The following is a 144,179-nucleotide window of genomic DNA, read 5'->3' on the forward strand; positions in this document are numbered from 1 at the left end:
AGTACCCACTGTCCACCCCTCAGAAAGGTTTTGGAAGTAGATCGAAGGATCATTATGATACTTTATAAGGTTTGTTATATTTTATTTACTTTGTCGCACAGGTACTTGGGGTACGGACGGTTTCCATCACTGGTCCCTCTTTTCCTCGACAACCACTACGTCTGTCCGTTTCGATAATCCGATTTAAAAAATCATATTCAGCAAATTTCTTAGTCCATTTATTATTTATCTCAAAGACGCAATATAAAATGCATTATATACCGAATTATTGGTTATCGAGAAAAAGGGTGGTGGTGGTCAGGACTATCCATGCCCCAGATGTTTACAGTGGCAGATCCAGAAATTTTACAACGGGAAAATGTCTGATCATCAATTTTATTAAAGGAGGGGTTTGTTCATTCTCGCCATATTCCCCCCCCCCACTTTTCAATCTAAAAAATTAAAAGTTCATTGTGTAACCTTCCCCCGGATCCTCCACTGACTTTAATATTGATGTAAACAATATGGTAGTAGGAGCTCTAAGACTTGCAGTCGAACTGGACATTAATAGAAAACCGCATATATTCGATATTATGTTTTATTGGTACATACATGATGCAACTAAACGATAAATAGTAAAAATTGAAAAAAAATATATATATTAATGAGAGGTAGGGGCTATGGGGTGCCATACAGGGTCCTGTCCTTACGTACTTGTGGGTAGAGCCCTATTTTAAACGAAATAATGATGATTAGGGACAGGTAGCGTCAAGAAATCTAGAAAAAGCGACAAGAAGTTTAATCCGAATAATCCAGTCGTTATATTAAGTTCCCTACGATCACTCCTCGAGAGTGAAGTGAAACGGATACGGAGAAAATGTATTTTTCTTTTATTCAGCCAATTTTAGAACATGGTGATATTATTTCGGACAATTCGACAATGTCCTTTGTTAACAAGCTAGAAAATGTTCAGATAGAAGCTATGCGAATTGTGACGGGAGGGACCAAATTAACATCTATCAATAAACTTTGTGAGGAAACGGGATGGGAAAAACTTTCGGGCAGAAGGGAAAAACATAGACTCATATTATTATATAAGATTATCAACAAGGAAACTCCAGAGTATTTGCAATCGTTAATTCCGAACTCGGTTGATTCCTTGCATGGACATTATACTAGACAATCACAAAATATTTTAGAAATTCGCACGAGAACTAACTTCTACTCTGAATACTTTCTGCCAGCAACAGTTAAACTATGGAACAAACTTCCTGAGAATACCATGAGTTCTAGCTCCACTAACATTTCTAGAATTAAGATTCAGTAACATTTGATAAAATGCCCGTATCTTTACTATATTGGTACACGACTAGGGCAAATATTACTTGCCAGACTGCGAATGAACAGTGCTTCACTCAACGAACATCTGTTCAGTCGTAACCTTGTTAATTCCCCTAATTGCACTTGTGGTCATGTCGAATCAACTTCCCATTTTTTTGCTATTTTGTCCCAAATATACTTTATTACTAAATAAAATCATATTTTCTATGACACTTGATGTACCTATTACTGTAAATGTATTATATGGCTCAAATATTCTAAATGCTGAACAAAATGTAGAAGTTTTTCTTTAAGTTCAGAAGTTTATTATCAAAAGTAAAAGGTTTATAAATGCTTGACTTCCATGTACTACATCTCTTCACTAGTTTTGTAATTCCATCTTTGTTTTTTTTCTATTCGTTTGTCTTATTTACTAGTAGGTGAAGAAAATCATTCCACATGCATCTTATTTATAAGAATATTCTTGCAAGTTTACTCTTAAGGACACGAAACTTTGTATAAGCTCTCTAGCTTCTTTCCGAATCCTACCATGAGTTCGTATGTAAATGTGTATACTGTATTTGCTTGTGCTTATATACTTGAATAAATATGTCTAAACTAAACGGATACGGAGAGGGACTGCATAATTCGAGTTACAAGAAGTTTTTTGTTATTTATAGTGAAATAAAAATGAATGCTGTATAAAGCAAGAGGCTCCGAAGAGCCTGAATCGCCCACCTGGTTGAATGTTGCCTTTCAAAGGCAATAAATTTAACAAGTTGTCCAACAATTTTGAACCAAAAAATCTTTGGTATGGCTTATCATAAGGATCATTTCAACAATTGAAAGTTTCTTTTAATCTATCATAGTTTTCAAGATATTGACTGAAAACTATTTAAAAAAGTCATTTTTCCTCTTTCAAGGGCAATAACTCTTACAAGGAGTCATCTGGCAACTTTATCTCTGAAGACTTTTGTAGTCCTAATAATAAGGATAATTTCAGCTATTGAAAGAATTTGGCTAAACCTAACGGTTTTGGAGATATATGCAAAAAACTACTGTTTGACAGTATGTTCTATTTTTAGAAACGGCTGCCATGTTTTTTGACGGATCAAAAATCCCTACATCAGTTCTATGCAGGATATATACCCCAACATTCATACCAAGTTTTGTTTCCATTGGTTATGTAGTATCAGAGTAGAAGAGTTTTGAAAGAAATAACATTAAAAATAGCAAAAATCGTTGAAAAAGGGCAATAACTCCAACATGGCTTAACGGATTGAAACCAAAACATTTATACCAAGTTTGGTTCTAATCAGTCAAGTAGTTTCACAGAAGAGTTTTGTATAATTGTTAACGACGACGACGGACGACGACGACGGACGCCAAGTGATGGCAATAGCTCACTTGGCCTATGGCCAGGTGAGCTAAAAAAAAAGCTAGCAAAAAAGGAATCGTTTAAACGAGATTTTTTTTGCATCCTGTTATTGATTTCTTTCCTTTTTTCACTTGATGCTATATCTCTTTTTTCTTATAAAACTTTCAATTCATAAAATAACATTCATATAAAATAAAACTCTAATTTTACAATCTTTTCCGTTAAATTTATTTGTCCTCAATTCTTCCTTCCATATTTCTTTTATTTTTATTTTCATTTACTTTTAATTCTTTCGTTCAAAGTTGTATTTTCAAAATCTTTTTTCCTGATACTTTATTGGAATATCTTTACATTTATTTTTAATTCACCTTAAATTTAAAAAAAAAAAAAAAATTTTTGACGTTATCTAACTGCATCTCGTTACCAATTTTCCTTGTCGCTTTTTTTTTCTATATTTCTTTATGCTTCTTGCCGCTAATTAGTAAGACGGAATTATTTATGTTAATTTCCCATGAATTGGTCATCAGTCTACAATTTTTCTGAATTACAACTATATCATCGTATTGAAAAACCAAAATTTTACTCATCAGAAGAAATTCACAATCTTCATCAAAATATATTTATTTGTAACTTGCATGTGGGCACTTACATTTAATCCGAAGTGTGAATGAGAAATAGCAATTTTAAGATTTTTTCCACGGTCAGCATCCCTATGGGAACATATTCTGCTCCTATGCTTGCTCACCTATTCCTACACTTTTATGAGGCTGACTTTATAGCTGATCTGATCCGAAAGAAAGAACATCATTTAGCTATATCCTTAAATCTCAGTTTCCGCTATATAGGTGACGTACTATCGTTAAACAATCCTAGATTTGGGGACTTGATACATAGCATCTACCCGAAGAATTTGGGATAAAGGATACTAAAGACACTGAAGTCAGCCTCATATCTTGACCTAAACTTAGAGATCTATGGTAAATGAAAGCTACTGACCAAACTTTACGACAAATGTGGTGACTTTTCATTCAGAATTTCCTTTCATCTGTGGCAACATCCCTTCAGCACCTGCATATGGAGTTTTCATATCACAACTCAAACGTTATGCCAGAGCTTGCCGTAACTATGCATACTTTTTGTATCGCACTAGACTTCTTACAGTTAGGCTTCTGGAACAGGGCTATGTTGCTACAAGATTGAAATCATCACTACAGAAGTTTTATGGTCGCCATCATGAACTCGTGGATCGTTACGATGTATCCATCTGCACCATGAAAACTGATTTGTTCATCGTGTCATAGTTTTCCTTTCATCCTTTGTCTACCCCGGACTTGACTTTTTATGAGCAACTCGGCGGGTGTTTCTAGAAAAGCAGAGGACGCTTACCCTACCGGTGCACCTGGTCCATGCTCCCAGTTTTTAGTGGAGTCCGAGTTGCTCATTTGCTTTTGTTACTTTGTATGTATTATTTTAGTTATTCAATGTTCTTTTGTTCTTTGTATGTCTGTTTTCCATGTTTGGTCTTGTCCCTGGATTGCTTTCTTTTGATTTTCGCTAGGACTTGGTTCCCTTGATTACTCTTCCAGGAACTTCACATGTAATGATAGTTTACAGACACAGATCAAAAGATCATACACAATACTGGTAAAAATGGTTAAGATTTTGACCAGAATGAAATGACAAGTAACGAACGGTATCCAATAAGATAAAATATTACATTGACAGACTAACAGACGGGTGGACAATTTGACAAAATGCATATATAGTGACAGATTAACGAAATGCTCGCAATAAGATAAACGAATACATTGGCAGACAAATAGACGAACGGACAATGTGATTTCTTTAGCCCGAAAATTTGCTTCTGGAGGGTGTGTTAAATAAAAATAGAAAAAAAAAGCTTAAATCAATGCAAAATCGACAATTCACTAAACTGTTATAATAACTTTTGGATTGAAGGAAACAGAAAGGCACCCCATCCAAGTATGAATAAAGTCCTATTACTCAAAATCATATATAACCAAAAATGAAAATTAAAATAAAGCTTACACCGAAAGAAATAGGCGGCATATATCATGGCATATCGGTGTTTGTCCTTCGCTCATGAATCGGATCATTTTTTTTTCGATGCAGTCAATTTTTACCACTACTTTTTTTCCTAGCTCCTCGCTTTGCGCCAAAATTCTTGACAGAGTTATTGTTCTTTATTTCTAGTGATATCTAACCAATTTATTTGGCGCCACCTGGCGAATAGAACTACTTTGAGTCGCGGATGACAATTCCGGCAATTTTTTCAAGAAGAAATTCTCCTCTATACATCCGAGTCGATATATCAAACAATGTATATGAAATAAACATTAGCTCTGTAGTGCTTTTAAAATCGACATAAATAAAACACAAGACATACACATTAACTTAAAGCAACATGACATACATTATAAATAACATGCAAGTAATCAAGCACACAAAAAAGCACTATAATAAAAACAATGCAGACTAAATTTAAAAGCAGATGTTACTAAGCAGCTAAAAGCATTAAAATTAACATGCCAGCAAGATTAAAATAATAAATTGAAAGATTTTAGGGGGATGATGTTGCACCTGTCAGTTGGGTAAGCCAAACTATTGTCAAAAGGAACAAGAACATCCCTTCCCCTCCCACTTATTTATCAAACTTTAAAATTGATCAAGGCCCATGTCCTCTCTTAATTCATTTGGAAGTTGGTTCCACAGTTTAGCTGTTCCATAGCTGACAGAGTGCAGGCCATACCTGGTTGTGTTTACTCTTGGTATGTTCACCAAGTTTGCATACCTAACAGAGTAAGAATTTAATTTCTTTAACAGTTATCATATCATGTAAGTATACAGGAGTAAGTTTGTTTATTATTTTATATACATGTATAGCTAAAAATCTCAATTGTCTAACTCTTAAGGATGGCATCTAAGACTTTATTAACAACTCTTCGTGTGTACTTTTATCATCATTATAAATAAAGCATAAAGCTCTTTTTTAGATCTTTTCTAACGTTTTTTTTTGTACAGCTTTCATTAAAAAAAATGCCAAACTTATGGACAATAGTTGAAATTTGCCAGGATAAAAGAATAATATATTGTAAGTTTACCAAATTTACTTAGATGATTTCCAATTCTTTTTAATACATTTAATTGTTGTGATGCCTTTTTACATATATTAGAGATGTGGCTATTAAAGTTAAATTTAAAATCAAATGTTATACCAAGTAGATTTACCTCATCCTCTCAGAGGATATCATTACCATCTAAATTAAAAATAATGTTCTCTTTTTGAGTCTTACTGCCAATCGTAATAGCCTGAAACTTGTATGTGATTATCTGAGAACCATTTGATTAAAATACTACTCTCCTGTTCCAGAGTATTTACAATATCTTGTAGATCATTGCTGCTATATGATAAAGTATTGTCATCAGCATAGTTATATAAGTCACTTTTCGAAATGAAGTGAAGGAGTAATCAAGGTAACCAAGGTTGTAGCGGTAATCAAAAGAGTGTAATCCAGGGACAAAGACCAGACATGGAAAACCGACATACACAACGTAACTAAAATCATACATACAAAGTAACAAAAGCAAATGAGCAACTCGGACTCCACTAAAAACTGGGAGCATGGACCAGGTGCACCAGTAGGGTAAGCGCAGAGTTGCTCATAAAAAGTCAAGTCCGGGGTAGACAAACGAGGAAAGGAAAACTATGACACATTGAACAAATCAGTTTTCATGGCGCAGATGGATACACCGTAACGATCCACGAGTTCATGATGACGACAATAGAACTTTTGTAGTGATGACTTCAATCTTGTAGCAACATAACCCTGCTCCAGAAGCCTATTTGTTAGAATTCTAGCGCAATACAAAAAGTCTGCGTAGTCTCGGCAAGCTCTGTCATAACGTATGAGTTGTGATATGAACACTCCATACGCAGGTGCTGAAGGGATGTTGCCACAAATGAAAGGAAAGTTGACAATTTTGAATGAAAAGTCATCACGTTTGTCGTAAAGTGAGGTCGGTAGTTTTCCTTTACCATCGATTTCTAAGTGTAGGTCAAGATATGAGGCTGACCTCACAGTGTCTATAGTATCCTTTATCTCAAGTTCTTTGTGGTATATGCGATGTATCAAATCCCCAAAACTAGGATTGTATAAAGATAATACGTCATCTATAAAACGGAAACTGAGATGAAAGGATCTAGCTAAACGATATTCTTTCTTTCGGATCAGATCAGCTATAAAGTCAGCCTCATAAGAGTGAAGGAATAGGTCAGCAAGTAGAGGAGCACAATTTCTTCCCATTGGAATGCCGACCGTTTGTTGAAAAACGCGTTCACCACACTGGACAAATATGTTGTCGATTAAACATTCCAGCATTTTGTAAACATCTTCCTCTGTATATTCGGAAGATTATTTGGAATTATTTCTTACAAAGTATGAGGAATCTCTACCAAGAACTATATATTTGTATCTAGGTGTACCATCTTTTATGGAAAAACAACGATGTATAATGTTTTTAAGTCAGGGTTTTAATTGAGTATGTGGAATAGAAGTATACAGTGTTGAAAAATCATATGTTTTAATGCTATTATATTCTGATAATAGTCTTGAACTGATTGTCTCCAAAAGATCTTTCGAATTTTTCAGGATCCACATTGAATTAATACCACTACGGGAGTAACAAGTGTTGTGTTAGGACTGCAAACCCTCTTTAACAGCTGTGAATATAGAAGTTAAACGTTGAAAGAGGTTTGGTGGTACATTTCGCAGATCCAGCTATGTAACGTTGTTTGTGTGGATTCTTGTGGAGTTTAGGAACCCAGTACATAGACGGTAAATTACAGCCATCGTCCTTGGTAGAGAGACCAAAAGAGGATAGCACAGATTTATGGTTTTCCACAATTTTTTCTTTGGAGAATGTGGTAGCAGTATAGGTTTTATCACTGCTATTATTTTCTACGTCTACCTCTAATAATAAACATTGGATGTAAAACGTCTTGCAGACAAAAACAATGTTGTTTTGGGCTTTGACTGAAATATATCGATAATAAAGATATTAAAAAGGACAGGTCCCAATATTGACCCCTGTGGAACCCCTTTATAGATGTCCAAAAAAAAGGACTGCGTATGGAACCAATTTTAACACACTGCTTCCTGTTTTAAGATAGCTATTTAATAAAGATAGGGCATTTTCAGACAAACTATAACTTTTCAATTTCAGCAGAAGAGATCATGTGGTAGATAATCAAACGCTTTTGACAGATCCATCAATACAGCAGCAGTGAACTTATTCTTATCCAAAGATTTACGCCAGTCTTCAATAATTTTGATCAAAATATCTTGACAACTACAGCCAGGTCTAAAAGCAGACAAGAAAATGTTAAATCTGGTTTAAAAAAAATCACATATCTGAGATTCAATAGCTCTCTCATAAAGTTTTGAGATGGTTTGTAGTACACTGACTGGTCTGTAGTTTCCCTTTTCGAGTGTGTTATTTTTCTTGTGAAACCAGTAGCTTTTTTACATTTATTTTGTTAAACTGTTTTTTTAAGTGTAGTTCATTTGCATTTTCTTTGATGTTTCTCTGTTTTAGTAATGCTGGGGTGGTTGTTATCTATTTTAGTAATGCTGGGGTAGTTGTTGTCTATTTTAGTAATGCTGGGGTGGTTGTTATCTATTTTAGTAATGCTGGGGGTGATTGTTAATGCTTTTTTATTTACGGAATTACATTTGAAAGATTACGCAGAAACCGAATTTTTTTATAGACAAATTACTTTCAATTATTATGTATGCCAGAAACGGCGATCGAGGGACAACAGTACTTTCCGGAACTAATGACATTTCCAGTTTTGCATCCAAATCTACACTTTTCCCGCCACTTTTTGACGTCGGTTTATACTTCGAGTGTTGTATGTTAAATATGAAATGAGCCATAAACATACAGGTTCATGAACTGATGACAGTCCACTGGCTACAAACTTCAGAATAGCATTACAAAAATATTCTGTTCTGATTATGCCTAATATACCAGTTTCAAAACGGAAGTCAGTTTTAATTTTTGGAAAAGGTAGAAAAAAAATTCCTGGAGGAAATGCGTTATTAATAGGATTAGGAAGGTTCAACATGAATAAACTTCATCAAAAGATAATATTTATGTACATATATATTTCCTATCATGAATTATTTTCCTCAGTGGCTTGTTGACGTTGGTATCACAGCATAAGCCATAACTTGTTTAATTAAATTGTAGTTAACACTCAGAAATATCTGGAGGGAAGAAAACTTTTATAAGCACAATACACACAGCTAATAGTCAGTACTTTGCTGTCCAGGTCTTGTCTTATTATTGAGATGCATATTTCTTTAATTTTGTCCAAATGTTTTACCCCATGTACATGTTAAACAGAGTACATAGAAGAAGAGTTATCTCCCATGTTGCAATATGTAATACATTTTTAATTGGTAAAGGGCCTGATGTAGTATGAACCATCAGTGCAAGATTCTTAAAAGTAGTGAAGAATATTAAATTCTCTCTTTCTATTAAAGAAAATTGGGAGACGCATAAAAAATTAATGTCCAAAATATTATACAGGGTCAAGGCAAGGTCAGATTCTACATGCAAGGCTTCTCTTGAACAGCAGCTTCCTTAAGAAGCATCTGTTCCTGCAAAGTATTGTAGACTCTCCAAACTGTTCATGTGGTCATGTCGAATCAACCTATCATTTTTTTTTTCAGTGTCATCAGTATGACCAGCTTTGTACTTTAACTTTAAATACACTTAATTATCCTATCGATATAAATTTGCTATTGTATGGGTCTGATATTTGATAAAAATATTTCTGTATTTGAAAAGAGTTAGAAATAGTAGCCTGCCTGTCAGCCCAAGACTGGCTATTTTTGGCAAGGCTGGCTAATTTTAGCAAAAATTTATGTAGCCATATAGTAAATATATTAAAAAATTGTATTCAGGACCGGCTAGAATTTGATGGAGCTTCCTACCCTGATTTAAACTTGTTAAAAGATGCATTGTTCAGAGCAAATGCTTCTGTTTTCAATACTACTTTCATTCTTGTTTACACAAATTGTATGCAGTTACATAGAAACTCATAGGTCTGGTGTTTCAGACAGTAGTCCTTAGGTCAGATGAAACTTTCAGATACTTTGACCAGTTAAATTTTTAAAAAAACCATGTTAACCCGTGCAGGTCCGGGTGTCAAAAGAATAGGCCTGCAACAGCACTAAGCTTGTCGTAAAAGGCAACTAAAAGGTGCTCAGAACCCTAGCCGAGGGCTAGGGTGCTCTGCCCACAGAGCAACTGGGTTGTGTGCCCCAGGTGGTGGAATGGGGTACCACTGGTGTGTTACATGCTGGGGTTGTCAGGCTGTAATACAGAAAACCTGACCACAAACCATAGTGGTGTGCACCATGTTGGGAAAGATGCCACGTTTCTCGCACATTAAAAAACCCTACTATGGTATTCTCCCGGAGTAGGATCCATAGGGCTCTGCCACAGGAGGCTAAATTGCCTGACCCTACCCACCTCTCCCTACCTGTGGCAATCAAAATTTCTCGACCCCACTGTCCTTGTGTCCCGTTCCATATTTCATATCATCATCATTTCATGTTCATTTTATCATCCACTTCATGTTCATCGCCTGAATATAGCTGAAATATTGCTGCTCGGGCATTAAACCCCAACAAACAAACAAACAAACAAACAAACAAAAACCATGTTTGTTATTTACCTTCACAATAAGAAGCTTTTGATTATATTAATTATCCATAATGTTATTGTGATTATTTCCAATAATAAATTATAAAATATTTTTAATTTCCCAATGCTAGTTTTGAATTCAAATCAGAGCTGTATTGGATCAGATTTTATTTATCATATTTATCAAAATTTATAAATTTCAAAATACCTAAAACACTGGTGCTTCATTCCCTTTACTGCATTTGGTAGAACCTCTTAGCAATGCATTTGGCTTCCTATTTTGATTGTTTCCCTTTATTACACATGGTAGAATCTCTTAGCAATGGATTTGGCTTCCTATTTTGATTGTTTCCCTTTATTGCACACGGTAGAACCTCTTAGCAATGGATTTGGCTTCCTATTTTGATTGTTTCCCTTTATTGCACACGGTAGAACCTCTTAGCAATGGATTTGGCTTCCTATTTGGATTGTTTTGTTTTTGAGTACTTCTTGTATACAATTTATTTTTAAGTCAAAATGTTCAATATCTTTCTATATATTTGATTGTAATGCTCTTGATGAGAGGTTATTCCTTGAAACCTGTCTGCAGCATTTCAAAATTTACAATATACATGTATATGCTTGGTATTTTTGTATTCAAAGCTTGATAACCTAAATAAAATACTATTACAAAATGTATTTAAACCATATTAATTACATGTATATATAAAAAATATATGATAGTTTTGTATAAGGAAGGCAGTCATAATTTGTTCACGTTACTGTAATCACTACGCAAAAATTAAATCATAATTTACTGTACTCAAATATTTAAATGTATATTAAGCGTACATATTCAAAGTTTTTTTTAAACAGCCCTTTTCTTACAGATGTTATAGATGTGCCTGAAAATGAGCTACACTGGAGAAAAAGTAACCATGCAGCCATTTTGTCTACCTTACCAAGTCACCAAAGAATTTCACCTGCCTCAAATCTTGCAGCTAATCTTGGCAAGTCAGTTCAAGACAGGCGAGTAAGTTTACACCAGTTGTGTAGTGCTACAACATTCTACAGTGGGTTACTGATTGATGATGAGGAGGAGATCGATACAGTCAGACGTATTTCCAGAATGTCTGTCAAGGAGCAGGACTATAAAACTGAGATTGAAGACAGAAAGGAAAGTATTAAATGCCTCACAGCACCTTTACATGTCAAAAGAAAGTTTAGGTAAGTTTGCATGATACACATCTTTTTTATTGATTGGGTATATTTTTTTTTTAAATTCCCTTTAAAACACACTTCTAAAAATAGCTTTAAAATTATTTTGTATCCCCCCCTCTAATATTGTTTGTCCTTTCATCCATTACAGTTCTCTGTAACAGATTTCTCAGCTACAATTTAAGGGTGGTAAATGACTTTTGCATAATAATATGTACTAAGTTGCCTCCTCTTTCCAGACTTGTACTTTGTCTCCTCCTTCCATACATGTGCTTTGTCTCCTCTTTCCAGAAATGTGCTTAGTCTTCTCTTTCCAGACATGTACTTTGTTTCCTCATTCCAGACATGTGTTTACTCTGACTTTTTCAGATGTGCTTAGTCTCCCTTTTTCAAACATGTGCTGTATCTATCCTTTTCCAGACATTTGCTTAGTCTCCTTTTTTCAGACATGTGCTTAGCCTCTCCTTTTTCAGATATGTACTGTATCTATCCTTTCCCAGACATGTGCTTAGTCTCCCTTTTTCTGACATGTGCTGAGCCTCCCTTTTACAGGCATGTACTCTATCTTTTTCGAGGTATGAACTGTGTCTCCCCTTTCCAGGTTCCTCACCCATCTTTATGGTTGAGTGGGGCTTATACTTAGCACAACATAGTGTGCAACATCATGTTAATGATGAATTATGACTCACAGTAAATGCAGGAGTCCAAATTTACTTTCAAGAGTGGAAGGTCCTGGCCTTTACAAATTTAGAATTAATGGTCAACTTTAATGAACTTAAAACCCCTCAATAAAGTGTCAGTGAATAAAGTTGGTCCTGGATCTGGGGAAATAAAGTTTCAAAGGTCCTTGGTCATAAATTGTGCAATTTAAACCCGTCTTGATAAAAAAAACTTTTAATTTTCATGGTAAAAGTATTTATCTACTTCTAAGGGGGCATGACAATTGCAATAGAACACAACAAGTGATGTAAAAAATTGCATGCATAGCATAGGTAATTATGTAGCATTGTCTAATTGGTTGAAAGCAATGTTCTCCCATAACAACTACTGACATCATATACGAAAAATCATTGAAATTTCTACCATGGTGGATACCAAATGTTAAATTATTCCAAAGAAATCATAGTGAGAAAGGTTTTATAACTCATGAAATTAGATTATTACAATTAGTTAAAACCAACATCATGACAATATCACAGAGGTGACATGATGTTGAAATTAAACCATTTGATATTTTGCAGTACTCAACTTTCACTCATCCTGAGTACATATGTGTAAATATACAGAAATATCTCCCATATTAAAGTTTAAGATAACTTATGTTGTATTGATAAACTATTATTGATATTGGAGTGATCTATCTATTTTACACTTGTTAAACTTTATAATTGTTGACTTTAAACTAGGAAGTACTGATAAAACTGGATTTAAGTATAATTTATTACTGTTAACATGTCTTTATTGGTAGATTGGCCAATGTATGCCTCAATGTCATTGCAATATACTGTCAAATATATGCCATAGCCAATTTAGTGTAAATGTGTTAGTGCAAATAAATATTGTCTTGTCTAATATACATACTGGTTTATAAGTTGAAAGCATTTTTATTTGCCTTTGTTTTTTATTTATATCACTGAAAGCAATCAGTTAAAGAAATGGTTGATGGTTATTTCTAAGAGTAAATTTTTGTTTTGTTTCTTAATTTGATTCCCTGTTGATTTTTATGAAAAACTTCTTAGTGGTCACAAATTATAATTAATGGCTGATTAACAAATTATACTCCGAAGCTGTAATTATCCCAAAATCTGTTCCGCTGTGGTACATTAAAAACATGTACTAGAATTACTTAAGGTAGGAGGTGGGGCCTCATCAAAATAGTTTAACCCTGCCTTTGTCAGCCTCCTTTGATTTTGGTTTTATATATGTTAAGTGTATTGTGGTGTCTGTTTTACTGAATTAATATAATTACAGGGCCATTGGAAGCCAGACTTAAGGTATGGGAAATAATATCTCACTGTTCATTGAAGGCACATAGAATGCCTTTTGCTTTTTTTTGTTTCAATTTAGTAGAAATAACTGTTGTTGTCACAATCCCACTTTTTTATTTATGTACAAAATGTAGTAATATAAAAATAGGAGATGTGGTATGATTGTCAATGAGACAGTTATGCACCAAATGCTAGGCAACTATCAATTAAACTTCTGCCGCTCACCACACGGTCTTAAATGATGAACAAAACCAATACCATAAAGCAAGCTGTAAAACACCCCACAATAATTGACACTATTCATAAAAGATAAAAATCAACCGAATTTATAGAAGAAAAACGTTAAACCACTAACAATGAACATAAAAAAAAAACAACCACTGGACTACAGGTTCCTGGCTTGGGACAGGCGCTTAAAGAATGTGATAAGTAGACATTTTATGCAGGTTTTTATTCTTTACTTGTGGAAGGTTTTCCTAAATGGAAGTTACTACTAAAATGAACTAAGTAACACATGATTGATAAGTTTCATTTTCTCTCATTACAATCTTTCCTTCTCGGTATAAATTTTTTTATCAGTTGTGCATTGTCATAAATTTTTTTTCAAGGGCTATGCAGAACTGCCAACACATTCCAGAGGTGGTTGGCAGTACAATCTTATACAATAGGTTCAATCGATCAGTTGTGATTATTTCTTAGTTTGAAATTTTATCTAAATGGGTAGACAAATGTCTTTGCAGAGTCCAGAGGATTAAATTGCAGATAAAACTTTGTTGGTAATGTCTAAAAACTTGGAGTAAAGTGTTGGAATTTTAATTTATTAATGAATATGCCTGTGAATAAATCAAATCGTTAATTGAACAGTTAGCATAGGATATAAAAATACAATGTCAATAAATTTTTTGATAAGGCATTTTTAGCTGATAAGCAATCTTCTGATAACAAAATGGACCACAGACATAACTATTACTCAAGTTATGGAGGATATGACAATGGTCAGCTTAGTGATGAATTCGTACAGAGAGACCCCTTAAGGAATCTTCATGTTCAAGGTCATTATGACACAAGAAATAGGGACTTCCATATTGACAGTCACAGTCAGTCTCCAAGAGGATATGAGAGTACTCATCCTGGTTATAATGTAAATAACAGTTGGAAAGCTGATTATAATCCAAGAGATAATGAGAGGGGACAGAATCTTTTCATTGATGAGGATTTCAAGATATTTGAAAATCATAAGGATAGGTCTGACTATTATTCCGGACCAGATACACGATCTCCAACTGGACATGATCCGAGGAGTGATTATCAACACCAAGATATGAATGGCACCAGCAGATACCAACCTCAACAGGGAAAATATGAATCTTACAGAGGTCAATACCAACAACATGACAGTAATGGGCAAAGACATTGTGACGGTGATCCCTCCTATGGTAATAATTATGATGGAAGAAATAGTCACTATATGAGAACTGATAAAAGAGACTTACATGAGGACTTTCATAGGTCTAGAGGTCAGGAAGATTATGACTATAGAAGAGATCATTCTTTTCAGGAAAGAAGCAAAATTCAGAATCATTTGGAGAGAGATAGAAAATTAGATAAACATTCAAATAATGTTAGTGATAGTAGAAATGATTCTCATGACGGGGATGATTCTAATGAGCCTTATAAAAATGGATACAATAACGAAAGTGATATAAGGGCTACTAACAGGAGAAATTACTCAGATGAATTCAATTCAAAGAATGACTTTCATAGAAGTCAAGAACTTCTTAGTGACAGACTAGATGTCACTGTAAAAAGGTCAAGCTACAAAAAACGGGAATCTCAAAATGGATTCAGGGATTCTGGGTTGTATGAAAATCCAGATACAGCATTTTCTCCTTATCCTGAAGACAATGATAGGAGTACTAGTGGTAGAGATCTGTATCACAACTATGACTATGATGAAGATAATGATAGGGACTTATTAATGCCGAATAAACATCAGTTTTCATCAAAAGACAATAGAAGGTCAGAAGTTTATGACAATATTGGTTTTGAGGATGAAGGAGAAAGACCGTCATATCCAAGTCATGTAGATAACATCTTAAGGAGGAAATCTAGAAAGTCCAAAGTAGTTATAGAGGATGGTTCTTTTACTGTTGCATTCAGGAAAAGGAGAAATTCAGGAGACAATAGAAAATCTGCCAGGAGGTCCACACTCATCAGGAAATCTCTCATTCAAGAAGGCTATTTACCTAAACATAGTACTAAAACAATGACATTAAAGGATCGAATGAGAGCGTTGAAAGAACAAAAATCAGTGGAAGGAGTTTCTAAAATTTATAGGTTTGTATCTTTGGTATTTTCTGCTTAGAATGAGTAATCAAGGGAACCAAGATTCCAGTAGATATCAAAAGAATGTTATCCAGGGACAAAGATCAAACAGGGAAAACAGACAACAAAAAAAACATAAAATAACCCAAATAATACATACGAGCGAAAAAAACAAATGAGCAACTCTGACTCCACCAAAAACCAGAAACATGGACCATACCCAACAGGGTAAACATCCTCCACTTCTCTAGAAACACCTGCCAAGTTGCTGATAAAAGGTCAAGTCCATGGTATACAAGTCCACAGTATACAAGTCCATGGTATATAAGTCCATGGTATACAGGTCTATGGTATACAAGTCCATGGTATACAGGTCTATGGTATACCGGTCTATGGTATACAAGTCTATGGTATACAAGTCCATGGTATTCAGATCTATGGTATACAAGTCCGTGGTATACAACTCCATGGTATACAGGTCTGGTATACAAGTCTGTGGTATACAGATCTATGGTATACAGGTCTATGGTATACAGGTCTATGGTATACAAGTCTATGGTATACAGGTCTATGGTATACAAGTCCATGGTATACAAGTCCACAGTATACAAGTCTGTGGTATACAAGTCCATGATATACAAGTCTATACAAGTCCACGGTATACAAGTCCATGGTATACAAGTCTATAGTATACAAGTCTATGGTATACAGGTCTATGGTATACAAGTCAGCAGTATACAAGTCCACAGTATACAAGTCTGTGGTATACAAGTCCATGGTATACAGGTCCATGGTATACAAGTCTATGGTATACAAGTCTATGGTATACAAGTCCATGGTATACAAGTCCATAGTATACAAGTCTATGGTATACAAGTCCATGGTATACAAGTCCATAGTATACAAGTCTATGGTATACAAGTCCATGGTATACAGGTCCATGGTATACAAGTCTATGGTATACAAGTCAGTGGTATACAGGTCCATGGTATACAAGTCTATGGTATACAAGTCTATGGTATACAAGTCCATGGTATACAAGTCCATAGTATACAAGTCTATGGTATACAAGTCTATGGTATACAAGTCCATGGTATACAAGTCCATGGTATACAAGTCAGTGGTATACAGGTCCATGGTATACAAGTCTATGGTATACAGGTCCGTGGTATACAAGTCCATGGTATACAAGAGGAAAACAATGACATGTTGAACAAATTGGTTCTCACGTTGGACACACTTCAACAATCCACAAGCCATTGATGACGACCATAAAACTTACGTAGTGATGAATTTGATCTTGTAGCAACACAACCCTGCTCCAGAAGCACAATTATAAAAAGTCTAGCATGGTACCAAAGTCTTGGCAGTCACAGCAAGCCCTGGGACAAGTCACGAGTTGTGATATAAAAACTCCACATGCAAGCACCGAAGGGATGCCGCCACAGACGAAAAAAAAGTTGACAGGACAGAATGAAAAGTCCTTACAATTGTTGTATAGTTTGTTTAATAGTTTTCTTTAACCATCAATCTCTAAGTAAAGGTCAAGGTAAGAGGCTGACAGTATTTGACATGAATCATGCTACATGGTATATAATATTGTTATGTTTTGTTTTCATACATTGCCTTTCTTTCCCTAGAGACAAAATTCTTCAAGAACCAGAAGTTCAATTGAAGGGATTTGCTGGTTGGCATCACAGGCAATCCAAGGTATGTACATAAGTACATGTGCAACATAAGGTTTAACAACTGTAAATTCAGAAACTTTTTGTGCATTGTATGCCATTGAAGGGCCATGTGAATTATTGCCATCATTTGTCATCCATCGTTGCTAACTATTTTTCAAAACTCTTATCCTCTGACACTACCAGACCAATTAGAACCAATCTTAGTATGAATGTTCCTTAGGGTATTTTGCATAGAACAGATGTGGGGATTTTTGATCTGCTGAAAAATATGTCCATAATTACTAAAAAAAAAAAGAACATAGGGGTCAGACAGAATTCTGACTGGGTAAAAGTGTTCAGCATAAGATCCATCAATGGTCAAATTTTCATGTTAATATGATAACCTAATTTTGAAGTTATTGCTCTTTTTTGACATTATTTCACTATTTTTAATGTTATTTCTTTTAAATAATCTTCTCATCTGACACTACCAGACTAATCAGAATCAATTTTAATATTCTTGGGGTATTCTGCATAGAACTGATATGGGGATTTTTACTCCATAAAAAAAAAGGCTGCACTTTATAAAAAAAAAAACATAGGGACCAGACAGAAGTGTTTTACATATATTACCGAAAATTGTAAGGTTTAGTCAAAGTCTGAAATGTTCAGCATGATTAGATCTATATGAGGTCAAATTTTTATGTAAATCTGTTAAGCCGTGCTGGAGTTATTGCCCTTTTTCAATTTTTTTTTTTCAGTTTTTTAATGTTAATACTTTTTAAAAAAATTCTCCTCAGAAACTACTGGACAGAATTTAATGAAAAATGATATGATTGTTCCTTAAGTATGAGTGTAATGAATTTTTATCCAAGAAAAACATGGAGGCTTTTACAAAAATAGAATGTTGCTTATCGAGCCAGGTGAGAAATTCAAGCTGAGCCTTTAGTTCTAACCCTTCATCCAACCCATTTACAATTTAGAATGCAGCTTCAGCTGGATAGGTTTTTCAGTGTTTAAGTTTTTCAGTATGATCAGGATTCATATACTTGATTGCTGCTAATTTTTTTTTAACCTTTGCAACCTCTTATGGTAATAATTTGAAAAAATTCATATCAACCTTCGAATTTATCCTGAACACGAATTATATTGTGCATGAGCTAAGTGGAACATCTTGCTAATATTCCTCCAATTTTAATGCATAGTGGGGGGATCATGAGCTAAGTGGAACATCTTGCTAATGTTCCTCCAAGTTTAATGCATAGTGGGGGGGATTTTTTGTACGGACACATTTCTTCTAGTTATATTTTCATTTTTCAAAGAACTGGACTGAATTCAAGCAGGCTGCTGGAAATGTGTATAAAGCTTTAGAGTTATGGTCTGGTTCATTCAGAACTATTGAAGGTAAGTTTTGTTTGAATATACTATGTATAAAAAGGCTCTCACTAATGATATCTAGGAAAAATGGAAAGGAAAAGAATGTGTAAATTAGCCAAATAGATGTGTCTACAGTATAGGTTTTTTAACTTCTGTCGGTAGAATTAGGACAGCTATCATAAACTTTTATAGTAGGTAGATTTGGGACAGCTATCATGAACTACTTATGGTTTATATTTCAGGAAGATTTGGGACAGCTATCATGAACTACTTTTGGTTTATGTTTTGGTAGATTTGGGACAGCTATTGTGAACTATTTTTGGTTTATATTTTAGGTAGATTTGGGACAGCTATCATGATTAATTATGGTTTATATTTTAGATAGATTTGGGACAGCTATCATGAACTACTTTTGGTTTATGTTTCAGGTAGATTTGGGACAGCTATCATGAACTACTTTTGGTTTATGTTTTGGTAGATTTGGGACAGCTATCGTGAACTATTTTTGGTTTATATTTTAGGTAGATTTGGGACAGCTATCATGATTAATTATGGTTTATATTTTAGGTAGATTTGGGACAGCTATCATGAACTACTTTTGGTTTATGTTTCAGGTAGATTTGGGACAGCTATCATGAACTACTTTTGGTTTATGTTTTGGTAGATTTGGGACAGCTATCGTGAACTATTTTTGGTTTATTTTTTAGGTAGATTTGGGACAGCTATCATGATTAATTATGGTTTATATTTTAGGTAGATTTGGGACAGCTATCATGAACTACTTTTGGTTTATGTTTCAGGTAGATTTGGGACAGCTATCATGAACTACTTCCGTTTTATTCGATGGTTGATGTTTATGAATCTTTACATGGCTATGATTACAATTGGTGTGACACTGATTCCTCAAGTCTTGTTATCTAATGCTCAGTATAATGAGACTGTATACGATGAAACCCAGTACTGTGCAGAAGAGTATAATTACTTTATAGCTAATAAAACAGACTCAGAGGATGTACCAAACCAAATCTTAGATGTTCTACAGGGAACGGTATGTATAACCAAACCAAATCTCAGATGTTCTACAGGGAACGGTATGTACCAAACCAAATCTTAGATGTTCTACAGGGAACGGTATGTATAACCAAACCAAATCTTAGATGTTCTACAGGGAACGGTATGTATAACCAAGCCAAATCTTAGATGTTCTACAGGGAACGGTATGTACCAAACCAAATCTTAGATGTTCTACAGGGAACGGTATGTATAACCAAACCAAATCTTAGATGTTCTACAGGGAATGGTATGCACCAAACCAAATCTTAGATGTTCTACAGGGAACGGTATGTATAACCAAGCCAAATCTTAGATGTTCTACAGGGAACGGTATGCACCGAACTAAATCTTAGATGTTCTACACGGAATGGTATATATAACCAAGCCAAATCTTAGATGTTCTGCAGGGAACGGTATGCACCGAACTAAATCTTAGATGTTCTACAGGGAACGGTATGTATAACCAAACCAAATCTTAGATGTTCTGCAGGGAACATTATGTACCAAGCCAAATCTTAGATGTTCTACAGGGAACGGTATGCACCGAACCAAATCTTAGATGTTCTGAAGGGAACAGTATGTATAATCAAACCAAATCTTAGATGTTCTACAGGGAACTGTATGCACCGAACCAAATCTTAGATGTTCTGAAGGGAACGGTATGTATAACCAAACCAAATCTTAGATGTTCTGCGGGGAACGGTATGCACCGAACCAAATCTTAGATGTTCTGAAGGGAACGGTATGTATAACCAAACCAAATCTTAGATGTTCTGCAGGGAACGGTATGTACCAAGCCAAATCTTAGATGTTCTACAGGGAACGGTATGTATAACCAAACCAAATCTTAGATGTTCTGCAGGGAACATTATGTACCAAGCCAAATCTTAGATGTTCTACAGGGAACGGTATGCACCGAACCAAATCTTAGATGTTCTGAAGGGAACGGTATGTACCAAACCAAATCTGGTAAGTTTTACAGGGAATGGTATGTGTTGTTATGTATAAGGCAAAACATGAACTGTCATTAAGATTAAGGATGTAATGATTTCTTATATGTTCAAGGGTTGACAAGGAGATGAAACAAATATCAAATTCAAGAGACAAAATTAGTCTTATTATTCATTTGGTACATACATGTATAGACATCTTTAATTTTTTTAAGTAGAAGATACTATGAAGATAATACTACTAATTTATACAAACCATAAAATTTACATTCAAAACAGATTGTCTCAGTGCAGTCTACTAATACTAAACTCCAAGGACGAATGGAAATTTGACTAAAAATTAAAATAGATAATGTTTTAAACTTAAGTTTTTTTATCACTCCACAGGGTTGGATGGAACAGACTGTGCTGTTTTATGGAGCCTATAATAACAGAACAATGTTAGACAATACAACACAATACAACATGAGTTTAGGATACATTCTGGCTGTTGGTGGAGCTTTCCTTGTCAGCTTCTTTCTCATTGTTAGAAAGTATGTGTTGGTCTAAGTGAAGAGAAGTTTAATCTGAAAAGAGTACTTTTTAAAAAGTTTTTAAAAAGGTTATAATTTGATCAATTCTGTGCTGATTCCATCATTTTTGTAATATGATCCTTGTCTCTTCTGTCATAGATATATTACAGGCTAGTAGTACTAAGGGAGATAACTCTGATTTTTCTCTCCCCCAGTACTGGTAAAGGTATGAAGCAGGGTGTTATGAACAGAGATAGTACTGTAAACCAGTACACTAATAAAGTTCTATGTGGAGGCTGGGATTTCTGTATCAATGAAACAAAGGCTGCTAAAAGGAGACATCAAAACATCTTACAGGAACTACAGGTTATTTCTTAGTTACATTCAAGTGATTAAATTTATTGAAAAATTACAACCATTCTAATACTGTGATATGAGTTGATGCTTTTACAATTTGTTTGATGTGGTAAACTTATTTATTTGCTGACATACTTGTTTTTCTTCTGCAATTAGATGATTATAAACATCCAGCCATCTTTGATATCAAACAAGAAGATATTTGGAATGAGAACATTTCTTTAATGTATGGTTACCAGTAATTGTCTCACCATACCTTGTCTAAGAAATACATTGAATCAAGCCATGGAATAATTGTAAAGCTTTTTTTCCCCTTTTCTATATTACAGGGTGATTTGGAGACCCAGAGGATTTTTTGGAAGAAACAGAATCGTGAACTTAAGGAAAAGTTTATTCTATACTCCATTAGAATAGCTGTTAATGTATTGGTTGTGGCTATACTGGGTGCTTCTTTATATCTGATATTCTTCACTAATGATAAAATGTTGGAGGTTAGTAAGTTGGTTGATGTGACTAAAAGATTGGTATCAAAGCATATAGAGCTGTTGCTATGGTGTGAAATGATATTAGGATAATAGTGTGTGATGGACACAATAATTTCTTTTTTTTCTAATTTTGTGACTTGTATTTGGTCACAAACAGTAATGTATCACAATAACAATTTGAGAAAGATTTGATAAGGATATAAAAATCACAGTCTTTAGATGGCATCTTTCTTATATTTTATTTTTTGCTACATGAAGTGAATAAGAAAAATGATGAAGTCTGACACACTTTATTTTTGTGTTCTTTAAGTTACAACAAGAGGATAGTATCCATGGCAACATCAATGCTGTAGTTAAGGCCTTGATAGAATACTTGCCTTCCATCACAATAACACTGTTAAATGTTATAGTTCCTGTTATTTTTGTAAAACTTGTCACTTTTGAGGACTACATGCCTGCTTATGGAATAAGACTCACTTTACTCAGGTAAAACTAATGAATTTGGTGTTTCAGAAATACAATAATTTTATGTTGGTTCTTCAAATGGAAGCCTAAAGCAGCAGTAATTTTAGAGCTGACAATATTATACTTATTTCTAACCTCAAGGTTTACATGTGTTTATATAGACCAATGTATATTTGTTCTATGAATTTTTATAAGCTGAAACTTGTAGGACCCTTTTGCCAATGTTTTGTTTGCATATTGGATATAATTTTCAATGTGTATGACTTTCTGTGAGTTTTAGTAAAATTTGGTCAAGAATTTGGATTTCAAATGTATACTGTAGCTTCAGCATTTTGAATTGCATTGTGAGTGTGCCTTTATGTCAACAACTGGCTGTTTTAGAAGTGGCATATGGACATGTCTTTTATATCCCCACTTGAAAAGCTGGTATGTCTTGATCATGCTATCCATTCATTTCTTTGTTGTCCTCAGTTTTTATCTGCAACTTCTCTGAAACTGCCAAATAGAATTAATTGAAACTTTCACATTCTTTCTCACATGATGCCATTGCACACTCTTATTTTGGGATTTCTTGATTCAAAACAAAAGGTCATATTGTCAACAAAAGAGGAAGCTTCGTCTAATCTATAACTCAATCAAAACATTTGAATGGATTTTGATGAAATTTTCACATATTCTTTATCAAATTACACCACTTAACACCTTTAATATTGCTTATCCATTGGAATGACTTTGGGGGGGGGGGTTTCCTTTATGGTTTCTAGAGACAGGGGGGGTTCCTTTATGGTTTCTAGAGACAGGGGGGTTTCCTTCACGGTTTCTAGAGACAGGGGGGTTTCCTTCATGGTTTCTAGAGACAGGGGGGTTTCCTTTATGGTTTCTAGAGACGGGGGGGGGGGGTTTCCTTTATGGTTTCTAGAGACAGGGTGATTTCCTTTATGGTTTCTAGAGACAGGGGGGGTTCCTTTATGGTTTCTAGAGACAGAGGGGAGGTGGTTCCACTAAGTGAGCTTTGCTCACACTTTTTCTAGTTTATCTTTTCACAGGGAAATATTTTCTGATGATTTTCAAAATTTCACATGCATATCAAACTTTTTCATCTTAATTGGTCACAGAAATATTTGCAGTAGAGTTCTTGTGAAACTAAGGTGAACCTTCGCATTAATTTCACTTAAAGTTTTCACATAAAATCATCTGAAGTGAGTCTTACATGAACAGAACATGATTGTCATGTTAGATTCTTGTCAGTTTTATGTGAAACTCAACTCACATCATTAATTTCAATAGAAAAATTATGATTTTGTGAATGCATGTATTTTTGCCATTGTAATTTGTAATATCATATAGGATTATTCTGCTACGTCTTGCTTCACTGGGTGTTTTGATTGGGTCATTGTACAGAATAATAACATCAGAGGATAACACCACACAACGCTGTGGCAATAGTAGATGGGAAACCTCATCATCACATAACAGTTCTGATCAAACCATTATTAAGGTAGGAGACTGTTATATTAAGTTTTGGTCATGACAGTGAACACATATGAAGTCTTATATTCCCTGATACTAATTATTACAATACAACAAACTATTGAGAGGACAACACTGATGTTATCTACTGTAAACCAGGAGTTTTCATGTTTCCTTTTTTTTTTTTTTTTGCTATCAATAAATTTTTCAAGTATTCCCATATGTTTGTTTTTGTTTCAGAATTCTTTTGGATAAAATTATTCAAAACAGTTCCAATTTTGCATATTAGGTCTTACCTAAAAATAATTGCATCTGTAAAACAGGTGTAAACATGTTTTTTATGGGGAGTATGCAGCACATTTAATTTCTGTAGAAGTACTTATGTATCGGATTGAGCTATAAGTGTTTTGTCAAATGTTATTAGTTCTTGGAATTTTAACTTAAAGGAATTTTTCATTAGATTATTTAATCAAAAAATGGGAATTTACAATAATGTTGTGTTTTGACCTGACAGAATACCAAATACCAAAAATATGGTGTATTGAACAAATCGTAATACCAAAAAATCCAAATCAAAGGCCATTCTTTGAAAAAATTTGTTGATTTGCCTTTTTTTATCTTTCTAATTAAATGTGTCATTTTACATTGTGTTTGATATGACTAATTCCATTACAGTGCTGGGAGACATATGTAGGACAACAGTTCTACAAACTAATTGTAATGGACTTCTTAGTGGTTATCATCTCTACTGTTGTTGGAGAATTTCCTAGGAGGTAACAAAGTTAATCAAGTTTACTTTTAGTTATTCATTTTCTAAAGAATATACAGATTGGTTGATGTGTAATTCTTTGAAACTTCTTAAATAAGTAGATTCATATGAAATACTTCAAAACAAGAGTTTCAGTAACCAGCTTGAAGAACAAAAGTCTCCAGATTAACGGTATCTACAAAAGTCTCCAGATTACCGGTATTCTTCTTATGAGTTATTGCCTTTGATAAACTTTTTATGGTGCTGTTTGCTGTTTTAGGGGTTTTAACTTAAAATCTATAATTAAGTAAACTTCCAAATGATAATAAAATCCTTATTTCAATAGACGATAGTCACCAAAAGGAGTTGTATTATAATACCTTATAGGCATCATCGTCCTTAGAAGCCTAAAATTATTTAGTTTTGCATTTAAGATTTTATTTTTAAAATCAAATTAAAGATGAGAATATAAATATTAGGACAACAAGCTCCTTACTGTTCTGAGTTTGGTGAAGGACCACTTGGTGGTTGTGATGCTTTACATTAATCAATAATGACCAGTGGGCTATAAGGGACTAATGTTGATTGGCAAAGTTAGATCATTATTTTTCCAGTGTTTCTTGTAGGTTTGATAAGTGCTGGCAGATATCTGTAATTCAATACTTTGCTCAATTTAAGGGCAAGCTTTTCTGACATACTTTATTGTATGTGTAAGTAGTATAGCACCTTCTTTCAAATGAATAGTTATAAAAGAATATATTTTGTTATTCTCCCAAAATGCAGAATCTAAGTTAAGGTGTTTATTAACAACTAAACATACATACATGTACTCTGTTTTCTTTGGAAAACTTTACTTTCTTGTTATTTGTTTTTATCTTATTTATTTTTAATTAAATAGAATTATCTACAATAAGTTCCATGAGAGAAACAAACTTGTAAATTTGGTTGGACTACAGGAGTTTAATCTTCCAAAAGTGGTCTTAGACATTGTTTATTCACAGACTTTATGTTGGTAAGTCTAAGTATAACATTTGTATACTTTTTATGACTCTTGGTAACTGTTTTTTTTGTTGTTGTTGCTAAGTTGCATGTTTGTCTTTTTTTTGGGGGGTGGGGGGAGGGGGTGAAACTTTTAAAAAATTAAATGAGTTATACAGTCTTCTTTTTTGGTACATTTTTATATCTTTGTTGTGTATTTTAATTTTTTAAGGAAAAGTCAGTTAGAATACAATATATGAATTTTGATTATTGATGATGGTTAAAAGCATTGTGTATCATAAATTGTGGGAGTAAAATTTGACAACATAGGTAAACAGCATGATGAGGATGGTATAATATTCTTTAAATCATATATGAAATTCAACATATGGACGCTATGCTGATTCAGCCAATAAAACAAGGAGAAAAAAGCCTATTTTTTTACAATACTGTCAGGTGACTGAAATGTATTACTGATTTGAAATAACAAAATGGACAATTTTACTCATCATAGATAACAGAATATTGGTGAAGAGTCTCAATTATCGCAACTGTCTGATTTGGAAGGTCAGTTCAACCAGAAACTGTATTTGATCCTTTAAATTCTGTTTGATTGGGTTCTCTTCCCTCTATTTAAGTATCAGCAAATCTGTCAACACTAATTTTAAGTATTCTTAGAGTTGCTGACTACAAGGGACCTTTTATTCCATAATATTTTACCAATATTGTATTTTTTAGGATAGGACTTTTTTTCTGTCCACTGACACCAGTCATCACATTCCTGAAATGCTTTATCTTTTTCTATATTAGAAAGGTAAGGAAGGAATCATTTGAGTACTGAAATGTTTCATATAATTCTGTCAGAAATCTGGTTATATTTGTATTTCCATGATGCTAGAGAAACACAAATTGAATTAATCCCTTACATGAAGTGAGACAGTTAAGTCATCAGAAAAATAATTATTTTGATGCATGCAATTCTTTCTAATAATATTAATCTTGATATTTTGTAGCCCAAATATAAAAGTTGTGCAGTATTGACATAAATATTAAACTGTCCATCTGTCTGTCCTACCTTCTATCTGTTCACATTATGTAACAGATTAATCACCTCCTGCTGGACAGCATTGTTTATGGGTCTTGCATAATGATTTTTACTGTGTTAACCCTTTTTGTAGACAGTTTTTATAGAAGACAATAGAGGACTAACCTCATTATTTCCTATGTTGCAGGCATCTTTACTGAGAAACTGTATACAGCCAGTCAGACCTTACAGAACTTCCAGATCAAACTCTCTGTTTGCTGCTGTACTATTTCTTTCTTTTTTACTTTCAAGTATACCATTAGCTGTACTTATAGCTAGGTAAGTACATGATATTTTCATCATTGTTTCCTTAATGTCTTTGACAGATATATTATGGTATATCTCTTCATACATTATACTATAACTCACTGCCCTTTGAGAAATTTGAAAAAAAATGTTGTAGTGAGTGGAATTTGATATCTACTTGTAGTTTATATCATATCACAAAAGTTTTCTGCATATGACTTAATGCCATTATAAAAAAAAAAAATCTTAGAATCTCATCCAGGTATTCTGAAAAATTAGGGTGGTGCAAACAATTTTTGTATTCATTTTTCCTACAGTAAAATGTCATTCATGACAAAAAAACAAGGGTTGTTGTTATCATTATCTATGTGTGTGTGTTGTTCAATTTTATATGTGTCTCTAGTACTATTTTCATCAATTTGGAACCATTTCAAACAGAAATAGCAGCGTAAAATGATGATTTACAAACCAGAAGTAATAAATAACAATAATTATAAATCACATTTTGAAGGTGGAAAAAATTAGGTTAGGAGGGGATGAGAATCTAGGAATTTTTTTTATTATAGCCTTATGGGGATATCATCAACAGTGTCATTGTTGTTGTCATTTGTAGAGTTTTAGTTACCGACAATAACTTAAAATAAAGTGTATGGATATCTATGAATTTCATACCAAAAAAGGAAAGTTTGGACTTTAGGGGTTATGGGTTTAATGGTTTTAGAAATACAAGGATTTTCTTCAGTTCTTAATATTGCTGTGCATAAAATGGATTTTGATAATCCACAAAACAAAATTAGTGGGATTATTAGTCTGTTTGTCCATTGATCATTTCCTCCTAGGCTGCTTAATGAATTTTGATGAAATTTAATGGGAAGGTTTTGCTTCAAATGTGGATATATCTATTGTTGGAGGACTCCATAGGAAGGTTATCCAACTTAAACATTATACATGTTAAATATTTGTAGGCACAGCTTAACTCCCTGAATGAAGGTGTCTATTTAAATGACCACGTAGTTTAAGCTCCATTTTTATTAATTCTATTGATGAATTCATGTAGAAAAATTGGTATTTACTTTGGGCTAATTTAGTTAAAAAAGGTTTGAGGTCACAGTAAACTCACTGTAATTTGGAATGTTCAATAGTAGGGCCCATAATAAACAAATAATGTGAGCAAGCTCACAAAGAGAAAACTCTTTGTTAATATGGAGATATCAAAATTTTAATTCCTTAAATAGGATTGTTTCCCCTTAAGAGGCCTCCAAAAATAATTGCATTCCTTATTGCACATCCTTATATGCTACGCTACCAAACCTTCATATGACATTTCATCAAAATCACTTGAGCAGTTTTGGAGGTGTCATAAGAGAACTTTTCCTTCACATGAAAAAAATTACCTGTTATGAGCTTCAGTAGGTGACCACTGGTGATTGATTAATTGTTGGTGTTCAACATCCAAGCAACAATATTTCAGCTATATGCAGGTGATGAACATGAAATGGATGATAAAATGATCTTGAAATGATGATGAAATGAAAAATGGGATGGGATACAAGGATAATAGGGTCGACAAATTTTGATTGCCACTGGAAATAGGGATAGATGGGTAGGGTTGGGCAATTTAGCCTCCTGCGGCATAGCACAAAGGTTCCTACTCACATTTAATACCACAGCTGGGTTATTTATCATGTGAGGAATATGGCATCTTTCCCAACATGGTGCACGTCTATGGTTTGCGGTCAGGTTTTCCATATTATGGCTGACGACCTCAGCATGTAACATGCAATGGTTACCCCATTCTACCACCTGGGGCACACATCCCAGTTGCTCTGTGGCCTGGGTTCTGAGTACTATTAAGTCACCTTTTACGACAAGTTTAGTGCTACTATGGGCCTATTCTTTTGACACCTGAACCTGCACAGTGAACACTGGAGTGTGATAGAATAAAAAAAAAATATAACTCAATGTTCAAATAACAATATTCTGTTTTCTCAAAAGTTAAGTTTTCTAGAAGTTTATGATAAATGTAATCATAATTTTAGAGGAAAATAAGTCATAACACACTTGATAATGTGACCACCCTGTTGCAAATTTTGTAATTTTTATTTTCATGTAATAAAAGAAGTGCTTATTGTTTATATTTCACATTAGCTAAATGCACATTTCCAAAATGTTTTGTGTATTTCAGTAAATTTAGTCCAATTCTTTCTATAATTTGAGTATGAACATGTCTACCAGTAATAACAATTATACAAGAATGAATGAATCATTCATTATAAAACAATGTTGTTCCCCTATATCCCAAAGTTATCAGGATCTTAAGCTTTTTCACCTGAATTTGACAACCACCTTGTCTCTTTCAGGTAGGTAAAAATTATCTTCCTTGCATGAAAAAAATCCCCTACTTCTAGCTGTGTAACTGCTTGAATAAAGGTGTAAGGTGTCTATTTAAATGACCAAAGAAATTAAGCTCCATTGTTACCAATTCAAAGGAGGAGTTTTCTTAGCAAATCTGGTATTTACCTTGGCCTATTCCAGATCAACAAGGACAGAAGTCACAGTCAGTTGGCTGTAACATGTTAAATATTAAAGTGTCTGATACCAGTGAAAATGAGTTTTAGAGGTTCTTTGATATGTTGAATCTAACATGTATTCAGATTTTTTTTATATTGGACTACATGTATATAAGTCAAATGGCAATTTTGAATTTTTTTAAGTTTGTATACCACTTTCAGTCTACCCTATGTCTAAAACTTATAATTTGTTGAACATTGAATCAGAAGCTTGGTATAGCACTGAATTAAGTCTCCATAATTTCTCCATTTGTTTATTGGTTCTCTGTTGTATCAAGTTGTGCTCAACATGTTATTTTTTATGTGTTTGTTATTTTCCACTTCAAGTGGGGTGGGTGGTAATTGTGATTTAGTACAGCTTTACATAAAGGTTTGGACACTTAAAATTGGTCCACATTACATCCATTGTAAAGCAATAAAGATGTATGAGTAATTTGGTTGATGAGTATGGATGGATTAAATTGCAATTAGCAGCTAGTTCTTTAAGATTAAAGATTTTTAATCCAATATATTTTATTTTCTGTTCATCAACTTCACAAATATAATTATTGTGTGTCTGTTTCAGCTTCTCCCCATCCCAGAGTTGTGGGCCTTTTAGATTGTATAATGGTGAAGTAACGTTTTTTGATACCATACCACACATAATACAAACATGGCCATCCACTGCAGTGAATATCTTTCATTTCATTGGATCCATGGCGTTTATGGTTCCAGCTATTATTGTTTTATGGTAAGATATATGATATGGTTCATTGGATCCATGGTGTTTATGGTTCCAGCTGTTATTGTTCTATGGTAAGATATATGATATGGTTCATTGGATCCATGGCGTTTATGGTTCCAGCTATTATTGTTTTATGGTAAGATATATGATATGGTTCATTGGATCCATGGCGTTTATGGTTCCAGCTATTATTGTTTTATGGTAAGATATATGATATGGTTCATTGGATCCATGGCGTTTATGGTTCCAGCTATTATTGTTTTATGGTAAGATATATGATATGGTTCATTGGATCCATGACGTTTATGGTTCCAGCTATTATTGTTCAATGGTAAGATATATGATATGGTTCATTGGATCCATGGCGTTTATGGTTCCAGCTATTATTTTTTTATGGTAAGATATATGATATGGTTCATTGGATCCATGGCGTTTATGGTTCCAGCTATTATTTTTTTATGGTAAGATATATGATATGGTTCATTGGATCCATGGCGTTTATGGTTCCAGCTATTATTGTTCTATGGTAAGATATAATTCTGACTTGATGTTATTTATCAGAAATCATGTTGTAGAGTTATTTGATGATTTGTGGGTTATCAAGGAAATGATTAAATCAAATAGTAGAAATTAAGAGACAACAGTTCCTATGAAATGGTTGTCACATGGTAAATTTTATCCCGTGAATTTTTTTGTTCCAATGTAATGTTTATATCATTTATCCAATAGTACAAAGATTTTTTAAGTCAACAATTGATGGCTCAGAAAATCATTTTGTTCCAAAACTTTGCACAAAATGAAAGATTTATGTCCCTTTTTCAATGAATTTCAATGTTTTGTATACAATTTATTTCTCTTTAAACAAACTGTCAACTTTGAAATAGGACGCATTTGCGATAAGATATACATGTAGATAAGAAAATTGAAAACAAAATTAACCATGTGCCATCCACTGCCTGGTATTTATCATGTGCCATCCACCACCTAGCATTTATCGTGTGCCATCCACTACCCAGTATTTATCATGTGCCATCCGCTGCCTGATATTATCATGTGCCATTCACTGCCTGGCATTTATCATGTACCATCCACTGCCCAGTATTTATCATGTGCCATCCAGTGCCTGATATGTATCATGTGCCATCCACCACCTGGCATTTATCATGTGCTATCCACTGCATGGTATTTATCATGTGCCATCCACCACCTGGCATTTATCATGTGCCATCCACCACCTGGTTTTTACAGGGTAGGAAACTCTAGCCAGTTCTGAATACAATTTTTCAATATATTTACTTTATGGCTATATAGATTTATGCTAAAATTAGCCAGCCCTGCCATAAAATAGCCAGTCTAGGGCTGGCGGGCAGGCTACTATTTCTAACTCAGGTATTTATCATATGCCATCCACTGCCTTGTATTTATCATGTGCCATCTGCTGCCTGGTATTTATCATGTGCCATCTACTGCCTGGTATTTTGCATGGACACCCTCTTAATATTGTATCAACTTTCCAAAAATGTTTGTATATAAGTAACAATGCTAGTGTTTTTATCCACAAGGTAACAATGCTACCCCATTAGTAGTGATTTAAACAATGCTAACCCATTACTAGTGTTTCTTTCCCAGAAGTAACAATGCTACCCTATTACTAGTGTTTTTATCCCCCAGCGCAATGTGTTATAAGAGCATGGTAATAAAAGTTGTCTGTCTGTTGTCATAAGGTCTTGTGAACAAAACTCTTATTTAACCTCTTGTCAGATTTCTTCAATATTAGATTTGTTGTTTCCAAGTTATATCATAATATTGATTCTACAACTTACTACTTTCAACATTTCTAAATCATAGAAGACCTTGTGAATGCAATTTCTGTAATTCTTCCTCCATATGGTTTTGTGTAATAATTTGACATCCTACCTCATGATGAATAGTACCATTTGAATGTGGTTCGATATACGTCACAACAATGCACAACAAAGGTGAACTGAAGAACCAAATCAGACGTAGGCTAAGAGGTTTGTGCTAAGTCAGACTGGTCACTGGCTAACATCCAATCAGATTACTCAGTTTAAACACACCATCAGTGAGTCAGTGAGCTAGTTATAATCTACACATAACTGTAAACAAATGACACAATGTATTTTTGGGTAGGGGGAGTTGACTTTTGTGTATTTACACAATGGCTGACCATATACATTCTGTTTAAAAAAAATCAACAGCTAACAGGTTGACAAACAATTATAAAGAAAGTTGAGTACAAAGCAGCAATGATAGTAATAATAGCCTTTATTTAGACACCATACCTATTCTTGTAATATACATCATATATTAGTACTAGTTCACATGGTGGTCCTGTATTATATATACACCATACCTATTCTCGTAGTATACATCATATAAATACAATAAAAACAATGATTTATTGATTTTCAAATAAACATATAAAACTGACCTCAATAACTTTATGGATAAAAATACTCTTCTAAATAAGGTTTTTTTTCAAAGACGCGAAGGTATTACAATTTTTGACATTTGAGGTGAATTTTTCCATTGACTGATACCAGACACTGCTATTGAGCAGTACGAGATCTGGGAGTAAATAACACATCATTAACACTCTGTCTAGTTCTTCTACAGTTAATTTCATCTACATATTTAAATATATCCTTTTATTTAGGTGTCATTGTAAAGATTAAATTTCAATAGATTGTTTTCTGCCATGTTTAGTTCAGGGCTGAAGCAAGGATGAAAAATGTAGTTTATACCTATCTGAATCAAACAATTACTGACACAAGCCACGAATGGGACAGTTCTCTTCAATAACAAGATCCCCTTGATCCAGAGCTGAAAACCCATTTTCATATACAGTTTGTGGCCTCATACATATAAATGAAGTGAACAAATGTGTCCTTGTCTGAAGCACCATCTACAAAGTTGGAGTGATATTATTGTATGGTTTTTCAATCAATCTTCCTACTGTGTCTGTAGTTTTTGTGTGCAATTGTAAGTTTGAAGCCACTTTCATCTTGGAACCCCCTTTTTTGTGGAACCCCTTCTCAAAATCTTTGGATCTGCCACTGCATTTAGTTGGATACAGAGATTTTATAACATAGTTAATCTACAAATAAATTAATTTTAAATTTTTTTTCATAAAATATTTGAGTTCACTGTCACCCAACCGTCCCAATTTTTGGAGCATACCTTAACATTTTAGCTATTTTCATTAAATACTGTAAAAGAAATGTCTCACCTGTAGGCTCGATGTAAAAATGAAATTGCACCTTAAACCTGATGTGGGTGTTTTTTTTTTTTTTTTTTTATTTGCTGATGTGAAAATGTACTATAGATAATTGACTTTAGCTCAATATTTTATATTGTTAGTCAAACTTTGTTCGTTGAAAGTTTTGAACAGGATGTATATGGGTCAGCCATTGTGTAATTTTACACCATAGTTAATTTCCCTTTTCCCTTTTTCATTTGTTTACATGCCATTATTGGAATGGGTTTTATGATTGATCTTAGTTGCCCATTGTTTGACATATATCTAATCATCATTGGATGATTCCACACGTCTGGTCTGCACAGCTCGCTTCAGGCAATGTTTTGCAACGGTCACACTGAGTTTTTACAAGTTGTATATCAGTTTTCAAGAAAATCACATACCATTTTCTTAGATATGTGCCAAGAACATTTTGTTCTGATGGGAAAGTTCATTAAGTGATACTTACAAAGTTTTATTATCTTGATGGCTAACCATTGTTTGTATTATCTGAATATAATAGCATTAAAACCTATGATTTTTCAACACTGTATACTTCTATTCCCCATACTCAGTTAAAATCCAGACTTAAAAACATTATACATCTTTGTTTTTCCAAAAAAGATGGTACACTTAGATACAGATATATAGTTCTTGGTAGAGATTCATCATACTTTGTAAGAAATAATTCCAAATCATCTTCCAAATATACAGAGGAACATGTTTACAAAATGCTGGAATTTTTAATTGACAGCATATTTATCCAGTGTGGTGGACATGTTTTTCAACAAACTGTCAGCATTCCAATGGGAACAAATTGTGCTCCTCTACTTGCTGACCTATTCCTTCACTCTTATGAGGCTGACTTTATAGCTGATCTGATCCGAAAGAAAGAATATCGTTTGGCTGGAACTTTTAATGTCAGTTTCCGCTATATAGATGACGTATTATCTTTAAACAAACCTAATTTCGGGTATTTGATACATCACATCTACTCCAAAAAACTTGAGATAAAGGATACTACAGACACTGTGAAGTCAGCCTCATATCCTGACCTACACTTAGAAATTGATGGTAAAGGAAAACTATTGACCAAACTTTACGACAAACGTGATGACTTTTAATTCAGAATTGTGAACTTTCCTTTCATCTGTGGCAACATCCCTCCAGCACCTGCATATGGAGTGTTCATATCACAATTCATACATTATGCCAGAGCTTGCCGGAACTACGCAGATTTTTTGTATCGCGCTAGAGCTCTAACAAATGGGCTTCTGGAACAGGGTTATGTTGCTACAAGATTGAAGTAATTACTAAAAAAGTTTTATGGTCATCATGAACTTGTGGATCGTTACGGTGTATCCATCTGCCCCATTAAAACTGATATATTCAACGGGTCATAGTTTTCCTTTCCTCTTTTGTCTACCCTGGACGACTTTTTATGAGCAACTCGGCGGGTGTTTCTAGAAAAGCAGAGGATGCTTACCCTACCGATGCACCTGGTCTATGCTCTGTGTTTTTAGTGGAGTCAAAGTTGCTCATTTGCTTTTGTTACTTTGTATGTATGATTTTAGTTACTTTATGTTCTTTGTTGTATATGTCTGTTTTCCATGTCTGATCTTTGTCCCTGGATTACATTCTTTTGATTACCGCTATAACCTTGGTTCCCGTGATTACTCTTTGTTAACCCCCTAAAAACAAAATATATATAGGTTTATAGAAATCTCCCTGTCTGTCCATCTGTGCACATTTCTTGTAAGCACAACTCATCCTAATCATTCTATAGATTTTGATGAGACCTAATAGGAAGTCTATATATAGATATGCAAGATGGAAGAATAGTCGTGTTGGATGCCTGCAAAAGGGAGATTGTTTTTAAATATGTATACTTTTTACCTGTAAGGGCAAATCATCTTATTAAAACTGCTCAATGAATTTTGAAGAAATTGTATAGGATATGTAAATTTAGACATGGGCTACATTTTTGAAATGACTAATTTTTTTTTTCAGTCTATGAAAATATAACCTCAGTTGCGTGATGCACACTAAATAACTAATAGAGATAATATAAGAGTCATTTCTTAAAATTTACTTTGAGTATCAAAAGTTAAATAAATCATTGAAAAATGTTGATGATGTCATAGTCATATTACTTAATTTGGTCTATGAGATGATGGACACAATTTTTTTTTATCCAATCAGAAAGCATGTTACTTCTAAAATTAAATTATATGTAGATATGCACACAAAAATGTAATTATTGTTGGATACCCTGCAAGGGGAGATAATCCAACAAAAGGGTTTTATTTGTTTATTTGCATCTTAAAGCACATCCTCTGTCAATGGATTTTGATGATGCTATGAAAATTGTTTGGAAGATGTAGATATATGTGTGCACGGATATTACATTAAAAAACTTGGATGGGGAAAATAATCCAACTTAAGATGTTTACATACTTAAGCTCAAGGAAAGTGGAAAGATGTTATCTTTTTGTGAGCTGACTTTTAGTATGTCCAATTTGAATTAAAAATATTGATTTTTATTTTATTTTACAGTTCAGTGATATATATCTACTGGCTAGCCAAGGAGGGCAATAAAAGAGAGGCAGAACTTTTACAAGAGGATTTAACACAGGCAAGTGTTTATTTCCTGTATCATTTCAAATTATTATTCAGACTACTTTGTTTTGTTTAAATGCACTTCTAATTAAGATAGAGGTACTTTTGTTCAGGTTGTTGTCATCCCTCTACTTCTTGTTCCCTGCTGTACACATTGGGTCCATCCTTGCATGCACCTTTGCATCACACTGCTGTACACAGGGACTTATAAAAGCAGGGTGTCCATCCATGTATGCATTAGTCTGTGCATCACAATGCCATACACAGGGACTTGCATGTATTACTATGTCAGTCGCACCTTGTGTAAGCACTTCGCCTATTCTCTACAGATTTTGATCAGATATGTACTGAAAGTTGCTGTCATGAATTTATAAGACAAGTTTAAATATCAAACATGACCAGCTAATATTGTGAGAGGTATCTCTCTCAAAATTTGAAATACATGTATCTATCTGGGATATGGTTCACTGTTCTTCTAGTGAAATGGGGTATACACAAGTATATTATAATTTTTAAATTAGAAATTTGTTTTTTTATCTAATGTGAGAGCAGAATCAGTATCTTGTAGGCACAAAATCTCAATAAGTTTTTATTTTCTTTTAGTTTTTATATGACTGCAAAATTTTCCTGTTGTATAATGGTATCATGCTGTTGTTGTCCTTGTCATTGGTGTATGTTAACTTATGTTAATTGACCTGATTAAAACTTTTTGTCCCCCGCAACGTGTTGGGAGGGGACATGGAAATGCCTGGTATCCGCCTGTCTGCATTTTCCACACTTTTTTTATGCTTTTACCAAATAAGTTTTTTTTTGGTATATGGCCTTATTATGAAGAGTTACAGATCAGATTTGACTTTGGTTACAGTTGGATGATTTTTACAGCAGTTATGGCCTTGGACTTAGAAAATTTCAGTGAATTTACAGCTTTCCACACTTTTTTTTGTAATTTTTTTACCAATTGATTTTATATTTTGTATATAGTCTTACTATGATAAGTCACAGATTAAGATTGACTTTGGTTACTGTTGGATGATTTCTATGGAAGTTATGGCCCTTGTACTTAGAAAATTTCAGTGAATTTACAGTTATCCATACTTTTTTGTTATGCTTTTACCAACTGATTTTATATTTTGTATGTAGTCTTACTATGAGAAGTTACAAATTAAGTTTGACTTTGGTAACAGTCTCACTAACCACTTCCAGGTCAAATGGCCACCCCACCCCACCCCACCCCACCCCAATGTAGTACGAAAAACACACATTGTAAATGCATTATTTGTGTGTATTCTGATTAAAAGTAGTCAAAATAAAGCTGAGAATGTGTACTTTAAAATTATTTATGTAATTTACTACAAAATTGTACGAATATTGTTTACATGTGCGAGTAATTTGCCTCCATGCTGTCAGTTAGCAGAAAAGGTAAACATGTTGATTTTCAGTATTATTTATTCAAGTAAATTTTGTGAAGAATTTTTACAATCATCGTATCATTAGCATAATGATTTTGAAAGCCTTATTTTCCAAGCGTCGCAACGGTATGCAGCTTTAAGATGTCATTTGTCCTGGGAATTCACAGTGAAACTTTGAAAATTACTTTTTTAACATGTAAAGTAATGGAAATGTTAGAAGTGGTTAGTGAGACCTACATTGGATTGATTTTTATGGAAGTTATGGCTCTTGGACTTAGAAAAGTTTTCTGCACTTTTTTTTTCATGGGGGACATTGGAACACTGTTCTTTTATCAGATCTTTTTGTAATTTCAATACATTGTTCCTATTAACTTGGTTTAGGGCTCTATAGTTTTTGGAGATTCTTCCCCAAACCCTTTAAAAATAAGGGGCTAAAAGGGGAAAAATAAGTGTTTGATTTCAAGTGATAGAAATAGTTAATTCTTAATTTGATTTTGATGATTCTGTTGTAAATGTTTTTCCTTAGAAATTTGGCCGGGTTGCCTATTTTTGTTTTTGTTTTTGTTTTTTTTTTATTGGAATCCTCATGAAAATCCCTGCCTGTATTTTTCTATCAGATTTCAGATTTCTCCTATGGTTTTTGAGTTATAAGGGTCCAAGTGTCCAACACCCCCCCAAAAAAACCCAACTTTTTAGCCTGCTTGCTCCAAAGAGCACTATCACTTGGTGGCAGTGTTAAAATCATTGCCTTTGTCTATAAACTTTTTTTCACACATATCTTGAAAACTGTGAATGGTAGAGAAAAATAAAAATGATGTTTTTGTTAATTTCCTGGAAACTATAATCTGTAGATGAAACTTTCAATTAATGAAATTATCCTTTTGATAAGGCTTACTTTGGGTTGAATTTGTACAACAACTACTTGTTAGAATTATTGCCCTTGAAAGGCAAAAAATGAACCTGAGAAGTGATTCAGGCTCCTTGTAGCGTATATTTTATTTTTGGTTCAAATTTGAAAAAAAAATGGTATTGGATTCCTCATGAAAACCTCAGCCTATGTTTCTCAATCAGTTTTCAGATAACTTATACAGTTTTTGAGCTATAATGGGCTCAGGTAGGCTGTGTCCCAAAAACATGGCCACACAAAGTGGAGAAGTATTTTGTGATACCCTCTGAAAAGTTGCATGTCTGTCCATCTGTCCATCCTTTGATGTTTTCCAGTTTATAACTTCAAATTTTGAACATTGTATAGTTATTATACAATACAGATCAAGTTCAAATTTCAGTTTAATCAGATCGCCTGAATATAGCTGAAATATTGCTAAACCCCAACAATCAGTCATGTACAAAAAGTTATAGCTATTACAGGATGTTAATCATCCCCAATTTTTGGGATGAATTGGAGTTGTCTCTTTTTAAATATTAAAGACTTTTTAAATTAGTTCTTTTCTGGTATTATGAAGTCAGGATGAAGTTTAAATTTCATTTTTCAGTTCTGTTTTCCCTGCAAATATGTGTTCTTAAATGAATTACAGTAGAGTTATCTTTCTTGGAATATGAAAAGGTGAAACGATTTTTATTTTATTTTTTTATTCATTGCAGAATGCCGAAAAATAGTGAAAGTCAGTTCTTCAGAGATCATAAATTGGGATTAACATTTGAATTTGAGTTTGAGTTTGAACAGTTATTCTTATGCGATGATTTGTAATTTAGCATGTGTCCATAGAAATTAAATACAACACAACAACAGCAGGATATCATTTAATATCCATTGGATACACTGTTTTTTTTTTATTTTTGGTCTGATTTTGAAATTTCCTTATGAAAATGCCTGAGTTTTTCAGTCAGATTTCAGGTATCTCTTGCAGTTTTCAAGTTATAGGAACATTTATTGAATTTCAAGTTTTGTGCAATATTCTATCCAAACTAATTGTTGTGTATAAATTATAAATCCTGTTAAGTGTTTCAAAAAGTAATATTGTGTCCACACTTGCCCGAAGTAAACAGTTCAACATGCTACATTCATATCGTGCTTTCCTCATTGAAGCTCTTTATTGATAAATCACAATGTATGTACCAGTAATAAATAATATTACATGCACTGTATGTCAGGGGAAGGCTGAACACAAAATATAAGTTCATTTAGTAAATATCTTGTTCTATTTAATGAAGTACATTTCACTTGATGTTACAGGAAGGAAGAGATAAACAGTTTCTAGTGGCTCAAGTCAACGAGATTCTTCAACACTTAGAAGCTACAAGTTCCTGACAGTATAATGTGTTTCTTAAATATTTAAAAACTTAAAAGACAAATTAGACTGTAGCACTCTTAAATGTTACATTTCGATATATTATAGTAGTATGGCTGAACTATTTTTCCATCACTTGATGTGTAATGTTTTCAACATTGTTCATTCAAAGCATTTTTTGGTTCTCAATTTCTTAAATGACTAGGTTTTTTTTTTTTTAGAAATTCAGAGAAAGTGTAAATATATTTCTTGGTAGTTTAAGTGTAAATATATGTCTTGGTAGTTTAAGTGTAAATATATTTCTTGGTAGTTTAAGTGTGAACATATGTCTTGGTAGTTTAAGTGTAAATATATGTCTTGGTAGCTTAAGGATTTTTCAGTTTTGTTAAAGGACTTTTGGAACATAGAAACAAACAAGTGGGGATGGATGTATCATAAGCTTTAGTGTTTATTATCTATTTTATTCAGTTAATGGAAGATGTCTGTTGCATTTTTGTTGATCATGTTATTTATTTTAATAATGTTTTTATATATTTATGACACGTTTTGTATTATGGAGTTATTGGACTCCCCCACTCCTTATATTTGCAAAAGCGTAGAACAAATGAGAATTTACAGATATCTTGGTAATGAATGATTTTATTATGTTAGTACTTCTTCCTAATTTAAATAACTCTGAAATTTATAGGTGTGCAAAATAAAACTTAATTCATTCCCTTAATAATTAGTAAATCGTGCTCTGTTACTTCTGTTACTTTGTATGTATTATTTTAGTTACTTCATGTTCTTTGTTGTGTTTGTCTGTTTTCCATGTTTGGTCTTGGTCCCTGGATTACATTCTTATGATTTCCACTAGAATCTTGGTTCCCTTGATAACTCTTTCCCAACACATAAGATACTGTATTTTTTTATATTGAAATTAAATTGTGATATGGGTAGAGCTAGAGGTTAAAATTTGGGTGGGTATGCAGGTAGAATTGATAATGTATATGGTTAGGGGCAAAAGTTCGAATGGGGAATGTTTTATGCATGTCAGCTTATCCTATCTACTGGTAATGAAGGAGTTCCTTCTTCTTTATGTACACTTAAATCAGTGGTTGTCATACTTGGAACAATAGTTTGTATCCTGGTATGTGTGGAATGTCAGTTATAGTTTATTTGTTTATCTTATTCAAGTTGTTCACTTAATCTTCAGTAAATAATCAGTATTTGACAATCAAAGTTAATGTTGATTACATATGTTATTATAAAATTCTTGTTAATGGTAAAATACAATGTTAAAAATATTTGTTTGATGTTAAAATTAAAATGTTAATTCAGTTTTGTTTTATTTGTTATTGTTTTGATGAGTTTGGTGGCTTAGATGTTTTATTTGTTATTGTTTTGATGAGTGGGTTTGGTGGCTTAGATGCTTTATCACATACAGAAAAGCTTTTTACGAGTGACAGATGGTGGAGAAATATTTTTGTACCTTTCCTATGTATTTACAAATCCTGACTGTTGCTGTAAGATTTTAAATCTGTGTCATTGTATTAGGATACAATATCTTGATAATAGACTTGATCGTATTTCTCATTTTATGAAAAGAAATAAGCTACACCCATTTTACCTTTAGAAAAGTTATTTGATGTTAAATATAAGGACAAGGATTTTTTTAGCTAGTATTGATTTATTTATATTAAATAATTCAGTTGTAGCTTGTGTCCAGCTTTAAAACAAAAGATCTCTTCTTTATTGTGATGATGGCCACAGTATAATTTGTGTTCAAAGATTTTTTTGTAGATAGATATGTATGGTTTTGTGACATTGTAGTAGATTTTAATCCTTTTATTGACCTGATTAGGAATCACAAAGGTAAATAGATCTTATTAATCAATACCATTATAAACAAATGATGATATTTTTATTTTCCACCTTTAGGAGTGTTTCATTTCAGGAAGTAAAATTTAAAAGCTCTAACTGACCGATGTACCCTTATTTCAGTTATGCATTGATACTGAGCTGATAATTCCGGAAATAGAGAGGTAAAATTTGTTATATTGAGGGGAGTAAAGTAAGTTTTATTTAGAAGTTTTATGTCACGTTAAACAGTAAACAATGATTTGAACATTTTAAATTTAAAAGGAATGTAATACTAGTGTTACTGGTTTAGGATCTGTTTCAGGAAGACATTTACAGGTAAGGCGGCAGTGTTTTATCTAACTTTTCAGCTTTAAATTGTATATATTGATGAATACAAGCTTCAGTTTGGATGACCATGGTTATTTCTAGCCAAAGAAAATCTATAGTATTAGGTTACATAGAACAGATGTTACTCTGAACATGAAAATATTATTCCCTATAATAATTTCCTTGTATCTGACCATCATGCCAGGTAAAAAGTGAGGACAATTTTGCCAGTATATTCTATAATATTCCTAATAATGGGATAATAGCAGTTATAGATCTAGAAATTCCAAAGGCGGAGTGGGGGCTACTCCAGTGATTTTGAGTTTTCTATATAATCAACTTAACTTTTGGAGCATGAAGTTGGATCTTGGATCTGCCTATGGATAATAGTTTAACTGCTTTATTTGTAAGTTACTGTGAGGAGGATAATGGACTTGACCAGGTAGAATGTTATATCCAGGTTAAGTCAGTTATACATATCTGTTCTTTGATCTTGATTGTTTGAATATTTAATGGTGAAGGAGAATGTACCACATATTAACCTTCAGTACTCAGTCATTTTATTTTTAGATATTATCGGTATTAAATAATACTACAAAGGGTCATTTTTTTTAAAGTTCCAATCATTCTGGTTATTATATAAATAATTTAAATAGTCACTAATTATCAAAACTTTTGAACCATTTTATACCAAATACAGCTTGTCTGGGTACCTTTTATATTAAAATGAAGCGGTCTAATGGCCCTCTATGGTTCATAAAACACAATGATAATGTAAATTAATCTATTTAAAAAAATACTTGTTTAGGAATTTCTGATTAGATTTCCATTTACTTTACATCCCTATTCTGTTTTGTTACTCTAGATGCATTAGAATATAAGAGATTTTCATTATTTGTCTACATAAAAACTTCTACATAACAGAGTTATATATAACTTTTCACAATAACTCAAAAACACTTTCACCAATTGTAAAAAAAAATATGAAAACTATTCATCCCTTGTGGGAAGCTCCCTTTGATTTTTATTTTTTTATTTATTTTTTTTTTTAATTTCAAGTTATAGTAAATTTATTTGTAAAAAGGGTTTTTTTCCAGTTTTGACACAATAACTCAAAAACAATTCCACCAAGTAAAATGAAACTATTAAAAAGTGTACATATCAATAGTTGTATGCTTCCTTTAATAGAAAGTGTACATATCAATAGTTGTAAGCTCCCTTTAATCATTTGAAAACTTCCAGTTTTTCCTTTGAAAACACATGTACTTTGTGTGTGATATGTCAGAATTTTTTTGATGATATTTCCAAATCAGCATGATGAAACTAATTCTACTTTTTAAATATAAGACTTGAATATATTTTAATCTGTATGTTTATGATGGATTGATGGAACTTAAGAGCTCTGTGAAAAGTTTTTTTTTTTTATTGTGTTACCTAAATGTCAGTAGATAATTTTTTCATGTGCAGGAGCATCATATGTGTCTCCCACACACAAAGTTGTTTCTAGGGTAGTTCTATTTTGAATGTTTTGGCTATACAATTGTGTCTTGTAGAGAGCAGGAGTATCGCTTTGTCTAGTTATTGTTTGGATTTTTGATTCTGATGGCATAGATTTAATGCACAAAAATTAACATGTGGGATATTCTTTTTAATATCTATTAGTTGCCCTTTTGTAATTTTTTGTTTTGGTTTTGTATAACCTACATCCTATTGGCAGGAAACAATTGGCTTGTCACTTTTGATCCTATCTGATAGTGTATATTGTCTGTAGGAGGAAATTGATAGGATAATGCTTAGTTGTGTCACAGTATCACTTGTACCAATACATGTACTAAGAATATGATGTACATATATTTACATATGTATATGATTTTAAAGAAAAATAGGGGATTTGAATGAAGGAAAATCTTACAAAATACCACTGTTTAGACTGCAGAGAAGAACCCACAACAGCAAATCATTATCAATTACACATACTTAATGTCACTGTTTTGACTTCATGGAGAAAAACCCACATTAACTGTTAAGACTAAGTTACAAAGAAGGACCCACAGTACCAAGTTCTATACATCATAGGCAAATGAATGTACTAAACCTCAGGACCAGCTAAAAAGATGAGTTATGAATAACTTATTTTATGTACATTATAATACATAGTGCAGTGCAACATGATGGCAAGCTGACAGATTGGTTTTTGATAACATCAAGAGTAAGACGGGGATGTATTTTGTCACCTTTATTCTTTCTCCTTGCAATTGACTGGATAATGAGAAGAGTAACAAATGAACCTAGAGACATTCAGTGAGGACTAACATGCAGTGGGAGATATGGATTTTACTAATGACACAAGTTTATTTTCCCATACTTTCCAACACATCCAATCAAAATTGAATGACATCAGCGAAGAGGCAAGGAAAATTGGGTTGAAGATAAATGATAAAAAGAGCAAGATCATGAAAACAAATTGTCAACATGCTGGTAGTCTAACATAATGATGAATGGCCAGTCAATCGATGAAGTGTCAGACTTTACTGTCTTGGCAGTAACTTAAGTACAGATGTAGAAGTACTGAAAGAAATTAATATTAGAGCTGGCAAAACAACATCAGCCTTTGACAAACTTGGAAATGTCTGGAAAGCAGGAGAAATATCGAACAAAACAAAAATAAATATATAAAAGTAATGTAAGGGCAGTATTACTATATGGAACAGAAACATGGAGAACCAACAAGGAAATAGAGAAATAACTATGTGGAGTTAGAAGAGAATTAAATGGATGGGCAGAGTATCTAACATTGAACTCACAGAATGAACTGTAATAAGTAACAGCAACATGGAAATATACAGAGCATGTGCTAGAATGGATAACATCAGGCATGTAAGGAAAGCCCTATGGATCCAGGTGGATGCCTCCTGTGTTGCATAGCACTAAGAGGATATGGTGATGATAATACATTATTTTTAGATATTGTTGGCAATTGGAATTACATTGAAGTCAATTTTTTACCTCCATAAAAAACAGTCAGGGGCATATTAAATTACCCCTGTCTGTCCGGATTACACATGATCATGACTTGTCCGGCTATCTCCCCATACTGTTTTTGAACTACATCTAAAATATTTTACAGGATATTTCTACACATGATGAAGGTGTGCAGGGCCAAAGGATTTTGATTTTCATGAAATATTACTGAAATTGGTGATAGTTACACTTAGTCATTTTCATCAGAAATAGGGCTATGTGGTTTGTCCGGCTATCTCCTCCTGTAGTTTTTGAACTACATCTAAAATATTTTTTTCAGGATGTTTCTACAAACAGTGATGGTGTGGAAGGTCATAGGATCTTTATTTTTGTGGAATATTATGGAACTTGGTGATAGTTGGACTTTGTAATTTTTGTCAGAAATATACCCCAAGCAGCTAAGATAGGGATTTGTTATTGAGGTATTAACATTTTTTATATGTCCGTCAGTGTCCATTAGTCCTCTTTTTCTCATCACAAGTATTTTTGCAGTGCTTAGCCTAACATACCAAATATTTACTGCACCAACAAACATTAGATCTGCAAACCATGCCTTCATACAAAAATAAACCTGTTCTTTATTACAGACACATTTGATTTACTAAAAAAAAAATCACCTCTAACAAATGACGCAGTACTGCAAAGTACTGCAACTATATTATAAGATGAAGTTGTAAGAGATATGTATGTCCCTGCGTTTGTCAGTGAGATGTAAGTGTTTACCTTTAAGATTCTTATTACAGGATGCTTGGGTGGTTTGGATTTTTTACTTTTTGATGGATGTTTTTCCTACGGTATACCTTTATATGATATGACTAAATTTGATATAAGATTTACCTAAATGTATCCAAAGTTTATTGGTTACTGCTTTTATTTGATTTCCTAGATAAAGTTTTGTTTGGTAATAATACATGTATATTGTTTGGTAATATATCATTTGGTAAGAATACATGTATATCGTTTGGTAATAATACATGTATATCGTTTGGTAAGAATACATGTATATCGTTTGGTAAGAATACAGGTATATCGTTTGGTAAGAATACATGTATATCATTTGGTAATAATACATGTATATTGTTTACATGAAATGTGAAAAAGGGCTCCATCCATTCAGTAAATTTGGGGAAACATCCCAGAACTCCATATCAAAAAACTTTTTCACTTAATTGAAATAAGGTGAAACAAATCAAGTTAAAATATTACATGTTACAACTATACTTGCATATGCAATGCCTTTTTCATATTTTTTTACAATGATTGAGTCTGATAACATGTCTTTATTTGTAATGGTGAAGTCTGATAGCAATGTTTATCAATACCAGTATGATATTATTAGAAGAAAATTATAATTATTATGCTCTTTTATCTTTAACTGATTAATTCATTTTTAAATAATGTAATTATTCTTAATTTGCAAGGATCTTTCCGTCAAATTCAATATATCTCCATAAGCTCTTAATGTAGACACCGACAACTACTTACTTCAGAATAATTTTGCTCTTGCAGAAACTGATTCTTTGTTTATAATATTTGGATTAATTTTGCTATTAAATATGAATTATGTCTCCCCCCCCCCACTGTGGTGGGGAGACATTGTTTTTGGCTTGTCCATGTGTCCATATGTCCATGTGTCCATCACAAAGTTTGTCAGTGCAACTCCTCTCAAACTATTGAACTGAATTCTACGAAACTTGGTATGTAGCAAGAACATCATATGTTTTTTCAGACAAAAACTAACTTTAATTGGTTATTAATTTGGTACATGAAGCTTAGTGAATGTAACATTTTGTTAACGTTTGGATTTTTAGCACACATAAAAAATTTCTAAAACACTTAAGTGGCACAAGTATGTTTCTTTCCCACTTACTGATTTTTATTTCAGTAATTTTTATCAGAAATTGAATAATTTTGATTTAAAAGTGATTAAACTGCAATTAAAATTGAAGCAGGAAATATTGACATTAAAAGAGGATTAAAGGGGGATAACAAAAAGAATTATGACAATGCTTGATCCTTATCTCCCTCGATTCAAAATGAACTCAACTAAATAGCCTTAGTGGATTATTCCATGAAAATATTATAGGGAAGTGTTTTCCTTACAAATGTAAACATGGCTAGTAATAAGTGTTTAGATGAGATTGGAGAAATTGATGTTAACTCACCTTTAATTGACACATCTTCAGGTATAGAAAGTTTGGATCACTTTAATCACACCTTTATACATTGTTTGGTTTAAATATGGCTTTTTGTCCACTTACAGCTGAGGGCTACATGTAAACTTTTGGAAGTTTTTTAAGTACTATATCAGCTATGATTGAAATAAGTTATTGATGTGTATCTAAATGTAATCCTGTTGTACATAAATGTGAATTTATTTACTTTCTAACTTGACAACTGATTACTGTTTTGTTCATGACTGGAATATTATTATGGACTGACATTTGAATGAATATACATATAATACTTGTACCTGTATATAGGAATGTATTATGATTGATTAGGCCTTATTTACCTTTATAGTATTTGAAAGTATAACAGAATAAAAGTTGATAAAGAAGCTGACAAGTGGTTTGGATCACAGGAACTTTGTCCTTTTATTTGGACAGTTGTCACATTAGTTCTCCTACATGTAACCATTCATAAGTGTGTTGGATATTTTCTTTAATATTTGTGTGTTAAATTTATCACCCACCTACATGTACATGATTGGTCCATTTGTTGATTGAACTCAGTAAGTTTTGTACTTGAACAAATATTCATTTTTGAATTTTCTTCATTTTTGACTAAGTAGATGAAAATGTGTTATTTTAGATATGTTTAACAAATATAAGTTAACAAAAAAAAAGTTTGTTTAAGATATGCAGGCAAAACTTTGTAATTGAAAACTTTTATATTTCATTTTTATTGCAGATCATGTTCATTTTGAGTATCCAGAGATAGAAAAGCCACCAGACATTATGGATCCAACTATTCCTCCATCGGATTACCCACATTATAATGACAGTCAAGTTAATGGGCATTATAAAGGTGGCAGCCAGGTATATCCGGCTGCAGATTATAGGTAAGTCTATATAGGCAACATCCCTGCTTCTTGCCCATCATATTACATTGATTACAATGATCACATTGATGGCCAATACCGGTATATAGGTGCCCTGAGCAATTTAAAGTCAATAAGCCATCTTTCTGCATCTTTTTATATGTGTTCCAAAAATTTTGGCCAGATTAAACTGGGAATTCTTCAATTGAATGACTGCAGATTAATCTTGATCATTGGTCATAATGTGTGTATATTTTGTGCATAATGCATTAACTTTTTATGTATCAAAAATCTCCCTTCATTTTTTATGGGTGATTCAATTACCTAAGACACAACTTTTTAATTTTATTTTAGTTAAATTTTATGAAATTTCATATGAAAGTGGTGCTTTAAGTAGAGGTTTTAAAGAAAATAATGAGTAGCTTCTATATCATGCCTAAAGCTGACAATCAAACTTTATTTCTGTACAGTCCATGATTAATACTAGATAATCAATTTCAGCCTTTAATCCATGCTTTGTTTCTCATTTGGCCAATTACCATAATTTCATTTCCTCTTTAGGGAATGTCAGTTGTTGTCTGTTTCTGGATCCTTTAGAGACATAATAGCTCAATAATATTCATACAATAAGGCATGGTTACATTATATTTTAATTATTCCTATGATAGTGTCTGCTAATTGCTTTTGAACCCAACGGAAATGTTTACTATTGACAGCATGGAGATGGGATACAACCATATTCCTAATGTTCCCAGTTCTAGCCAACCAAATACACTTGTAGTCCGAAATAGGAAAAAGTCCTTGAAGATTGAGGATATCTTTGATCAGTTGGATGATTTAGATGGTGAGGATGAGTTTTATCTCCAAAGAGCTAAGACAAAGAAAAGAGATAGGTCAATCAAAACACTCAGGGAGAGGAAAATGGAGCAAGATGCATCACAGAAAGATTCTTCAGTTAGAAACCACAAAAGTTTGGGAGAGAGATATGCTGAAATGAAAGACAGTGATGGTGTGACTGTTAGAAACTTAGCTTCTTTAATGAGGTAATTATAATGTGATGTTATAAACTGAATTGCATGAGTAAAAATGATGCTATACCAGTTGCTTATTGCACGTAGATAAAGAATTTCAAACGGGTCAGGGACAGTCCCTCAAATCCTATTGAAAATACCTAAAGAAATGGGAAAAAAAATGTTTTGAAATGGCATTAATATAAACTCAGCTTATTTTGTAGAGGAGGATCACTGTTAACTTCGCCATGCCTGCTGTATATAAAATTTTCACCCACCTTATTTTAATTTTTAGATAAAGGTATACTAGTTAACACAATAAGATTAATGATACCAGAGAAAACTGAAAACGGCCCAAATGAGAAAATGTTCCCGACCTGTTGAATTTAGATGCTGTGAAGAATGTTAAATTGATTTAGAGTTTTTTTTTGTTGTTGGTGTGTAATATTTCTTTATCTATACTTATAAATTATTTTTATCCAATGCTAAATTTTGTGCACATTTACATCTCTAGAGTATATATGGCCCATCTACATTCAAAATCCCTGGGCATCATTCTTACTGTATACACGCAATCTTTCAATATAATTACTTGGCTTGTCTTTTTAGTGTACACACCCCCATTATATATGATTACCTACCTAGTGAAACAAGTTTTTATGTAGTGCACATGCTCCCAAAATAACACTATCTAACTAGTGTAACAGGTGTTTTTAGCACACACAATCTTCTAGTGTTACATATGGGTTTTGTAATGTCCACAATCCCCCAATAACATTACCTATTAGTGTAACAGTTGTTTTAACTGCACAATCCCCCAATAACATTACCTAGCAAGTGTAACTGGTGTATTTTTAGTGTACACAATCCCCCAATAACATTACCTGTTATTGTAACAGGTGTTTTAACTGCACACAATCCCCCAATAACATTACCTGTTAGTGTAACAGGTGTTTTAACTGCACACCATCCCCCAATAACATTACCTGTTAGTGTAACAGGTGTTTTAACTGCACACAATCCCCCAATAACTTGCCTGTTAGTGTAACAGGTGTTTTAACTGCAACAATCCCCCGTAACATTACCTGGCTAGTGTAACAGGTGTTTGTTTCAATGCATACTCATTGAAAATACTGACAAAACATCACAGAAATTGACTTTGGTCCTACCATAACCATAACCAGTGTCATGTTAGAGGAGTATTTGCCTTTAAGACAAAATTGTAATGACTGAGAAGAATAAAGCAAACAAAAATTGCATACATATAAATTACAGGTTTTAATAAAATATGAGACTGACAAAAGGGTTTGCAATAATGTGTTGGTTGTTGGGAATGGAATTGTTTGACAAGTTGCCATAACCCTGCATGCTCTTAAAAACATGGACAGTTGTTTAATTGGCATGCTGTTGACAGTCAATTGTTGTGAACTTTTTCCTTGTTCTACTATGATATCATTACGGAATGCACTTAGCATGATTTACTTCTATCATACAAACATATTTCAGTTTTCATTTACATCACAGCATGTTATATTGATACCATAGATAAAGAAAATTATATATGGACTGAAGCTGAGGTTGATTTTTTGGGGATGACCAACTGGTCCACATATTGCAGTTTGACTTGAAGTAACTCAAACTATTTCCTATATTATACTTTTCATATGTATAAAGTTTACTCAGGATCATTGTAGTGAAAAAAATAAGAAAACCTACACAACTTCTTACATTGTGACGTCACATCCTTAATTTGAAAAGGAGGCGATCCATTTAATTTCCTACCATATGACATTATATGGACTGGCAGCTATATCAAATAAAGTAAACAAATAAGTCTTAAAAGTATAATATTGACACTAACTACAGGGCTGTAGAAATTCTCTGTCATTTGTGGCAAATGAAACTTAGTCCAATGAAAGTTACATTTGTAAGTTTGCATGTTGACTTCGTGTGTGATCAATTTTATTTTCATATCAAATTTTTTCAGAAAATTTCTTAAATTTTAGAGCACTGTAGACTTTTTCCAGAATTCTTGATTGTTAATACATGTATTCCATCCATGCATTTTAAATGGTATTTTCTCCTTGCTAATTGTATGTGGTTTGTATCATTGCATGTAGTCATATAGTATAAACCAACTTTATTAACAGGCGGGATCGCATGGGGTGAGTATCTAAGCACTATAATTTGTATATACAATTCTGAATTTTCTTCAAATCTATTTTTTACACCACTGCACAAAAATTGCAGTAGTTTAATGTTATGGCAATGTCATTATAGGTGTTCTTGTTGTCAGGGTCAGTAGACATTTGGTTTCCAGACAGTAACTTTATTTTGTGATCTTGATGTCATTGTACCACAAGGTTACATACCACAAAAGGAAGGCTGTGATTGATTTCAGGGTTATGACCAAAAACATTCATGAATTAACAGCCAAAAAGTGTGAGAATACAAATATTTTTTTCTGATTTCCACATAATAACTTGAGTACAAGTGTATGGATCCCTTGATATTGTGTCTCAAAGTTTAAGACGGCTTGATTTTGGGGCTCTTACCTGACCTGTTAAGGTATAAAGGTATACTTGTTTTATATGTAGCTTGTAAATGCAACTCCTTCTAAACCATTCAACAGATTTTGATGAAACCTCATAGAAATTTTAGGTATCAAATTAATATTTGCATGAAGAAAGATAATGTTGCTGGATTCTTGTAAAGGAAGACTACTAATTTCTTTGTAAGAGGCTCCAGTAATAATTGGTAATTTTGCTATCAGAGTGATACATGCAATCAATAAAATTTTTCATATATTCTTTATTATAAAAAGAGGGACTTGTAGCAAGTCTAACTTAGTTTCTACAGTATTGATTTCGTGAAGTTCTGTGAAATTCTGAATCATAAACAGTTTAGATTTGTTTTATGCTTTCTTGTTGGTCATAAGTGTCTAAAATGAAACTTTGCTTGATTTTGACACAAGCTGAAATGTATGGGTTCCTTGTTTAATCCACCCTTCTATTCAAGTTTGGGATTTTAAGTTATATAAAGTAAATGTCTAATTTCATATTTTTTAATTTCTTAGACCACTGTCATTCTGTGACTTACTTATGCTGTGCAAAACATTTAATCACAGTCGAAATTCAGAGTTGTTCAAGCATAAATGTCATGTGCAGTTTATCAAGCTGTACCCTGTGTTTATTAATTGTTGTTTTGTCCCAAACTCTCCTTCCTCTCTCTCCATCCTCTCTCTCCCTCCTCTCTCTCTTCCTAGGCTTATGTATTCAGAGCTTGATATTAACCATTACATTGGAAACCATTTTCTGGGTTATATATCTGTGATTTTTATAGAATTACTCTTATTAGCAATCATATAAAACTGCAAATAAGTTTGGCAGTGTATTATAAATGTTGTAGTTAAAATTAACCAATCTATTACCAAAGCAGTTTATTAACTTGACGTTAGAGCTAGAATTTAAATATTCCTTTTTACATGTAGAAAGTTTTCAATTTGCTTTTAATGGATGTTCTACACAGTATTTACTTTTTTGTTTATCATAATTTATATTTTTCTAACAGTATTTTAATTTGAACTGATTTATTACACCAGAACACAATTTCTGTGAACCAAAATACTTCTGAATTGTATTTTTCATCATATTGTAAAAACATACATGTATGTATGATGGTTTAGGTTGATCCATTGTATATTTCCCCAGAAAACTACAATGATTTTAATTAAGAGTCTACAAGCTAGTTATTCACATTCTTTGCAATTATTGCCTATTTTTAAGCAGAATGTTTTGCACATATAAAAAATTTTCCTTTTTTTTATACAGGGAAGGATTTTTTTTATTGTATAGAGTTAGTAAAAAATAAACTTCCTGCTACTTAAAACTTGTTTCACATTACTTAAAACATGTACTCACCAGCCCAGTAGTCATTCTGTTGGATTTAAAACAATTGTTTATCATATTTTGCAGTATCATTAAATAAAAAAAAACCTTTAAAACACTGAGCCATGTATTATGGTGGATGGTGGAACTTTTTATTTTCGTTTGTTTGGTTATAAGTATTTCTTGTAGACTGGATCTGTATATAGTTCTCATGCTGCTAAAGGGAAGTAACTCTCACAGCATACCATATCTTACATTGTTCATATAAGATTGATATATTTGTATTTTATCATTAAAAAAGCTTTTGTTGAAATACTTTTCAGGGATTCTACTCTGAGGCGAATGAACAAACTAAGACATGCAAAATCATCTCAGGTAATTTCTAGATCAACTCAAATACATCTGGGGTAATTACTAGATCAAATCAAAAACATTTCAGGTAATTTCTAGTTCACTCAAATTTATCACAGGTAAATACTGTTTAAGTGTAATTACAACATTCTTTCCATTTCATTCCATTTCAATCGAAGTCACACAAAACTAAAAATAAGGATTTTCAAAATCCTAATGGAAATTAACATTGATAAAGGGAGATAACTATAAAAAAATTGTCAATTTTTAGTTTTCAGCAAATTCCATAATGTAGTTTTTGAGTTATGCCAATTTAAACATTTTGCCCCTTTTTTTCACCATTATGTAGCTGGGTATCACTTTATATTCTATTTTTGTGCTACTTTTTGTTCTGTTTTTGTCAATTGCATGTATTGAATGGTACTTTGATGTAGCTGTATATTACTTATTGACTTTCTCACATATGCTGCCCATGATATGTTACACATTTGAAGTATATAGTTGGTATACTGTGAAAGTACTGTTGTTTGTGGAGTACCAATTTTGTGGTTTTCATGGGTAGGCTAGGACACAAAATTTGGTTCCCAACAAACAGGAAATTTCTATTAATGTGTCTACTTAAAACCTTAAAACCACAAATTCAAGAACTTGTGTTTCTTACCTTATCCATGGAAATTGGTATTCTTGAATGCAGTACTTAAATCTTGGGATGATTTAAATTGCAGAAAATGCTTAATTTTCTAGCACTTCAATCATTTAGAAATTTAATATAAAAAGATATTGTATTGTTAATATCTGCAAACTCTTTATTAATAATTTTTACTTGGTTAAAATAATCTTATAACCACAAAAAGTAGAATATTTACTTCATCATTTGCATCAAAAATTTAAATCTTGAACTTTATTATCTTGACAAAAGGACGCATGGTTTACTATTTGCATTCTATGTGAAACTTGTTTTTAGTTGTAGATGATCTTCTAGTCAATGCTCAAATTTCTACATTTCATTTATCAGATAAGGCATGATTATGATTTTTTATCACATTTTATTGTTATTTCAGCCATTTGTACTGAGTTATCTCCCCTTTCCAATATTAATTTTCATGTGAAAATGCTTTTTTTAGGTTTCTGCATGCAGACTTTTTCTGTGTTTATTTTGGTTTTAATGGTATAGAATAACTTTAAAATCTTTTTTAATAAGAATAAAATTCTGCTAGATTGGACTATATGTTTTTTTATTATTTGGGTTTAACACCCGAGCAACAATATTTCAGCTATATTCAAGCGAGTTTGCAATTTGTAGTACTCAAATAATTTTCAGTGGGCAAAAAATAACATAACTCCAAACAAAGGATTATTTATTTGCAGACCTGATACTAAGCATGATATATATTAGTAGAGTTTGCAATTTGTATCAGGTCTACAATGTAGGTCTGCATAAGCAAATAATTAATCCTCTGTTTGGAGTTATGTTATTTTTTTACTCTTTGAAAGAATTCATAGTTATAAATTTCAACATTGCAACATTTTATTGTAGACCTGGAAATCCATAAAGAGATCATACAATGACTTTGCTGTCAGTTTATCTCTCTGGTACAGTACCTTTAAGAAAATAGAAGGTAAAACATAACAACAGAGGACCTTTAGTTTAATGATTTATTTTTTAGTGAGTTTGATGGACTAATCATTTGAACACTAATTCCATAAACTATGCATGTCATATAAGATTCATTCTAAGTAAATGGTAAATTCCTTTAAATTTGATGATATTGTAGTTGTAGTTTCCTATCATTTCTTATTTTTGTCAGTCATTAAGATAATGTATTGTGTTTGTTATAAAATGTATATCTGACGAGCTCACCATTTACATCTTTGAAAAAATATTTTCTTACCTAAAGGTTGTATACATTTCAGGTGAATATGGTACAGCTATAATGACATACTTTAAGTTTCTCAAATGGCTGTTAAAGTTAAACTTCTACACAATGATAATAACGTTCTGTGTGATAACTATCCCATACCTAGCCCTTGGACCATCGACTTATACAGATACTGTCCAACACCTTAATGATAGTGCAACCTCTATAAGCTGTACGGAGGAGTATATAGAGTATATGAACAATTTTACTTCTAAGGAAAGCATTGATGAAAAAGTGATAGATTTCCTCCAAGGAACTGTAAGTAACTGTATAGTTTCTCTTTATATTACTTCCAAGGAAAGTCTTGATGATAGATTTCCTCCAAAGAACACAAAGATGATTTGTACAAAATACACATAACTAAAAAAATACAAGTCACAAAAATTTGTAACAAGGAGTACATCCTGGTAATGACTTGAACATCATGCGAATTATTTGATGTTTACAGGGTTGGATGGAAAGGACAGTATTATTCTATGGTGTTTACTATAACAAGACATACTACAATGTTATAGAGAAACAAGAAACGACCTATAATATGGCTTTGGCCTATCTACTGGCTGTAGGATCCAGCTTCTTCGTATGTTGTGTATTACTTGTTAAAAAGTAGGTACTAGGTAATCAATTTGTTAATTCAATATTATCCTTGTTCCATTTTTACATCTTCCTGATGAGAGACAGGTCATATATCTTTGTACCTTAATCAAAAGATTATAAGAGGTTTGGTTTTGGTATGCTATTGTACTGATACTTGAACATTTTTTTAAATCAGCATTCAAAATATAACCAACAGTCTTCAGTATGAAATCTACATTTAAAATATACCCAACAATTCTTCAGTATGAAATCTACATTTATTTAACTAGTATACCAACCATCCAATGTACTATGCATTTGATATTTTAAACAATTTGACAACAAGCAGAAATCTCTTTCCAAAGTAGAAATAACATCCGAAATTGAATTTCATACACTCTCAAGGCTATGGCATACAAAAATGGTATACAGCTTACATCACACGTTTTATAGCCTTTAATGCCAGTTCTAAATCTAACAATGATCATTCCTTCTTTCCAGTTCAGCAAAAAGTGCTAAAGTCAGCTTAGGTTTAGAGTCTTCTGTAGCCAGTTACTCTAATAAAGTGTTTGCAGGCTGGGATTTCTGTATCAAAAATCAAAAAGCAGCTAAAGTTAAATATGCTGGTATCAAGTTTGAAATTACAGTAAGTTGGATAAAAATATTGTTTTAAGGAGAAAAGGTCAAATGTTAGTGATAGTACTTTGACCTGTCTTAGTCTAAGGCTAAAGAAAATCATATAAATAGAAATGCATTTTCGTTATCATTATACCCCCATAAACAAAATGTTGGGATAAATAGAATTCACCCTGTCTGTCTGTCTGTCTGTCTGACCTCCTGGATTTCGATGAGATTTAACAGGTAAGTTAGGCATCATATGTAGATGTGCAATAAAAGGAAATAAGTTAATGTTATTACACGATCTCATTTTCTGAAACAACTCAGTGGATTTAATGAATATGGAAACATGTATGAACAAAGCTACGGAGATAATCCAACTTAAGGTTTTTACATGATTCAAGTCAACTCACAGATGAAGTATTCTCTTAATGAGCTTACAGTAATTTCAGTGAAATGTATTATTACACTTTTTAGAATATCCAACAGTAATAATAAATGAATTACTGTTTCCTTCATAAGTTTTGTCTTTGTTCGCTCACTTGGACTCAATGTTATTGCCTTCAGTTTGGGTTTGTCTTTTGTTATCTGTCATCATGAACTTTTTTCTAAATTTTCTTCTTCATAACTTCTGATTAGATTGTTACCAAAATCTAAACTACTTTTAGATCTTTTTCACAAAATGCTTAACTTGACTTTTTCCCATTTTACTGTATTTGTTTTTTGTTTTTTTCTAAAATCTGTAAAGTCATGTCTTTGCTTTGTATTTGAATTAAAAGTTATTTTCCTGCAGCCAAATGTTTATAGGGTTTGTAGGTGAATTAATAAGGCTCTCTTTGTGTATTTGTTAACTTCTTGTTCCAGGCAGATTTAAGAGAAGAAAAGCGGCAGCTAGCCTGGGAAAATAAGGATTTCTCAGACAAATGTAAAGTTTATTTTATCCGTGTTATAATTAACATTTTGGTGATAATATTACTTGGAGGATCTTTGGCATTAATAGCTTATACAGCTCAAACCATGATAGAGGTAAGTTACCTTCATTTGAGTTATAAAAGTGGTAAATTTGAGAGAAAATAAAATAAATAGTCATGTGATCATTTTGTATTAAGGCTTACTGCTAAAGTACTTTAATTCGTGGATACCAATTTTCGGAGATCAGGGAAAAAAGTTGGTGGATTCTTGAATTCATGGTTTTCATTAAACACATCAATGAAATACTCCATTTCTTATGGTACCAAATTTTGTGATTTGACCTACTCACAAAAACCACAAAAAAATGGTATCCCATAAACAACAGTACTTTCACATTATATGCCCATTTGATGAAAAACTGAAATGTTTTCCTATTATTCTTCAAGGAAATATCCAATTGTTGAATTATTTCTAATAAAGCTTAGTATAATCTTTATATGTCTATATATTTGTTTTTCTATCTGCTCAGATATATTTATAGTGCCTTTAAACTGTTCAGGAGTTATAGCCCCTGTTACTTTAAACTGTTCAGGATTTATAGCCCATGTCACTTTAAACTGTTTGGGAGATATAGCCCCTGTTACTTTAAACTGTTCAGGAGTTATAGCCCCTGTTACTTTAAACTGTTCAGGAGTTATAGCCCCTTTTACTTTAAACTGTTCAGGAGTTATAGCCCATGTCACTTTAAACTGGGAGATATAGCCTCTGTTACTTTAAACTGTTCAGGAGTTATAGCCCCTGTTACTTTAAACTGTTTAGGAGTTATAGCTCTTGTCACTTTAAGAATAAGAATCAACTTTCTTTGCTTTTGTATTACAGTTACAGAAGAATGATTATGAAGAGATACTGATCTTGATAATTCAGTATGTGCCATACCTTACAATAACTATACTCAATCTCTTCATGCCTATCTTTTTCCAAAAACTGGTCCAGTTTGAGATGTATAAGTATGAAACAGAACTTAAACTGACACTTGCTAGGTAAGTTTATATCTGTCTAATATCATTCAAGTACAGATGATCTTCCTATTTCTTGCATAGTCAAGGACTATGCAAGAAAATGGATAAAACGAGAACAAGAAGACATTGATTCTCTGTCAGAGTGGTTAAAGGCCGTAAGGTCTTTAATTTTGAAACGAATGAAAGTTTTAAGTAGGTCAATGAGTGCCAAGGCTACATCAGTTTTCAAAAACCCAGATGTAGCAAAAACATTGTCTACTATACATGACAAATATGTTGTCGTACCAGCAGACAAAGCCTAAAACATCATTGTTTTTGTCTGCAAAACGTTTTACATCCAATGTTTATTATCAGAGGTAGACGTAGAAAATAATAGCAGTGATAAGACCTATACTGCTACCACTCTCTCCAAAGAAGAGATTGTGGAAAACCATAAATCTGTGTTATCCTTTTTTGGTCTTTTTGTGATTTACTGTCTATGTACTGGATTCCTAAACTCCACAAGAATCCATACAAACAACGTTTCATAGCTTGATCTGCAAAATGTACCACCAAACGTCTTTCAAAACCTTTAACTTCTATACTCACAACTGTCAAAGAGGGTCTACAGTCCTACCACAACACTTGTTACTCCCGTAGTGGTATTAATTCAATGTGGATCCTGAAAAATTCGAAAGATCTTTTGGAGACAATCAGTTCAAGACTATTATCTGAATATAAAAGCATTAAAACCTATGATTTTTCAACACTGTATACTTCTATTCCCCATACTCACTTAAAATCCCGACTTAGAAACATTATACATCTTTGTTTTTCCAAAAACGATGGTACACCTAGATACAAATATATAGTTCTTGGTAGAGATTCCTCATACTTTGTAAGAAATAATTCCAAATCATCTTCCAAATATACAGGGGAAGATGTTTTCCAAATGCTGGAATTTTTAATCGACTACATATTTGTCCAGTGTGGTGGAAGTGTTTTTCAACAAATGGTCGGCATTCCAATGGGAACAAACTGTGCTCCTCTACTTGCTGACCTATTCCTTCACTCTTATGAGGCTGACTTTATAGCTGATCTGATCAGAAAGAAAGAATATCGCTTGGCTAGATCCTTCAATCTCAGTTTCCACTATTTAGATGACATATTATCTTTAAACAATCCTAATTTCGGGGATTTGATACATCGCATCTACCCAAAAGAACTTGAGATAAAGGATACTACAGACACTGTGAAGTCAGCCTCATATTTTGACCTACACTTAGAAATCGATGGTAAAGGAAAACTATTGACCAAACTTTACGACAAACGTGATGACTTTTCATTCAGAATTGTCAACTTTCCTTTAATCTGTGGCTACATCCCTCCGGCACCTGCGTATGAAGTGTTCATATCACAACTCATACGTTATGCCAGAGCTTGCCGAAACTACACAGATTTTTTGTATCGCGCTAGAACTCTAACAAATAGGCTTCTGGAACAGGGTTATGTTGCTACAAGATTGAAGTCATCACTACAGAAGTTTTATGGTCGTCATCATGAACTCTTGGATCGTTATGGTGTATCCATCTGCACCATGAAAACTGATTTATTCAACAGGTCATAGTTTTCCTTTCCTCGTTTGTCTACCCCGGACTTGACTTTTTATGAGCAACTCGGCGGGTGTTTCTAGAAAAGCAGAGGACGCTTACCCTACCGGTGCACCTGGTCCATGCTCCCAGTTTTTAGTGGAGTCTGAGTTGCTCATTTGCTTTTGTTACTTTGTATGTATGATTTTAGTTACTTTATGTTCTTTGTTGTGTATGTCTGTTTTCCATGTCTGGTCTTTGTCCCTGAATTACATTCTTTTGATTACCACTATAACCTTGGTTCCCTTGATTACTCTTTCAATTATGTCAGGAAATTTTCTCCACAGGTCAAAATTTTAAGAAAAATATTTGAATTGCTTTTCAGTAGTTTTTAAATGTAAGAACTTCTTGTTTTGCATTACACATACCTGTTAACCTTTTAAAGGCTTTAAGTGAAATACTCCTTAATTCAAACTTCTTTTAGAAGGATATTTAGCATAGGTAAACTTATTGGAAATATAAATACATAATTGCATTTACAAATTAAACTTACATAATTGATTGACTGTTTGTACATTCTAATGCTAATGTAGTTTTACAAATAATTGCTTTTATTTAGTGTCTTAGTGTTAAACTTGTTTGTATCAGTAGCTTGTCTCTTTTTGCCTTTACCATTTATTTGTTATCTTATTTCAGATCTGTGTTGTTACGATTGTCTTCCCCAATAGTTTTACTGGCTATTCTCTACCAACAGTTGATAATAACGTCTGGGGAAGCAGCAACTTCAGTGAAGAATTGTGGCAATGATAGGTGGTCAGCTGCAGGGTCTGGACTCAGAGGTGTTGTTAAGGTTTGTATCCATTTAGAATTATGGGAATGATAGGTTGTCAGCTGTAGGGTCTGGACTCAGAGGTGTTGTTAAGGTTTGCATCTATGTAGAATTATGGGAATGATAGGTTGTCAGCTGTAGGGTCTGGACTCAGAGGTGTTGTTAAGGTTTGCATCTATGTAGAATTATGGGAATGATAGGTTGTCAGCTGTAGGGTCTGGACTCAGAGGTGTTGTTAAGGTTTGCATCTATGTAGAATTATGGGAATGATAGGTTGTCAGCTGTAGGGTCTGGACTCAGAGGTGTTGTTAAGGTTTGCATCTATGTAGAATTATGGGAATGATAGGTTGTCAGCTGTAGGGTCTGGACTCAGAGGTGTTGTTAAGGTTTGCATCTATGTAGAATTATGGGAATGATAGGTTGTCAGCTGTAGGGTCTGGACTCAGAGGTGTTGTTAAGGTTTGCATCTATGTAGAATTATGGGAATGATAGGTTGTCAGCTGTAGGGTCTGGACTCAGAGGTGTTGTTATGGTTTGCATCCATGTAGAACTGTGGCAATGATAGGTGGTCAGCTGCAGGATCTGGACTCAGAGGTGTTGTTAAGGTTTGCATCTATGTAGAATTATGGGAATGATAGGTTGTCAGCTGTAGGGTCTGGACTCAGAGGTGTTGTTAAGGTTTGCATCTATGTAGAATTATGGGAATGATAGGTTGTCAGCTGTAGGGTCTGGACTCAGAGGTGTTGTTAAGGTTTGCATCTATGTAGAATTATGGGAATGATAGGTTGTCAGCTGCGGGGTCTAGACTCAGAGGTGTTGTTAAGGTTTGTATCTGTGTAGAACTGTGGTAGTGATAGGTTGTCAGCTGTAGGGTCTGGACTCAGAGGTGTTGTTAAGGTTTGCATCTATGTAGAATTATGGGAATGATAGGTTGTCAGCTGTAGGGTCTGGACTCAGAGGTGTTGTTATGGTTTGCATCCATGTAGAACTGTGGCAATGATAGGTGGTCAGCTGCAGGATCTGGACTCAGAGGTGTTGTTAAGGTTTGCATCTATGTAGAATTATGGGAATGATAGGTTGTCAGCTGTAGGGTCTGGACTCAGAGGTGTTGTTAAGGTTTGCATCTATGTAGAATTATGGGAATGATAGGTTGTCAGCTGTAGGGTCTGGACTCAGAGGTGTTGTTAAGGTTTGCATCTATGTAGAATTATGGGAATGATAGGTTGTCAGCTGTAGGGTCTGGACTCAGAGGTGTTGTTAAGGTTTGCATCTATGTAGAATTATGGGAATGATAGGTTGTCAGCTGTAGGGTCTGGACTCAGAGGTGTTGTTAAGGTTTGCATCTATGTAGAATTATGGGAATGATAGGTTGTCAGCTGTAGGGTCTGGACTCAGAGGTGTTGTTAAGGTTTGCATCTATGTAGAATTATGGGAATGATAGGTTGTCAGCTGTAGGGTCTGGACTCAGAGGTGTTGTTATGGTTTGCATCCATGTAGAACTGTGGCAATGATAGGTGGTCAGCTGCAGGATCTGGACTCAGAGGTGTTGTTAAGGTTTGCATCTATGTAGAATTATGGGAATGATAGGTTGTCAGCTGTAGGGTCTGGACTCAGAGGTGTTGTTAAGGTTTGCATCTATGTAGAATTATGGGAATGATAGGTTGTCAGCTGTAGGGTCTGGACTCAGAGGTGTTGTTAAGGTTTGCATCTATGTAGAATTATGGGAATGATAGGTTGTCAGCTGCGGGGTCTAGACTCAGAGGTGTTGTTAAGGTTTGTATCTGTGTAGAACTGTGGTAGTGATAGGTGGTGAGCTGCAGGATCTGGACTCAGAGGTGTTGTTATGGTTTGCATCCATGTAGAACTGTGGAATGATAGGTGGTCAGCTGCAGGATCTGGACTCAGAGGTGTTGTTAAGGTTTGTATCTATGTAGAACTGTGGCAGTGATAGGTGGTTAGCTGCAGGATCTGGACTCAGAGGTGTTGTTATGATTTGAATCCATGTAGAATTGTGGCAATGATAGGTGGTCAGCTGCTGGGCCTGGACTTTCTATGCTAGAGGTTGTCTGGCAAGCTTGTTTCTGTGGCATCCAATAGGGTATGGAGGAATGGAATTTCAATTTCTTTGCCGTAGGTCTGGACTAAGAGGTGTTGTTAAGGTTTTTGTCAGTGAAGAACTGTGATAATAATGCTAGTAGATGGTCAGCGTCATGATTTTTACATAGGTTTGAAAATATTATGGTGTATATTTTACTTGTTCGCACTTTAAAATTGCTACTTTAAAATTCATGAATTAGACAGATTTTTCAAAGAGATGAAACACAAAGATAATCATCTTTGAACAACTGTGTGATGTTAATTGTTCAAAATTGTTAAAATAACTAGATTTTTCAAAGAAGAAACACAAAGATAATCATCTTTGAACAACTGTATGATGTTAATTGTTCAAAATTGTGAAAATAACTGTCTTTCATAAATAGTTTCACATCATTTATTTTTGGGCCTTTCACAGCTTGCTTTATTGTATGGGTTTTTCCCATCAAAGACTGTATGATGACCTGAAGAAGTTTAATTGTTCTTTGCTTGGCATTTGGTGGTTGACTGTCTCATTGGCAATCATACTACATCTCCTATTTTAATATTTATATATAGTTGAATTTAATTTATTCCAAAATTGTTTGTTGTTTAATAAAAACAATTAGAGAAATTTTTCTCAGTATTTTAGATGTTGACTACATTCTTCATACTAATACTTATTTTCTTTACATTGACAGTGTTGGGAATCTTACGTTGGACAACAATTATACAAGTTGGTGCTGTTAGATTTGTTAGTAGAGTGTGGTATCATACTGTTTGGTAACATACCTAGAAGGTAAGGCATTAAGATACCTAGAAGCTATTGTAATAACACACCTAGAAGGTAAGGCATTAAGATACCTAGAAAATGAGGCATTAATTTACCTAGATTGTAAGGCATTCACATACCTAGAAGGTGAAGCATTAACATACCTGGAAGGGGAGGCATTAAATATGGTTCAATTGAATCAAAAGCGGCCCCTAGTACTGTAATAAACAGAATACCAGCAGTTTTGAAGTCAAGATAGAATTGTTACAGCGACTCCCATAGGCCGAGATATTATGTTCTGTCCTGAAACTGTTTATCAGTGACATTACAGTCGATTTGATATTACACTGTCTTAGGAAATTACCGATATGTTTGTGTACCACGGTAGTAGCCTTAGATAGAAAATTTCAGGTAATAAGAACAATGAAGAAATGACAAAGTTGTTGATCTTACAAGCAGAGAATCAATGATATGTTTAAAACAGAAGTTGGAAACTTTAATTGTTTTAGTTTGATTTTTTTTCTACAAATTTAGGATGCATTATATTTTCACCTGTATAAGTTTTGGTCATAAGTGATATCAGAATTGGGGTTTTTTATGTCAGGTTATCATTTTCTTATGTCAGAAATAGGATTTTTTATTCAGGCTTTTTTTTTCAATGGATAGTAAAATGTTCCCCATGAAAATAGCTGCCAAATGCAACACTATAACTGATAACACTTGACTGGCATTACATAAATATTTTGCCAATACAGGTGGTTATGGCATAGAAAAGAACCCAAATAGAGAAGTAGCCTAATAAAATATAGGTATATTCTGTGAAGCAAAATAAATGGCATGTATGTGGCATTCTTTACTTAGGCCAAATTGTGTCAGTATTTTTATTTGTGCAAAAAACATCGGCCTTATCAATCACTGAACAGTTTTGCTGACAGGTACCATAGGGGGACATCTCAAACATGTTATTTGAATGTATTTTTTTTTCTCTACAGTATAGTATACAGCAAGTTCAAAGATAAATCTAAGTTGGTGAGAATGATTGGTCCTCAGGAGTTTGATCTGACACAAAGTGTTGTTGATATAGTATACTCACAAAATATTTGTTGGTAAGTTTGAAAAATAGCATGCATTCTTAAGAAACATGTGTGTGGTTTATCATGATACATTGAAATAAAGAGCAGTACTAGTCACCCTACTTCAAGGGGTACTTGTAAGGGGTTTAGATATCAAAACAAATTTCAGTTTGTCTTGTCATTTCTTTACAATCAACAGTCTGAAGGGGTATTACAGTAAGACTATGGTTTAATCATATTGATGTTCCTCATTTTGTTTGTATGTTGTGTACAAGTTATAATTTTGTACTTGTTCTGACATGTACAAATTTTGCCTGTACATGTTATAAGGTGTAAAAAATTGCTCGAAAATGATTTCACTGGTACAATATTGAAATGAATCTTTAATATGTGAAGAATTGTCAAATGAAATAGAAATGGGAATGTGATCAAAATTACCAGTAAGAAATGATAAGTATGAAAGAACTTAATTATAACATTAGAAAAAGACATACACCGATTTCTTCTTAAACATATTGACTGATTGTAAAAAAAAATACCCTTATGGGTAAACTCTATGATGTTCATTAATTAACAAAAACAGTTTATTTTACTCCAGAGCTCTATTAAACCCTTTTTGTGAGTGAAATTCTATGATGTGAAGTTAGTATAAAAGAGCTTTCAGGATTAAAATCATTAGTTATGACACAAGTAAGTAAAGATAGAAGTTGACAGCTAGGATACATTCAACCAATGAACCTTCTGAATCGTACAATGTTGAATCAGAGCCTCCAGAAGTCAACATTCTAGAAGTATTTGGTACGGCATCTGAGCTGTGTGACAATTGGTATAGACACCGTAAAAGAGGCCTGTCTGAGAGTGGCAATGCATTTCCTTCGATTTTAGTTCCTGCAATAAAGAGAGCTAGAAGAATAGCATTATCAGGTCAACAACTACAAGTTGACAATTAAGCACAAAAAAAAACAAAGATAACCCTTACTGTCCTTAATATTGGTGATTATGTAAAATCTGTCCAAAGATAAGGGTGTAGTCGACGTTAGAAATATAAGAGGTGGTGTACTTGAAATAAATGAACATGGGTCATATAACATAGGGACACAGGTGAGAAAAATCAAAGGGTTGGTGAGGTGAAACCAGTTTTGACAATATTGAACAAGTTAAAATCATTTTTTGGCAATTTTTTTGTACATGTTATAACTTGTATTTTTGGGTTATTCAAGTTATAACATGTACAAAATTACAACTTGTACACAACATACATGTATGAACCTGTGTATACCATGTATCTCTATTACAGGTTGGGATTGATGTTTAGTCCCCGTATCTACCTGTGACATGTACTTATTTTACAGGTTAGGAATGATGTTTAGTCCCCTTATTTACCTGTGACATGTGTTTATATTACAGGTTGGGAATGATGTTTAGTCCCAGTATTTACCTGTGACATGTATTTATTTTACAGGTTGGGAATGATGTTTAGTCCCCTTATTCCATTTATGACTTTCCTGAAAATTCTGATATTTTTCTATTTCAAAATAGTAAGTAAAATTACTTAGTTTCAATGAATCGTTATCTTTTAAAGTCCAGTACATATGAATTGATATTCCTTCTGATTTTTAAACAAATATGCAAATTAGGCTGTTACTAAATATAGAATAAATTTTGAAAAGTCTTGATATCATATTGTGACAAAGTCTGGACATTAGATCTCGAAAATAAACACCAACAAGACCAAGCTTACCTTCACATAACCTTTTAGACAATTTTTGTCTCACCTGCAGCAAAAGTCATGGAAGGCAAAATTTAGGTTTTGCTTCTCCGGCAAAGGTGGCAACTGCATCCACAAACTTAACGTTAAGTTTTCTGGCAAGTTCATTTAAACATGAACTCCTTATGCTAGGTCATGATATTTGGTGTACAGATGCATTACCATCATTGCATCACAAATTCTTGCCAATTTTATGCATATACCCCTGCAGCCTTGGTTTATTGACACAGAAAATTCAATGTTAAAAGTTTAACATTAAGGATTCTTATAGTTCATGTAGACATTTTTATTTGAATTCCATCCACTGCATGAGTGGAAGGGATTTACAGTGCTCCCTTGCTATAACACTGCTCTTTAATGGCAGTTCCTCTGATATTGCCATAAATTTCTTAAGTCAGCTTTTCTTGAAGTTAAATAGATTCTATACAATTTATTCCCTTAGTATATCCCCAACCTCTTATACCGCCACAATTTTGCCTGGTCCAAAAGTTGGCGATATAACGAGGATGCACTGTATTATTTTTTCACTGATTCTTCTTTTTTTCTTTTTCTTGTTTCTTTGCCTTTACTTTTGTTTGGTCAGGAAACTCAAAGGGAACTTAATTGATCTCAATGAAGCTTGTTCATCCATCTGTCACCTAGTGCATTTTGTAGTGGTTACACAAAAATGATAATTTTTTAACTTAAAATTTCCTGAAGAGAAAAACACTACTGATGGATAATTTCTCTATAGTTACTTCACAGACATTGTTACTTGTAAATTAATAAAGCGGTACCAAATATTCCTTAGTTGAACTTCTCTTATAATTCAAATAAAAATATATTCAAACTTCATTATTACAATTCTTATAACTATAAAGTTAAAGGAGATAGCAGTAAAGATTTTTGGGGCATCAATTATGGATTTGACTATAATCATTAAGTAATACATTGTTCATTGGTGAACTGTTTTAAATAAATTTAAAGGCATGTGATCAGTTTTGCATATCAACGATTCTCATTTCTACTACCATGGTTAATTTTTTTTTCAGTTGTTATTGAAGTATTGTGAAGCTCAGGAACGTCCATACAGAACATCCAGATCAAACTCATTGTTCATGTTAGTACTTTTATTGGCATTCCTATTTGCTGCAGCACCAATTGGCTATATGGTTGGCAAGTAAGTAGATATTATGTATTTTTTACTTTATAGTATACAAACAAGTTAGTGGGAAATAGCTGGGTTATTGTTAATCATAGTTCTTATAAAATCTGGTTCAGAAAGTAGATGAAAGGTTTGAATTACACTGAGGTGTAAATTTTATTATAATAGGCTCTACATGTGTTTGCTAACCCTGGTTCACTCCAGAATATCCTGAATTGTTACAAAAAATCTTTGTATACTTGCTTTAATTTGTTAATTTTCTTTATTTAGTATTCGACCTAGCCAGAGTTGTGGTCCCTTCAGAAACTACTCAGAAAAAGAGCTAAATGTTGTTATGTTTGATACAGTAACCTATACAGTGGCTAACTGGCCAAGTGTTTTGAGGGCTATTGTTAACTTCCTGGGTACTGTTGGTTTCTTTGTTCCTGCTATTATACTACTGTGGTGAGTCACAATTTTATAATGTAAAAACAAGAGAAAATGTATAAAATGAAACTCATCATGAAAAAACTTTCAACTGCGATGCTTAGATGAGGATATTTATGTATAATATGATCTATAACAAATTTAGAAAATTGTTCAGATAATGTTGTGTTATCTTTGATTTAACCTTCTTTAGACAAGTAAAGCAATTATTTTAACAAAATATTACCAGTAATTATGTCCCCTTATTTTAATGTTGATGAACATTTTTATTTCTTCATTTTTACATTTTATGATTTAACTTTGATTTTTCAGTTTAGCAATGTATTACTATTGGTTACTAGGACAAGGATATAAAAAGAAAGAAAAGGTACTTCAGCATCAACTTAAATTGGTATGTATCAATAGAAAAATTACCTACGAAAGGAATGAAATACTTGTCAATAGACGTTTATGCTCTTTGCACAATCCTTTTAAGCACTAATCAAGTACCGGTATTGGTATACAAAATTATTTTGTGCTTTAGTTTTGAGATTTTTAAGTCTATTGTTTACTGAAGGAAAGCACAGAGCCTATCCACTTTGTAAAAAAAGTTAACAACAGAATATGACAATGTTTATTTTAGGAAGGACAGGATAAAAGGTACTTAATGGATAGAGTAATGGAATTTCTTGACAGTTCAGAAGTTAACCAGAATACAATCAACACAGCTGCCATGTAGTTACCATAGAAACATGAGTAATTCTTCTTCAATACATCAGTGGATAAAGCCAAAAATGAAACAATAATGTTTGATATATGTCAGATTTGCCGTGCACAACTGGCACCTTCAGTCTAAAGTCTTTCTTCAAAATAGAAAGACTGAAAAGTTGTGATGAACTTAACCTTTCTATATTAATGTTAATATAATGTGAGTCAACATATAGGCAATTAGTCTGTGTAGAAATTACAATGAAATATCATGTATATTAAAATGAAAACAGGGAGAAAAATATCATAACTTCTATACAATATACTCATGTCAATAGAAATCCCATTTTGTACATGTATTACTTACATTTTTAAAATTTATACTTTCGTGTTCAGTATATTCTTTGTTAGTACATGTATAGATTTAGTTTATTTCATTGAAGTGTTAAATATTCTATGGGTTAATAATATCAGAATTTAATCATAGACTTATGTCCTTTAAGATACTTAAGTAATACATAAAATTGTAATAACTGTTACAATATGAAGTCTGCAGCAGACGATATCTGTGTAAAACTAGCACATCGACGCTAAATAAAAAGGACGCTTGCACAAAAGGGTTACTGATACAATGTAATTTAAATAGTGGTATTCTTATTGCTGCAGGTTAATCACGTCACTATTTATAACTGTCATTATGCATAAGCCAATTGCTAGATACTGTGCATTAGACAACTTTCACATTCACTTCCGTTCCCGAAAAGTTCTTCAACTCAGATCAATAGGCTTAAGATCATGTGACATTGGGAACAGAAGCTATATTTGGTTACTGCAAAGAACGATACATATATTATCAAAGCATTTCAGATATCATGTGATTGGAGACGTATTTCTACATTACCATTACTGTTCTTGCATTCTTCAAATCCAATATAGTTTCTCTGCCTATGATAAAGCTGTAAACCTGTTTCCACCAGATTCAATGTAATTGGTGAATGTGACAGTCATCTATGAAAACTACTTGTTATAAATTGAGCAAATATTTGGTGCATAATGTATATATTAAGTATATGTAACAAATATTGACCCTGATCATATCATGTGCTCTACTTTAGAAGTACTTTTACTCAGGACAATATTTCATAATTGATTTCATAAACTGTAGTAAAGTTAAATTATAATTATCCACAGAGTAATAAATAAACAGTGCAACATGTACAAGCAGAAGTTAATAGGCTTTATGTTTGAACTAAATTTGTTCAAAATGCTTAAAAATTTGAATACAGGGGACTGTAGGTTGAGGTTTTACTATTACATGTATATACTGTAAATTCGGAAATTATTGTGATGTTTTTTATGCAAAAAATATGACTTGACATTAAATCACAATAATCAAAATTCACCTTATGGAATTTTTAATATTATTCATGTTGTTTTCTCATTATCCCAAATTTAAAATATCCAATTTTAACTTCAATGATGAATGCAGGCAATAACATCTGATTTTTCATTTAAATATTGAAGATTAGTAATACCATGTGTTTTTCCTTGCTCTAGGTGAATGACAATCAAAATTTACTTATATGTGTTACCTATTGTGTACATGTGCTTCCATTTTTAAAAGTAATTTTAAAAAACACGTGCCAATACCTTGACATTCAGACTATGCAATCAATTTGGTGCATTGTTAGATACTGTGAAGTTGGTACATTGATTCTGTGGCATTAGCTCTTTTTTAGCTAATTACATTTCTTGCTGATTGTGAATTGTGAGTTTTTTTGTATTTTACTTGATTATATTTTTATTATTATTTCCTAGATACAGGTAAAACTGTTTACTCTTACCCAAAAAAGTAAAATTTTTATACATACTATAATCACAGTCTGTTCATACAGCTGTCTATCTGTCTGTCATACCATTTGTGTATTTATAATTACCTCGTAAACTCAAATAAAACTGTCCAATAGATTTTAACGATATGGAGGTTGATTATATTTTGCAGATGTGTAGATGCAAGGGGAGATATTTTTTTTTAGTTGGTATTGTTTTGACAACCCAGTCACATGTTTGTACATATACAATGAAAAACATTGAAAATGTGTAACTTTCAATATATTGCACATGTATTAGGTCCATACTATTTTTATTTCTGTTTTGTTATTTATGGAAAGTAGTGTCCAATTTAATCTCTCAACTTTACTCTCTAATGACAATGAATCTCATTGAAATGTGTGATATATGTTTTTTGCCTTACTAGTATGTTCTTTATTGTAGCTCAATTATTGTGGTTGGTTGTTATTGTTATATCAGAATAAACAATATTAATAATGTGTAAAAATCAATTCTATGGTGTTTCTGAAATATGATCTGGTATGGAAGTATCTGTATACATGATGCTGCTAAAAAAGGCAGCAACTATTTGTTATTTTAGTTCTTTATATGTTATTCTCTGTAAGAATCATTGGTGAATCATAGAGGAGAAATCTCTGCCATTGGTGAATCATAGAGGAGAAATCTCTGCCATTGGTGAATCATAGAGGAGAAATCTCTGCCATTGGTGAATCATAGAGGAGAAATCTCTGCCATTGGTGAATCATAGAGGAGAAATCTCTGTCATTGGTGAATCATAGAGGAGAAATCTCTGTCATTGGTGAATCATAGAGGAGAAATCTCTGCCATTGGTGAATCATAGAGGAGAAATCTCTGCCATTGGTGAATCAGAGGAGAAATCTCTGCCATTGGTGAATCAGAGGAGAAATCTCTGCCATTGGTGAAATCATAGAGGAGAAATCTCTGCCATTGGTGAATCATAGAGGAGAAATCTTATAATCTTAATCAAAATGTTATCTAAGATGCAGATCATGTCTATTTAAGTGTCTTTAACTTGAGGTGTAAATTATACCAAATGCATTGCAAGTTTATCATCAAAGGGAGATAACTGACTTTTCCCCATCATTCTATCGTAACTTTGAACTCCCTTTTCTGCATCCTCTGACACTTCTAAGATGACAAAAACTGTCAATTGTCCTTAATAAACCATAAACTATGTGCCCACAATGTTATTTTTTTGGTGTTTTTTCTGAGCATGATTCATTTCTTTTTTTTTGCCTGATTCTTACAGGTTTCATTCCTTATAACCTACTTAATGGTTGAAAGAAATCAAAGATGAGCTGAACTTGACAAAAATAAAAAAATAAAAATAAAAAACAAGAATGTAATTTGTAAAAGTAGGAAGATTTTGCTAAAGATCTGCAAAATAAAAGCCAAATGGTTGTCCTTTTTTAGCATTTAAAGTAAAAAATTTCTGTCCATGGTGTCTTGTTTTTCCCTAACTGTAAGTGAAGTGCAACGAAGCACTTGACTTGTTCTTGCTTAAAATATTAAATTAAAACTTCTTATTATTTTCTTATGAGATCTAACAGTACCTTGGTTGGTCTGATTCATAAGATTGAAATTGTCTTGACATGTTTTGGTAGTAAAATAGTTCAGTATTGTTAGCTGTAATAGGGATAGATATAGTACTGGAAACAAAGTTAATCACCTTGCATCTCCATCTATGTTTCAACTATATTTATAGGACTACTTATATACTGTTCTTTAAGCATTAGAAATGTAAAAATGACACCATATACCAGAGATGACCTTTAAGTAGTACAGGATACTTATGAACTTCCAAGTTTTTTATTAGAAGGTTTGTGTTACTTTTAAGAGTTCTAGTTGCTTACAGCTAATGATGGTTGAATTAATCACCAAGATGCCTCATAGTAAATTGATAACAGTTTATATGACAAAAATCTTGATGCTCTTATTATCTTAACAAATTGTAGACCAATGAAATGTTGAAATAAACGATTCAACATGGTTTAATTGACTTTGACCCCCACTTTTGACAAAGCTAATCATTATGCATAATTATTAAAAAGTGTACTTTCTGATAGAATTCTACAAGAAAATGTATACCATCAAACCAAAACAAAGAAAAAGTTGCCGAGTTAAATACATATTGCTTACAATCATTCACAGTCGTTAATTTGTCTCATTCAAATATTAATCATACAACATTCCTTTATAATATTGCAGGTAATTTTACCTGTCTTAACACCGTCAAGCAAGCGAAATGGTAGCAACTGTGGATGTTAAGTATATAGTGAACAATTTCAGCAAAACTTTAATAGACGTATCAAAGATGCTTGTCAAAATTATTAGAATTTGCAAAGGATAATAGGTCATGCGTCATCCTTTTTTCCATGAAAAAGCAAAAGACACACATGTTTCATCTTATGATAGATGATAGACAAAATGATATACCGATTTCTCTTTTTTTTTAATTGTTAGCCAATCATTGATTCACAATATAAATATTTTGTCGACCAAGAAAAATAAATATGTGTATTTGTCGTTATAACGTAATGGATAGCCCTGATATTATTTCTGTGACGGTGATGTTAATTATTTATGGCACTCCCCGTTTATAATATACCCCTTATTCGTCATTCAACTTGGCAAACAAAAATTATACCAGCAGTGGCAAAGCATGGTTGTCGGGTAGATTGAGGCGGTTTTAGGTTGAAACTTTAATTTCTCGCTAATTTTACCACAAAAGATATCTACATTACACCCACCCTAGAAGAATATTTCAAAAAATTAACCTCACAATTTTTACTGTGCGCCCTTAATCTAAAGTCCTTGATCGGCCCCTGTACCAAACGCTTTGATTTTTACAAATATTGGCTGATAATACCTATGAGTGTACCAATTACCATGTGTTCTACGGTGCAATAAAAAAGTAAGTACATTTCAAATGTCACCAACCCGGCAAATACAGTAATCTAATATGACCCGAGACTCGTTAATAATTCTACATGTTTGATACGTTCTAAATACAGTGTAATAAATTAGAGCTTTCCTTCATACATGAAATTAATTGTTATATAGAATTAGGTCATTTGACTGCTATAATGGACAGAAGGAATGCATTTCAGAGAAAAGGACGAAATAGTGGGGAATTTATTTCCCGTCTAAATTGGTATCAACAAAAGCCCAGTGGTAAGCTAATGTTTTTTTCGAAAGTTTAATCCCTTTTCTTATGAATTTTGTGTTGAATGTTTTGGAACGTTGATCAAGAGATATGTTGCATTACGATTTAACTCTATCCCAAAAGGCTGCTCGACATGGGTATATGATAAGTATCATTACCAGGTAATGACAATAGAAGCATTATTCCCATGTATTAAGATCACATTTCTAGTTTTACAAGGTCTTCATCTCCCTATATTTTGCCAATTAAGTCGTACACAATTTGTGTTGATGTTTTCATATCTGCCTACAGGTAATTGTCTGGACCTGGTGACTTCTTGTTTTTAAGGTGTTAATAGCTTTGCTGATTTCAGCCCTTGATGGTCGGCAATGATTGGTAGCATGTTTCCATAGCAGGTTGTACACGCATTGTCTATTTGGTTCTCTGTTCTCATGTCAGATGAAATCTATGTAGCTGGATGACAATTAATGCTTGTGTGGAAAAATGGCTTCTCCAATAACCAAATAACCGGATGTGTATAACACAAAACCTTGCAAATAGTTCTCTGTTTGCATTAATAGTACATAAAACTTTTGTACTATGACTTCATTAAACCCAGTGTTCGGTTCCTTCTTTTGGATTTATCTCATATCTCTCTTATGAGGCTGATATAATAGATAATCTGATCCGAAAGAAAGAATATCGTTTAGCTAGATCGTTTAATCTCAGTTTCCGCTATATAGGCGACGTTTTATCTTTAAACAATCCTACTTTCGGCGATTTGATACATCGCATCTACCTCAAAGAACTTGAGATAAAGGATACTACAGACACTGTGAAGTCTGCCTCATATCTTGACCTACACTTAGAGATCGATGGTAAAGGAAAACTATAGACCAAACTTTACAACAAACGTGATGACTTTTCATTCAGAATTGTCAACTTTCCTTTCATATGTGGCAACATCCCTTCAACACCTGCCTATGGAGTTTTCATATCACAACTCATACGTTATGCAAGAGCTTGCCGTAACTACGCAGACCTTTTGTATCGCGCTAGACTTCTTACAATTAGGTTTCTGGAACAGGGTTATGTTGCTACAAGGTCGAAGTCATCACTACAGAAGTTTTATGGTCATCATCATGAACTCGCGGATCCATCTGCACCATGAAAACTGATTTGTTCAACATGTCATGATTTTCCTTTCCTCTTTCGTCTACCCCGGACTTGACTTTTTATGTGCAACTCGGCGGGGGTTTACCCTACTGGTGCACCTGGTCCATGCTCCAAGTTTTTTGTGGAATCCGAGTTGCTCATTAACTTTTGTTACTTTGTATGTATTATTTTAGTTACTTTATGTTCTTTGTTGTGATTGTCTGTTTTCCATATCTGGTCTTTGTCCCTGGATTACATTCTTTTGATTTCCTCTAAAATCAGGATTCCCTTGATTACACGGTAGCTACTTATTGTGAAGTATGCATTTCCTAAATAAGCGAGCACAGTGAACTAGCTTCGCCATACTTGAAATTTATTTTTTACTATCACGAGCAAATCAAGAATATATCAATATTAGTATTAGCTGGTCTGATTCATAATTATTACATGTTGTGTCTCTATATCATATTATTGTGTTAAGTGTTATTATGTCATCTTATGGACATCATGAATGTTGAATATAAATTCTCCCTGAAGGACTATGATTGGATCATAATATAATTTGAATTCATAATTTGTACAAAAGTCCGAGAATAACCGTACAGGTTGGTGAGAAACAGTTAAGGCCCTACCCTGAAATATATCGAAATTTCTTAAAAAGGGAGGGTTTTCTCTAGTTTTATTTTCACCGACAAAATTGTTATATGGCGTATTTTTCCGGAGTTTTACGTAGCCCCGGAGTTCGATTTTTTAAATTATACATTACCTGAAGGAAAACAAACTTTCTCAGTTTGTGTCAGTCAAAATTTACATCGAATGATATACAAAATGTAGATGTAAAGTCACTTTAGATATCCAGATGGCATGTAGTTCTGAAAAAGACGAAACTTTTGAAGCCAATGTTGATGTGCCCTTACTTGAACACAGTGGTAGGCCTTTGAAAAATATGACGAGATCAGAGATGACTCATTTGCTTGTCCATTTATTAAATGCCATCTTTTGTAGGAGACCGGAGGCTATAAGTAAAACATATTAAAAGCAAGTTTTTTTTTACAGCAGTCTACTTTAAAAATCCTTGTTTAAAGTTAATAAAATTTTATTATACACTACCATCTATACTGTCTGTACAAATTATTTTACAACACAAGTGTTACTACATGTACTTATAACCACTTGTTTCATCCATTGTGTTAGCTTTGTGTATTGCTTGATCAATTTATATGTTGTGTCAGCTAAGGATAAGAAAAATGTATTAGTTTTGTGTGACTAAACAGATTATAGAATTCCTTGTCGGATGTACAGAGCTGAACAGTGTCCATGCAGTCATGACTTTCACTCTAAATACAATAGTGTAACAGTATCAAAGTTGAGATATAGTACTTTCATGTGCTTAGAACCATATGAAACAGCAATAGTAGTTTTGTTTTTTTATTGTTTACTAAACCATGACCTTATTTTGTCGATTTCAGAAATATCCCATGATTCTGCCCATGCTCCAATAAATTGTATATAGGCGTGAATAATAGAATTATTTCAATGGTTTATTTTTTTTCAAATCATAGATCAGTGTGTTTTGAGTATTTTCACAATCACTTTTTATTAACAAATTATTATCAAAAAATGTATAGGGAAATGTCTTCACAAGTTGATTTTTTCTTAGCATTTTAACAAATTTTCTTTGAATGAGCCTTATTCTACTTTCATTATACGGTGTATGTGACGTTGGGCAAAAACAGAGATGCACGGACCTCTGTTCCATGATTGTACATTGTATCTGGATTTACATGTGTAAGTCCTTTACCAGTTTTGAAACTGTCCCTGTTAAATCGGTTTTTTTTTTCTGGATGTCATATTTTACCAAAAACATACTGTTAATAATGAAGACTCTAAACATTTTCAGTGCATTTTGTCAACTGGGAGAGTGGATGGGGTTATTTGCTAGGTTCTGCTCACAGAAATTGAATCTGCACAAGCATTGTAAAGATTTTTTTTTAGTTTGATAATGTTCATACATGTACATGTACTTTCATCAGTTAAAACAACATTGTTTCGGAGGTAATCATGTAAGAGTAGTTCAAAATTGTTATATATAATTTTCAGAAACCTTCCTGTTCTGATAATTTTCTTAGGGTATAGATGCACAATACAATGCATGAATAGAGTCTTATAAAGACATGTCAGCCTTTGAATCTGGTTGTCATACACTTCTGGCCTACACTAACTACAGCATTTCAAATAATGACATGCAAATGTAATGATAATTTAGTTAAATACTTTTACATGTCATATATGCATATTTTCTGCCTTAAGTCATAAATGATACATTAATTTATTCTAATTGATTGATAGATTGACAGGTTTACACAAAATTTGAATAAAAAAAAATATGATTGTATACACAGGATGGATAGGATTATTGGTCTGTGGTTTGTTATATTTTTTCTTAATTAACACTTAGGAAGGAATAGATGGAAAAAAGTACATGTGTACATGCATGTATAGAACTTTTTTTTATAAGTTGATGGCTAAATCTATATTGGTGAATATTGATATTAACACAGTAATGAATACAATAAGTTTATACATACTTTCAGATGACTCTGAGCAAGCTAATAATGCAGACCAAATTTCCCGCATTAGTAACCCTGAATTTTTGGAGGAACATCAGCAGGTGTCTAATAATAATGTACTATTCAAATATTATGAGAATGTTGAGGATTGGCAATTATCCTTTCTGGACAACATTAACGCAGGCTTACCAAGTGTCAAGATTAGAAAGAAGAAAACATCTAATATGAAAATGGATCAAAGAAGAACTATACGTCAGCACGAGAAGGCATATTGTCGTGTTTCGAAGCCACCAGAACAACCACCATCCTTGGGAAGAAGGAGACAAATGTTATACAGACCTACAAATTCAATGCTAGACAATGTTGGAAGTTTTGTTACATCATTCAGGTAGTTTGTTGGAAGTTTATTCTACAAAATTAACCCCTCTTTAGAATTTTAAAATTGCTAAGTTAACTACATATACATGTATCTCTAATTTAAGCAGTCTTACAAAATTTAAGTCCTATGGCCCTGGACAGTTCCATTATGTTAACATACATTCTGCAAATTGGATGCTTTAGCTCAATAACTGAAAGAAAATAGCTGGACAAATCATGTAAGCCCTATTTGGACAGATAGATGGACAAATGAACAGGGGTAAAGTAATATATATAACTGTTACTAAAAATGAATTTGAAACAACAAAAATACATGTAGCATGTATATATACCGTAACTTGTACTTAAATTGTACATTACATGTATAACAATATCTCATTCTAAATAAACTTATTGAGTAAGGGTAATGGTTTATCTCTATTCACAGCTTAGAAATTTTGCAGAATGGCTAAAGGACTTGGATTTTTGTAAAACATTCCCAAAAATAGAGGCTTTTAGATCAATTTCACTATTCTGTTAACATCATAACTTAGATCTGTACCTTTCTTCTCCCATTTTTTAGCTTTGAAATTTTTGGAGATGTTTATACACATAGAAATGGAGGTGTGGCGAGCAAAATGATTTTGATTTTTTATTAAAAAAAATGAGAGATGGCTGAACATTTTTCAATCAATTTCAATAACCCATATAGGTACATAGCTTTTTTTTTATATCAATTTTCTTCCTACTGATATCACCTGCATCTCCGAGAAACAAAAAAAGTTCTAAGGAAAACCTATGAGTTTTTGTTTGTTTGTGAATCACATGCTTCAATTTGGAGTGCAGGGATATATCTTTTTCTATTTCTCACTTGGGTATCCCAGTTTAGAGACACTTTGTGCCATTATTTATAAACTATGTACATTTTACATTGTACCTTCTGTTTCTGTGTAGACGAGCCACATCAAGGATTTACAGAACCATGCAAGGAAAAGAGAGGCCAAAGGTCAGTTCATTTGTATAAAATAGACCAAAATATTATTTTGTTTACACATTTGCTATATGATACACAGATAAGTGAAAACTGTTTTAAGTTTCAGATTAGCTATTTTTCTTTCATTTTTGTTTCCAATTAGTTTAAATTGGTTTTTCAAGAGTTGTTTTTATAAGATGAAGTAAGAAAAGTTTTTGTATTTATGAAAATTTGTTTCTTAACTATATTTGGATTTATTCAAAAGCAAGAGTACAGTTTGCTTCAAGTATTAAGAAATTAAGTTTTATCATACCTCCTGCAAACAAAGTTTTTTTTAGAGGGGTATATAGGAATCATTCTGTCTGTCCATTTGTCCACATTTCTTGTAAGCACAACTCCTAAACTGGTAAAGGGATTTTGATAAAATTTTATAGGAGTGTTGGATAGCAAATGTAGATGTCCATGAAGGAATATGATTACTGTCAGAGGACTCCTAAGGGAGATAATCCAACAAGGGTTTTATATTTAAGTCCATTTGAAGCGGGGTATTTTTTTAGTTTAAACTAAACTCATAATTTATCTATATGTATTAATTCCTTGACTCTTACAACCATATTTTCAGAGAATAGAAAGAATTAAGATAAGACTAGAGGATATTAAAGACAAGCTGACTTTGTGGGCAAACTCAATACGAGAAATAGAAGGTAATGTTAAGCATTTGTTTTACCATTATCAGCCCCTACTATCGACTGCAGTCAGACTGTACCAATATTTACAAGTAAATAATTCACAATAAAATTTAATATGATTGAAAATACATACATGTAGTTTGAAACTAAATATTTAAGTGGTATGAAATGTTCGTTTGTTTTTCTATCTATTTATATTTTCAATAAGAAGGACTGTACACTCAAATAACTTTTACGTTTCAGGAAATCAGTTCAATTTCAGGCACATCCTTGTAGCTGTAGAAGTGGAAATTACAGAAAATGAATTTTATGATGTAAGAGTTGCTTTTGTGGCAACTTCTACTTATATCTTCACAAAGAAGAAAAATCATCATTGTTTTTTATTTTGTAGGAAAGTATGGAATGGCAATCATGACATATTTCAAGTTCATTCGATGGTTATTGTTTCTAAACATTTATTTGTCAATAGTCATGCTACTGTTTGTCATTATACCAGGAAGCTTTATGTTACCATACCGATTTGAGCAGTCACTTAGCTTTAAAAACATGACAGACTATAAAACCACAACAATGTGTTCTAGACGATATCAACTTTATATTGACAATTTTACTAAGAAACTCTCTGTAGTAGATAAGATATTAGACTTTTTAGAAGGGACGGTAAGTTACTTTCTTGTTTTGATATTAGACTTTAAGTTTGTTAACTGTAATATTGGTAGTAGTACATGGTCTGAAATAACCCCCTGTGCACCCTTCCCCCACTCATCAACCAAAAGATGATTTTTAGGAACCCTTATACCTCCCAGTTATGAATCATTTTGTCTCCAAAAATTAAACTGAAGCATTTTTTTATTATTTGGTCACTTTTGGTACAGCCACAATTGATACTAGCTGGGTTCTTTTGATGAGTTGTGCCAATTTTCATAGTCAGAATTTTTCAGAAATTGCAAAAATGGGATTTTCAATTTTCTCATAAAAGTTGCAAAAATGGGATTTTCAATTTTCTCATAAAAGTTGCATAAATTGGATATACAAGTTATTACTAAACCAAAGCAACTCAGATTTTGTATCATCATAACGTTTTTGGTACCAATGGAAAGCTGATATATTGGGCTACATGATGACATCTACATATATTTAGTTTCTTTACACATGTTTCCCAAGGAAGACTTGGATGATCAAACAAAAGTGTTGTAAATTTAGAATACATGTAGTATGCTTAAGGAATATTTTCTTATTTGTAGGGTTGGATGGAAACCAAAGTATTATTTTATGGTGCATATTATAACAAATCAACAACAGAGACAGTTGAAATAAATCAAGTGATAGAGATCCCAAAAGTAGTTACAGAGTCGACAACGAGACGACCTAAAAGAGACATAAGTGAAGTAGATCTGAGTGGCAATGTTTCTGTACCTTATGTACTATTTATACCTAGTAACAAGACACAACAGACAACCAATGATGGCAGTGAATACAAACTAAATTATAATATGGGTGTGGCTTATCTATCAGCTGTTGCAGTTTGTTTGATCATCAGCTTGGTGAAAGTTGTAAGAAGGTGTGTATTCTACCAAAGAAAGTGTGTATTCTACCATAGAAGGGGTGTATTGCACTATAGAAAGGGTGTGTTGCACCATAGAAGGGGTATATTGCACCATAGAAAGGATGTATTGCACCATAGAAGGGGTGTATTACACCATAGAAGGGGTATGAAGAGGTGTATTGCACCATAAAAGGGATGTATTGCACAATAGAAGGGGTTTATTGCACTGTAGAAAGTGTGTATTGTACTGTCTTCAGGCTTGTAATGAAGTTTCCAAAGTTATTAGTGATAATATTATATCATATCTTTGCTTAGCTGCTGTAGCAGTTGATCAGCTGATGGATGCCTATACAGTCCACATTTCTTTGATTACTTTACTTCTGGTATCAAACTCCACATATATGTTTGTTTTGATATTCATTCTAACTTGACCAGATATATGTACTGCTCAGTCTCAAATACTGAACCAATTCTGATTGGTGATCTCTTTTAGAGAACAGCTGACAGGATATTTGAATGTTTTCATTCCCTTGAGAGTAGAAGAATATTGTAAATAGAGAGGGATTGAATTACTAGTATTTGAGATAATGAAGTAAAAAGGTACATTAATGATCTCTTACAAAACCATTCATGCTAATAGTGCAAGAAAGAATAGAATATTTCTAACACATTCATGTCATTTCATCTACTGTACTCAATATGTCTGCTCATTTTTATGAGTACATATACAGCATTTTGTTTATCTTACATTCATTTTATTTGCATTGAATCATTATGTTTTAGCTCTGCAAAGAACATGAAAGCCACATATGGTAGAGAGGGTAAGGCAGCTAAGTACAGCAGTCGTGTATGGGCAGGCTGGGACTTCTGTATCTGTACAGAGAAACACGCTAACTCTAAAGCTGCCAGTATTAGAACAGATATTGTAGTAAGTAAACAATGTTCTAGCTGGCCTATATAGAGGTAAGGAGTGCTCCTCTTCCCTTTTGATGTACACCTCTGCCCTACTGATGAGAAATTAATTCTGTCACTAATACTTCATTTAATTACTTTGTTTTTCAGATGCCAGCAAGGGCAGGTTATCAGCTTTTTGTGTTATTTTTGGGTTGGCTTACTCTCATGATTTTAGTTTATAATTTTGTCCTTCTGCCAATTTTTCTAGCTGAAACTGAAATGTATGAGGATTATAATATAATGTTGATATTTTACACAACAAGTGCACAAGTATTTTGAACCTGGAGATCTACTTAGTGTGGAGTACGTGATTTACAATGACAATGAATGACTAATTTGAATGGTTCACAAAGAGTGATCATAACTACATGTACCATCTTTCAGTATTGGGACTTCACATGAAGTATTGTGAGAAAGATTTTTCAAAAAATTAAAGTGTTATCAACAATTGAAACAACACCTAACACTTTCATAAGTTTTAACAAAACAATAGCTTGAATAAATCTGTAATTTTGTTAAAACATATGATTTTCTGTATTTAGTCAGAATTACAAGACAGTCAGAAGAAAAGACAATGGAATGCCATGACATGGAAACATAAACTGGAGATTTACAGTCTGAGAGTTATAATTAATGTTCTGATAACATTGCTGCTGGGTCTCAGTCTGGCTGCTATTTATAAGGTCACAGAGATTATGATGCAGGTAATTTAATTGTGTCTTACTTATTCATGTGACTTGGTGGGTTCTTAGGTAGTAAAATGATGTTGTGGAAAGAATACCTATGAGACAAGAAGCCATCAGTAATTATCTGTCCAGCTGAAAACCTCTATGTTTTCTAGAATATTGTGTTGTTGATATTGAATTAAGAGTTTGATGTTAAGGAAAACATGACCATTCTTTTTGAGAGGAAATTGCATAATACACAAAAACTTCAATATATTTAGTGACGAAGTTCCGGAGTATTAATGAAAAGCAACAAATGGATTTTAAGTAGTTATTCATAGTTATATGCATTTAACTATTGTGTTTTCTATGTGTATTAACAGCTTGGCTTTCTCATGAAATATATTTGATGTATTTTAGATTTGATTACTAGAAAATGAAGTATTGTTTGTTATCTTTCAGTTGAACTCGCAGTACCATGACAAGTTAACCAGTCTGATGATAAGCTATGCTCCCTATCTGACTATAACTGTATTGAACTTAGCTGTACCTAAAGTTTGCTGGAGACTAACTGTGTATGAAAGTTATCTACATGAAACTGAGATTAAAATGTCTATAACAAGGTACCTGTTTATAAATGTCTCAAGCCAGCAAGATAAAAGGTCAATTTCACTGAAACAAAACAGATATTGACACATTCCAGCATGAATTCAGAATGTAGAAAAAATTACCTAAATTTATGGGTCTGAAGAAAGGGGTGGATTCAGTTAATCACAATGTTGGCCTTCTAAGTCCTCTACATTTTTACAAAGAAACATTTAACTCAGTTAAAGTTTATAACCAAAACAATTTTCAAATTTGAAGTGAATTTTGATGGAGCTGTATGTTAAAATGGAATGCACACATCAATATTATGGGCTCTGTAAATAAAACGTTAACTTTTAGGCATTTTTACCACTTTTTTTGCAGTTTTCTGTTGATGTTTGCTGCAGGCAATGAATAAAAATATATTTCATATGTAGACATTTTCTTTAAAAAAAATTGATTTTGTTTTAGGCCAAAAAAAAAATGTCTGTTTAGGGTTACATTCCTCCCAAAAATAGGGTAGGTAGGTAGGCATTTGCATTTTTTTTTTTTCATTTTATTTTTTCTCGACTAAAGTTGAGCCTATATTTGTAAAATAGCATCATGTTTAAGTCATGAAAGTAGATGGTTTTAAGTAGAAAATTTAAGTTTTAACATACGCACCTATTAATCATATCTTTTATTACAATACACTTATTTTTTGTAGGAATTGTGAACAAAACATAAGTACACTGTATTTATGCTTAGATTTACGTGATATAAATCAGTCTCCTATTCAAATGCTATTGTGACCTGGTTTTAAACGTACTGTCGGTTTTACCGGAAATGATCCGTATTATACCGGAAATTGGCGGAAATTACTGAATTTGTTAATTTTGGAGAAGAAATGTATTAGGGTTGGGAGAAAAAAATTAGGGTAGGTTGGGAAGCCCGAAACAGACATATTTTTTTTTGGCCTTATAAGGATTTTGTTAATCAAATGAGGCAATTTTTTTCTGAAGGATAATATGAAAAAATACAACAGTGCTATAATTTTTCAAAGCTTGAAAATGTAAACCAGATCTATAGAGAGTTGACTGGGCATCAGTTATATAAGGATTGACTGCTTTATTTTTTCAGTTTATGAAAAATAACCTCAAGAAAGTGGTGTACGTTAAATAAACTGCACAACAGGTTATTTTCACCACAGGCATTGAGGTTACCGATAATCAGGAGATATGTAGAAGTTAAAATTAAGAATGATTAAAGGAGTAAATGGATCTATCACTTTCATGAATTTATGTCTTTTCTGATTTGTTGTTGTTTTATGACAGGAGTATATTACTGAGATTAGCATCACCAATGGTTCTATTGGCATCAATCTATGTAGAGATCCTGAATGTAGATACACCTCCTGTCTGTGGTAATAAAAGATGGGATGACAGTTCATCTGGACTCACCAAGAAAATTGTTATCAAGGTTACATTTCTACTGATAAATTGTTATTACACATTCATTAATCTACTTTTGAAGACACTTACTTGAATGTATGTTTTTATGCATTAATGTGCATATTGATTTCACAAATATTATAGTTTGACAATGTAATTTTACAACTGTACTTTTTGTACATTTTAAACAGTTTCATGAAAGCGCTATTTACATATACATTTGCACTATTATAAGACTCATCCCATATTTTGTTTAAAAAGAGATGCAATGAGGAAACACATGTACACTGAAAAGATAATATATATAAGAAAGATGTTCTGTGTTTCGGTGTTAGGAGAACTACATAGGTCAGCATTATACAGATCTCATGTTCTCTGTTTCAGTGTTTGGAGAAATACATAGGTCAGCAGTTATACATATCTCATGTTCTCTGTTTCAGTGTTGGGAGAACTACATAGGCCAGCAGTTATACAGATCTCATGTTCTCTGTTTCAGTGTTTGGAGAAATACATAGGCCAGCAGTTATACAGATCTCATGTTCTCTGTTTCAGCGTTGGGAGAACTACATAGGCCAGCAGTTATACAGATCTCATGTTTTCTGTTTCAGTGTTTGGGAGAAAAACATAGGTCAGCAGTTATACAGATCTCATGTTCTCTGTTTTAGTGTTGGGAGAACTACATACTTATACAGATCTCATATCTCATGTTCTCTGTTTCAGTGTTGGGAGAACTACATAGGTCAGCAATTATACAGATATCGTGTTCTCTGTTTCAGTGTTGGAAGAACTACATAGGCCAGCAGTTATACAGATCTCATGTCCTCTGTTCAGTGTTGGGAAAACTATATAGTTATGCAGATCTCATGTTTTCTGTTTCAGTGTTGGGAGAACTACATGGGTCAGCAGTTATACAAATCTCATGTTCTCTGTTTCAGCGTTGGGAGAACTATATAGGCCAGCAGTTATACAGATCGCATGTTCTCTGCTTCAGTGTTTGGGAGAAATACATAGGTCAGCAGTTATACAGATCTCATGTTCTCTGTTTCTGTGTTGGGAGAACTACATAGGCCAGCAGTTATACAGATCTCATGTTCTCTGTTTCAGTGTTGGGAGAACTGCATAGGCCAGCAGTTATACAGATCTCATGTTCTCTGTTTCTGTGTTGGGAGAACTACATAGGTCAGCAGTTATACAGATCTCATGTTCTCTGTTTCAGTGTTGGGAGAACTACATAGGCCAGCAGTTATACAGATTGGCTCTCATGGATGTTATTGTTTCAATGTTTGTCATATTTTGTGGGAATTTTCCAAGAAAGTGAGTGGTTGTTTTACTATGGTATGACTGGTAAAGATTAAATTTGCTGCGACTGGTCTTATGTAGAAATCTCACATAATAGTCTTTGTATTTTCAATTGCATGTCTGTAATTTTTTTCTCTATTTTATAATGGTGAATAACGTGAACTATTTACTGTATGAATTGCATACCAATGTTAGTAATTCCTTTTGAGCAAAAGGAGAGGATAAATTGGCCACTTTTCACATTTAAATGAGCATTATTTGATAGATATCAAATTTTTAGAGATTATGATAGATGCACTCAACATTGGAATCATTGGCCATCCATCCTTCATTCCATATGCCTTTGTGAATTTCACCACAATAGTTTGACTTCCAATTGTTTGGCTTGATTTCAAATTTGGTATGTGGCTTTATATGATGGACCATAAATTGTAAGGAGTTTTGGTTGCCGTCCAATATCAACTTCCTATATTAGAGAGGGTATACATAGCACAACTAAGTATACAACTTTATGTAAAGAATTGTAATGTTTATCAGGTTTTGTACTTAAATCATTCCATTTTGTATTTTAGATTGATATATGACAGATGGAAAAAATACCGCATTATAAAATTCCTTGGTCAACAAGAGTTTGATTTGCCTCGTAGTGTTGTAGATTTAGTTTATTCTCAGTATCTATGTTGGTAAGTATGTATAAGTAACAAAAAGTTACAACCTATTCCTTTATGCTATATTTTCTAGAATTTTCATTTACATGTAATATAAATCTGAAATTCTCAAACTATAGGTAATAAGAGTGCACTGACTTGACGTAAAACTGATATACGAATGGGGCTTAAAACTCTGTGAAAATCCAAGGCTGTGCAAAGCATTTTATGTGGTTCAAGTCAGATTTGTATATCAAAGTTTTTGTCAAGTCAGTACACTGTTATTGTCTTTAAACTTGGTTTTTTATTTTAAAATGACAACATCCTGGCAACATCAAAACAATGTAACATTTGTGATCTCACAACAGAAAGTTATATTAAGTCAGTTACCGTATAACACTTGTAAATTTAGCATCAATGCATTTTGACTGCTCAGATAGAATGGTAAGATGCGTATACATCTATGTATGCTCCCAAGATACAGAATTGTAACCTTATTTTAATCAGTGGCAAATTCCATGTAGGAGAAGAGGAAAAACCAAGAACATTTATATTTAAATAAAAAATATAGGTGCACAGTAGTTCAACTAACATTTATTCTCTGAAAGTTACACTATTAATTAAGGAGTTTGGGAGAAGTTGTGGAAACAACTGTTTAAAGTCCATTGCCAAGTCCATTTTAGCTTGTGGGAACCCAAAATTCATTAAGAAAAAAAAATATTGAAATACCATTTATAGGTGTACCCTGACATTTCCTCATAATCAAACAGACATCCTTATCACTATATACCACCTCCCTCCAAATAAACATCTTTATTACTATATACCACCTCTCTCCAAATAAACATCTTTATTACTATATACCACCTCCCTCCAAATAGACATCTTTATTACTATATACCACCTCTCTCCAAATAGACATCTTTATCGATATATACCACCTCCCTCCAAATAGACATCCTTATCACTATACACCACTTCCTCCAAATAGACATCACTATATACCACCTCCCTCCAATCAGACATCCTTCTCACTCCAAAAAGACATTTTTATCACAATATACCAACTCCCTCCAAATAGACATCCTTATCACTATATACTACCTCCCTCGAAATAGACATCCTTCTCACTCCAAATAGACATCCTTGTCACTATATACTACCTCCCTCCAAATAGACATCCATATCACTATATACCACCTCCCTCCAAATAGACACCCATATCACTATATACCACCTCCCTCCAAATAGAGAAATATAATGAATGATAGGGAACAATGTAACTGAATGACAAGTATGACATATCATTTCTCTGTTTACAAAGGTCTAGTCTCACCAATTATTAAAATTGAAACTTTATGATGTCATAAGGTATTATATTGCCTGACTTGATATATTTGTCCATTAGTATTCAAGAACAGTTAACCATTATAAATTGTTTCAGTTTTTCTACCTAATGGTTGAGTGGAAAAATAAATATCATAACATGTCTAAAATGTTGACAGTCTTTGTAGTCTATCCAAACATAAACTTCCCTCCCAATACCTGACCATTTACACATTAACATTTTAGATCTTACTATCAAAGTAGGTTAACATTTGTCAGGGAGATCTTACTATATAAGAAATGATGTGAATCATATACTTGGTACAAATCATTGATTTTTAAGTTTTCTTACAAAAGTGTGAATTGTTGTGATTGTTAATTTTTGTTATTTTTTGTGATTGTTAATTTTTGTTTATTGCAGGTTGGGAATGTTCTTTTGTCCCTGGATACCACTAATGACAGCTATAAAATGTTTGATATTGTTTTACTTAAAGAAGGTAAGAAACTACACAATTACTGATCAATTTTATAAGTTCCAGATCTGCAGAATGTTTTATCTTTCAAGTTGCAATGAATGACTGTTAGAACTATAAAATTTACATTAAACGATTCCCAAGGATATGAAGCATCTAGTAATTCACTTAGTCCATAGTGAAAAGAATTATAATGTAGTCATGTGAATCAGCTTTAGCCTTTATAGATTCTTTCGCTCTTGAGAATAGTTTTAAGATAATTCACTTTGAGAATATTATTTTCTGTTACAGTTAACTTTAATGCATAATTGTCGGCCTGAAGATCGACCGTACAGAACATCACGATCAGTATCTTTGTTTATGAGTGTTTTATTGTGGTCGTACATACTGGCAGTAATCCCATTATTTTATGTTATCATGTCGTAAGTATCTCTATAAACAGTGTGTAATATCTTACCTAGAAGTCAGATTTCTTAGATACCCTGCAACTAATGTACATGTACTTCCCTTTTAATGCAATGATTAACAAATGGTTTTGGGTAATATCAGGAACATAATTCAATCAATATGTTTTTTTTTTTTTTCTCGTCGGAATATAGCTGAAATATTGCTGCTCGGACATTAAACCCCAACAAACAAACGAACAAAATTTTTTTTTTCAGGATGCACAAAAAAGAATTTTTTCTTAGTTTTATAATTACTAATGATAATGTTAGTGATGAGATACATAAAGTCATAGATTTCTATTGTTCTTGGTCATACATTGTACTCAGTTCTTGAATATCAATTTCAGATTGTCATAAAAATATTTTTTTAGATTTTAGAGCAAAAAATTGTAAAACTAACATATTATTTCACAGTTGAAGTCAAAAGTGTTGTGGACAAATTGTTAATGATACAAAAATATTCTTCATATTACTTACGAATTCAACAACAAAATGATGAAAATTATGATGCATATTTTCAGTTTTAATTACTGTGGAAAAAAGTTTTAAACATGCTATCTTTTATTAAACAAGAAATGCTTTTAGTAAGAAAAATTGAAATGTTAAGTGCCAATTTATTTTTTATTATATATGTTGCATGTATTTGTAATACAGTGACACTAATGAATTTCAGGTTTACATTGAAGGTAAAGAGATGTCTGAGTTAATTGAGCATGTCATACACTTGACTGCATGAAGTTGTGAACACAATGTTCTTTACTACTATTACAAAGGGGAGATAACTCCGTTGTCTTCGCTGTTATTTATCATGTTAATGAGATTCCATCTGTCTTACTTGTTCAATTTATCAATCTTCCTTCTTTTCTCCTTTTAATTGATAACCAAATATTTTCTTTCTTATAAACAATTTTTATTTAAAGAAATAAAAGCAAAGATAAGTTGATGTTTTCATGTTTCTTTCTTTCATCTCTTTAACTTGAAACTAAGTTTGGATGGTATTAAAAATAACCCAGTCTGTCCACTTGTTTGTCTATCCTGGTAGTACAACTACCTCTTAACTTTAAAATGGAATTTTATAAGAAGATCGGACATCATATGTAAATTTCTGTGAAGGATAGTTTTGAGTGCCTGGTGTCTGCCAAGGGAGATAGTCCAACTTTAGGGTAAACTTGTTAGTGCATTTCCTCTTCAGCATAGGGAGGCAGTCATTAAATGTGGATGTGCATAGATTAAGATCATTTATGTCAGGTCATTACTATGGCAGAGTATCCAACTTAACGGTTTAACATAATTTAAGTCCACTTGAAGTAGGGGATCTTGTTTTTGTGGTCACAGTATTTCTAGTGACAAGGACAAACATATTGTATAGGTGGTTACACTGGTGCATAGTTTAGTGTGCTGTTCTTTGAATTACTATAAGTGTAACAATGAACTTTGAGAGAGATATTTCTGTCCATTTATATGCCTCTTCAGCTTGATTTTTAGCTCAAATGGAAGAAATTAATGAAGAAATTGTTGCATTATATCTTTAAGTGTGTATGTTGTATCCTTAGTTCTTATAACTTTTCCAGAAATGAAGTGGATTTCGATGTCAAAATAATTCTCCACTACTAGATTGTTTTATATATGTACAATAATATGATATAACAGTATAATTTATGCAAAACAAGTGACTAGCTACCTAAAAGTTTATCAACTGGCACAAGTTTTGGAAATCATTACTTTTATATCACTGAAAAATGAAAGACATTGACTCATGCCAGCTGCAGTACTGCATGATTGTTGTGTTGACCTGGTGTGTACAATTGTTGATTATTTCACTATTAGCCCTGTTGCATGACTGCCACAAAGCCTAACATTTTTATCGTCACTATTTCATTCTATGAGCTGTAAAGTGTACATGTTAAAGTAAAGAAGTACAAAATGTAGAACATGTAGGAAATATAATGACCTTTGACATAGGTCAATTCTCTATCAATATATTACTGCTCCATAATGCTCTATTATATGCTGACATAGTTTATATACTGTAGTAACTTAAGGTGTATATGGCTGGATGTGAATGACACATCAACTCTTTTACACATTTCATTACAGTGGTACATGCTGATGTAGTTAATATATTTTAGTAACTTGTTTGTGTTGCTTGTTTATCAGACTGGATTATTATAGTTGTGTTCTCGTGGTTACTGAGAGATTTTTATATGTCTTTTTTTACAGTTATTGTAGTATACTGTTACCTCTATTGTTCAAACGGTAACTCAAAATTACTTCCAGTAATTCCTATGAAAACTGGGGTGAATTGTTTATTTCCATTGATGTAAGCATTTAATTTTTAATAATACCAAGTTCTAAGTTCACAAGTTATAGGATTATAGGATAATTTTTCTTTTGGTCTATCATTCCAAATCTGTACTTTCCATAGCATGTGCCTTCAGGGATGCATATTGTGGGGGAATGTATGGATAATCAAGTTAAGTCCAATCACCATTGGTCAATTCTTTTTTATTTGATTCGCTAAATTGTTTATGCAGATTGTCTTTGTTTCCTGTTCTAAAGTTTTGGTCATGTTCTTCGATTTTGATGTATCTGAATTGTCCCATTATTGATGCTTTGGTATTTTTTTGGGGCAGATATTTATAACTATATGTAGACAAGCTAAATAGAAACAGAGGTATCGTGTGCTGATGGCACAGTTCTTACAACTTTTCATATGTGTCAGAAACTATGCCATGTGAATAAATCACTTTCACAATCTAAATTCAGAAAAGTATCAATCTTGAATTTAGTGTCCATACTTGAACATTTTGATCTGCAACCCTTTCTATTTATCTTTTTTATTGAAAATTGGTGAAGTTGAATAAATTTAAAAAACTTAATACCTATGGATTCAATCTGAACAGTTTTTCTAAATTGTGATGCCTACCAGTGCACCAAATTTTCATGAATATATTGAAAACTTAAGTTCTTTTCTTCTGTATTAATAGATTACAACCAAGCCAGAGTTGTGGACCATACAGACTGTATAATGACAAGGATGCTACGATATTTAATGCTGTAAAGTACCTAGTGAGAACATGGCCCAGTGGTGTCCAGAGCTTTCTTGCATATCTTTTTAGTGTTGGATTCTGGTCTGTTGTTATTGCAATACTCATGTAAGAGAAATTCTACAATACTTAATAATTTCATTTTCACATATTTTGATATGACAGGCATGCAGGTTGATTTTAACTCCAGTTTAAGCTCTGCTTGACTCAAATATTGAAAGGAATGGGTGAAAAAAAATTCTAAGAGGTCATTAATATTTTACATAATGTTAAAACACTGATTAGAGGAAAGGGTTATTTATTTCAGATACAATATGTCAGAGGTGTTCTAGGTCTAGTTAGTTATCATTTAAAAGCACTAGTAATATTCATTTTAAATTTTCTTGGTTTTCATTGGTTTTCAATGTTCAGCTGTAAATTATGATTCTAAATGAAATGTAAGTTGAAAATGTTGTTGATTAAATGAAATCCACAAGGAAAGTTTACCAACTGTATTAGTCAAAAAAATTATTATTTTGTAAGTAAGTTAGGTTATTTCCCTTGTGTTGTTATTCAGTTTGTTGATCTGTTATAGCTCTATCTTTATTTCAGTGTTACTTGTACATGTATATGGATAATATTTATTGGTGGTCTGAAAGAGAAACAAAAATACCTTATTGATGAGGTATACTGGGTAAGATAAAATGATGTACACTAGTGCTAGTCCAGTCATTACAAATGATGTACACTAGTGCTGGTCCAGTCATTACAAGTGTTGTACACATAGTTTTCTGAACTTCAATCCTTACTTCATGTCACTAAACAGAAAGAAAAAGAATCATGTGTTTTTTTTAATTATAGAGGGTAAGATGTATCAGACTGATGGAAAAACAATCTAGGTTATGGGTTACTTGTACTTACCCTTGCTATACAATTCATACGTGACAGCAGTTCATTAAAAATGAATGAAAAGATTCAGCAAATCAACACAACAATCAATAATGGAATTATACTGAATATAAAGGTACAAATACATGTTCATTTATTTACCTGGGGTTAATAATTTGCATATTTTAGTTGCATGTATAACCACATTATTAAAATTAATTACAATACTTTTAAACTTTAAATTTCTACTCAACATTACCGGAAAATTTCAAACGTAATGATGTAGTAACAATAGATTATTTATTAACTTCACAAACTTTTTCGTCTTGATCCCTCATCAGACATGCTACAAAAACTCTTCATGCATCAGAAATGCTACAAAAACTCTTCATGCATACAGATGATGTAAAAGAGTTCATATAAGTCCATTGTATTGAGTCATTTTCTATTGACAGGAAGCTAGAGATAAGAGGTACCTCATAAACCTACTGAGGGGTGAGAGGGATGAAGTAGAAGATTTATATCAACAGTATAAACACCTGAGGAGACATGATACTGAATCTAAATGTTAATAATTCATCATCTTTGTTGTACATAACTGCTTAGGTGGTTGCTTCATGGATCTTCCACCCACATCAAGTCATCACATGATCGAGATGCTGCCTTAAGTAAAGACACAAAAGAAATTGTTACTATTTTCATGCTGCTTTATTTATGACACAAAAGAAAATCCCATATTGACCCATCTGATTGTAAATATATGTGTACACTGTAGACTGAAGCTGTAATGAGCATCAGGTTTAATACATTGTTGCAACTGAAACAGATCCTTTTCAGACATGCTGGTTAGTTAATCTGAAATAATTATCCCCATTAAATTTGTCTTTAATTGGTTCCATTTCAGGACTTTCCCTTCAGAACAATTGTTGATTGAACTGTTGTCTTTAAAGGAATTCTGGCTTGTTGAAAAATATGTGTGTGTATTTATCAAAAAGTTAAAAAAGTTGGAACAGGTTATTAGGTCAGTGACTTTGTACTCAGGATGGACATTTCCAAGTTAAAGGAATAAAGACTGAATTTTTAATATGTTGTAGTTTTATACATATTATACTTAAGAATGTACAATTATTTTAATGTAAGTTTTGGTGCTTATACTTGTTTTCTATTATGTGACATTTATCATCCACACAGCATGTATGAGTTTATACAGTAATAGTTGTAGGAGGATTTATTTGATTAAAACTTTAATTTCAAATTAAAAGGTTAAGGTACATTAATGGGTGAAATTGGCCTCTTCATATATGTGAAAATTTATTTTGTCTCATGCAAGGTTTTATTTTCTGAATATAAGTGGTAAAATAGAAAGTGAAGTTGAACTTTCTGTACTTTCCAATTTAGTTGCTTTCAATTTTTGCTCAAATTGTAAACAAAAACAGAAAGTAAATTTGGTGGGTTAAGAATTGTGAAGGCATCTCAAATTAATTTTTTCCTGAAGATTTGTCAGCAAATGATAATGACAGGGCACCTGCTGTTGGAAATAATTATGATTTGACTGTAATATTATAAGAAATAAGTTTTTTTAAATACATTTGCTAGGTATTCAATTTTATTGAGGTATGATAGTGTACTTTTAAGTGTTCTCATTACAAAATAAGACCATGTGTAAATGCTTGGAAAACTATGATATGATTTTCTGAAATACAAACTGCAGATTTCTAAAACTACTGTATGGATGTCCCCTGAAGCTTGCTTTTGGGGTTTTCGTTGTACTTGTATGTTCTGTACTGTATGTTATATAATGAACTTACCAGTAGACATTTTCTCAAGTTGATGATTAGAGGTCAAATTATCATCTTCATAAAGTGAAAATCTCAATGTTGACTTTATTTGTTAAGTAAAAAGAAGGTTGTATGTGGTCACGGAACATAATGTCTCTTGTAAAAATTCTGAGTGGTTGTTTTCATTATATTTTTGATCTTTTTTTTCTGAGTACATTTTTTAGAATTGTCTGTTAGTGAGTTTTCAGAAACAGAGTATTTGCTATATATTTTATTTTTATTTATTTAAAGCTTTTGCTTTTTGATAACTCTTTTTATATTGCTTACTTCAATATGTATAGCTGAATTTGATTGATAAGATCAACTGGTCTAAAATATTTTTCTGGCTGGTTTGTTCACAAAAATATCTTTACATGTGTATATGAGTGGGTGGTATATATGAATCACCTTTTCTGACCATCATTCTTTATATAGATGTGGCATACATTGTAAGTGACTTTGGATGCTGTCTGATATTGACTTCCTGTACAAGTGGGGATATGCCTAGCAAGACTTTGCTCAAAAATTTTCTTCGCAAAGCAGTTATATCATGCTCCCCTTTTCAGGTTCCTCACTCATCTACTTCCTATATACTGATTGACTTCGTCATTTTTTATGCTGTACATAATAGAAATTTTCTTAACATATTTTTCTGCTTCTATACGAGGGAATGCTTAGATATTTGATATGATGCTTTTGCATGATGACTTTTACACAGTCTTCTCTTTTCAAGTTCCTTGCTTATCTACTTCCTGTTTAACCATAACCTCAGTGTCTCCCTTTCCAGGTTGAGTGGGGGTATTCTTAGAACAACATAGCATGTAGCCTCTTGCTTTATTTATAGTTCTGGAAATCAGGTCAGATTAAGGAAATATTTAAGTGGAAATTTAAAAAATATTTTAAGTTTCATTCTTAATCAGAATCTTATTCTGTGTCAAACATTAAATCACAATCCAAACTCAGAACTGAATCAATCTTGTATGTTGTGTCCCTTAGCTGTTATGGGTTGACCATTGCAGTTGTGTCCCTTAGCTGTTATGGGTTGACCATTTCAGTTGTGTCCCATAGCTGTTATGGGCTGAGCACTGCAGTTGTGTCCCTTAGCTGTCATGGTTTGACCATTGCAGTTGTGTCACTAAGCTGTGATGGGTTGACCATTGCAGTTATGTCCCTTAGCAGTTATGGGTTGACCATTGCAGCTGTGTCCCTTAGCTGTTATGGGTTGACCATTGCAGTCATGAATTTGTGTTTATTACTATCTACTTCTGCGAATTTGATTTTTTTTATATTTTGTCTCACATTTAGGAAATTGGTGTAACATTACATTAATGGCATTATCTCAATATTATAAAGATATCACAATAAGTTATGAATTTACAGAAAGTAGAGAAAAAGTCACAAGAATGTATACATATTGGCACTGCATGATGCTGTGAATTCTGATGTTTTGAATAATTAACCTAATATAAAATATTCAAATGTTTAAGCTCAATGAGATAAACAAATATCCAACAGTATTATAGGTCACATGATGAATTAATTAATTGAATGTTTTTATGTTTCCTGATGTGTTCTTTGTTTTTTTTATATTTCAGCCAGTAATATTGTACTTAAATATATAACTTATTTATTTATTAATACTAGGGCACTTTCATTATTGTAGAAGTAGGTGTACTTTGTGTATTAATCAAAATATATACCCGGTATTTATTTTAAGATCTGACTCTTGTAAGTTTGCTATATATTTATTTTAAATTGCTATTGTTGAGTATATGTACACTGAATTTTATGATTTATTACACATTTTTAAGTTTTGTACATCTTTATCAAACATTAAAACTATCACATAACTAATTATGTTTTAAATAGGTCAAGTTTTATAGTCTTCACTTGAGCATGTTTTTCCTAACATAGACACAATCAGTAGGTTTGTTTCCTGTATACTGGTTTATCTCAGTCCAATATGTTGACAAATATGTTCCTTTGCAAGGGTTCTATTGGATTCAGATGAAATAATACCAAATGTGTTCAGAAAAGTTTAAAAATCTAACCATTACTGGCTAATGTTAAGAGTTATGTCCCTTGGAACTTTAAATTTCTATAAACTTTGTTTTACAAGTACTCTCATGTCAACAAAGTTTGGTGAAATTAACTCAATGGTTTCTACAATGAAACTCTGTAACAAGTTTGAAAATCATTAATGAAAGGTTTCTACCATATTAAACAATGACTATTGTGAATTACATCCCTTTGTTTAGTATGTGCTCACACATATTCATTTCTTAACTGATTTCATTTAAATATCAAATGTTACAAATATGATATTAACTGCTGGAACAACTTAAAACATTTTAATGGTATTAACAGGTATGGCTTTTTTTTTACTAAAAATTGGAGTCATGTTATTTTATTTCCTTTTTATCTTGTTGACCAGTTTATTTCCTTTGTTGTATTTTTTTGTATCCACAAACATGACATGAGCAGTTCAGTGGTTGTTTCTGGAGATGCTTAGATATTGACTAACCTTGCCAATGCTTCCAGTTTTATGATGAATTAACTAACAAACCATGACGAAATTAAGCAAATGAGAAAGAAGTACATAATATGTCATTTAATCAATTTCATATTCTTATACTGGCTGTAGGATCTCAATATTAATACAGAAACAAAGCCTAAAATGTTGATAAAGAACTTTCATTAAAAATAAAATGCTTCGCAGAACCTTGAACTAGATATATTTTGATTGCGATGAAATATTTGACACAGGAAAATAATTTTACCAGAATCAGAGTGGCTCCTTTTTTGGCCCCTAGTTCCTCATTAAGCACCAAAAAGCTCCAAAATCTATCCTAGCCTTCCATTAAAGGTATGACACATTACGGTATAATATAAAAGAGATCCATTCTCATTTAATCAAGTTATTGCCAGGACATCATGATAATTCCTGAACAGATCATGTCACAACCCCCAAGATCATTCAAAGACTTCCTTTGGTGGTATGGCACCTTGTGGTACAATATCAAAGATCCATTCACTTTAATCAAGTTATTGTCCGGAAATCTGGAAAATGCTTGTTGTTGGCCCTTAATTTCTAAATGGTTCAAGTCACAACCCCTAAAAACAATGACAGCCTTCTTTTTGTGGTACGTCACCTTGTTGTAGAATTTCATAGATTCAAACACTTATACCAGTACTTAAATAATTGTACAGACATGAAATAACAATGACAATGGCATGATATTATTATATGACAACAAATCTAAATGTAAATGTACAGCTAAATCTTCCATGTTCATTTAAAGAAGTTTTTAACTGCAGTGCTAACACTACTCTTTTATCAAGTTTATAGATAAACAAATACTAAAAATATAGCCGACGCAATTCAATTTTGATTATCACATCAATAATGTAATTCATCCCAAGGGAATTCACATAAGGGTTGCTGACACACATTTTTAACTGAACTGATAATCAACATGCAAATCATTTCCAAATGATTTCAAAAAGAGAGGTCATTGCATGTAACTTATTATAAAGTTGGGAAACATCATTTAAATGTATCACAATTGATCTGTCAGAAAATACACCACAGATAGGTGATACTTCTTATACATGGTTTCTACAACAGAATGATTTGAAAAACACAAAATACTTTGGATAACAGAAAATTAGATTTCCATGTTTTACAAAATTTACAGCTTTGATTAATAAAAACACAGGTGTAAGAATTTAAAGTTTTATTTTATATATCTTTAAATGTTTATGATCTAACAGATCAAATGACTAGTAACCTAAATATTACAGGAAAAATTGTCATACATCTCACATGTGTGAAAAGAAGTACATGTAAAATCATTTAAAATTTAAATCATGCTAACTATTTCAGTCTTGTTTAAATTCCCTGAGTGTAATGTACATACAGATTGATTCTAATGAATCACAACACAACTTGAGGCTCCCTGAAACCAGACAATGCAATGAATATTTCTAACATTACCAGTAACATAAACCATGCCACAACCATCATTGTTTGATCTGACCCCATGGACATATATCTTACAAAGTTATTAACATCCATCTTGAAAAAGATATAAAAAATATATATTAAGTTGCACACCTTGTTATGTTAGGGATGCCCATCTCGTACATTAAGTTGATAATAGACAGCAACCAAAATTGCTTACAATGTATGTCCCATCTATATAAAGCAACACACCAAATTTGAAACCAGTCCATTCTTTAAGAGCCAAGAAGATTGCAATGACATTTGGAGGGACTGATAGACAAGGTGATTCCAATATACCACCCACATGCTGAGTAGGGGGAATATAAAAGAAAAAGATATTGTAAAAAGAGCCTTACTGAGCAAAAAATATACTATTGAGCAACAATAAGTTGTCATGATATTTTTATAGTACATAGAAATTAAGTTTGGTAAAGAGTTAAATGTAACGATGCACTCACTAAAGGACCCAGTTCAATTAATTTTACAAGAGTCATTTAGTACTAGTAGTGATCTTGAAAAATGAAAAACATGAAAAATTGCAGCATATGTTTTTCATATTTTGAAAACACCAGAAAAACAAATGATTGTCATATGATTGTCATAAGTTTTAGACCACCATGAAAAACATATAAACCGCATGTTTCTGACTGAAGAATTTATCATTATGTAAGAAATACAATTTGATAATTCTACATAAAGGTACAGAGTTTAAAATATCTGTAAATAAAAAATTCTTTCTATGACAGATTAGAAAAACGTAAACTGACAAAACTACCATGCTTCATCTTAGTGCACTTTCATATGATAAATATATCTTATATATTCATTTGTAAATAAAACCTTTAATATCACTACAAAACACTGTCATTAGAGTCTTTTCTTCATGTCATCTATTATTTCTTTCCATTTGCCATCTGTCCAGTTCTCCAAGCGAAGTTTACCGTTCAGCTTCATATTTTTATTAGAATGGGATGTGAATACAACATGTTCCCAAGAAGGATTCCCAATTGCCCCTAAAATTGCAAAGAGAAACATTGTAGAAAAAGTTCCTTTGGAAAATGATTCAGCATATACAAGTTAATAATTCTACCTACCATAGACATCTACACACTGATGCTAACATTACTGAATCCACACACATTGAAGATCAATTTACATTTATATAAGTTCTTATTTCCACTGTACTTTAATATTAAACCATTCCTTTATGACATTACACATTTTCCACCTATATTTATATTTCCTAATTCTACAATGATCACAAGGATGTCATGAAATGATGGCTAGAAAGTAGTGCTATAATTCTAGTAAGTTCTTCAGAAAAAAACATAATAAAAGCCTATAGGTGTCAGAATTATATAATGTGGAATGTTCATTGTAAAAAAGTTCTTATCTTACTAAAAAGAATTATATTTCCCGATATACATGTACCTTATGTATGCTGCTCTTCAAGACTATTCTCCCAAATGCATGAATATTGAACCTTTTAATACAAACCTGTTATATCAACTTTATCATCTATCAGAATATGACCTTGTACCATAGTCTTATCCCTGGTCAAAATCAATTTATTTATCCATGCTGGTCCTAAATGTTTCTCCACCCACTCAAACTGTAATAGGAAATAAAGGTTGTTAGCACTTATTAAATACCATTTGAGCACAACTATTCTTCATCTTACTTTGACCAAAACAGTTGAAGTATGAGTTTTCATGACTTAAGTCTCATTAAGGAAATGATGTTAAACTTGTGGCAGGACAGCATACTGGTGTTGTAGTGATATTTCACCTATTCATCAACTTGGTTAAAGATTGATAGATTGATAATGGTTTAACATCCTATGGCAGATATTTCATGCATTTCAGGATGAGAACTATTGACCAACTAACATACCCTGCTTTGTACAAGTCTGACATGCTGAGCTGGATTTTTGTTGTGCAGGCTATTGCTTCTGTGAGCTAGCACAATAAAAATCCAGCTCCGCGTTTCAGACAGGTAGGCATGCCACTCCACTCAGACACATATTCTGACTGAGAGCCAACCAGTCATAACTCTATTCCCTTAAATACCACAAGTTTGGTTGAGAAGCCGTGACTTCGAATTTTAAAGTCATTGGTGAAACTTGGTCTGGATCAAATCTACAACCTTCCACACTTTGAGGCTAGCATGCTACCCTGAGAACATGGAGGCAGTTACTTGGTTAAAGGATTAATTATTTAACCAAACAGTTTGTAACTGGACTTGCACTAAGAAGTCTGCAATTTGATACTCAGTGAGGTAAGGTGTCTTTTTGTAAGGTGAATCATGTTCCCTAATAACATTTAGCACCCAACTAAAATAAACATATGGTTTGGATATCCAGTGAGCTAGTTGTATTAAGAGTAGTTCGTGGTATGAAGACTCCTGATGTAGGGGAAGTGTGACAGGACAGGCTACATGCCTTATAGTAAGTAGTAAGATTAAATAGCCAGCTAATTTTGTAACTACTCTTTTACAAAGGTGTCTAGGGTAAGATCCTTGGTGGCACAAGATGATAACAAATATTTTTTTTCTAAGAATTTAAACATGTCATGGAAAGTTCAAATTATATACATGGTTAAACACAGCAAGTATAATATACTAAGCAATAACAGTTTCATGTTTTCCAAATTCTATTCTAAATTGTTTCTGAATATTCTTGAAATTTGCTTTAGTTATCATATTAAATTCCAGGAAAATCCTGAAGTATGAAAACTTGACAATGAAGTTCAGAATAAAATAATAGCAAATTCTATTTCAAATTTAAAAAGATCTACAACAAGTTTAAAATGAATTAAACATTACCTTTTCAGGGGCACTGTATTTGTAATAAAACAGAGGACTGGTGCATAAAAATACTTCAACCCTGCAATAGGAAAGAACTCTTTCAAAGTTATGGTAGTAGATAACACATTATCTATTGATGAAGTCATTCACATTGTGGAATGAAAATTCAGCCACATACTGCCAAATTTTCTTCAAAATTTTCAATTAACTTATACTGTACCTGGCTTGAAGTTTTCATTGAATAATACTACTAGAAAATGAAGAATCTATGATTTACAAACCCATCCATTTCTTCCATCTCTTTAACTGCCTCACAACCTCCTTCAATTTCTGGCAGGTCTCGGAAAAAATACTGGTCTCTGTAGATCTGTTTTATCTTATTCTAGAGAATATAATGAAGATTCTTTGTAATTTTAAAAGTAAGATATACTTACAGAAGTTAATACAAAATATAAATATAAAAAAAAATCAAAGACCAATATTCTATGGTCTGTCATTCATATTGAAAAATCTTCAAAAATAGATGAGCAGGCAGAGTAAAAGGTGGATAAGTAACACTATTAATAACATGTTAAGAAGCTACAGTGAAATACTAAAAAATATGTTATTTTTTTTTTTATTTTCAATTCCTGTCACTTACTAGCATATTATCTTCAGTGAAGTTAAGCCTATCATACTGTTCAGATATATGAAAAGTTCTTCTTTTTTCAAGTGGAATAAATGGTTCATTTGGATACTTCTCCCTGTACAACCTAAGGAAATGTTTTTCAAATGCTGCAATTGTTTCATCTAAGTCCACCAATACTAATAACTTCCTTTGAGCCAGACTTGAGATTCCTTTTCTAGTTGCCATTTTCCAGGTAATTCTTTAGTATTGATTCATCCATAAAACATTGAATCTCTCTGCATTCTACAAGACATCATATCATGCATGTAGTACATTAAAGCAAAAGTTCAGGATACTTAGAGGAAAGGCAAAATATGAACCAGCAGGTCACCAGATGTCACTAAAAACTTATATTGATCAAAGTGTACATGTAGCTATATGAACCAGCAGGTCATCAGATGTCACTAAAAACTTATATTGATCAAAGTGTACATGTAGCTATATGAACCAGCAGGTCATCAGATGTCACTAAAAACTTATATTGATCAAAGTGTACATGTAGCTATATGAACCAGCAGGTCATCAGATGTCACTAAAAACTTATATTGATCAAAGTGTACATGTAGCTATATGAACCAGCAGGTCATCAGATGTCACTAAAAACTTATATTGATCAGTGTACATGTAGCTATATGAACCAGCAGGTCACCAGATGTCACTAAAAACTTATATTGATCAAAGTGTACATGTAGCTATATGAACCAGCAGGTCACCAGATGTCACTAAAAACTTATATTGATCAAAGTGTACATGTAGCTATATGAACCAGCAGGTCATCAGATGTCACTAAAAACTTATATTGATCAAAGTGTACATGTAGCTATATGAACCAGCAGGTCATCAGATGTCACTAAAAACTTATATTGATCAAAGTGTACATGTAGCAGGTCACCAGTTCATAAATGTCATACTTACCTTGAAAAATCTTTCTGTAAATCAATTTTATGTAAAGAAAAACAGTGTAAAACATCTTTAGTCTAACGAAAATTATCTTCATCAAAAGTGACCTTCATCTTTAACCTTATGGCCGTATAAACAATCCATATCTTCCTATTGGGTCAAACTATTATTCATAGAAAATTCATAATAGAATGTTCCAATGAACACAGCTTGATATGACCACTGAAGGATCAAATGTAGATCTATGCTACATGTACATTCATGATATTCAAGCTTTTGAATTTGATAGTGATTAGATTTCTGACACTAAATAAATGTAATCAAATTGCCATTTAATAATTACTTTTACAGGTCAAATATTGAAAATCTAACCCATGATTAGATTTAGCAAAGCTTTGTATTTAACCTCGAGGCCTCACTGTAGACGTTCCAAGATTAAAATGTACATACATTGTACTTGGTTAGATTAAACCGAGTTCTTCGGTCAGGTATCCCAAAGACTGGGCTCTGCCAACAACACCAGTTGGTTCAATTAACCCACTAACACTGACCGTGAGAGACCTGTATTGGTATTCAAGGCCGTTAAAACCCCCCAATCATCATCAACTACTGCCATTAAACCACTGCAACACCTGTATGTATTGTACTGGGTGATAGCTTGCAATTGCCAGTTTACTAGCAACAGCCAACATTCCAACATTCAACAATGCTAAAACAAACATAAAAAATAAAAGTAAATAGAAATGTCTATGTATGAAGAGCAATTCACTAAAATGACAATTTTACAATAAGTTTGATACAAATACATCAATTATAAAGGACTGAGCATACACGGCATAACATTCACACTCCTTGCACAACTTGCATTATTTGTCCTAAATATTAACCTTGACTTCAGACACTTACGATTTACAAAAAAAAAATATTCGAACGAGTAATGTTTTGAATTACTTTAGTTTATTCAAACGTGATAAACTTAAACTGTGATAACATTGTACTTTTTTATCTGTAATTAACGCCAGTGTGCGAGTCAAGATGTATTTTCATATTGTTAATGACGCATGCGGCAACAATTTTTGGAGTAAAAAAATTTTGTCATGGCATCAGTTTTAGAACAATACGTGAATACCGTACAAAATCTGTCGTCACAAGGTTTGTTTAGTCGATACTTGGAGTTAAATATGTAAAATCAAACAATACATCATTTAAAACTAATGGCAGAGGACCTCTGCTTCTTAACTTATTCTTTTCTGCAAATTCTGTTTTGCAGCATTTGTGCTTTTTCTTTAATAAATCTGAATTTTTGTTGTTTAAGGTTCATCATGATCTTTCGACAAATTTTGCTCAATTTCACCACTAATTTCCGTCTCATTACAGACAAAAATGTATATCTAGACAAATTTTATGGCATAGTATCCCCTAGAGGCTAGATACATGTAATGATGTATGAAAAATCTACATCGAGTTTATGTTAAATTGTATCAGAAACTGACCCACACAGCAACTAAGTTTTGTGCCTCAGGTGGTAGAATGGGGTCCCCCTGGCATGCTATACGCTTGGGTTATCAGGCCATAATATGGAAAAACTGCCCGCAAACCATTGTGATGCACTGTGTTGGGAAAGATGCCACGCATCTTGCATTTTAAAGAACCCTGTTGTGGTATACAATAGGATTAGGAACCTTTGCACTCTGCCAGAGGAGGCTAAAATGTCCGACCCTACTCCCTCTCCCTATTTCCAGTGGCTATCAAAATTTGTTTACCCTATTATCCTTGTGTCCCATCCCATTTTTCAATTCATGTTCATCGCCTGGATATATCTGAAACATGGCTGCTTGGGTGTTAAACACCAACAATCAATCAACCAATCGATCAATCCTATTTGTTTTGTAAATCTGCAACATCCTTTAATTTTCTTCATTTATTACTGCACATTGAAATGGTTTTCAATGTATGATGATTTTAATTTTTTAGGAAACTTTTCCCAGTTGTGTGAGTTTATTGGCAAAAGTGCAGATGCACTGACGAAAAATGCAAGTCATCTTGATAATGTACTAGCAACACTTGACATACAGCAGCACTCATTAGGAATTTTAGGAATATTGTAAGTTTAATTTATGTATTAGATATCAGAAGGTCTCCCATCTTTAACAGTATTACATGATTTATAAAACTACTCCTATGAAACTTTGTTTTAATTTTGTTAAATATTTGACAGTGTTGTCATTTTTGATGATTTGTTTGTTCAATTTTGATACTAAAACAGAAGTGTAAGAAGGACTGATATATTTTTTCTGTCTGTTTGAAATAACCTCAATGGGTTGCATTTATCAAAGTGTTTTATTGAAAATCTAATTTTTATTGTTGACAGTTATTCATTACATTGCCCTTTTGAAAAAAATGTATATGAATAAAAGGTTAAATCTTTGTCAAATTGTGATTATATTCAAACACCTGCATCTTTCTCTGTAAAGATTTATGACAGTGATTATTTGTAAGTTGTCACAGATATTTAGCATGCACCATGTAAATTTTATTGTACAAATATTTTGCAGATGTGTGAAATACAGTTTAACAAATATACCAGATTTTGAGACATTATTTATACAGACCCAGGAATTTATAAATAGCTGTAATGGTGAACATGTCAGATATGCTACTGATAGCTGTAAGTGTCTCTTCAGGTTAACTTTTTGCACTGTTTTATCTGTTCTTTTAATTAAGTTACTCAGAATTACCTTAGGATCCATGCATATCTTGTGTTGTTATTATTTAACTATAAACTTAAATGAAATTCCAGAGGAGTAACTTATAACCAGATTTTTTTATATTTTTTAGTTGCTGATTTATGTCATAGATTTACACAGAATTTGGTTGACAAGAAGCAGGTAATTGGAAGGAGTTTCCAAAGGTCATGTGATCTATTGCCTTCACTTGGCGTCCATCATCGTTGTATTCTTTGTTAACAATTTTTCAAAACCCTTCTTTAAAAAATACCAGACCAATTGGGGCCAAACTTAGTAAATGTTTCTTAGTGTATTGCCCATAGAACTGATGTGGGGATATTTGATCCATCAAAAAACATGACTGCCGTTACTAATAATAAAACATAGGGGTCAGACAGAAGTTTTTTGCATATAACCTTTAGTTTTAGCCAAATTTTGATATGGTAAAAATATTCAGATTGATGAAATCTACCTGCAGTTAATTTTTTTTATATGTCAAGCCATGTTGCCCTTTTTCAACTTTATTTGCTCTTTTTTATGTTTTTTTCTTTCAAAAATCTTTTCCTCTGACATTATTTGACCAATTAGAATCAAACTTGGTATGAATATTCCTTAGGGTATTCTGCATAGAACTGATATGGGGATGTGTATCTGTTGAAAAACATGGCCACTGTTACTAAGAATAGAACAAATGGGTCAGTGAGAAGTTTTTCTCATATATCTCCAAAACTGTAAGGTTTAGCCAAATTCTTTTAATTGCCGAATTTATCCTTATCTTAAGGCCTTCAAAAGTCTTCAAAAGTCAGAAATTATCCTTATGATAAGGAATGCATAAGTTTGCAGGCGATCAAAGTTGTCGGATGACTTCTTCTTAGAATAATTGCCCTTGAAAGGCAAATATGATGTTTTTAGCAATTTTCAGCCAACATCTTGAAAACTATGATAGGTAGAAAGAAACTTGCAATTCACGAAATGATCCTTATGATAAGTCCTAAGTCTTTTTGAGTCAAAATTGTTGGACAACTCCTTGCCTTTGAAAGGCAAAAAATCAACCAGGTGAGTGATTCAGGCTACTATTTATTAAGATTGAAAAATGGTATTATTAAACAGTACAGTATTATTTTGCAATGTATAATTATTTCTCAATGTATAATTATTTTACAATGTATAATTATTTTTCAAAACCACTCTGGGTTACATGCTGAAGTAATTAGTCCATGCAAGTGAATTTCTATCATTGTCTCTTTTATGTCATGTGTGACTTGTATTGAAAAAATAAATTGTAAGTAAAACAAAAAGAAAAATAAACTTTTTACAGAAAAATTATTATTTACTAATAAGGAGTATTTTGTTTCTTCATTTCAGCCAATGAGGGGAATTAGACTATTAGTAAATGCCATCAACAAAATACAACTATTTCCAGCACAACTGACATCTATTCATGCTGATCTGTGTCAGGTAAGATGACCTTAGATATCTATATTTGATTATTATCTAGTTTTGGTTATGAGTTTCCTTTTAACACAGGTTTTCTTTAATGAAGCACCATAACCCTCCCGTATGAATTATCGAGAGTAACTATACTGTTTTCCATATGTCCTTGAAGAGAAGATAGCAGGACTCCACCTCCAAAACTGATACATGTAAAAGTAAATTTCAAATTGATTTTTACTAAGAATAAATTTGCATTATTTTATATAGATTTGCACCAGCAGTTACATTTCTTATTTAGAATACCAGTATCTAGTGAAACTATGCATTTTATTAAACTTTCGTTCTCTTAATACATTTTATCTTTTAGACCTTACAAGGTATTTTCTATATTTTCATTCAGTTTATACATTTGATCTTTAAGACCTTATAATATATTTTTTATATATTTCCATAGTTATGTTTATTGTCAAAGAACATGACCCCTGTCCTACCATTCCTGGATGTAGATATTAATGATATCAGTAAAGAGGTAAGCATGGTCTGTAAATATTGAAATTATTCTGTTTATTTATTGAATTCAAATGATAAATTAGTTTCTATTTTAGATTTATGTCCTATATTGACTATATTTGCAATTGAAAAATTACAAATCATTACAATTTTACATTTTCAACATTTTCAGTGATAATAATATGAAGACATTTTCATACATTGAATACATCAATGTTTTGAAGTCGGTATTTTCTAACATAAGATTATAATTACCAATGCATTTTCAGAAATATTTGTTTGACATTGATAGACTTTAAAATGTCATTGAATTGTTTTATTTTTTGAGGGTGGTCACTTTGATGCCAAGGAATTGTTGTTATACTACTATTATGGAGGAATGATCTACACAGCACTGAAGAATTATGATAGAGCACTCTATTTTTATGAAATTGTAAGCTGGAACTTAAATATATGCCTAAGTTTATTAGGAGACTTTCCATGAGACAACCATTTTGTTTTCATTTTTCTTTTTGAACACCTGACCAATCTTTCTTAAAGGTCTATGTACTGATAGAATTAATTATTTTATAAACGAAAACTTTATATTTTATAGAGTCTTGGTACATCTACAAAATGTTCTAAAATTTTCAATGTCTGAATCTAATTCATTTTGAGAGGATGTTAGTCTTAATATATCCTAAACTATAGTGCAAAGAATTAGTTATTTTACAAATGAGAACTTAATTTTTTATAGAGTCTTTGTACATCTACAAAATGTTCTAAAATTTTCAATGTCAGAATCTAATTCATTTTGGGAGGATGTTAGTCTTAATATATCCTAAACTGTAGTGCAAAGAATTAGTTATTTTACAAATGAAAACTTCATATTTTATAGAGTCTTTGTACATCTACAAAATGTTCTAAAATTTTCAATGTCAGAATCTAATTCATTTTGAGAGGATGTTAGTCTTAATATATACTAAACTGTAGTGCAAAGAATTAGTTATTTTACAAATGAAAACTTCATATTTTATAGAGTCTTTGTACATCTACAAAATGTTCTAAAATTTTCAATGTCTGAATCTAATTCATTTTGAGATGATATTAGTCTTAATATATCCTAAACTATAGTGCAAAGTAAGAAACAGTAAAAGTAATTGAAGAGATGCCTAAATAAGTTATGGTACTGTTGTTCTGTAGACATTAGTTTCTGTACAAAGGCTTTAGTATAAATAGATGGTTCTATATAGTTTTCACACAGCAAAGGTCAAGCTGAGAATGATTATGGGATTATCGTTTAGGGATAAGGGGCAATAACTTCAGGAAGTGCCTGAATCACAAAAAGAGGGATGGCTTTTGGTATTAAAAGCAACTGTTCGGGTTTCAACCTATGGGATCATATCATATAACATTAAATCATTTGGTAATGTTCACAAGTTAATATTTATAAAAATATAAAAAGTAGCTTTGAATAGCAAATGATTCCTTGTAAGTGGGCTTGCTTTTGCACAACAGTTTCTATGATGCCACACTTTAAAATTGAAATGTCTTCCATGATTGATGTGAAAACAAAAACAAAGAATTCTAATTTGAAAGTAAAGTACTAGAAAGTATTACACTTAAACAGAAGATACAAGGTCATTTTCAAATACATTAAATTGAGGATTATCAGAAGTTAAGCAGCCCAACCATAGTTTTAACTTTTACTGTATCTATTACATAACCTTACTTTTGAATAAAGTATTGAATGGAGATGATTTTTATCCAGGCAATAACAACCCCCAGTATGGCTGTTAGTCACGTTATGTTGGAGGCTTACAAAAAGTACATTCTAGTGGCAATGATAGTTCATGGAAAAGTAAGTTGACTCATTGAAAGATGTATGATTTCATATAACCTCATTTTGTACATGTCTACCAATTTGTAATCAAATAGGTTTTTTTTCTTCTGGTCCAGTGTGTGTGTTGTAGAAAGATTACATTGCTATTATGTAAACAATTTACTGTGAGTTGGCCATAGTTGTTTCAGTTTAGCTGTTGTCAATGTATTCCTTCAGCTATACAATTGAGTTTGTTAAACTTAAAAATATACATTGCTCCAGGGACATTCTGAAAAATTCAAACCTTGCAACCCATGTGTAAAAAGAAAGTGTTGTAAGATGTCTTTGAACAGAAATGTAAATTTCACAGATGAGTGGTTCACCTATAATAAAATCACCTTGCCACCCTTTAATATTTACTCATGGTATGGCCCGGTATTGTCCAACATTTTTATTTCTGTAGATTGTCACTGAAACAATACTTATTATCCAATCTGAATATCTTAAGTGATACAATAGCAACAGGAAAACTGAAACACCATTTGTTAATTCACAGTAGAATAATTTGTAATTTTGTAATGAAAATATATGATATTACAGTTAACAACAAATCTAAATCACTCAAATAAAATATATGTTATGATGCATGATTCCAGAACATGTTAGAGTGTTTTTTATATTTGTTTCAGGTACCTAATTTACCAAAATATACATCACCTGTTGTAGCAAGATATATTAAGGTTTGTTTGTCTATATCTATTTTATTTTAAGGCATTGTTTGTCGATATAATTTTGTTTTGATTGGTTCATTGGATATCTGTTGATGATCTATTTCTGTAATTCTCTTGGAAACTGACATCTGAATATACAAGCGTCAAATCATTGATACATGCCTTTTATATGGTATGTTGAGACGAGTCGAAAGGCCATTCATGCAGATATTGTTGATTTTATATACTAGTGTCTTCACAACTGTGAACATATATGTTATGGCTTAATAACATTTAAATGTTATTAACAGAACTGCAAAAATATACTTCTGCCTTTTTATATGACTGCAAAAAACTTGCAGTGGTGTAATGGTACAGTGCTGTCAGTGCCTGTCATCTTGGTATAATGGAACAGTGCTGTCAGTGTCTGTCATCTTGGTATAATGGAACTGTGCTGTTAGTGTCTGTCATCTTGGTATAATGGAACTGTGCTGTTAGTGTCTGTCATTGTCATCTATTATGGTTGTCATCTTAGTTCATAGACATTTGGTTTTCATGCCTGGTTTTCTAGCAATAACTTGAATATTAGGTTCCACTATGTAGATAGGTCACTGCAGATAACTTTGACAATTTGTGGAAATAAAGCTATATTGAGACACTTAAACAAGCAAATCTAACAACTTTTTCCTGTACAAAGTATATATTTTTCAAAACCTTACATTATGGAGATATATGAAAAAAGATAGATATGCTTTTTTATTTGGTCATGAAAATCTGTAGCTATGGTAACATAATAAAAATATATATCAGTTTTCATAACAAGTTTTGGGTGCCTTCCCATAATTTTTTGTCAAAAAACAGTTTTTCTAAAATATCAGGCACTTTAAAACTGCCATAAAAAGTAAGCAGGCATGGTTTTATTGTAAAAAAAAAACTAATAAAAAGTGTACCTTTTTCTGCTCATATGTTCATGATTTGAACTCAAAGTGCGTGCGAAATTTTGCATTTTTGAAAAATGGGCAGTTGGTGTAGGGAAGAGAACCCAATGCGGTGAGGACTTGAATCTTTCCGGATAGCTTAAAGCAAGCATTTTACTCCTCTTTACCTTCACAAGTATTGCATTTATTTATGTACAAATGCTCTACTACTCACAACCAATATTTCCAACAAGTTTCATCTATTATTTTTAAGTTTTACAAAATTAGACTGGGTCAGTTTTGTGTACAAAACAGTGCACCTCAATCTCATCTGTATAGTGCAACCTTAGTTGGTTGTTCAAAAACCCAAAGTGGTAGTGGTAATGATTATTTGGGGTTATGGTCCCAACCGCTTTGGATAGGGGTTCAAAAAGAGGCCAAACAATTTTTTCAAAGAATTGAATGATAAAACTCCAGTAAAAGCCTATGGATGTCTTGGATATTGTTCCACTGTAGTTTATACCACTATGGCCATACTGCTATTGATTTTTGGGGTTAAAATTTGAACCATTTAGGAATGAGAGACCCAAAAGGGACCAGAAACAAACATTTTCCTCTTGTCTGGACAGTAACTTGATAGAGAAAGTAGGTCTCTTTTACATTGAACTACACCATGTACATGGTGGCATAATACAAAAGGAAGTCTAAGATTGATTTTGGGAGTTGTGACTTGAGCTGATTAAGAATTAGGGGCCGGAAACATTTTTTTTATTTCTGGATGGTAACTTTAGTAAAATATGATGGATTTCTTTAAAATTGTACCACCAAATGCCATACTCCAAGAGAAAGGTTGGAATTGATTTTGGAGATGTACTTGGAATAAGGGTCAAAAAGGGGCCACTTTGATTCTGATCAAATTTTTATCCTATTGCAATCAATTTTTCTAAGCTTTATCAAGTTTGAATGGTGTATCCATACGTGCCCTAACAAATCAGGATTTAGCCTCTGTGGTCCCACAAGCTGCTCCCTGTGAATCATTTTATTCTTTGAGGGCAAGCTTCTGGCTTCATCTTTTCCTCTAGCTATTGTATCTTTAGATGTTTTGTATGAGATGTATGATTAATAAGCAGTTGATAGGTATTGTATTAACTGCTTGACATTTGTTAAATTTTTTTTAGTTACTCCATTTCTAATTTTCAGCCTCTGTGTCAACCATATCATGATCTGGCAGCATCCTACAACACAAACAACCCATCTGAGTTACGGAATACAGTCACGAAACACCAGGAAACATTTAACAGGGTAGGTAACTCTTCAGTAACCAACAGTTTATTTAAAGATTGGAACTAACTGAAATTTGGCATGCAGCTTCAGTTTGATGGGTTATATCATGTGTAACATATTCCTGTCCATTGTTATGTATACTAGATTGTAAGAAAAAGATTAAAAAAAAAACAATGCTGTATTTTTCTTAAGTTCGGATGTACTATTCAGTGTTGGTCCATAAGGTTGAACTAAAAATGCTACTCAAATGAAAAATGTACTTAATGTTTACTATTTACTGTTTTAGGATAACAACATGGGTCTGGTGAAGCAGTGCATTACATCATTATATAAGAAAAATATACAGAGATTAACTAAGGTAATTAAATTTATTTATAGTTTCAAGAAATGATTTGGTATATACTAAATATTACGTGTCAAAATCTGTATCACATGCTGTGTAAACCTAAGACTCTTATATCCCACAAGGCCCACCAGCCCGCGGGATGATATAGGTCGAGAGTTAATACAGTGTGTGATACAGATTTTAACATGTCATGTTCATTTTATCATATATTTTAACCACACTTCAAGTATGGTCTGTGAAGGGGTGCAATATCAGGTTTGCGATTTAGGTCTAGAGATGTGATATAGGGTGTGCGATATAGGTCTACAGGTGTGATATAGGGTATGCAATATAGGTCTAGGGGTGTGATACAGGGTATGTGATATAGGTCTAGAGATGTGCTATAGGGTATGCAATGTAGGGAAGACAATATGTTTAAACAAACACTTAAAATGCATATACCAAAAAGTTATATTTTAATCTAAATATATGATATACCGAAATACAAATTGTAAAAAAAAATAATCTGAACTGATAATTCAGTATTCCATAATAAATAACTGAGAATGTAACCATCTATTACAAATTTCATTGTCAGTGATTGGAATGACATACAGTAAAAGGTGAATTGTACAACTTAAATAAAACTATTTCAGACATTTTTAACACTTTCCCTGTCTGATATGGCAAGCAGAGTACAACTGTCTGGGCCAAAAGAAGCAGAAAAATATGTTCTACATATGGTAAGTGTTAATTACGCACATTCCTGTTAACCTTTGAAAGTGGGTATGTGGGAAATATCCAACATTTCAACTATTTTATGTGGAAGACTGTGTGAAGAACTTTTTTAGCTCACCTTGCTGAAAGCTATGTGAGCTATTGCTATCACTTGGCATCCGTCGTCGTTGTCTGTCGTCGTTAACAATTTTTCAAAACTTTTCTTCTCTGACACTACTTGACCAATTGGTATGAATGTTCCTTGGGGTATCGTGCATAGAACTGAAGTGGTGATTTTTGATCCGTCGAAAAACATGGCCGCTGTTACTGAAAATAGAACATAGGGACCAGACAGCAGTTTTTCGCATATATTTCCAAAACCGTTGGGTTCAGCCAAATTCTTTTGCTCAAATTCTCAAATTTTTTTGCTATTTTGAATGTTCTTTCTTTCAAAAATTATCTCCTCTGACACTACTTGACCAGTTGGAACCTAACTTGGTATGAATGTTCCTTGGGGTATCGTGCATAGAACTGATGTGAGGATTTTTGATTGGTCTAAAAACATAGCCGCCATTACTAAAAATAGACAGAAGTTTTTCACATGTCTCCAAAACCGTTAGGTTGAGCAAAATTATTTCTATAACTGAAATGACCTTTATTATAAGGCCTTCAAAAGCCTTCAGGGATCAAAGTTGTCAGGTGACTCCTTGTAAGAGTTATTGCCTTGAAAGATGAATTTTTACAGTTTTCAACCAATATCTTGAAAACTATGATAGATAGAAAGAAACTTTCTATCGCTGAAATGATCCTTTGATATGATAGTCCTACCAAAGTCTTCATGAGTCAGAATTATTGGACAACTTCTTGTTAAATTTATTGCCCATGAAAGACAACTTTAACCAGGTGAGTGATTCAGGCTCCTGGGAGCCTCTTGTTCTGCTAAGTAATAAGATATTTAAACAAAAAAGAGAGAGGTGGAAACTGTAACAAAATTTCATTCAAAGGATTTTTCATGAAGGGATGTACATTTCAGGGCGTGTTGTGTGCAAGTATTCATCTTCATATGATCTTTTGACAAATTTTGATGGCAGCTATATTATGCATATGGAATCTTTCAAAGTGGGAGATATTAGTCTCCCACACAGGAGACACACAATGGGTAACAGAGCTCAAATATGGGAGTCCACCTCAAAACAGGGATGGAGGGAGGGGGTAACAGATATGTCATTGATGCCCTTTACTGTTCACTGAATACCTACCTGTCTGTCTCATTTTTTGTGAGCTCAGAATCTCAACCACTTTAATAACCAATTTTTTACAAGTAAAAATTACCATCTGAAGATCTTTTTATTAAATTTTTAGCTAAGTTAGATCAAATAATTTTGTAAAATCAATGATTTTCAGAATCAGGATTTGTGAGTCCAAAATCTAAGAGAAAAAAACAAAAAAAAAACTATGCATCGTTAATGAGTTAAATATGAAGTTTTTGATAAGTAATTTATTGCAGTATAAAGATGTGCAATATCAACTTTGGTTCAATGATGAGAAAATGACTTTTTGTTAACATTACATATGGGATACCTCAGTATTCTTAAATTTATTATGTTTTACTTTTTTATGTGCTTTGAATGTTAAATTTCTACAACAATTTAGTTCATGAACTTCTCGTGGGTCTTTTACAATACTTACAGAAGCATAATGAAGTTTCTTTCAATTGTGGAAATCTTAATAGAGTGATTTAACATTAATGAATCAGTGCAACAAGTAATTATAAAGTTAAGTGGCTCTCCAGCTAAGTCATGTAAAATGTGATACATGGTTGGAAAGCCAACATTTTTATTTTTGATAATTTGTTTATAATGTTATATTTAACAGAAATTAACATGTGGTTTTTCATATAACCCATGCTCTTGAGAGATAAAATTCATATAAAATGTACTGTAGAATTCAAAATTAAGGGAGATAACTCTGTAAATGACAGGTCTCACTAACCACTTCCGGGTCAAATGGCCACCTCACTATGTAGTACCAAAAACACACTGAACCTAGACATATGCATTGTAAGTGCATTATTTGTGTGTATTATGATTAAGAGTAGTCAAAATAAAGCTGAGAATGTGTACTTTAAAATCATATATGTAATTAACTACAAAAGTGTATGAATATTGTTTACATGTGTGAGTAATTTGCCTCCATGCTGTCAGTTAGCAGAACAGGTAAAAATGTGGATTTTCAGTATTATTTATTCAAGTAAATTTTGTGAAGAATTTCTACTATCATCGTGCCATAAGCATAATGATTTTGGAAGCCTTATTTTCCAAGCTTCGCAACGGTATGCAGCTTTAAGATGTCATTTGTCCTGGGAATTCACAGTGAGACTTTGAAAATTACTTTTTTTAACATGTAAAGTAATGGAAACGTTAGAAGTGGTTAGTGAGACCACACTAAAATACAACAGAAACTGTTGGATTTTCAATTGTGGATTATCTCATAAGAGCAGAGATTGGAAGGAATAATTATACATTTCATCATATAGACCTAAAAAGCAATATAATAACAAAAAATTAAAATGTGTAGCCATTTTTGAGGGTGTATCACAATTTATAGAATTTGCATGATTCTTACAAAGACTGCTACTTAATAGCTTAAAACTTTTTATTTGAAGATAGAGGATGGTGAAATATATGCTACAATCAATCAAAAGGATGGAATGGTTAGTTTCCATGACAACCCAGAACAATATAAAAGTGCAGCCATGTTACAGCAGTTAGATAAAGAGGTATTACCTATCTTTCCCTCTTTACTCAAGAGGTTTTTGGTGGGTTTGACTTTTATAATAACTTGTCATTTATCAATTAATATTGTAAATCCAATTTATATATATTACCTTGCTTTTTGTTGATTCTTTAATAATAACCATCTTCAAACTGATGATTTTTGCCTTGTAGATGCAAAAATGTATCCATTTAGATGAAAAGCTGAAAGAAATGGATAGAGAGATTGCTGTTAATCCACAATTTGTACAGAAGGTATGCTGTTATCTTTGTTTTATCTGTTATTTTCCCGTCTCTCATACATAACAAGATATTCAAAAATAACCGACAAGACATTAGGAGTGATTGTGATGTTTCTCCGTCATCTTTAGAGATTTTAATTACATGCCATTAGTCAGGGGTCGCGCTGGGCTTCGCCAATGTCGCAATTTGTGATTTTTTTATTTTATCTGGCGACAAAAATAGCCAGTTGGCGATTTTTTTGCCGCCTAGGTTTTGTATATTAAAATTGACAGGAAGCTTATCAGCAACGGATATTTCCTAATTTTGTGTTGACACCTAGTGAGAGTTAATTGACTATGACCAATTTACGACTGAAGGCAATTAAAGGTAATTAGACCAGGCGACCATGACTGACAATATCCTCATGGGAGGTGTCAATCAAATGTGCATATATTATTGAGCCAATCAAAACTCTCATCATCTGGTCAAAGGTAAACAATTAATTTAAGGCCATGTGTATGTGGCTACACACAAGTTTCACAGCCCTGTATTACCACGTAATACATTAAGAAACAGACTTACCAAATAAAAAAATAAATTAAATCCAATTAACAATGATTATCCCATCAGGAAGTGACTAAATACGTAGAAATGAAAGAATTGGTAAAAGAATATAGCCAGCACTCCACAGTTTAGTTTAGTTTCACACTTTTGGCTAGGGATGAAAAATGACATAAATGGAAACCGGTGGTTGCTATAGTGATTAAAAATGAAGAATCTATTGTTGATAAAACATTTTGAAATAAAAATTTCAGATATTTTGCGGGAAATTTGATATTTTTAAACCTGATTTTATGAACTTTTTTGCAAATTTTCGCATATTTTTGCATGGTTTCTATGGTAACCCTATATGCTGTTGGTAATTTTTTTCCAGAAAATTTTTACTGCATCCTGATGGCCTTGGCTTGAGCTATTTCTAGATATATAGATTTACAGATGCTTGACAATTTTTTAAAGTGATAAATGTTACAAAGCATCAGATTACAAGACCAAAATTAGGCAGTTCTACAATACTGTGGAGTGCTGGCTATAGATGACATTTGTTTACACTTTTGCCATGTGACTTTTTTGGCGGGAAAAATGGGTAAACAAATAGAATGGGGATTCCCAAAATCTAATTAAAGAAATGCTATTCAGATAGGAAAATAATTAAACAGGGACACAGTTAATGGTCCATGGTACAAAATGTAGTTTGATAGAAGTTTTATCACTTGAAAAAAAAAAAGAATCAAGTTTGTTAAAAAAAAAATTGTATTAGATAAATTAGACCATAAAGGACAAAGGTGAACATGTTTTAAAATCATTGACTATATTAGAATAGTAATAAAGTCTTTGATAGAAGTAAAACACCTGTTTCTGGAGTAGTACTTTTTTATTTTATGCATATGAAAGTGACAGACTTGAGCAAAAAAACCTGCTTTATACATGCATCAAGAGTGAATCTTGGGTACATGTATGTCATGAATGGAGAGGTTATTTTGATGAATTGACCAAAATAATTCATCAGTGGACTTATACCTTTTTTTTTTTTCAAAAGTATGATTTTTTTGGCACCCTTTGGCTCTAATTTCTGAAAACTGGTGACAAAAAATGGCAGCTGGCGATTTTTCTTGCGACAGAATTTAGGAAGCCAGAGCAGCCCCTGCATTAGTGTGTGTAGTCGTAACACTGGATTTATTGCATGACAAAAATAGTCTCCTCAGTAAATGTACATTAAAATGAATAAAAATCCCCAAATTGACTAATAATTAAATAATCAATCAATTTACAATTACAAACAATTACTTAATTCAAAATCATAAAATGAACAGAAAGGGACACAACAACTACAAATTTCTGAAGTATAAACTGTAATTAATAGTTAAACAGTATCCAACTTCACACACATTTACTATTTCTGTTCCATTTCACCTTTATTTCAATTTTTTTTTTTTAACCTGTCCAAAAATTAATTTGCATTTACATACAAAATATTTATTAACAGTATTTATCATACACTGTCATTATACTCAAATAAAGCCAATTTCAGCTTAGAATAATTCCCTCGAGGAACATAAGATTTTAAAAAAAATAGACACTTTTCATTTATTTGAATTTTCCTGCCAATTTAACTTTATTAAAATCACTGCTCTTCACTTCTTATTTATTAATTTTGTCAAATGATAAGATGGAGATTTTGGCTGTGAGTTATTTGGAATATGTTTATCACATTGAATGCCTCTTGGCACATTTCTGCATTTACTAAATTCCCTAAATGCAAATTTATTACTAAATATCTTTAAAGGCCAAAAAGGCGTCTTTGTTGAAAGACTTGATCTAATTTTATTTGCGTTAATAATAGAATATTATTGACCTGAATAACAGCAACATATTTACTGGTTATGAAAGAAGCATTGAATGATTTGAAAGGAATTCCATTTGGACTAAATTTTTGTGTAGTGAAGAATAGTAGGGAACTTCCTGTGAAGGACCGGCAATATATGGTATTTTGATCCTGAAGGATCAAAAACTCCAAAAGTTTCGACAAGTTATGTAACCTCTACTGGCTGCTTATGGTATATTAAACAATCCCTGTCAAACATTTTCCAGTTGTCACTAATTTTTAACTTTTTTTACAGAGTTCATCAAGCCATGATGATGATATGCCAGGAAGTTCATCTAAGATCCAAGGATATTGACATTAATTCATTAGTGCTACTGTGACTTCATGTTCAAAAATTTTATTATAACTGTCTTTCTGTAATACATGTTTAATATACACAATCTATTTTATCTTTTCATTCCTGGCCCTAGAAAAGATAAATAAAGCAATCCATAGATAATTCATTGTGATAGAATTAACACCAAATTTCCAGTGTTCTAGTTCTGAATACTACTGATTGTAATCTAAATGCACTTCATACCTGCCAACTTCCACGATTTAATCATGTTTTCACAATTTTGACCATTTGTCCCACTAACACGATTTGTCATGTCAAATTTTTCCCTAAAACCCTATTTTGTCAAATTGAGTAAATAACTCCTTATCTTATAAATTTGTGTTCAATTACATTTCTTTGATTAGAAGAGTCATAAATATGACAAAATGCTAATTGCTGTCTAAACAGGTAAGGGTATGCTTTATGACAAGTAAACAATCTCTAAGAAGCAATCAGCTGATAGGGTTATTGATGATGATTGACGATTAGAAAATGAATCATGTTTTTGATCTATAACTATTTTATGAACAACCAATCATTTTCTTAAGATTAATTTCTAATTTGACAAATACTGTCAATTTAACAGGTCTGAGATTTTTAGAACCATGTATGTAAACATATTATAAAATTACCATTATTTATACAAAATGAATTACCTCCCTGCAGTCTTCACATTTCCTGTAGTTTCAACAGTGCAGTTTTTTTTTCCCAAAAGTTTTGTTTGCAATAGTTAAAAGAAATACTATATTCTTTTTAAATAGTGATGATATTGGAAATTTGGTAGGAACATTCTTGAGTATTTTTTTTCATTTCTGTGGTAGTATCTGGTACCAATTATAATTCCAAGAAGAACAAAATCAACTGCCACTTTTGTTACGAGAGTGTAAGCGAGGATCTCAGTGAGGATCCCAGATAACTTAACATTTTCATATTTATACTATTATATAAAACAATATTAGGTCACAACATAATCAACATTAAATATATGTGAGTGTCCAGTTTACCGCAGTACGGCATGATTAATTGACCCATTCAATTCACAAGTATTTAAAATTTATTTGGCCTACAGGTATAAAACATTTCCTTTAACTTGTTTCTTACTTGTTTTTCCCACAAGGTATTTTTTGCATACATGTGTATTTGACTGGACATTTTGTTGTTGTATAGATAATTGATTTTTAATAATATGTTCCGATTCCCTTTTTGGTTTTTTGTACCCTTAAGTACATATAATTTAAAGTCATATAGTGTCCTAACACATTCCTCCCTTTCTCAAAACATAAAAATTTTAATCAATAATGTCTAACCACTGTCCTATCACATTTCCTCATGGTATGCATTTAATGGAAAGAAAATGTTGCCCAAGAAAAACTATTCAGTTTCATACTGAGACACAGACTAAGAATAAGTTTAATAAACCTCATATCTGTTGGGTCTAACTCTTTAACTTTAAAAGTTCCCATCTGCACACTGATTCTCTTCAACTGACAATGAAGGAATGTGGGAGAGGTGTATTTTAAAATAGTAAAAATACATTTGAATGAAAATATAAGTTTTCTCATTTATTTTTTAGCTTGCCAAAGGCCAAGTGAGGTTATGCCATCGCTTGGCATCCATCGTTGTTATCGTAGACAAATTTTCAAAAATCTTTTCTGAAACTACTAGACCAACAGGATGTAAACTTGGCATGATTGTTATAGAAATGTGAACAATAATTACATTTTTTGGTTCATGAAAAAACACGGCTGCTGTTACTAAAAACTAGAACATGCAGGTCTGAAGGCAGTTTTTTTCAAAATACCCCAAAAATGTTGCCTATAGCAAATTTCTGGCATTGGGTAATATTGTTTAGGATCAAGAGAACGACCTTTGCCGAAATTTTTACAACAATTCGCCAACTGATGTTGGAGGTTCAGCTCCTGCAAGTTTTTTTGGCATTTTTCACATGTAAAACTTCGAAAATCTTCTCAAATTCCATTGCACAGAATTCAATGAAAGTTGACATAGTTCCTTAGGGTATCCCACACAAAATGACCATTGGGGAATTCTGATTTGTGAAAAAACATGCAACTGTTACTAAAAATAGAACATAGAGGTCTGAAGGCACTTTTATGCAAATAACTCAAAAACCAGGAGAGATTTTCATTCAGCTCCATGAGACATACCTATGCCAAAATGTTCTAAACAATTCCTTGACTGATGTAAGAGTCACTGAAACAGTTTTTTTTTTGGCATTTTTTTGCATGTACAACTTTGAAAATCTTCTTAAAAACCATTGCACAGAATTTAATGAAAGTTGGCATACATATTCCTTAGGGTATCCCACACAAAGTGACCATTGGGATTTTTCATTCGTGAAAAAACATGGCCACCGTTACAAAAAAATTGAACATAGGGGAAAGAAGGCTGTTTTTTGGGGGGTTTTTTTTGGCAAATAACTCAAAAACTGTTGCATTTTAGCAAGATTCTTAGAGGAGGGATTTTCCTTTAGCTTCATGAGACATACTTAAGCCAAAATTTTCTAAACAATACCTTGACTGATGTAGGAGTTGCAGCCCCCGAAACAGTTTTTGTGGTTTTTTTTCACCTGTAAAACTGAAAATCTTCTCTAAAACCATTTGAGATCATTTAACGAAAATAAGCATATTTGTTCTTTAGTGTATTGTGCTCAAGTGCTCAAAGTGACTGTTGTGATTTTTAATCTGTGAATAGATATGGCTGCCTATACTTAAAATGGTACATAAAGGTGTTAGAATTAGACTTTCAATTAGCTTTGGAGGAATCCACCACAAAATAACTGCATGCACATGTTGAACAACTGAAAAGGCCCTTAAATACTGTAGTTGTTGTCTCATTCTTATATTAATACATTAAAACAAATGCAGTTTGCAAAATATGACATAAAAATGTCCGTTCACATGTCCCGCCTAAAACCCCCATGGAGATTTGGCAGGTATGGGACTTCAGAATAATGCAGTTCATACAAAACAATAGAACTTGAGGCCTGAATTGTTCTCCTCGGTCACAATTTTGGAGAAACTACTGAACCAAATTTCATGAAACTTTGTAGGTATGTAGTTGTGCATGATACCGGGAACTTTAATTACCTAATTTTTTTTGTGGGATTTCTGTCCTTTTTAACTTCAAACTCCCAAAAAATTCAACTAAGGCAACTCCCCAGAAACTTCTCTACCAAATCTCATAAAATTTGGTATGAAGTACAGTATGGAATAATACATGTAAACTTGCTATAGCATTTTGTGTTTTCACATTAACAGGTGTTTCTTTGTTACTTATTGGAGCTCAATTTTAAATAATACCTTAAGTTTTATCAACTTTTCAACATCTCATGAGACAGATAAGAGAGAAATAATAATGTTAAACAAATATTGATATAGAACCTTGATTAGCAGTTGTCATGGGAACACAAGAAATTCCATCTACCTTTGACATGATATTTTAATGAGGAAATGGGCAGGTGTTTTTTTATAAAATCAGAGGACACTTACTCTGCTGTTGCACCTTGTCTCCCGTTTGTTAGTGGAGAGTGGGTTGCTCATTTACTTGCGTTTCTATGTAAGTATTATTTGGTTATTTCATGTCTCTTGGTCTAGTCATTATTGTTCTTTTTATTACTATCCTGGTTCCTTGATTTCTCTGTCAAACAACTGAACTACACTTTTGTAGGCCTTTTATGAAATGAAAATACTTGTAGACTTTATTAAAAGGAATTATATCATCAATCAAAAGTTTCTTTTATCTGGTAGAGTTTATAAGAATCACAAAACGTAGAAACAAAAAACACCAAAGATTGTCTCTCGAGGGAAGATTTTTTGCATAAGTATTTGCTGGTGATTTCATTGGTTGAAAGTTTCTTACAATATAATGTAGTTTTCATGATCACCATAAACTGTGACTTCTTCAATGCATTAACAGGCCAATTCTGCACTTTTAAAAAAATCTAATAGAAAATACTCTTGTGGATACATGTGACCAAATAAAGTTACATTCCATTTTTTTGTTTCAAAGAAGATTTTTGAAAAGTGGACAAAGATACCGGTAATCAATAAAGACTAAAAAAAATAAAATAAACTAATGTTTGATTGACTGATTATTGTTTAACATCCAACAGAAGATAATCAAGAATATTGGATCTTACAGACCCTGCTGTGTAGTAGTCCACCATGCTGAGCTAATAGTTATACACCCACAGAAAATTTGTGGTCGTAATAATGGTGTCCATAGATATTTTGCTGTCTGGACAATAAATCAAGTATAAGTGTATGACTCAATATGAAATTGTACCAAAAGGTGCCATACAGTATTTTGTTATGAGTTGGTCAGGGACTGAACCCACAACCCCTCACTTAAAGTGTGACTGAACCCACAACCCCTCACTTAAAGTGTGACTAAACCCACAACCTCTCACTTAAAGTGTGACTGAACCCACAACCCCTCACTTAAAGTGTGACTGAACACACAACCCCTCACTTAAAGTGATCATACTACAACAAGACAAAGAAACTATACTTGACTTAAAAAAGAGGGTCAAGTTTTTTGGCAATATTTAATGTCATGAAAAGAAATCATATTCTTTTTCAAATTTGTTAAAGTCTGCTGCACTAAAAACTGTAGAGGTATCTTCTGGTTCCATCTTCTCCTCATACTTGGATAATCTCCCTTTGTTGTACTTGAGGATCTGAAAATTCAAATGTAAATTGAATTACATGAAGTGCTTGATAATGTTTCAGAGGTAAGATGATGTCAGATATTTCATCTTCATTTTTGCATGAAGTAAATTTGAAGGTTAAAAGAAATATCTTACAACGGAAGCTTGATGTACATTGGAGTAACTAAAATTAAAAAAAAAAAAAAGGAAGTCAGAACAGAAAGCTGAAGATAACCTAAACCTAGTCATTTCCTCAGAGATCCCACAAAACCAAGTTAATCCTCAGACAATCTTGGTTGCTATTATTACTCAGAAATTAACAAATTTTTTTTATCACTCTTCAGAGAAACTTGGCCATTCCTTAGAAATAAAAAAAACCTTGTCTCTCTTCAGATATCATAGAGAACCTAGTCACTCCTCAGATATCCAAGTGACAAGTGAGTTTTGGGTCATTCTTCAAAAAGGACTATCTATTCTATAAGAATTTGGATAACTCCTTAGAGATTCAAAAAAACTTTATTATTCATCAGATATCCCTGAAAACCTTGTACCTCCTCATATTTCCAGAAGAACCTCTTCCATCTTCAAGATATTTTTGTCTCTATCTAGATATTCTAGATTATCTTGTCCTTTCTCGGATATCCCAGAAAACCTTTTCACTCCTGATGTAAGACAAGCTGAACACAATCTTAATTCCCAGATATAACCATAAAAAAATAAACAATGTACTTCATTTAAATATTTGAAGAAGGGTGTTCTGTTAAATATTACTGTGCCGAAAAAAAAAAGCAATTGCTTGCTGTTGGCATCAGGTTAAATGGGTCAGACAGTAACAATGAATACCTTAAAAACCAAAACTAGAAATACTGTGAGGTAAACTCAATTATTGATACCCTCAGCCACACATTCTGCACTCAATTACTGTTTTCAATCTTGAAATCCAAAAGTCATTCAGATGGAAATACTAAAAAATAATGTTTGCAACTCAGTTTTTGTGGAGTGATGATGAACAGATGGCAAAATCACTGTAATAATGTACCTCCTGCTTTTCAAAGCCTTGTTAGACTAAGAAATCACTATAATAATGTACCTCCTGCTTTTCAAAGCCTGGATGGACTAAAAAATCACTTTAATAATTTACCTCCTGCTTTTCAAAGCCTGGTTGGACTAAGAAATCATTGTAATAATGTACCTCCTGTTTTTCAAAGCCTGGTTGGACTAAGAAATCACTGTAATAATGTACCTCCTGCTTTTCAAAGCCTCGTTGGACTAAGGCATTTTAGTTATGCTGCATAGAACTAAACTTACAGTTTCAGTTGTCTGTCTATCTGTTGTACTGACTTCGGATAATCTTTGTAGTAATTTTAGACTCTCCTCCGTCTTGTCCTTGGTACATTTTTGTTGTAATTCTGAAAGAAAATATATAGTTTTACTTAAATTATAAAGGTATTTGCAGATAAGAATAACATTGTTAACACAAAGTGAATCCATAACTGGGTACCACTGTTCATGATCTGGTGAATCAATAGCCCTTTGTTATCAATAAACTTTGACCTTAGTCAAATGAAGTGGTTACAAACAAACTCCAAATTGAAATTGAAACTCAGATATTTAAAAGTGTAATTACAGTGACTCCCCCTTGATTTTAACTGAAGTTTCATAAGTTAATTCTGGTTATTTTGAGTGTTCTTTTATAACTAGATAAATAATACTGCCCATGCTACTAACAATAAAGAATTTCTTGGAGTGCAGCATAATGCAACCGCAGCTTGTTGAACTTTGTTCACTTAGGGCAAGAGTGGACACAATATTAGTTTTTGACACCCTTAAGCATAGGGAGTTACAGCTCATTGTGGGCACAACAACTGGTTTGGACACAATACAGCACAAAATTTTAAATTCAATTAAGGGTGAAAAAAGTTCTGTTTTAAGGTGCTAATCAAAGACCTTAGCCTTGGATCCCAGATACCAATCTGATAGAAAACACAGGCATAAATTTACATAAGGTATCCAATAATATTTTTTTTTCAAAATCAGACCAAAAGAAAACTAGAAACACTTGGAGTAAAACTCGTGAAGGATACCTCCTGCAACAGACATATCTTTATGATGACTTGAGTCACTGAAGCTTTAATATTTTAATGTTATGATGAAAAACCATTCAAGGACAAAATCGGATGATATAAGGTATGAATATCAAAAATCCAATAATTTTAACTTGAGTTCAAAGGCCAAGTTCATTCACCGGTTATGAATGTATCCAATACAATATCTTATGGTGATTCACCAACATACCGAAAGTGGAAAGCCTACATCAAAGGACAACAAAATTGCATCCCACACACAAATCCATAATAAAACTTTGACCTTCAGGTCAAGGATCAATGTCATATAGAAGTCATGACAGTATGTGACACATTGTCTCATGGTGATACACCCATCTGCCAAATATGGTATGCCTATGGCAAAGAACAAAGAAGTTATGGCCTGGACAAGAATCTACACAGGCAGACAAGACAGATAGAGTGATTCCTATATCCTCCTGAACTTTGTTTAGGGAGGAGTTGATCTTTTTGGTGTGGCTCCTTTGTCCATTATACTATGAAAGTACTTTAATTTGTGAATACCAATTTTGGTGGATTAGGAGAGAAACACAATTTCATGGATTCTTCAATTTGATTGATTGTTGGGGTTTAATGTCCGAGCAGCAATATTTCAGCTATATTCAGACGATGAACATAAAATGGATGATAAAATGATCATGAAATGAAGATGAAATGAAAAAAAGGATGGGACACAAGGATAATAGGGCTGACAAATTTTGATTGCCACTAGAAAAAGGGAGGGATGGGTAAGGTCAGGCAATTTAGCCTCCTGTGGCAGAGCGCGAAGGTTCCTACTCCTATCAAATACCACAGCAGGGTTCTTTAACATGCGAGGAACGTGACATCTTTCCCAACATGGTGCACCACTATGGTTTGCGGTCAGGTTATCCGTATTATAGCCTGACAACCCCAGCATGTAACATGCCAGGTGTACCCTATTCCACCACCTGGGGCACACATCCCAGTTACTCTGTGGGCAGAGCGCCTAGCCCCCGGCTAGGTTTCTGAGCACTATTTAGTCGCCTTTTACGACAAGCTTAGCGCTGCTGCAGGCCTATTCTTTTGACAACCGGACCACCGGCATCTTCAATTTGAGGTTTTCAGTATACACATCAATGGGATTCTACTTTTAGTTGGGAACCAAATTTTATGGTTTGGCCTACCCACGAAAACTATGAAAATTGGTACCCCATGAACAATTGTACTTTTACAGTAACCCAAAAACAATAAGAGATACCTGAAACCTGATTGAAAAACACAGGCATGAAATTGATTAAAAAATCTCAAAACCAATCCAAATATAAAACAATTGTTTCTTTGGGGTATGGTCCCTTTGGCTCCTTATAACATCAAAATCATAAAATATCTAAAATCTGATTGAAAAATGCACACAGGGATCTTAATAAGGAATCCAATTTAAAAAAAAATTCAAATTGGACCAAAAATGAGGAGTCTGAATCGCTCACCTTGTTATTTTTTGCATTTCAAGGCAATAACTGTAACAAGGAGTTGTCCAACAATTCTGACTCCATGAAGACTTTGGTAGAACTTATCATAAGGATCCTTTCATCAACTGAAAGTTTCATTCTATCTACTATAGTTTTAAATTTTTAATCAACAACATATTTGTCCAGTGTAGTGGACGTGTTTTTCAACAAACAGTTGGCATTCCAATGGGAACAAATTGTGCTCCTTTACTTGCTGACCTATTCCTTCACTCTTATGAGGCTGACTTTATAGCTGATCTGATCCAAAAGAAAAAATATCATTTGGCTAGATCCTTTAATCTCAGTATCCGCTATATAGATGACGTTTTATCTTTAAACAATCCTAATTTCGGGATTTGATACATCGCATCTACCCCCAAAGAACTTGAGATAAAGGATACTACAGACACTGTGAAGTCAGCCTCATATCTTGACTTACACTTAATCGATGATAAAGGAAAACTATTGACCAAACTTTACAACAAACGTGACAACTTTTCATTCAGAATTGTCAACTTTCCTTTCATCTGTGGCAACATCCCTTAAGCACCTGTGTACAGAGTGTTATATCACAATTCATACGTTATGCCAGAGCTTGCCGAAACTACACAAACTTTTTGTTTCATGCTAGAACTCTGAAAAATAGGTTTCTGGAACAGGGTTATGTTGCTACAAGATTGAAGTCATCACTACAGAAGTTTTATGGTCGTCGTCATGAATTCGTGGATCGTTATGGTGTATCCATCAGCACCATGAAAACTGATTTATTCAACAGGGCATAGTTTTCCTTTCCTCGTTTGTCTACCCTGGAATGGAGACTTTTTATGAGCAACTCAGCAGGTGTTTCTAGAAAAGCAGAGGACGCTTACTCTACTGGCCTATGGCCAGGTGAGCTAAAAAGTTTCATTTTTTTGTCGTGGCCCATCAAAATCGAATAAACAATAATTTGTTTCTATCAATTCTAATGATAATGAACACCCACTTTCCTCATTATAGCTCCAAAACATAAGGCCCTCCACCATGTCCCTAAAAACAATGTGTTAAAATTTAAAAAAAAGATTGGATTAGTTTTATTCAAGTTATCATAAATAAATGATGATGACAGTAATACTATAATATGACCCAAAAAATATTTTGCTGTGGCATGGAAAGAGCAGTGCAAGAGTGTATATGAACCAATTGAAATAATGAAAAGAGTTTAACATTTATTAAACTGCACTTGTGATAGTCTAGTGGTATACATACACCTTGTGTAACCATGTAAAACCTTGCGAGTTGTAATTACAAGAAATGTAGACAGACAGGCAGACAGAGAGGGTGATTGTGATATATCCTCAGAATTAGGATTACTAATGTACATCAAAATAAGTGTGATCAGATGTGATTTCAAGCAGATATCTTAATCCTTGTAGTGTTACCCACAGCAAGATAAAGGAGGGTTACTACTCAGGTTCTAATTAAATATATCCTGATCAATTAACCTTGTTTTTATTATAAATCCATATCCAAGAGTCTCAAATACTATAATAGTGAATCATGAAATAGTCACACTTCTGCCCAAATCAACTCATAAAAATGGTAACATTCATTCATGAAAATGTAAAAAAGCTTTATTTCTGAATATATTTCTTGATAACTATAGATTAAACATGTGAGCTAGTTCATAATAAAAACTGATATTTTCTTCAGAAATACCACACGGATTTTAGAGAACTTAATGCTACTGAATCTCAGGAGTAGTTTGTTAGTATGACACAGTGCTCTAGAATTTCTCAGTACAATGAAATAAGGAAGTATTATAGATAAGACTATTCATTTAACTATAATTACTGTCATTAAGAGAATTGACATTTTCTTGTATGACAATACATAATTTTCTACCAAAAACTGTTGCCATTGGCAGTAACCTCAATTGACATTTAGTTTTCATATATAAACAAGAGTAAGAAATCTTAAAACGTTCAGTATCAGGTGAATACAAGAAAAACTGTGAGCAGACCTTTCTTAATTATACCACCACTCCCCTCCCTAGAAACCACAAGTCATTCTGACGGATACCACCACTCCCCTCCCTAGAAACCACAAGTCATTCTGATGGATACCACCACTCCCCTCCCTAGAAACCACATGTCATTCTGTTGGATACAACCACTCCCCTCCCCAGAAACCACAAGTCATTCTAATGGATACCACAACTCCCCCCCCCCCAAGAAACCACAAGTCATTCTGATGGATACCACCACTCCCCTCCCTAGAAACCACAAGTCATTCTGATGGATACCACCATTCCCCTCCCTAGAAACCACAAGTCATTATGACGGATACCACCACTCCCCTCCCTAGAAACCACAAGTCATTCTGATGGATACCACAACTCCCCTCCCTAGAAACCACAAGTCATTGTGACAGATACCACCACTCCCCTCCCTAGAAACCACAAGTCATTCTGATGGATACCACCACTCCCCTCCCTATAATGGTTTTAGAGGAGTGGTGTATTAGAAGATGGTCCTTCCTTGATTGAGCAATGTCAAAGTCTATGGTTTGCTTCAAGAAACACAAAAAATCATTCACAGGGAAAAATAAAAAATGGCTTTATGTGTTAAAGAATGTGTAAAGTTTCATAAAATTCCATTCAATGGTTTTAGAGGAATTGTGGATTGGAAGTCGCCCCCTCCCCCCCTTTTGGACAACCTGTATCAAATTCCATGTTGTGCATTAGAAAACCCCAAAAGTCATTTAGGTGGAAAAACAAAATAGGTGGTGCAAAATGGCACCATGAGACAAGATACATGTGAAAGTTTCATCAGATTCCATTCAGCATTGTGAGAGAAGTTGCATTGCATATTAGAACTGGGGACATACAAACAGCAAAATCATTATATGCCTCCCTCTTTTTAAACAGGGGGGTATAACATTGCTTAAGTCACTGAAGTCATTGTCTACTTTTGCACTGTCTAGAGCATCATACAAGTACAGCTTAACTAAACACACACAGCACTTAATTTAATCATAAGTGCTGAACTCACAAACCTCAAATAAATTTAATTATAGGACCATGGTTAAATGAAGCCAGAAAAATATTTTCAATATTGCCAAATATCAAATACATCAGTGGTATGATAGAGTTTCAGGTTTCTATACCATGTTACATTCTGTCATTGCTTGTTTTACCCTTAGTTTAAAAGGACATTTATTTACATTTAATTAACATTATCCTTGTAACATACATTTAAACTTATCCCAAACAGCATTATAATGTGTAAATTTTGCCTTCAAAGACCATAAAATTAACAAGACAAGCAATTAAAATATTACTGATTTATACTAAAAAGCAGTAGAACAAAAGACATAGAAAACTACTTACAGGTTTTGGAATATTAACCCTGTCATATTGGTAAGTACTATTTACTATGTCATGGTGGTTAAAGTGATAAATTTGTCATATCAGTAAGTACTCAGTATTATGTCATAATGATTAAATTGCTGCTTTGTCACATCAGTAAGTACATAGTATTATGTCAAAGTAATTAAAGTGTTACTTTTGTCATATCAGTAAGTACTATGTCAAACTGAATCAGTAAGTACATGCACTCAGTTTTATGTCACAGTGATTAAAGAGGTACTTTACTTTATAAGTAAGTACTAAATAATGTGGCAGGATGGCCTATGCGTTGTAGTAGGTAGTGAGATTTATATAGCCAGTTTATTGACTTGGCTAAATGATTCTTTAGGCGAATCGGTTTGTTGCTGGCTTGTCACCGAGAGGTCTAGGGTTCGATCCTCAGTGGCAGAGTATAATTTTGTGAGTCAAATCATGCTCTCCCGTTACATTTGGCAACTAAAAAATCCATGAGTTTGGTTAGCTAATGAGCAAGTGTTAGGAGTTGTTCAAGGTATGAAGACTCTTAAGGTGGGGGAAATGTGGCAGGATGGCCTACCTGTGTTGTAGAGAGATTTAAATAGCCATTTATGACTTGGCTAAAGGATGAATTCCTAGCTGAATCGGTTTCTCCTGGCTTGTCACAGAGTGGTCTAGGTTTTAATCCTCAGTGGCAGAGTATAATTTTTTGAATCAAATCATGCTCTCCCGTTACAGTATTATGCCACAGCGATGATAGAGTTACTTAGTATTCAGTACTATCTCACAGTGATTATTGTGTCAACTTTTTCATATGATCGGTAAGAACACAAAATTATATCATAGAGAACATATAGCAACTTTGATATACATTAATTACCCTAGGTTCTCGTCAATGAAAAAAAGGGGGGCTTTCTTCAATCAACATGTATATTCTTTAACAAAATACTATGACCAACCTCACTTAGAATTTCTCTGTGAAAGTTCATTGATAGGAAGAGGGAAGGTAATGAAAAAATAATAATGAAAATTAAAGTTTATGTTTCACGAAAAACATGGGGCAGTCACCTCCCATAAACATATTGCCTCGAAACCTAAAAATTTAGCTGCGGCACATTATTTTCACCCTTAAAAACAAATTATACCCAAATCTGAGCATTTTGAAGTTTTTGTGGGAAAATCAGTCCCCATGGCAACAGGGACTTTCACATGGCCTTGAAATTTTAGATTCAACATGTCATTTTAACCCTAGAAACCAAATTTCCTCCAAATCAGAGCATTTAAAAATTTTGTCGGGAAAATGCATTGCCATGGTAACAGTGACTTTTGCTTCTTCTTTAAGTGTCAAATTCAAACTCAGCATGTCATTTTCACTTTAAAATCAAATTTCATCTAAATTGGGGCATTTTGAAATTGTGGCGGGAAAATATGTTTTAACAGCAACAGGCAATTTATCCTTTCAGTTTTTTGGGAATAATTTTGTTTGGAATATAAAACTGTACCACTGTACCAAATTTCCAGTTCCTAGGCACCTAGGTTTCCAAGATATTGCAATGTCCTTTATTTTGACCCTTTTACCTTATTAGGAAGTCAAATAAAAAACAGAGTAAAAACAATAAGTCACTGACAGTTTGTGTTCGGCAACTTAATTAAGGAGAAATTCTTCTTACAAAATTTCAACATGTTAAAACTATGAGTTTGCTGATCTGTTTTTGCAGGCACCAAACACCAATTATCTGTTTTATAATGCATAACCTTTCTATAAAAGTTAAATTAAAATCAACTCATTTATGAGAAATTCCACTCATCCGCTTTCAATATGTAAAACATTTTATTTGTATTACCTCCCTTTGTAGTCATCTGACCTTAATGCACAATATCTTTTTAGACTATTCCCTAGGCTATAAAACTTTTTTTTTTTAAATTGCTTTAATCTCCCAATAATTTGAGGAGAAACGATTTTACTGAAAGTTTACAATGACTCCGGGAAATGAATTAGACACATAAAGAGCTTTGCCCACTGCAGCTTGATACAACTGCAACATGGTGACAAGTGTGGATACAATATTAGATTTTGAAATATTTAAACAAAGGGATATAAATTTCATTATAGACCTAACAACTGGTTTGAACACAGTATTACAATATTTTGAAATTAAGTTAAGATAAAGGGAGTTATAAGAAATTTGCTTTTGATCCCTAAAACTCAAATACTGTAAAAGATGTCTGAAATCGGATCACAAAACGCCGACAGGAATTTTTATGAGGAATGAGATATAAAAATTCAAAATTTGACATTAGAAACAGTAAGAGAAATCTGAAATCTGAGTGAAAAATGAAAGCAGGGATTTATTTTTACGAGGAATTTAAAAACCAAAAAAAAAAATAATTAAAAATTGGACCAAGTTGACATTTTTGTTGCTCAATTTTTACCCCTTTAACTCAAAATAAGGTTAAAAGATAAGGATAAAACAGATTTTCAAAATGAACACATTTACAAAGAAATCATAAAAAAATCAGATTAACAATAAACAATTTCTATAAACTCCAATTGCAACATCTATTTTACTCCTTTGTGCACCTTATTTTCAAAGGTTGGGCAAAAGAATCTACAAAAACTTTAGGGCATTTATTCAATGTATTTCCTTATGGCACTCCATCAATGTATTTCCTTATGGCAGTCCATCAATGCATTTGCTTAGGGCACTCCATCATTGTATTGCCTTATGGCACTCCATCAATGTATTTCCTTATGGCAGTCCATCAATGCATTTGCTTAGGGCACTCCATCAATGTATTTCCTTATGGCACTCCATCAATGTATTTCCTTATGGCAGTCCATCAATGCATTTGCTTAGGGCAGTCCATCATTGTATTTCCTTATGGCACTCCATCAATGTATTTCCTTAGGGCAGTCCATCATTGTATTTCCTTATGGCACTCCATCAATGTATTTCCTTAGGGCACTCCATCATTGTATTTCCTTATGGTACTCCATCAATGTATTTCCTTAGGGCAGTCCATCATTGTATTAACTTATGGCACTGCATCAATGTATTTCCTTATGGCAGTCCATCAATGCATTTCCTTATGGCAGTCCATCAATGTATTTCCTTAGGGCAGTCCATCAATGTATTTCCTTATGGTACTCCATCAATGTATTTCCTTATGGCAGTCCATCAATGTATTTCCTTATGGAAGTCCATCAATGTATTTCCCTATGGCAGGTGTACATTTTTGTGACTTTAAGGAAAAAGAGTATATGAAAAATCTTAACATTTCTTATTTTGGTTGATTTTTAATGGTGCACAAAATACTTAAGCCCAGTTTTTTGGGGGACTTTATTTTAGGGTTTTTGCAGATTGCTGAAAATACACAAAAATTACCTGTTATACTGTATAACTTAAAAAGAGCTGATAAGTTTTATTGAAGTTATAAATAGTAAATACATGTAGGTTACCAGACCATTATTTGTTGGCACAGATTTATTTTTGCGGTAATATAAAAATTAGGGGAGCTAATATTTAATTTTTTGTTTTAGCTGCAGAAAACCAGAAAAAAGCAAATCAAATTTTATTTGTTTAGCTTTACCATTGCCTTATAAATAAAAATTTATTTAAGTAAGTTTTTACAAAGGAACATCTCTGGAAAACTCAAACACAAGCTGCTGGTAGAAAAGAAAATTATCTGTAATAATCAACTGGTCTCTAATTCAATCAATAGATCATCTCAATGCATAAGAAAAATAACAAGAATTTGGGGAAATTTCTGCTCACTCAACAAGGATCCTTAGAAATAACTTTCACAATCTATAAATAATTGTTTAACTAATAAAGAATATGACGACTTTCTCCTAGAGAAAAGGTATCTGATGCCCTCAAGATAATTTCATCTTATATAATCCAATCAAGAATTGAATGAACCATTATAGAAACACAAAATTTGTATTGGTGTTGGTATTAATAAAAATTAGAACTGTATCAGCATTTACTTTACAAGTTAACCACTGATAATATCACAAAAATCCATGACCGAACTCAGAGGTGTGATTATACCATATTTATCAAAGTTAGAAGAGTTGCAGGTAATGTCCCTATCTTTGTAATCCTAAATTGTGAAAAATGAAAAAGTAAACTATTTAATAGAAGCCCCTCCTAACATCTTTCCCACTATGTTCTGTACCAATAAGTCTCTTTTATTCATAATAATTTTTTAAGATATTTTGAGCATAAACCACAAAATAACCATTTTCATCTTTCAATAACTACAATATGGCCTTGACCCTTAAAGGCTAAAAACTACAATATGGCATTGACCCTTAAAGTAGATGTAGTCATAAGGATCATTTCATTATTGATAAGTGTCTTTCTATCTGTAATAGTTTACATGCAAAATCACCATCTTTGGCACAAAAAGTGTCACAACTCTACAATAAGGAATTATTATCCAATTAATTGTTGGTCTTACCATCAAATGATTATTTCATTTTCTATTACCGGTAGTTATTAGCTCCAAAATGAAAAAAAATCTTTTTTCATATTTCAACAACAATAACTCTTGTAAGGAGTCAAACAAATTCATCCTTTACAGAGCTCTTTAAATTGAAGAAGGAAAGTCTCAATGATTTTCAGAATCTCATATAGTTTTAGAGATGTATGTAGAAATTTCCCTTTGATTTTATATAAAAAAAACCACATGTACAATGTAGAACACATGTGTATGAAATTTAAGAGGTACATTTTTCATCTTGTATGAAGCTAGAACTATACCACTGTGGCGGTAAACACGGCAAAGATCTGCTGGATTATGTGGCGTATAACTACACATTAATGCAAATCATATGCAAATATTAAATACAGAAATTACAAGTGCAAGAAGTTGCTAACACTATTAGTGACTTAATAATGGACAATATATCAACTCAATCACTAACAGAGAACAGAATACTCAGGTATAACATTGAACTGTGACTACCAGTAAGTGATAATCTATGACTAAGTCATTGGACCATGACTGCAGGGAATTATTTGTGAAATGGAGACAGATTTGTGGTCAAGTGATGCTAATGCAACTGCATACCAAATATGATTGAACCAGCATAAGTGATTCATATAAAACGGACCACATCAGAAAACTTAACAAGAAAACCTTAACATGGATGCCAGAAACACAATATTAAGCTTCATCTTACAAAACATTCATTGCAGGCAACACAAAAACAATCCACATGTATACCCAAGAATGCTAAAAATCATATTTAAAAACTGAGCAGTTTCAGAAGAATAGATCTCTTAAAGAAAAGTTAATGATGACAGACAATGGATGTGAAATGGTGACAATAGCTCACATAGACCTTTGTCCAGGTGCCATAAAAAGGGGAAGAATAAAGCAAAATATCTATAAATAGCAGCTAAAGCAAGATTAACGAAAGGCCTTAACAAACTATCTTACCTTTAAAGGCATTTATAACATATTAAGGCATTGTTTTATCTGTGAACTTAGACATTTAAAATGTTACTTTGACAACATACTGTGTGACACTCTCAAGTGTAAAGGAAATAGTGTCACATCTCCATTAACAGCAACACAGAGAAAAATAATTATAAGACAAAAACACATAAGGCTTAATACAATTTAAGACATCTGTCCACTCATATCAATTTAGAAGTGACAACAACTTGTCAACTGACTGACTAATAATTCTTGAAAGAGAAAACCAAAATCCTTTTAATTCATGGACATCAATGTTCATGGTTGGACAAATTTTACTTATTTGAGATGAAATACTCTTCTCTAGCCAATGTAAATCAAGACTTCTTTATGATTAAGAATTTGTGATTCAATAGGTCATGAAAACAAAAGAAGAGGCTCCAAGGAGCCTGAATCACTCACCTTGTTAAATTCTGCCTTTCTAGGCAATTAATTTAAGAAGGAGTTGTCCAACAAATTTGACTCAAGAAGACTTTGGAAGGACTTATCATAAGGATCATTTCAGCAATTGAAAGTTTCTGTCTATCTATCATAGTTTTCAAGATATTGGCTGAAAACTGTAAAAAAAAAGTCATTTTTACCTTTCAAGGGCATTTTTACTCTTACGAGGAGTCCTCTGACAACTCTTACGAGGAGTCCTCTGACAACTTTTATTTCTGAAACTTTTGAAGGCCTATGTTCAATTTTTAGTAACGGTGGCCATGTTTTTCGACAGATCAAAAATCCTCACATCAGTTCTATGAAGAATAACCCAAGGAACATTCATACTAAGTTTGGTTCCAATTGGTCAAGTAGTGTAAGAGGAGAAGTTTTTCAAAAAAAAAAAACATTAAAAATAGCAAAAAACGTTGAAAAAGGTCAAAAACTCCAATATGGCTTAACAGGTTAAAACGAAAATTTGACCAAATATAAATCTCATCATGCTGAACACTTTTACCCATAACAAATTTATCTTAACATATGTTTTGGAGATATATGTGAAAAACTACTGTCTGACACCCATGTTCTATTTTTAATAATGGTGGCCATGTTTTTCGACAGATCAAAAATCCCCACAACAGTTCTATGCAGGATACCCCATAGAACACTCATACTAAGTTTGGTTCCAATTGGTCAGGTAGTGTCAGAGGAGAAGAGTTTTGAAAAATTTTTAATGACGACGATGGAGGACAATGACGACAACAGACGCCAAGTGATGGCAATAGCTAACATGGCCTTTGGCCAGGTGATCTAAAAATTAATAGTCCATGAATAATAAAACAATAGCAATAACCCAGCTAAGCTTAAAAGCTTTGTAGAAAATAATCCAACCAGGGGCACTACTCAAGGCAAAGATATTACAGCAGCATTAATCAAGGCAAGGTGATTACAAGGCCACAAATCAAGGCAGGGATATTAAAGGGCCACTAATCCAGGCAGGGATATCGCAGGGCCACTTATCCAGGCAGGGATATCACAGGGCCACTTATCAAGGCAGGTATATTACAGTAGCATTTATCCAGGCAGGGATAATACAGGGGCACAAATCCATGGAGGGATATAACAAGAACATTTAACAAGGCAGGAATATTATAAGAGCACTAATAATCTGGGATATTACACGAGCAATAATCCATACAAGGATTTACTAAGGCACTAATCATCAGGGATAATACAGGGGCAATAATCCATACCAGGATTTACTGTCAGGGATATTACAGGGAAGATAATCCACAAAAGGATTTACTGAGGCACTTAGTGATATTAAAGGGCTCTTCACCAGGCAGAGATACTACAATAGCGCTGACTAGGCAGGGAAATTACAGAGGAAGTACCGTAATCCAGACATGGGTATTACATGGGCACTTAATTTTTATAATGAAGACAACAAGATATTGATTGCTAGATTATGCTAAGAAAACCTACACTCAACTGTTTCTGTCAAACCTGGTAAAGGGAGACAAAGTACAAGTCATCCTGCAAAAGCAACGTACCAGTACTACATTTGTAAATATCTCCCATGGAAGCTAAGAGATCTGTTATGAAAATTTCCATTATGCACCACTATTAACTATTAAAAAGGTAATAAGTCAATCAGTAAACAGGAATTAGATGTGCCATGAACGTGAAAAATGAAGACCCCGTACAAGTCATCATGAAAAAGGGAGACATGGTATGTCATCATGCAAAAGCAATATACCAAATATCTAAGCCATCCCTCCAATATAAGCTAAGAAATCAGACAAGTGTAACAGACACATGGACAAGTTGCCCTCACACATTATCTAATGAAAGGGGTACATAATAAACACTTGATGGTCCATCCCATGCTTCCACTAATTCAGTAAGGAAGACACAACAAATCAATTATTAGCCATAATAAGTATTTTCAAAAGTTGTTAATTAATTATATCATTCACAAATCAATACTCCATATTACAAATCTGAGGCAGCAATTATGAAGGACTTTTCACCATTACAACTGTATATGTTGAAAGATTATAGGACTAAAAGCCTGGATTTCTTTGAGGCATAAAAGGGTAATAACATCAACATATATGGCCAGACTTGGACTACAACCTGTACTGTTATGGTAAAAACTTTTTCAAGACTCACAGGAGTAAGACCATATGACTTTGATATCATTTCTATGTAATTAATAATGATCCCAATGATAAGATAAACCTTAAGAACCCCCATTGCCAAAAGCTGTCTTGGTAAATAGCCATGAAAAAAGTGGACAAATACAGCATCTCTTCTGACAATTTATCTCCAATTATAAAAATGGGAGAAATCCCCTAATAATGCCGTTAATTCCACTGTCCTTTTGTAGCCTACACAAGTATTGATCATAAATCCTTGAATTACATCTGCCATAGCGGCTTCCATAAACTGAAGAGCAATAGGAGAAAAATAGAAATTGACAAATAATCCTACAAGTGTTAACTTGGCATTCAACAATCTGACACTGTGAAATGGAATCATCTTGGATGTGATTTGACTAAGTTATGAATGTAACCATGTATAAATCGGTAAGAACATTTTTATCTTAGCTTTTATTTAATAGACAAGAGTACCATAAAGATTTTTACACATGTAAATGTAATTAAGACAATCAATTTCCTTTTGTTCAGTCTCCATCACATTTGTCTGGGTCTGTATACATATTCACTTATGTGGCAAGCTCTCTTATAATACAAACGTATCATATTCAATTACTTTAATGCCTTTGAAAACTATCTGTATATACTCAGTACATTGCATGTACATGTATATACCCAGATATATTGTATGTACCCATCCTGGTACATTGTACATGTATGTACCCAGTACACTGTATACACACCCTGGTACACTGTATGTACATACCCAGGTACATTGTATGTGGATATGGTGAATATGTCAAAGGGATGAAAAATGTAAGTTTAAGGGTCCCCAAAACAACATTATAAACCAGTACAGTGAAATAGTACCGTGTCCAGGCACATATTTGGGGGTATGTATGGGGATACAAAATCGAGGTGGTACAGACACATGAAAGTCGACTTTTCAGTCTTGGTTCAAAAAAATTAGATAGTTATTTAAACAAGCAATTATTTCATAGAACTCTATGATTATCAAGTGTATTTTATATTGTATTTCTGGTGGTGAAACATATCAATAGTTCAGGGTGTGGGGTCATTATAAAATTAACATAACATTATAAAATGTTTAATTCTCATTCATTTTCCTGTGATTTGTTTCAATAATAATTCATTAAACTTTTATTGAGCCCACTTGAACAATCTAAAACAAAAACAAAATAAAATTGGAATTATAAAGACGTCAATAGATACAAAAATCCAAATATTGTGTGTGTCGACTGGGGGTACAATTCTCAGTGCAGATAGGGGAGGAATATACTTTTAATATGGCCTTTTATAAGAAATTCAATATTAAATAGGCATTTCTGATCAGTTGGTGGGGTATGCATACATTTTAGAGGGGTCTCTTATTAACAGAAATGTCATGCATTACTAGTATTTATTTCCATGAACTGTCTGAACTTTTCATGGTTGGTTCTATATCTTTGCTTTTGTAAATCAGCAAGCACCCATACAGTGTCCTAAATTCAGGGCTTATTTCATGTCATAATTTCGTATTTCAGTGTACATTTTTTTGTCATTGATCATTGTTGGTACTTGTTTTAACACTTCAAAAATAACATTGAAAAGAAATCAAACTTAAGTGGAATTGAATAAATTACTGTAAACTTACTATTTTCACGGTGTTCTGATTTTTTCGCTATTTTCGCAATGGACAGAAAACCGTGAAAAATAATACACACGAAATTGATTTTAACACTACTTAACGCTCAACATTTCTTTGAAACTGTGAAAATTGATACCATGGGAATATGTTTACTTGACAGAAATCCGCCAAAATTAGCAACCGCGAAAATTAATACGTTTACAGTATTAGACATGCAAGTAACTTTAGAAATTAACTATAAAACTGAACTGAGTAATGTTTAATGGAAGTATAGAGTACTGTTGAATGGAATCATTGAGTACTGTTTAATGGAAGAATTGAGTACTGTTTAATGGAAGAATTGAGTACTGTTTAATGGAAGTATTGAGTACTGTTTAATGGAAGTATTGAGTACTGTTTAATGGAAGAATTGAGTACTGTTTAATGGAAGCATAGAGTACTGTTTAATGGAAGCATTGAGTCCTAAATACAAAATGTTTTGAGTATCCAGTACTATGGTTTTTAAATTTCAGGATACGGCACTCAATGTCCGGACTCCAGAGTACCGAGTAGTCCTTAAAAACAGGCAAAGTACCAAGTATTAATTGTTAATTGTTGAAAATTGCAAAAATTCCAAGTAAATAGAAGACTCCGGGCCAGTGGCTCAGAACAATAAAAAATTATGCTTTTCTTTGCTTTGCATTTAAAGAATTTACTCTTTAGAAAAATTCTGAAATAACAAGAGCAACACTGAGTTTTGCTTCCCCTCATCCTAAAATAATTTAAGAACCAATATGGACACTCTATTAAGTTTCTGATACATGTAGAAAAGATAGACTGACTACAAATGTAAGCATATTTTCTGCTTAAACTATATTAAGGCAATCTACTAAAACTTGCAGTACTTGTTACATGCTGGAAATGCTTTTACAAGCTCTTTTAAAACCACCGGGAAAAATGGCCTGGTTATCTTGTAAAACAATAATGATATCTCCTTAAAAATATAAATCCCGTAACAAGCTTGACCCGGTAAATTATTCATCGTAATAAATATGGTTTAAAATTCTTCGATGGATATTTATTCTGCAACTTTCATAATGATATTGGCAATTAATCAAGAAGTCCCATATCGACCATGGTCTTTGATGCACAAGCTTGAAACAAGGCTCAAGATCTTGCTTTGCATATTCATAGTTCTAACTTTGGTTGAAATGCATTTAAGCTGAAGATAGGGTACCAATATCAAGACGCAACTCCATTGGAGAAGATGTGATACAAAGATCTCGAAACAAAGTCCATTTACTGTTGATACCATTACTTTAGATTGTTAAAAATAGTTTTGCTTAGTTTTTCAATGAATATGATGGGGGTGGACAGGGGGCGGGAACCAGGGGCAAATGGGGGGGGGCAAGAACCCGGGAGTGGAGGGTGCATGAGGGATTGTTCAAGGTAACATATGGGCATAAAGTGACTACCCATCATATAATCTACTTATATTCAACCTTCCATATATTGTTTCCATTATTGTATAATTTGTAAAAATGGAATCTATAGGTGCATGATGCAAATCTGGGCCATATTTTGGAAGACTGATTAAAAGACAACAAACGTAATAAGCAAAAAAATATGTCTGTTTACGGCAAAACTCTTTATATAATTTTCTTGAAATTAATTTATGTAGACCCTAATAGAAAGACTACTAGACTAACAATGTTTAGCCAAAATCATGATATTTCACGCCTTTTTTTTGTTTATAAAATGGGTAAAGACAGGCAGAAGAAATAATACAGGTAGGGTAACCTTAAACATACATATTTTTTGCATAATACAATTGTCTATGATCCATCTTGATATATTCCATAAAAATTCAATTCAATGATATCCATAATGGTAAAACAAATCTGGCAAGTAAGAGACCCCTCTAAAGTGCATGCACAGTCCACCAACTGATCAGAAATGCTGATTTAGTATTGAATTTCTTTTAAAAGGCCGTATTTAAGCTAAATTCCTTCTCCCCTATCTGCACTGAGAATTGTACCCCCAGTCGACACACACATTATTTTTGTGATTAGTGACAATTCCAATTTTGTTTTGATTTTGTTTTAGATCATTCAAGTAGTCTCAATAAAAGTTAAAAAAAATAATATTGAAAAATCACAGGGAAATGAATGAGAATTAAACATTTGCTATGTTAGCACTGATCTCCACCCTGAATTATTGATATGTTCGACTTTTTATGAAACGCTTTTACCACCAGAAACAAAATGTAACATACACTTGATGATCATAGAGTTCTGTGAAATAATTGCTTGTTTAAATAACTATCTCATTTTAAAAAAAAAAAGACTTAAAAGTCGACTTTCCTGTGTTCATACCGCCTTGATTTTTTGTCCCCAGTATCCAAGTATCCATACCCCTAAATGTGTGCCTGTACACGGTGTGAAAGTGAAAATGAAACAAGACATTTAGAAGCCAGAATTCCTGACTTGGGACAGGTGCAAAAAATGTGGTGGGATTAAAGTATGTTGGCATGATCACAACCATCCCCCTTTAAAATCTGGCCGATGTGGGGAAAATATTACCAGCACAAAATTAAACACACATAAAAATCTGTGAAAAATGGCTTGAGTCTCTTGTTAAAACAGAAATAAAGAATTTGTAAGAGATAAAGGAAAAGTATATATACCAGGTACATTGTATGTACATGCCCTAGTACATGAATGAACATACCCCAGTACATTGTATAAATAAACTTTGGTACATAGCATGTACATGAATATACCCTGTGCATTGTATGAATATACCCTGGTACAATGTATGTGATTCACAGTGACTTCATTTATTAGCAGTAGATGTCTGGACATGAAAATAAAAGCAGGCAAATTATGACTACCAAAAATTCATAGTTATTTCTTCTTATGCAGTATGTGGTTTATTCCAGGATTGCAAAATAAATGTAAAATTCATCTATGAAAAAAGCAAGTACAGCTGTACCAGTATATAATATTTAATATTCCATTGCAAATCTAGATATAATGTTAATCACAGAAGACCAGCCATCTAAATGAATGAATGTAAGTTCAATATTGAGGTTACCATCTCTAACAGACTAGGTTGACCAATAAACACTCAATGAATAATGGAATGTCATTGTTTTATAACAACCAGTACTGTCTAACAGTTTCTCTAAAGCCTCTCTATAAATATAATTGATTTCTCTTGGAGAAGAACAATTAATTTTTGTGTGAGCAAACATCACAGTGTTTTATCTCTAACACAAGTGTTTTAGGCAGTTGTACATAAAACAGAGGTACAATATAGCCAAAAGAACTAAGAAATAAAATATTGATCATTAAAAATGTAATGATTTAAAGAAGAAAGCATTCACAGCTGTTTCATTTCAACTTTCCAACTTCAAGTCTTAAAC

The 144,179-nt window shown here is 32.8% G+C and overlaps 6 protein-coding genes across 26 annotated transcripts in view; 4 read left to right on the forward strand and 2 right to left on the reverse strand.

Annotated features, from left to right (window-relative positions):
* Nucleotides 1-8,584: 8,584 nt before the first annotated feature.
* Nucleotides 8,585-41,466, forward strand: LOC148618413 (transmembrane channel-like protein 7). 5 transcript variants are annotated; one of them, XM_088577294.1, is made up of 17 exons: nt 8,585-8,767; nt 11,284-11,620; nt 17,565-17,634; nt 18,914-18,995; nt 19,769-20,016; nt 21,359-21,504; nt 21,699-21,849; nt 22,170-22,331; nt 22,636-22,811; nt 24,138-24,288; nt 24,936-25,033; nt 25,907-26,020; nt 26,725-26,800; nt 27,219-27,349; nt 30,452-30,616; nt 36,426-36,508; nt 40,096-41,466. In XM_088577294.1, the coding sequence occupies exons 1-17, from the start codon at nt 8,716-8,718 to the stop codon at nt 40,164-40,166; spliced, it is 2,313 nt and encodes a 770-aa protein (XP_088433420.1). In that variant the 5' UTR covers nt 8,585-8,715; the 3' UTR covers nt 40,167-41,466. The 5 variants fall into 5 exon arrangements, 4 of the variants coding, with proteins under 4 accessions (XP_088433420.1, XP_088433418.1, XP_088433419.1 ...); XM_088577292.1 differs by lacking the exon at nt 8,585-8,767 and adding an exon at nt 14,510-15,936 and having other exon boundaries at nt 11,502-11,620; XM_088577291.1 differs by lacking the exons at nt 8,585-8,767; nt 11,284-11,620 and adding an exon at nt 13,331-15,936.
* A 367-nt stretch (nt 41,467-41,833) lies between these two features.
* LOC148618414 (transmembrane channel-like protein 7) lies at nt 41,834-72,878 on the forward strand. 12 transcript variants are annotated; one of them, XM_088577303.1, is made up of 20 exons: nt 42,057-42,170; nt 45,617-45,758; nt 48,250-48,400; nt 49,096-49,422; nt 51,540-51,554; nt 53,600-53,651; nt 55,165-55,246; nt 55,542-55,804; nt 55,995-56,152; nt 56,624-56,768; nt 57,605-57,766; nt 58,532-58,692; nt 60,936-61,089; nt 63,843-63,940; nt 64,906-65,019; nt 66,449-66,524; nt 67,786-67,913; nt 68,169-68,342; nt 68,637-68,715; nt 68,947-72,878. In XM_088577303.1, the coding sequence occupies exons 3-20, from the start codon at nt 48,297-48,299 to the stop codon at nt 69,040-69,042; spliced, it is 2,388 nt and encodes a 795-aa protein (XP_088433429.1). In that variant the 5' UTR covers nt 42,057-42,170; nt 45,617-45,758; nt 48,250-48,296; the 3' UTR covers nt 69,043-72,878. The 12 variants fall into 12 exon arrangements, with proteins under 12 accessions (XP_088433432.1, XP_088433428.1, XP_088433429.1 ...); XM_088577305.1 differs by lacking the exon at nt 42,057-42,170 and adding an exon at nt 42,306-42,324; XM_088577306.1 differs by lacking the exons at nt 42,057-42,170; nt 45,617-45,758 and adding an exon at nt 41,834-42,000.
* A 1,025-nt stretch (nt 72,879-73,903) lies between these two features.
* Nucleotides 73,904-96,728, forward strand: LOC148618415 (transmembrane channel-like protein 7). 2 transcript variants are annotated; one of them, XM_088577295.1, is made up of 17 exons: nt 73,904-74,057; nt 77,778-78,141; nt 79,065-79,116; nt 79,706-79,787; nt 80,164-80,432; nt 81,017-81,333; nt 82,102-82,246; nt 82,815-82,976; nt 83,400-83,560; nt 84,836-84,980; nt 86,169-86,266; nt 86,824-86,934; nt 88,646-88,721; nt 88,989-89,119; nt 92,131-92,298; nt 92,782-92,863; nt 93,513-96,728. In XM_088577295.1, the coding sequence occupies exons 1-17, from the start codon at nt 73,970-73,972 to the stop codon at nt 93,627-93,629; spliced, it is 2,568 nt and encodes an 855-aa protein (XP_088433421.1). In that variant the 5' UTR covers nt 73,904-73,969; the 3' UTR covers nt 93,630-96,728. The 2 variants fall into 2 exon arrangements, with proteins under 2 accessions (XP_088433421.1, XP_088433422.1); XM_088577296.1 differs by lacking the exon at nt 73,904-74,057 and adding an exon at nt 75,921-76,112.
* Nucleotides 96,729-98,596: 1,868 nt separating this feature from the next.
* Nucleotides 98,597-104,146, reverse strand: LOC148618416 (5'(3')-deoxyribonucleotidase, mitochondrial-like). Of its 4 annotated transcripts, none has more exons than XM_088577313.1 (6): nt 104,084-104,146; nt 102,326-102,595; nt 101,967-102,067; nt 101,704-101,764; nt 100,378-100,492; nt 98,597-99,893 (listed from the first exon to the last, which is right to left on the reverse strand). In XM_088577313.1, exons 2-6 carry the CDS (start codon nt 102,536-102,538, stop codon nt 99,748-99,750), a joined length of 636 nt encoding a protein of 211 aa, XP_088433439.1. In that variant the 5' UTR covers nt 102,539-102,595; nt 104,084-104,146; the 3' UTR covers nt 98,597-99,747. The 4 variants fall into 4 exon arrangements, with proteins under 4 accessions (XP_088433439.1, XP_088433438.1, XP_088433437.1 ...); XM_088577312.1 differs by having other exon boundaries at nt 104,059-104,138; XM_088577311.1 differs by having other exon boundaries at nt 103,703-104,136.
* A 128-nt stretch (nt 104,147-104,274) lies between these two features.
* On the forward strand, nt 104,275-119,495 carry LOC148618417 (COP9 signalosome complex subunit 3-like). The gene is made up of 15 exons (XM_088577310.1): nt 104,275-104,404; nt 105,227-105,356; nt 105,808-105,920; nt 106,091-106,140; nt 107,344-107,436; nt 107,867-107,941; nt 108,251-108,355; nt 109,673-109,762; nt 110,413-110,463; nt 112,551-112,652; nt 112,921-112,992; nt 113,616-113,702; nt 116,342-116,455; nt 116,625-116,705; nt 119,351-119,495. Exons 1-15 carry the CDS (start codon nt 104,350-104,352, stop codon nt 119,408-119,410), a joined length of 1,278 nt encoding a protein of 425 aa, XP_088433436.1. The 5' UTR covers nt 104,275-104,349; the 3' UTR covers nt 119,411-119,495.
* A 4,484-nt stretch (nt 119,496-123,979) lies between these two features.
* Nucleotides 123,980-144,179, reverse strand: part of LOC148618418 (uncharacterized) — a 27,825-nt gene continuing 7,625 nt past the window's right edge. For both annotated transcript variants that reach the window (XM_088577317.1, XM_088577319.1), the window contains 2 exons: nt 125,409-125,509; nt 123,980-124,130 (listed from right to left, as the gene is read on the reverse strand). In XM_088577317.1, coding sequence (XP_088433443.1) covers nt 124,005-124,130; nt 125,409-125,509 — 227 coding nt within the window. In that variant the 3' untranslated portion in view covers nt 123,980-124,004. The remainder of the gene's footprint in view (nt 124,131-125,408; nt 125,510-144,179) is intronic.

Source organism: Perna viridis, chromosome 4, assembly GCF_037379345.1.
Source record: "Perna viridis isolate PV_CMFRI_1.1 ecotype Kerala chromosome 4, ASM3737934v1, whole genome shotgun sequence".
Taxonomy (NCBI): Eukaryota; Metazoa; Mollusca; class Bivalvia; order Mytilida; family Mytilidae; genus Perna; species Perna viridis.

Excerpts from the sequence above, each read along its gene's own strand:
- LOC148618414 (XM_088577297.1), top strand. The coding sequence starts at position 47,450 with ATGGCTAGTAATAAGTGTTTAGATGAGATTGGAGAAATTGATGTTAAC. Across the intron at positions 48,401-49,095 it reads TATCCGGCTGCAGATTATAG|CATGGAGATGGGATACAACC; the intron begins GTAAGTCTATAT and ends TACTATTGACAG. Across the intron at positions 57,767-58,531 it reads CAGCTCAAACCATGATAGAG|TTACAGAAGAATGATTATGA; the intron begins GTAAGTTACCTT and ends TTTGTATTACAG.
- LOC148618417 (XM_088577310.1), top strand. The coding sequence starts at position 104,350 with ATGGCATCAGTTTTAGAACAATACGTGAATACCGTACAAAATCTGTCG. Across the intron at positions 104,405-105,226 it reads ACAAAATCTGTCGTCACAAG|GAAACTTTTCCCAGTTGTGT; the intron begins GTTTGTTTAGTC and ends TTAATTTTTTAG. Across the intron at positions 105,921-106,090 it reads CAGATATGCTACTGATAGCT|TTGCTGATTTATGTCATAGA; the intron begins GTAAGTGTCTCT and ends TATATTTTTTAG.
- LOC148618416 (XM_088577313.1), bottom strand. The coding sequence starts at position 102,538 with ATGGCAACTAGAAAAGGAATCTCAAGTCTGGCTCAAAGGAAGTTATTA. Across the intron at positions 101,765-101,966 it reads GAGATGGAAGAAATGGATGG|GGTTGAAGTATTTTTATGCA; the intron begins GTTTGTAAATCA and ends TTCCTATTGCAG. Across the intron at positions 99,894-100,377 it reads TGATAAAGTTGATATAACAG|GGGCAATTGGGAATCCTTCT; the intron begins GTTTGTATTAAA and ends TTGCAATTTTAG.
- LOC148618415 (XM_088577295.1), top strand. The coding sequence starts at position 73,970 with ATGGACAGAAGGAATGCATTTCAGAGAAAAGGACGAAATAGTGGGGAA. Across the intron at positions 78,142-79,064 it reads AGTTTTGTTACATCATTCAG|ACGAGCCACATCAAGGATTT; the intron begins GTAGTTTGTTGG and ends GTTTCTGTGTAG. Across the intron at positions 81,334-82,101 it reads TTGGTGAAAGTTGTAAGAAG|CTCTGCAAAGAACATGAAAG; the intron begins GTGTGTATTCTA and ends ATTATGTTTTAG.
- LOC148618413 (XM_088577292.1), top strand. The coding sequence starts at position 14,546 with ATGGACCACAGACATAACTATTACTCAAGTTATGGAGGATATGACAAT. Across the intron at positions 17,635-18,913 it reads GGCATCACAGGCAATCCAAG|AACTGGACTGAATTCAAGCA; the intron begins GTATGTACATAA and ends CATTTTTCAAAG. Across the intron at positions 36,509-40,095 it reads AGAGGATTTAACACAGGCAA|GAAGAGATAAACAGTTTCTA; the intron begins GTGTTTATTTCC and ends TGTTACAGGAAG.